The sequence below is a fragment of the Oncorhynchus tshawytscha genome, linkage group LG09, assembly GCF_018296145.1.
Source record: "Oncorhynchus tshawytscha isolate Ot180627B linkage group LG09, Otsh_v2.0, whole genome shotgun sequence".
NCBI lineage: Eukaryota > Metazoa > Chordata > Actinopteri > Salmoniformes > Salmonidae > Oncorhynchus > Oncorhynchus tshawytscha.
This window is the reverse complement of record NC_056437.1, coordinates 28,475,734-28,619,912: the sequence shown is the minus strand read 5'-3', so window position 1 is coordinate 28,619,912 and position 144,179 is coordinate 28,475,734. Positions and strand designations below refer to the sequence as shown.

The 144,179-nt window shown below is 42.5% G+C and overlaps 5 protein-coding genes and 2 long non-coding RNA genes across 13 annotated transcripts; 4 read left to right on the top strand and 3 right to left on the bottom strand.

Moving 5' to 3' along the window:
- Window positions 1–26,886: 26,886 nt before the first annotated feature.
- LOC112257709 (gap junction delta-2 protein-like) lies at window positions 26,887–52,540 on the bottom strand. The gene is made up of 2 exons (XM_024431492.2): window positions 52,028–52,540; window positions 26,887–28,515 (listed from the first exon to the last, which is right to left on the bottom strand). The coding sequence occupies exons 1-2, from the start codon at window positions 52,102–52,104 to the stop codon at window positions 27,660–27,662; spliced, it is 933 nt and encodes a 310-aa protein (XP_024287260.1). The 5' UTR covers window positions 52,105–52,540; the 3' UTR covers window positions 26,887–27,659.
- A 3,320-nt stretch (window positions 52,541–55,860) lies between these two features.
- Window positions 55,861–82,709, bottom strand: LOC112257712 (ras-related protein Rab-6A). 5 transcript variants are annotated; one of them, XR_006084064.1, is made up of 9 exons: window positions 82,424–82,709; window positions 70,022–70,080; window positions 65,386–65,439; window positions 64,188–64,293; window positions 62,994–63,105; window positions 62,310–62,403; window positions 61,873–61,966; window positions 57,669–57,735; window positions 57,390–57,456 (listed from the first exon to the last, which is right to left on the bottom strand). XR_006084064.1 is itself a non-coding variant. In XM_042326733.1 (8 exons), exons 1-8 carry the CDS (start codon window positions 82,491–82,493, stop codon window positions 57,392–57,394), a joined length of 627 nt encoding a protein of 208 aa, XP_042182667.1. In that variant the 5' UTR covers window positions 82,494–82,709; the 3' UTR covers window positions 55,861–57,391. The 5 variants fall into 5 exon arrangements, 4 of the variants coding, with proteins under 4 accessions (XP_042182667.1, XP_024287265.1, XP_024287264.1 ...); XM_042326733.1 differs by lacking the exons at window positions 62,310–62,403; window positions 64,188–64,293 and adding an exon at window positions 64,455–64,560 and having other exon boundaries at window positions 55,861–57,456; XM_024431497.2 differs by lacking the exon at window positions 62,310–62,403 and having other exon boundaries at window positions 55,861–57,456.
- A 3,235-nt stretch (window positions 82,710–85,944) lies between these two features.
- Window positions 85,945–88,854, top strand: LOC112257715. Of its 3 annotated transcripts, none has more exons than XR_002954624.2 (4): window positions 85,945–86,194; window positions 87,661–87,692; window positions 88,213–88,319; window positions 88,613–88,854. It is a non-coding gene; the product is annotated as an uncharacterized LOC112257715 (long non-coding RNA). The 3 variants fall into 3 exon arrangements; XR_002954626.2 differs by lacking the exon at window positions 85,945–86,194 and adding an exon at window positions 86,326–87,355; XR_002954625.2 differs by lacking the exon at window positions 87,661–87,692 and having other exon boundaries at window positions 85,949–86,194.
- Window positions 88,855–89,151: 297 nt separating this feature from the next.
- dnajb13 (DnaJ heat shock protein family (Hsp40) member B13) lies at window positions 89,152–103,745 on the top strand. Its single transcript, XM_024431490.2, has 8 exons — window positions 89,152–89,360; window positions 89,498–89,601; window positions 89,725–89,886; window positions 90,007–90,164; window positions 90,354–90,467; window positions 102,171–102,284; window positions 102,625–102,701; window positions 103,572–103,745. The coding sequence occupies exons 1-8, from the start codon at window positions 89,293–89,295 to the stop codon at window positions 103,723–103,725; spliced, it is 951 nt and encodes a 316-aa protein (XP_024287258.2). The 5' UTR covers window positions 89,152–89,292; the 3' UTR covers window positions 103,726–103,745.
- Window positions 103,746–103,843: 98 nt separating this feature from the next.
- LOC112257708 (mitochondrial uncoupling protein 2) lies at window positions 103,844–106,782 on the bottom strand. Its single transcript, XM_024431491.2, has 7 exons — window positions 106,643–106,782; window positions 105,921–106,122; window positions 105,115–105,328; window positions 104,810–105,007; window positions 104,617–104,718; window positions 104,328–104,508; window positions 103,844–104,131 (listed from the first exon to the last, which is right to left on the bottom strand). Exons 2-7 carry the CDS (start codon window positions 106,044–106,046, stop codon window positions 104,017–104,019), a joined length of 936 nt encoding a protein of 311 aa, XP_024287259.1. The 5' UTR covers window positions 106,047–106,122; window positions 106,643–106,782; the 3' UTR covers window positions 103,844–104,016.
- On the top strand, window positions 106,704–111,728 carry LOC121847154. Its single transcript, XR_006084072.1, has 3 exons — window positions 106,704–106,818; window positions 110,368–110,505; window positions 110,613–111,728. It is a non-coding gene; the product is annotated as an uncharacterized LOC121847154 (long non-coding RNA).
- A 3,733-nt stretch (window positions 111,729–115,461) lies between these two features.
- LOC112257714 (protein phosphatase methylesterase 1) lies at window positions 115,462–128,659 on the top strand. Its single transcript, XM_042326728.1, has 14 exons — window positions 115,462–115,741; window positions 117,881–117,974; window positions 118,179–118,271; window positions 123,405–123,462; window positions 123,566–123,617; window positions 124,043–124,197; window positions 124,392–124,482; window positions 124,589–124,654; window positions 124,773–124,902; window positions 125,145–125,274; window positions 125,410–125,454; window positions 125,634–125,698; window positions 125,863–125,930; window positions 128,229–128,659. The coding sequence occupies exons 1-14, from the start codon at window positions 115,656–115,658 to the stop codon at window positions 128,230–128,232; spliced, it is 1,137 nt and encodes a 378-aa protein (XP_042182662.1). The 5' UTR covers window positions 115,462–115,655; the 3' UTR covers window positions 128,233–128,659.
- The last annotated feature ends 15,520 nt before the right edge of the window (window positions 128,660–144,179 follow it).

Genomic DNA, 144,179 nt, shown 5'->3' with positions numbered 1-144,179 from the left:
CTTGAGAAAGGAGTATCCCTTAGCCAGATAACATTCGCTATAAATTATCGTTCAGTTTGGTCCCTCAGACGAGGTTCTAATCTCGTTCCTGGTATTTCATAGTACAAAAACATCCACTCATCCAATGGCATATATCAATTATCAACTCTAGATACTCCCATCTCAAGTAAACCCCCTCTTGACCCCACTCCCGGACAAGCTCACTGAGGGGAGTGAGCTTCTAGGTCATACACTATCCCAGGATAAGTGTAAGATCAGAGAGGACATACAATGTTTCCAGACACTGCCATACACCTCCCCCCAATGGGAAAAGGAGGGAGTGACTGGCACACAGACATTGTGGAGACAAGTAATTGGTTCCCCATTAATCACGCCATCCCTTCACATGGTCTAAGAATAGGTAAAGACACATTCACATATGAAGACAATGTTCCATTCTGTTCTCTTCCCTTTCTGATATTCTGCATAGCAACAGAGACATGTGAAAGACAAGCCTGACCTCTCCCCTCTCTGGGCCCCAAGTGACTGAGCCTCAGCTTAGGGAAAAGTGCAACTGCCAACACTATAGTCCAAAAGGATACATTCTAATGACAAGTATCTCACATAAGCATATTATGCAAATAAAACATCTTAATTATCTATGTTTCCCAACTAATTCTGATTCATCTGCCACAGGTCACGCCAACGTTCTTTGCATTCTGGGAGGGGGACACTGGAGTTGCCAACTGTGATGGAGAGGTCTTTGATCAGTTAAGCCCGGGAGGAAGAGCAGCCCCGTCTTGTCGAGTTTGAGCGTTAGGTGGTGGGCCAACATCCAAAAAGAGATATCTGCCAGGCACACAGAGATGTGTGTCGCCACCTGGGTGTCAGAAGGGGGGCGGGGAGGAGAAAAGCAGTTGAGTGTCATCCGCATAGCAATGATAGGATTGACCATGTGAGGATTTGACAGAACCTAGAACAGAGCCCAGGGGACACCAGTAGTGAGAGTAAGTGGTACAGATCCTCTCCACGTCACCTGGTAGGGGCAACCTGCTAGGTAAGATGCCATCCAAGAGTTTTCAGATCCTGAGACATCAAGCCCTGAGAGGGTGGAGAGGAGGATCTGATGGTTCGCGGTGTCGAAGTTGGACGAGAATAAAGGAGAGAGAGTCAGCTTTGGCAGTGCGGAGAGCCTCCGTGACACAGAAGAGCAGTGTCAGTTGAGTGACCTGTCTTGAAGCCTGACTGGCTGGGTTAAGATGATTGTTTTGAGAGAGAAAGTGAAAGAGTTATTCAGAGACATCATGCTCAAGCATTTTGGAAAGAAAAGGGATACCGGTCTGTAGTTGATATCAGAGGATTCCAGTGCTAGTTTCTTGAGGGGAGTGACTCGGGCCATTTTTAAGTCAGAGGGGACACAGCCACTGGTCAGGGATGAGTTGATGAGAGAAGTGAGGAATGGTAGAAGGTCTCCAGAGATGGTCTGGAGAAGGGAGTAGGGGACGCGGGTCGGGCGGGCAGGTTGTCAGATGGCTGGACCTCACTAGTCACAGGATTTCATTTGGAGAGAGAGGGGAGAAAAAGGCAAGGTGTAGAGCAGTTGTGTGTGAGTGGGACCAGTGAACGCAATAGACTGAGTGAATGAGGAGCGGATGTCGCCAACCTTTTCAAAGTGGTTGACAAAGTCGTCCGCAGAGAGGGAGGACGAAGGGGGTGGAGGATTATGGACGCAGGAGAAGGTGGAAAAGAGTTTCCTAGGGTTAGAGGCAGAAGATTGAAATTTAAAGTGACAGAAATTGGCTTTAGCAGTGGATATAGAGGAAGAGAATGTAGAGAGGAGGGAGTGAAAGGATGATAGGTCCTCTGGAAGTGTAGTTTTCCTCAACTTTTCGCTTAGCTGCCCACAGCCTTGTTCTGTAAGCTTGCAATGAGTCACTCAGCCACGGAGCAGGATGGGAGGGCCGAGCCGGCCGGGAGGAAAGGGGACAGTGCAAGTCATAGGATCCAGAAAGGGAGGAGAGTAGGGTTGAAGAGGAAGTCAGGAGACGGGAGGCAGAAGGATTTAGCAGAAGGTAGAACTGACAGGATAGAAGTGGAGAGAGAGCGAGTGAAGATTGCGGGGTAGGGGCCGAGTGGCTAGGGTTGGAGGAAAGGGAGACAGAAAAGGAAACAAAGTAGTGATCAAAGACCTGGGAGGGGGCATTAGCAGTAAGATTAGTAGGCAAATAGAGGGGACTGGAAAAGGGTATTGCCTGCTTTGTGATTGGGAGGGGACTGGAAAAAGGTTAGGTCACAATAGGCAAGGAGGGGAAAAAAGAAATGAATCGAAGGCAGACGTCAGGAGGTTGAAGTCGTTAAGTACGAGGGGCACGAGCTATCATCTGGAAATTGTCTTATCAAGGTGTCAAGCTCATTGAAGAACTCTAAGGGCACCTGGTGGCCGATTGTTGTCAGATATGTTAAGCTTGAGTGTACACGTGACAGTGACACAGTGGCGATATTAGCATGTAAACCTTGGTGGGGCAAAAAAGAAAGTGTACAGTACCAGTCAAAGCTTGGACACCTACTCATTCAAAGGTTTGTCGTTATTTTTACTACTTTCTACATTGTAGAATAATAGTGAAGATATCAAACTATGAAATAACACATGGAATCATGTAGTACCAAAAAAAGTGTTAAACAAATCAAAATATATTTTATATTTGAGATTCTTCAAAGTAGTCACCCTTTGCCTTTATGACAGCTTTGCACACTCTTAGTATTCTCTCAACCAGCTTCATGAGGTAGTCACCTGGAATACATTTCAATTACTAACAGGTGTGCCTTCTTAAAAGTTAATTTGTGGAATATCTTTCCTTCTGAATGCATTTAAGCCAATCAGTTGTGACAAGGGGGGGGGGGCAAATAAATGCTTCACAGACTTCAAGTAACAGACACGCCTCAACATCAACTGTTCAGAGGAGACTGTGAATCAGGCCTTCATTGTTGAATTTCTGTGAAGAGACCACTACTAAAAGGACACCAATAAAAATAGGAGACTTGCTTGGGCCAAGAAACACGAGCAATGGACATTTGATGGAAATCGGTGAAATAGGTGGAAATCTGTCCTTTGGTCTGATGTCTTTGTAAGATGCAGAATAGGTGAACGGATGATCTACGCATGTGTGGTTCCCACCGTGAAGCATGGAGGAGGTGTGATGGTGATGGGGTGCTATGCTGGTGACACTATCTGTGATTTATTTAGAATTCAAAGCACACTTAACCAGCATGGCTACCACAGCATTCTGCAGCGATATGCTATCCCATCTGGTTAGCACTTAGTGGGACTATCATTTGTTTTTCAACAGGCCAATGACCAACACACCTCTAGGCTGTGTAAGGGCTATTTTCCCAAGAAGGAGAGTGATGAGTGCTGTGTTAGATGACCTGGCCTCCACAATCCCGCTACCTTAACCCAATTGAGATGGTTTTGGATTAATTGGACCTCAGAGTGAAGAAAAATTAGCCAACACGTGCTCAGCATATGTGTGAATTCTTTCAAGGATTCCAGGTGACTACCTCATGAAGATCATTGAGAGAATGCCAAGATTCTACAAAGCTGTCATCAAGGCAAAGGGGGGCTACTTTAAACAATCCAAATATATTGACATGTTTAACACTTTTTTTGGTTACTACATGATTCCACATGTGTTATTTCATAGTTTTGATGTCTTCACTATTATTCTCCTGTAACGTCTGCTTCCAACTCACACTCTCAAACATGTAGATCCCTTGAACGCAGCTCACTCTCTAGATCCCAATCACCTGAAATCTGATCACCTGTTCACACACCTGCATGCCATTATCACACACTATTTAGTTTAGTTCTTTGCACCCCATCATTGTGAGGTTGTTGTTTGTTTTGTGACACACTTCTATTCGGAGCTCTGTTTTTCCTGTGACTTAATCCTCCCGTGTATGATAGTGAGGCAGTCCAAAACTAACGATGCCTTTTGCCTATTCCCTGCCTGTACCCTAGCCTATCGGATTTCCTGTTATCAACCTATTGCCTGATCTCCCGGATGACTTTACTAGCCTTTCCCTGCCTGTACTGTTGCCATTTTGGACCCCCTGTGTATGACCTTCTGCCTGCCCCTGGACCCAGCTATCTGCCTCCTCCTGTGGTCCTTTGCAAATAAACAGCTGCTGCGCCCTGCGATTGAAACCAGCCCTCTGTCTCCCATTGTGTTCATTGAGACCAACATTTGGGCTTGCCTGTTTTGCATGTTATTTTGGCATTAATATGTGTCACATATCAACGTGCAAACAATGTAAAAAATATGTTGAGTTAATAAAGCCGCATACAAACATGGTCTCTTTTGTTTTCTTGAGTAAGGGACCTCCAAAATGCAGTTGTTTCAGCCTAGCTCAAGCCAGTAGAAAATATGGCGCATTGCGCTGTGATTGGTTCAGTTTCTGTCACTTATGGGGACACTACGTCTAACCATAGAGCTTGAAAATTCTAGCCCCTTGGGTGCTGCCATAGAGTTACATTAGAAGTGCCCATCCAAGAAGGCTCAAAGTCATTGACCACAGAAAATCACGTCAAATTACGTTATATCTGCAGTCCCTTTGATTGGACTGATCATGTCAACATCATACTTTCAAAATCTAAGCTAGCAGTCATGTATCAAGTCAACAATCTACTGGCAAATCCTTTTTAATACTTGTCATATGAAGAGAAATTATAGATAAAACGTATCGATGCTTATCGGCCATTGGACAAACATTACACAACAAGTGTAACAATGAGTGGTTTGGAAGGAACCAGTGGCTAACTGCAAGCATTGCAAAGCAATCATTAGCCAAGTCTAAGATTAAGGGTCTCTTTTCCTAGTTTAAAATTATAAACATTCAACATGGCCATGCTGTCAATGAAGCATGATTTGTGCCGTGATCAAAACAATTTAACTCAGAACTGCAAAATATGACTTTAGTGAGTTCAGGACAACTGGGAACTCTGGGAAAAACAAGCTACGACGAGGAAATATGTTTTGAACTTTCATCCAACTCTGAATTGTAAATCGGGAACTTGGGCCTCTTTCTAGAGCTATGACCTGAAGATCACCGAAGTCAACCTGATTCGACCCAGATTTTTTTAGAGTTCCCAGTTGTCTTGAAAACACCATAAATCCAGAGAGTACCAGACTTTGATGACAAAGTTTGATGACAAAATTTGCCCACGAAGGACCGCTGCGCCACCTTCCTGTTCAAGTGAGCACAGCACAACAAGGTGAGTCCAAAAATGTCTTGTATGCTGCTGGATAAATAATGTAATATGCCAGGGAGATATGTATACTGTAGTTCAGAAAGTAATACTAAGTGTATGTTGTGTAGTAAGCTGTTAGTAGCCCATGTGCCTCACCCTAATAATTTGGTCTAATTTCGCCTACTGTTCTGACTTGGTGGTGCACATGTTGCCTAGAGCTTTCATTGTCTGCTTATACATTTCAAAAGTGCTGAACAAATAGTTATATTGACAAAGTCCGTCGCCCATAAAGTCTTAATCAAGATTACGGATTGCCACTTATCCGCTTGTCGTCCCCTTATGCCATAGTTTGTATATCTCAATTGTCAGCAGAAACCACATTTGTTTAAGCAAGTCAGCCATATCAGCTATGTTTTCTTAAAAGGCAGTAAAAAAGTCTGAATGAACTGTTTCGCTGCCAGACAAGGCTCTACTGATAGCCAGGTGTAGCAGTGGTAAGGTGTTGGGACTCTGCTGTTGGGACAGCTTTATGTAGGCCCTAACAGTTTGTGGGCACCATTTGTCACTGTTATAGTGCAATTAATGTATTGTTTAGTGTTGTGTTGTGTAGTGTAGTGGCTTGGCTGGCATGCATCCCCCCCAATTGTATTTGTGCCCCACCAAGATTTACATGCTAAAATCGCCACTGATATAGACAGGTGTGTGCCTTTCCAAATCATGTTCAATCAATTGAAGTTACCACAGGTGGACTCCAATCAAGTTGTAGAAACATCAAGGATGAGCAATGGAAACAGGATGCACCTGAGCTCAATTGAGTCTCATAGCAAAGGGTCTGAGCACTTATGTAAATGAGGTATTTCAGTATATACAATTGCCAAAAACCTGTTTTTGCTTTGTCGTGATGGGGTATTGTGTGTAGATGAGGATTTTTAATTTATTTAATCAATTTAAGAAAGTCTGTAACATAACAAAATGTGGGAAAGGGGAGGGGGTCTGAATACTTTCCGAATGCACTGTACATTTTACAAACAGTACATTTTACATCAGTTATGTTTTATGTTTATGTTTATGTTTGTTTTCAGTCCATATACCACCATATACTTTTCTGCTGTGCTGTGGTGTTTCACAAAAGTTCAGAACTTTTCTATTCTCATATTTTATACATATTGTAAATTAAAGAAAAAATGTTTTGCTAAGAGTATTATTATATTATTGATAGATTGATTATGACTTTTCAAAATCACCCAGCAGTGCTATTTGTGGGAGTTAGCTCCAAGTAAATGTTGATTTTTTTCCATTCCTGAACCTGCGACCAAAAACAAGCTATATATGTGCAGTTCCAAAACAAGTGATCTAATGATTCTGTCTCTTCAGGTTGTAGATATATATATATATATATATATATATATATATATATATATATATATATATATATATATATATATATATATATCATTCTATTGGTTGCAAGAATTGTGTATAATCATTTAAATTGAAAAACTACATTTTGAATCTGGTGTCATTTTGTGTATCAGTTCATAAACCAGTTCATAAATGTAATCGGTACATCAAAAATCTCCTCCCAACTATTTTGCAACATGTATGGCGGAGCTGTACATTTTTTGGTCCTTAAGTTAAATGGAACTGGTATACTTTTTTTATTTATCACAATTTTCTTTAACCAATTTTGGTCTTTAATGCAGACAAGTTCCTTCTCTCCTTTCTACTTGCCTCCTCTAGCAGAACCGTCTTTGTTTCGTCGATGCTCTTGGTTTTGCCGACGAGACCGTTGCTAACACAGCTACGGCTAAGAAAACAGGGGACACTGAAGTACTAACAATAATTTCCTTGCAAAGGTGAAGAGCACACCACCCAGTACTAATTGCTGATTGCTGAGGAGAAACCACTCCCCCTCCAATACAGCCACTGTTTATGAAAACAACAACAGTCAGAAATTTCCCTGCCCCTTAATCCTGGTTGATGTGTCAACAATCATCTGCAAGTTATGAGCAGTCAGCAGTTCACACACCAAGTAGGCTACTGGGAAGACATGCAGCACTTAAAGTAAATGGCCATAGCTAGCAAAAAACAGTACTAGACAGCAAATAAAGACAAAAATCATACTTGCTCTAGGATTCTTCTAGCTATATATTGTGTTAGAATGACCGATTCTTAGGCAATAGAATGGTGTGTGTGTTTATGGTAGGTGAATGAAGATGTCGATGACCTGATGGTCAATGTCTGCTCAGGAGGAAGCAACCAATGAGTTTTAACAGCCGGATGTCTTCATTTTATGAACTGACCAATGAATGTTTGAAGGAGAGCTAACCTGTCAAAAGCCCCCTAGCCTTTGTAGAGTTCCCTCAACAACCAGACGTCCCGGTTTTCAGGGGAAATGGAAAGAGAGCCTGTGGCGCTTTTGGATGTTAACAAGGCGACACTCCATCTTAACTCCTCCTCCACATTTACTAGATTGGTTGAACAGTGCAGAAGAGAACCTCTCCCGACAGATTTTGTCTCATCAAATCAAATTAAAATCAAGTCCAATTTTATTGGTCACATACACATGGTTAGCAGAAGTTAATGCGAGTGTAGCAAAATGCTTGTGCTTCTAGTTTCGACCATGCAGTAAAATCTCACAAGTAATCTAACAAATTCACAACAACTACCTTATACACACACAAATACACACAAATGTAAAGGGATGAATAAGAATATGAACATAGAAATATATGGATGTGCGATGGTGTGAGGCATAGGCAAGATGCAGTAGATGGGGTAGAATACAGTATATACATATGAGATGGGTAATGTAGGATATGTAAACATGATTAAAGTGGCGTTATTTAAAGTGACTAGTGATACCTCTATGTAAACTTTATCAAAGTGCCGTTATTTAAAGTGACTAGTGATACCTTTATTAAGTCAGTTTATTTAAGTGGCCAGAGATTTGAGTCTGTATGTTGGCAGCAGCCACTCTGTGTTAGTGATGGCTGTTTAACAGTCTGATGGCCTTGAGATAGAAGCTGTTAATTGACAGCATGCCAGGGAGTATTGCAGAGGTCTTGAAAAAGAAGGGACAACACCGCAAATATTTGCATCAACTTCATGTAATTGTCAATAAAAGCCTTTGACACTTATGAAATGCTTGTAATTATACTTCAGTAATCCATAGTAACATCTGACAAAAATATCTAAAGACACTGAAGCAGCAGACTTTGTGAAAATTAATATTTGTGTCATTCTCTAAACTTTTGGCCAGGACTGTACAGGGGGCTTCGGTACCGAGTCACTGTGCAGGGGTACAGGCTAGTTGAGGTAATATGTACATGTAGGTGGGGGCAAAGTGACTGCATAGGTAACAAACAAACAGCAAGTAGCAGCAGTGTACAAAGGGGGGGGTCAATGTAAATTGCCCTGTGGCGATTTTTATGATTTCTTCAGCTGTCTAATGGCTTTGGGGTAGAAGTTGTTGAGGAGCCTTTTGGTCCTAGACTTGGCGCTCCGGTACCACTTGCCGTGCGATAGCAGAGAACACAGTCTGTAGCTTGGGTAACTGGAGTCTCTGACAATTTTATGGAATTTCATCTGACACTGCCTATTATATAGGTCCTGGATGGCAGGAAGCTTGGCTACAGTGATGTACTGGGCCATTCGCACTACCCTCTGTAGCGCCTTACGATCAGATGCCGGGCAGTTGCCATACCAGGCGGTGATGCAACCAGCTCTTGATGGTGCAGCTGTAGAATCTTTTCAGGATCTGGGGACCCATGCCAAATCTTTTCAGGCTCCTGAGGGGGAAAATATTTTTTCGTGCCTTCTTCACGACTGTCTTGGTATGTTTGGACCATGATAGTTTGTTGGTGATGTGGACACAAAGGAACTTGAAACTCTCGACCCGCTCCACTACAGCCCCGTCAATGTTAATGGGGGCCTGTTCGGCCCGCCTTTTCCTGTAGTCCACGATCAGCTCCTTTGTCTTGCTCACATTGAGGGAGAGGTTGTTGTCCTGGCACCACACTGCCACTTCTCTGACCTCCTCCCTATAGGCCGTCTCATCGTTATCTATGATCAGGCCTACCACTGTTGTGTCATCAGCAAACTTAATGATGGTGTTGGAATCGGGCTTGCCTAAACAGTCGTGGGTGAACAGGGAATACAGGAGAGGACTAAGTACACACCCCTGTGCAGCCCCAGTGTTAAGGATCAGCGTGGCAGACGTGTTGTTGCCTACTCTTACCACCTGGGGGTGGCCCATCAGGATGTCTAGGATCCAGTTGCAGAGGGAGGTTTTTAGTCCCAGAATCCTTACCTTAGTGATGAGCTTCACGGACACTAATGTTTTGAACGCTGAGCTGTAGTCAATGAACAGCATTCTCTCATAGGTGTTCCTTTTGTCCAGGTGAGAAAGGGCAGTGTGGAGTGCGATTGAGATTACGTCATCTGTGGATCTTTTGGGGCGGTATGTGAATTGGAGTGGGTCTAGGGTGTCCGGGAGGATGCTGTTGATGTGAGCCATGACCAGCCTTTCAAAGCACTTCATGGCTACCGACATGAGTGCCACGGGGCGGTAATCATTTAGGAGGTTACCTTCGCTTCCTTGGGCACAGGGACTATGATGGTCTGCTTGAAACATGTAGGTATTACAGACTCGGTCAAGGAGAGGTTGAAAATGTCAGTGAAGATATTTGACAGTTGGTCCGCACATGTTTTGAGTACATGTCCTGGTAATCCGTCTGGCCCAACGGCTTTGTGAATGTTGACCTGTTTAAAGGTTTTGTTCACATTGGCTGCTGAGAGCGTTATCACACAGTCATCCAGAACAGCTGGTGCTCTCGTGCATACTTCAGTGCAGTTTTTTCCCTGGTTGCACATTTTTCCCTGGTTGCACGTAAAAGTTTGGTAAAACTGATTTAAGTTTGCCTGCTTTAAAGTCCCCGGCCACTAGGAGCTCCACTTCTGGGTGAGCATTTTCTTCTTTGCTTATGGCCTTATAGAGTTGGTTGAGAGCTGTCTTAGTCCCAGCTTCTCTTTGTAATGGTAAATAGATGGCTAAGAATAATAGAGATGAGGACTCTCTTGGTAGATAGTGTGGTCAACAGCTTATCATAAGGTACTCTACCTCAGGCGAGCAATACCTCAAGACTTCTTTAATATTCGACATTGCGCACCAACTGTTATTGACAAAAAGACACACACACCCAACCCTCGTCTTACCAGAGGTAGCATCTCTATTCTGCGTGATCCCGCCAGCTCTATTTTCTCTGTTTCTTCATTCAGCCACATCTCAGTGAAACATAAGATGTTAGAGTTTTTAATGTCCTGTTGGTAGGATAATCTTAATAGTAGGTCATCAATTTTATTTTCCAATAATTGCACGTTAGCAAGGAGAATGAAAGGCATTGGGAGTTTGTTCACTCGCCTCCAAATTCTCAGAAGGATCATCGATCTGCGTCCCCTTTTCCGGCGTCTTTTCTTCACGCAAAAGGCGTGGATCTGGGCTTGTTCCAGTGAAAGCAGGATATCCTTCTCGTCGGACTCATTAACGGAAAAAGTTTATTTCAGTCCACGGTGAGCTTTTCTGATGTCCAGAAGTTATTTTTGGTAATAAGAGATGGTAGCAGCAACATTATGTACACAATAAGTAAAAATGTAAGTTACGCAAAAAAAACAACAACAATTGCACAATTGGTTGGGAGAATGTAAAACGTCAGCCATGTTCTTCGGTGCCATCTCGTTCTTCGGTCAGGATCTCGTTTTTCTAATGAGCAACAGAAAGTGACTCTTTAAGGATTTCTAGCGAACCAAAGGTAACGAATCAACTGTCAAAATCGAGATCAACAGTGGCCTGGAGTGGTCTTGCTGGTTAGGGGCGCTTCCGTCATTACGCACATACAGTATAGGCCTACTGTGTCACCGTTCCGGGACCCACGCCCTTCTGGCACAAATAACTAAATTCCCCTGATTGACTTGATTTAGTTACACAGTCCAGCGATATTTTAGCCATGATCTTGATAAGAAATCAGTTGTATTTCCAATAAACAGGAACAAATGGAATAGTAGGCTACATCAACATTTACTTTCCATTTATACATTTATACAAAGTGTCGGGTAAATTGCCACAGTAGATATGCTTGGTAAATGAGAAAATACTTAATTTACATTGTACAGAATGCTTGTCAAATAGAGACATCTCTCTTAGTCTGTTCAAAAAGGACTAAGTTATCCTGATAATACCCACCAGAGTGCGAACATATTTTGAAAGACTTAACAGGACTAAGGTAACACCGACATCATCTTTTAGGGAGCAGCAATGAAGTGACCAATAATGGTTAATCAGCTGTGCGGGTGAATTTACAGCATATTGATGGTTTAACAAGACATCAGATTGCGATAATCTAGTGCCACCGATCGTTTCAATAGGCCCCTTGTTATTTGATTATATTGCAGTACCTTCTGTATGCTACCTGTTAGCCTAGCCATTGTCACATAATGGAAGGTGTGAAAACTGATAAGAGGCTGTTGTTTGTGTTTTCCTGGCTGATCTGGGTCATCAGGTGTTTGACAGATGTAGGCCTACTGTAGAACAATAAACTTTCCTCCCGTGTGGATGCTCGCCCACGTTTTATAGTTAGGCTATGTATAATTTGTTAATATAGTTATGGTCTTTGGTGTGGATGGCCCTTACATAGGTGAGATTTCCATTGCTAAGCTGTTATATTACAGGTACAATAGTATAGGCCTACTGTACTTTGATTTCATTATTTGAAGTCATCCTTCTTGTGATTTCAAAACCTGTATTGTGTGACTTTAATATTTCATTTCGTAAAGCTGTCAAGATGTTTATGCATTGGAGCCTATCCAAAGACAATTTTGTTAAGCTGTGATTTGAACCCATGCCAACTCTGGCATATGTGTGCCAGGGTCAGCAGATGTAACCCCTGGACCACACAGCTACTGAGGCCATCAATAAATTATTCTGCATATTGCTTGCCTTGAACATATAATAATAATAATACAAATAAAAAATATCCCAAATGAAAAAACATCTACCCCCTACAATTTATTATAATCCACATAAGAATTCACACAAGATGCACTGTAGCATAAACGTAGCCTGCGTGTACTCTACATAGGCTGCTTTTTTTTTTACACAGGAAACCCAATTCTGATATTTTTGGACTTTTAACCAATCGCATTAGATCTTTTCACATCAGATCTGTTTCAGAGCTGATCTGAATGGTCAAAATACCAATTAGTGAAAAAAAGATCAGAATTAGTCTGCCTGTCTAAACGCAGCCATAGGCTACTTGAACTGGTGCCGAGTGAACCTGCAGTCTAAATGACAATGCAGGTAGCTATGGTACTGCATTGTATACAAACACCGATTCCAGCTGCCCTCTGGTGGTAATTGTAAATATTTCTTCAGATATTCAAATCCTCCTGATGCATGATATTTTTTTTCTTGCAACGAAACTGGTCAAATTAAGATCTGACAACTGTAAAAGGAGATTGTAGGGCTGTGTTTTACAAAATGGAGTTCATACATCAAGATGTACAGTAAGGATGTGCAGCTCCTGAGTGGCGCAATGGTCTAAGGCACTGCATCACAGTGCTAGACATCACTACAGACCCTGGTTTAATCCCCGGCTGTATCACAAGCAGCTGTGATTGGGAGTCCCATAGGGAGGTGCACAATTGGCCGGTGTAGGCTGTCATTGTAAATTAGAATGTGTTCTTAAATGACTTGTCTAGTTAAATAAAGGTTCAATCATCCATGCCTGTCCAGAAGTCCCTGTGATGTGAAGCCATGCAGTCAGGTGGTGGTGCAGTACAATGTGATAAAGATAAGCCCTCTTCATGGTTTATAAATTGATATGCAAAATGAGTCAAATTATTATACACAATTCTTGCAACAAATAGAATGTTATATAGGGGATACAACCATCCCACCTCTGCAGATTTTGCTGCGAAGAGACAGAATCATTAGATCACTTGTTCTGGTACTTCCTATATGTAGTTTGTTTTTGGTCCCAGGTTCAGGAATGGCTGAACAATTGCAACATTTACTTGGAGCTAACTCTGCAAATAGCACTGCTGGGTGACTTGAAAAGTCATAGTCAATCGATCAATAATATAATAATACTCTTAGAAAATGTGTTTATATTTAATTTACAACCTGTAGAAACTATGAGAATATAAAGGTTCACAACTTCTGTGAAACAGCACAGTAGAAAAATATATGGCAGCTAGAACTGGATGGTCTTCACAGATAGATGGGAGGGGTTGAGGGTAGCTGAAGGCTGTGACTAAAAGCAAACAAAGGATAACTAATGTAAAACATACTGTCTGTGAAATGTATATAGTATGCATAAACTGGAAGTAGAAGCCTAAATATAGTTGTCCATTAGTTTACTCAAATTAGGGGAGGGTGGCAGGGGAAATAATAAAGAAGGAAAAAAAAGAAATACATGTTTACCCCTTTTTCGTGGTATCCAATTGGTAGTTACAGTATTGTCTCATCCCTCAACTCCCGGACTTGGGTCAGGCAAAGGTCGAGAGCCGTGCATCCTCCGAAACACAACCCAACCCAACCAAGCCACACTGCTTCTTGACACAATGCCCAGTTAACCCAGAAGCCAGCCACACCAATGTATTGGAGGAAACACTGTACACCTAGTGACCATGTCAGCATGCACTGCACCTGGCCCACCACAGGAGTCACTAGTGCATGATGGGACAAGACATTCCTGCTGGCCAAACCCTCCCCTAACCCAGACGACACTGGGCCAATTGTGCACCGTCCCATGGGTCTCCAAGGTTGCGACCGGCTGCGACAGAACCCAGGACTTGAAACCAGAATCTCTGGTGGCACAGCTAGCCTTAGACCACTGCGCCACAAGGGAGGCCTGGAAAATAAATATTTGTTAAAATATATACAGTACCAGTAAAGGGTTTGGACACACCTACTCATTCATGGGTTTTTCTTTATTTTTTACTATTTTCTACCTTGTAGAATAACTGTAAAGCCATCTAAACTATTAAATAACACATATGGAATCATGTAGCAACCAAAAAAGTGTTAAACAAATTAAAATATATTTGAGATTCTTCAAAGTAGCCATGATAGCTTTGCACACTCTTGGCATTCTCTCAACCAGCATCATGAGGTAGTCATTCATGTCTTCACTATTATTCTACAATGTAGAAAATAGTAAAAAATTAAGAAAAACCCTTGAATGAGTAGGTGTGTCCAAACTTTTGACTGGTACTGTACAGTGGGGAGAACAAGTATTTGATACACTGCCGATTTTGCAGGTTTTCCTAGCATGTAGAGGTCAAATTTTTATCATAGGTACACTTCAACTGTGAGAGACGGAATCTAAAACAAAAATCCAGAAAATCACATTGTATGATTTTTAAGTAATTAATTTGCATTTTATTGCATGACATAAGTATTTGAACACCTACCAACCAGTAAGAATTCCGGCTCTCACAAACCTGTTAGTTTTTCTTTAAGAAGCCCTCCTGTTCTCCACTCATTACCTGTATTAACTGCACCTGTTTGTACTCGTTACCTGTATAAAAGACACCTGTCCACACACTCAATCAAACAGACTCCAACCTCTCCACAATGGCCAAGACCAGAGAGCTGTGTAAGGACATCAGGGATAAAATTGTAGACCTGCACAAGGCTGGGATGGGCTACAGGACAATAGGCAAGCAGCTTGGTGAGAAGGCAACAACTGTTGGCGCAATTATTAGAAAATGGAAGAAGTTCAAGATGATGGTCAATCACCCTCAGTCTGGGGCTCCATGCAAGATCTCACCTCATGGGGCGTCAATGATCATGAGGAAGGTGAGGGATCAGTCCAGAACTACACGGCAGGACCTGGTCAATGACCTGAAGAGCGCTGGGCCCACAGAAAGAAAAGAAAACCATTAGTAACACACTACGCCGTCATGGATTAAAATCCTGCAGCGCACCCAAGGTCCCCCTGCTCAAGCCAGCGCATGTCCAGGCCCGTCTGAAGTTTGCCAATGACCATCTGGATGATCCAGAGGAGGAATGGGAGAAGGTCATGTGGTCTGATGAGACAAAAATAGAGCTTTTTGGTCTAAACTCCACTCGCAGTGTTTTGAGGAAGAAGGATGAGTACAACCCCAAGAACACCATCCCAACCGTGAAGCATGGAGGTGGAAACATCATTCTTTGGGGATGCTTTTCTGCAAAGGGGACAGGATGACTGCACCGTATTGAGGGGAGGATGGATGGGGCCATGTATCGCGAGATCTTGGCCAACAACCTCCTTCCCTCAGTAAGAGCATTGAAGATGGGTCGTGGCTGGGTCTTCCAGCATGACAACGACCCGAAACACACAGCCAGGGCAACTAAGGAGTGGCTCCGTAAGAAGCATCTCAAGGTCCTGGAGTTGCCTAGCCAGTCTCCAGACCTGAACCCAATAGAAAATCTTTGGAGGGAGCTGAAAGTCCGTATTGCCCAGCGACAGCCCCGAAACCTGAAGGATCTGGAGAAGGTCTGTATGGAGGAGTTGGCCAAAATCCCTGCTGCAGTGTGTGCAAACCTGGTCAAGAACTACAGGAAACGTACGATCTCTGTAATTGCAAACAAAGGTTTCTGTACCAAATATTAAGTTTTGCTTTTCTGATGTATCAAATACTTATGTCATGCAATAAAAGGCAAATTAATTACTTACAAATCATAAAATGTGATTTTCTGGATTTTTGTTTAAGATTCCGTCTCTGACAGTTGAAGGGTACCTATGATAAAAATTACAGACCTCTACATGCTTTGTAAGTAGGAAAACCTGCAAAATCGGTAGTGTTTCAAATACTTGTTCTCCCCACTGTATATATTTTCCCCAAAATATGGGGGATTTCTAAATTATGCATACAATTACACTGGTAGAAGCCACAATCTATCTGCAATATTAAAGGTGATCTAGCCCCTAAAAAATAAAAAATAAAAACAAAATATAGATAAGCCCTCCTACAGACCATCACTGTGATGAATGTTAAAATACACCCCTGGCACTCTCTGCCATTCTCCGTAACACTCCCTCTCTCTCCCTCCTCTCTCTCAATATTTTTCTCCACTATCTCCCTCTCTCTGTCCCTCAAACACCAGCCTTGTGCTCCTCCTCTGCCCTGCCTGTGCCTCCATCTCTCCTTCCTTCTAAACTGAAACTACAGTTTTCTTTCCTTTTCCTTTTCTTTACCTCTATCTCATTCTCTCATTAGATGTTAATGACAGGTCTTATATGCAGTCTTTGGCTGGCTTTAAAGTCCAATTATCCTCCAAGGTTAGCGAGAGCTCACTGATCCTGTGGTCCATGGAGGATATCTCTTCTCTTTTGAAGAAGGGGAGGTGCACTGTACCATTTCAAATATCAAACGTTACTCATTTTTTAAATGTCACACATCTTGGCTAATAATAACACTTCACTGTCTGAAGTATTACTGACAACCATGATCATCACTCTCTACCCTCTCTCAGCCAGAAGAGGACTGGCCACCCCTCAGAGCCTGGTTCCTATCTCGGTTTCTTCCTACATATGTAGGATCTTAATTTGAGACAGTTTGCTACAGCAGGAAAATTATACTACAGCAACATAAAATGTGAATTATTATGTGGATTATAATTCATGGACATTGTTGTAGGGGATGATGTATTTTTCATTAGGGGAAATCAATTCTGACATTTCAGAGTGGAAATTACACATTTTAGAAGCCTTTTTAAAACTCAAATACACGGCAAGTTTGCATTTTCCATTTCTTATTTTCAAAATTAGATCCTACATCTGGTTCCTTCCTTTTCTATGGAGTTTTTCCTAGTCACTGTAACGGCTGATTTCCTCTTCGTCTGTAGAGGAGTAAGGATCGGACCAAGATGCAGCGTGGTAAGTGTTCATGACGATATTTTAATGAAGACAAAATGAACACTCGAACAAAAACAATAAACGATAACATGAAATCTACAAAAACCGAAACTGTGTGTGGCGACAAACACACACACGGAAACAAACACCCACAAACCAACAGTGAAACCTAGGCTCCCTAAGTATGATTCTCAATCAGAGGCAGGTGTCGTTAGTTGTCTCTGATTGAGAATCATACTTAGGGAGCCTGGTTGAAGGTTGAAAGTCATGCGTCCTCCGATACACAACCCAACCAAGCCGCACTGCTTATTAACACAGCGCACATCCAACCCGGAAGCCAGCCGCACCAATGTGTCGAAGGAAACACAGTGCACCTGGCAACCTTGGTTAGCGCGCACTGCGCCCGGCCCGCCACAGGAGTCGCTGGTGCGCGATGAGACAAGGATATCCCTACCGGCCAAACCCTCCCTAACCCGGACGACGCCAGTCACGGCCGAGCCAGAGCCAGAGCCTGGGCGCAAACCCAGGGTCTCTGGTGGCGCCTGCTTGCGGAGTAAGGAGTGAGAGTGGGACCACTGCGCCACCCGGGAGGCCCCCCATCATTCTTATTTAATTTCAGAAGTTATATCACAGACATTTAATTCCCTAACTGAAATGGAATTCTGCAATCAATGCCATCACATCAGTACTCTTGTTCAAAGCACTGTAATGGCTGGAACGGAGCAAATGGAATGGCATCAAACACAAGGAACCATGTGTTTGATGTATTTGATACCATTGCACTCATTCCACTCCAGTCATTACCACGAGCCCGTTCTCCTCAATTAAGGTGCCACAAACCTCCTGTGATGCCCCCCCCCCCCTGCTATGACAGCACTGTTGAAATGTGGGCTACATGCGGTGAATGTACTCCATTTACTCTACATGGGTATGTGCGGTCAGCATTAAACCTGGTAAAGACTTTAATGTTTGAAACATTGTAATCTGTACCAGTGCAGCAAGCAACACTGCAGTGGACATTGAGTCAGTATTCCTTACTATAGATTGTGGTGGATAGTTGCGGTGGTGGTGGCCTGACCTCCCATGGCCTGTTGGAGCTAATGAAGTTCTCCGCTAAGTAATCCACCCCAGTGGAAATCATCTGAGCTGAAGCCAACATATGGTTCCTCAGTTTTATTTCACCATCGCATGCCCATGCATATTCTATCAGGCAGCATGCCGTGCACCCGTCTGTTTCATAATGGAGATTTTGCAAGATGCAAGGCAAGATGGTGTGTGTTTTTCTTGTATGTCTTCCTTTCACTGTTAATCAGATTTTATAGTTCATGTACAGTCATGTGAGATCTTGGTTAAAACAACTTCGCAATATCCTTGTAGCTGGATACTCCACTAGTCACAGTATGTCTTGTCTCAGGGCTGTATAATGCTGGTATGACTTCTGTTTAGTTCCAGAGATGTGCCCTTTACGCTCAGTTTGTACTGATGTGGGATCTTAATTTGATCACCTTGTTGCAAGGGATGTTTCCTGCAATGCAGGACATTTTACACTTGTAATGTATTTAAAGGTTTAAAAAGGCTTCTAAAGTTTGTAATTTCCACATTGACTTGACTTTCCCTTACAAAAATTGTATCCCCCGCTACACAAATGTCAATTAATTATAATCCACATAATTCACCTTTCCCATTGCTGAAGGATTATTTTCCTGCTGTAGGAGACAGGCTCAAATTAAGATCCAACATCTGAATGTCAAATACAATTTGAGTTATGCAACATTACAGACTATATTGCCGACCTGTAGCTAGTAATATAGTAGAGTGTAAGAGACACAGACTGACCTGTAGTAATGTAGTGAGAGTAAGACGCAGACTGACTTGTATTAATGTAGTGAGAGTAAGACACGGACTGACCTGTAGTAATGTAGTGAGTGTGAGAGACACAAATTGACCTGTAGTAATGTAGTGAGAGTAAGACGCAGACTGACCTGTAGTAATGTAGTGAGAGTAAGACGCAGACTGACCTGTAGTAATGTAGTGAGAGTAAGACGCAGACTGACCTGTAGTAATGTAGTGAGAGTAAGACGCAGACTGACCTGTAGTAATGTAATGAGAGTAAGACGCAGACTGACCTGTAGTAATGTAATGAGAGTAAGAGACACAGACTGACTTGTAGTGAGAGTAAGACACAGACTGACCTGTAGTAATGTAGTGAGAGAAAGACACAGACTGACCTGTAGTAATGTAGTGAGAGTAAGAGACACAGACTGACTTGTAGTGAGAGTAAGACAGACTGACTTGTAGTGAGAGTAAGACACAGACTGACCTGTAGTAATGTAGTGAGATTAAGACGCAGACTGACCTGTAGTAATGTAGTGAGAGTAAGAGACACAGATTGACTTGTAGTGAGAGTAAGACACAGACTGACCTGTAGTAATGTAGTGAGAGTAAGACAGACTGACTTGTAGTGAGAGTAAGACACAGACTGACCTGTAGTAATGTAGTGAGAGTAAGAGACACAGACTGACTTGTAGTGAGAGTAAGACAGACTGATTGTAGTGAGAGTAAGACGCAGACTGACCTGTAGTAATGTAGTGAGTGTGAGAGACACAGACTGACCTGTAGTAATGTAGTGAGATTAAGACACAGACTGACCTGTAGTGAGAGTAAGACACAGACTGACCTGTAGTAATGTAGTGAGTGTGAGAGACACAGACTGACCTGTAGTAATGTAGTGAGACTAGCATACTCTCTCATGTGTAGGCAACATGAGCAGCCAAGTAAAACAGACCGTCTGCTCTGCTGCTTTGTTTCTCTCTCCTCCAACACTCTGTCTGTTCCTCTCCTCTTCTGATCTGTTTGTTCTTGCCCCCTCTTCCCACTTTACTTCTCCTCCTCTCGCGAAGGGATCTGATAACATCGCTAGTGCCAATCTATTTCCCATCAATGCCCCAGGCCCAAACGCTCAGGTTCATTTTGTACTCTAATTTCATGTAAACAAATGTGATTTGATTGCCCAACACTTACACTTACACTAGAGAATTCAGACCCAAAACCCTATCTCTTTGTAACATGACAGCACCCTTACCAAGAAGGGTTAACAATGTGCGATAATTATTTAATGACTTATTCCACAGGCTGTGATGCATGACTAGATTACAGACGCAGAAAATAGATTACACATTTGCCATCTGCTCTCCCTTCATTGATCTTCTGATTGAGGAAAGTTGAGGGCTACCTCATTGAATTTATGCCAATCAAAATGTTCATCTCCCTGGCTGAGGCAATTTCCATCATGTTTCATTTCAGTTGCATAAACACACTGGCTGCACACTGGGAGAAATAATTGACTTACATGCTTTAATCAGTAAGCTAGTAGTAATATGGACTTCTAAGGTACACTTTTGCAGTATGTGTTTATGTGTTTGGGCATGTTTGTGTGTTTTTGTGTGCGTGTGCCTGTGGGTGTGTGTGTGTGCTTTTTGGTGCTGTACTGTTTTCAATACAATTAGCATCTGTACATTGGGGAAGGCTCATCCCTTACCGTAGGCAGTCACCCAGCCACAGCTGAACCATACAGCTGTATCCCGCTGGTTTAGGGAATTGTGTAGAGTGATATAAACCAGGGACAGGCAGAGAGGAAGTCATAGAGGAGACCTTGGTTTAATATAGATATTCATAAATTAGATCAACAAGGAGACACGTGTACATGGGAGCAAACTGTTCCAATCGTTTCAGTAATTTGGTTACCAGCGCAGATGACTTGTCGAAGATTTATGAAGTCATTGTCTAATCCTGGTATATACATTACATGGCCAAAAGTATGTGGATACCCCTTAAATTTTGTGGATTCGGCTATTTCAGTCACACACGTTGCTGACAGGTGTATAAAATTGAGCACACAGCAATACAGTAGAATGGCCTTAGTGAAGAGCTCAGTGACTTTCAACGTGGCACCGTCATAGGATGTCACCTTTCCAACAAGTCAGTTCGTCAAATTTCTGCCCTGCTAGAGCTGCCCTGGGCAACTGTAAGTGCGGTTATTGTGAAGAGTAAACATCTAGGAGCAGCAACGACTCAGCCAAGAAGTTGTAGGTCACACAAGCTCACAGAATGGGACCGGCAAGTGCTGAAGCGTGTAGTGCGGAAAAATCATGTCCTCAGTTACAACCTTTTTCTGGAAGCAAAGTCAGCACAACAACTGTGCATCGGGGGCTCCATGAAATGGGTTTCCATGTCCAGCAGCACAACAGCACAACAGCAGCACACAAGCCTAAGATCAAAATGCGCAATGCCAAGAGTTGGCTGGATTGGTGTCAAGCTCACTGCCATTGGACTCTGGAGCAATGGAAACGCTTTCTCACGCTTCACCATCTGGCAGTCCGACGGATGAATCTGGGTTTGGCAGATGCCAGGAGAATACTACTTGCCCTAATGCAAAGTGCCATCTGTAAAGTTTGGTGGAGAAGGAATAATGGTCTGGGGCTGTTTTTCATGGTTCAGGCTAGGCCCCTTAGTTCTAGTGAAGGAAAATCTTAAAGCTACAGCATACAGTGACATTCTAGAACATGCAGAACTTGTTGTGTATTTGAGATTTTAAAAGGCATCTGAAGTTTGTAATATCCACGTAAAAATTATTATGAATTATTTAATGATAGAGTTTTACAAAGAGGGGAATTAGGAGGCAGTGTTGCTGTCTGAGTGCTGATACTGTACTATCCCTCAGTACAATAATCTCTGTTACTCTCCTATCTATATCTCCACAGCAACTGACCCAGCAACCAGACTGCTAACAAAATCAAACTTAACTTAGCTTCTGTGACACATTCATCTTTTGATGAGTTGGATGACTTGTGATTTGTGTTTGCTGAGGTTGTGCCTGCTTGTCATCCGCTGTCATTGATATGATGATTATATGTTGGTTTTCAGCGCATGTACTTTTCATGTGCACACACTCCTAATTTCCTCCTGGCCACGTGTCAATGGGTTCATAATAAATAACCCCACCATTCATTACTCCTCATATTATTATGGATCAAATTGTCCACACGCCTTCAATCTTAACTGTCCCTCCTCCAATCCCACTCTTTTCCAGTGCCCTCCTGGCCTCCCCGAGGCCCCAGTCACATGGCTGTCTCCACTGACTGGCTGAAGGTTTAATCTCACTAAAAGGCGCCACACCCTCTATCTGGACCACTCTTATTAAGGTAGTAGAAGGTAGCCTAGTGGTTAGAGTGTTGGACTAGTAACTGGAAGGTTGCAAGATTGAATCCCCACACTGACAAGTTGTGGTTCTGTGGTTCTGCCCCTGAACAAGGCAGTTAACCCACTGTTCCTAGACCAGTTAACCCACTGTTCCTAGACCAGTTAACCCACTGTTCCTAGACCAGTTAACCCACTGTTCCTAGACCAGTTAACCCACTGTTCCTAGACCAGTTAACCCACTGTTCCTAGACCAGTTAACCCACGGTTCCTAGACCAGTTAACCCACTGTTCCTAGACCAGTTAACCCACTGTTCCTAGACCAGTTAACCCACTGTTCCTAGACCAGTTAACCCACTGTTCCTAGACCAGTTAACCCACGGTTCCTAGACCAGTTAACCCACTGTTCCTAGACCAGTTAACCCACTGTTCCTAGACCAGTTAACCCACTGTTCCTAGACCAGTTAACCCCTGTTCCTAGACCAGTTAACCCACTGTTCCTAGACCAGTTAACCCACTGTTCCTAGACCAGTTAACCCACGGTTCCTAGACCAGTTAACCCACTGTTCCTAGACCAGTTAACCCCCTGTTCCTAGACCAGTTAACCCACTGTTCCTAGACCAGTTAACCCACTGTTCCTAGACCAGTTAACCCACTGTTCCTAGACCAGTTTACCCCCTGTTCCTACACCAGTTAACCCACTGTTCCTAGACCAGTTAACCCACTGTTCCTAGACCAGTTAACCCACTGTTCCTAGACCAGTTAACCCACTGTTCCTAGACCAGTTAACCCACTGTTCCTAGACCAGTTAACCCACTGTTCCTAGACCAGTTAACCCCTGTTCCTAGACCAGTTAACCCACTGTTCCTAGACCAGTTAACCCACTGTTCCTAGACCAGTTAACCCACTGTTCCTAGACCAGTTAACCCACTGTTCCTAGACCAGTTAACCCACGGTTCCTAGACCAGTTAACCCACGGTTCCTTGGCCGTCATTGAAAATAAGAATTTCCTCTTAACTGATTTGCCTAGTTAAATGAAGGTTTAAAAAAAGAAACTCTTATCAGCAAAGCCATTAGGTCTAGGATCACTAACGCTCTTATTTCCTATCGCTATGTCATATTAGAGGTAAGATTAGGATTACAATAGATTATTCAAAGATATTGGTATTGTTTTGAAAATATGTAGTTTTGTTATTTGGTGAAATAATCATGTGTTTTATCAGGTTATGTCTGCTTCCTCTGTCTTACCCATATTAATCCAACATGTGATGGCGTTTGAGGAGGAGTTGAGGCCAAGCAAGTGACAGCTGTGGTGTACTGGGAGTCAGTGTGTGCGTTTCAGCAGGAGTCAGTGGGAGACTGGGGGAATCACGTGTAGGTAAAACACACTCCATTGCATTACACTACATTACACACAACAGACGAACTGACTGCACAATGTTTCAGTCTGTTATCATAAAACCATTCAGGACAGGAGTTTTACTTTCATATCTAGACTGAACTGGTGCAATATCAGTGATTCATAGGTAGAAACTCGATCTATACACAATAATGTAACCTAACCTCTGAGAGAGATGTAATCATTCTTGTTTCTTTAATAATTGATGCTAACACAGCTTTTGAAACTCTGTGCAGCTAAAAGCCAATGGATTGTTAAGTTGTATTACATGAGATAAACTGCAGAGCAGAGGAGGGAGTACAGTTTAAACATGTCCCACTCTATAGAGAGCTACTGTTGCCAGTCAGTGCATGAGTATAGTGTACGTACAGTTAAAGTGTACATTTGAAGTAGGTTCAAACTTTTCACACATGCTGGACCAGCTATTACTAATGACACTTGTCCATCCATGACCTCTGACCTGAGAGCCAGAAAGCTATTGAATCACCTAACCATACCAATAGGCAGATTCTGAAACCTGACCAGAGATAGCCAGCCACTCCCAAAATGTGCATAGTTACTAATCTCTTACTCAGAGGACTCTGAGTGAGATCAGTTGGAATAAGCTCACCTGGGAATATCAGTGTTGGACAGGAAAGTGCTGCTTTCTGTCGGTCTTCCTGGACTGCATGAATCATAGTCTTACGCACGCACACGCACACACACACACACGCACGCACGCACGCACCCACACACACACACACACACACACACACACACACGCACGCACGCACGCACGCACGCACGCACGCACGCACGCACGCACCCACACACACACACACACACACACACACACACACACACACACACACACACACACACACACACACACACACACACACACACACACACACACACTCTGTTCAGTTCAGTTCAGTTCAGCTCACTGAATCCTCTAGTGGGGACACAGGCTATAAGCCTCCATCAAAGAGCCTTAGATGAAAGCCTAAATAAAAGCACCTGGGTTGTGATTTGTGATTAGCGCTTGGGTCAATGTTTGGATTTGATCAAAGCCAGAGGCTGTCTGTGTGGAAGTCTCTGGTCTGCTGTGGACTCTGCTCATAGGTCTGCCTTGTGATGTGTACTGAGTGGATTTTGGGGCCATTGCAACTAACTCTGCCTGGCTGACTTTGTTTAGCGTGCTCATTCATGTTGTTTCCTTTTCATTACCAAGTAATTCATGTTTGCCTGTGGTTTGTTCATGTCTGGCCTGGGTACACAACTTTAATCATACCCTGTTATTAACACACAACTAACATTGTCATAAAGTATTTGCACAGAAATTCAAAGTGTCCATGCGTACTCATTACTGTATATCTAAAGTTAGTAGTTCACTCAGTTTATCATGTCATCAGTGACTATAAATATGCTGCTGTATGTTGGTATCCACTCTGTAAACAAATCCTAGTCTTTCTGCTACCCAATGTATGGAACTGTCCTCTTGATGTGATTTAACCTTGTGCCCTCTCATAGCCTGCACACTGACATTGGGTAGAAAGCTGAGGCGTTTTGATATTTATTTATTTGTAATTTTTTTACACATACATATATATATATATATATATATATATATATATATATATATATATATATATATATTATTGCTGCAATTCTGGAGCCATTCCAATATTCGCTCCCAATATCCCCATAACAGGGTGCTATGTTCATATCTGATACATCATTTTTCATCTTAACGCATGCTGATTATTACATGTCACAGTAGCAGGATGCAAATAAATGAAAACGTCTCTTTTTTAAATTGCATGTCATGTCACAATCTATCCATTCTATGAATGCTTCAGTAACATGCTTTTTTCAAAGTCCATAGGAGAAAAAAACATACAGTTTCCATTAGAGAACAAAATCTTAACAAAGAGAACATTAATTTGATATATTCTTAAAGCTGGCAATCTATGATTAATCTCCAGCGCCACCCAAATCCCAGCACCCAACCTGACGCACGCCATGCCCCCGCCCACCTCATAGCTGAAAAAGCAGACTTTATGCAATTATTATTACATTAAACTATTTACAGTAACTTGGAAATATGGCACCAAATTTGGTAGTAAAGAAAACAACTTGTGGGTTACACGTTAAAATGTTCTGTGAGTAAATACTTCTGTTTCCTGTGTAATGGAAAAAAGAAAGGCTTGTTGGAATTCCATTAATTCCTTTAGTGCTTCATACTGTAGTCAGTTCTTTAAGAATGCATAATACAGTAAGAGAGGAGGGGTGCTAGTGGGGGTGGGCGAAGGAGGGGGTGCTAGTGGGGGAGTGGGAGGAGGGGTGCTAGTGGGGGAGTGGGCGAAGGAGACGGTGCTAGTGGGGGAGCGGAGGGCGGAGGGGGTGCTACTGGGGGAGTGGGAGGAGGGGGTGCTAGTGGGGGAGTGGGCGAAGGAGACGGTGCTAGTGGGGGAGCGGAGGGCGGAAGGGGTGCTAGTGGGGGAGCGGAGGGGTGGAGGAGGGGGTGCTAGTGGGGGAGTGAGGCAAAGGAGGGGGTGCTAGTGGGGGAGTGGGCGAAGGAGGAGGTGCTAGTGGGGGAGCGGAGGGGGAGGGGTTGCTACTGGGGGAGTGGGAGGAGGAGGGGGTGCTAGTGTGCTAGTGGGGGAGCGGGGGAGAAGGGGGTGCTAGTGGGGGAACGGAGGGAGGAGGGGGTGCTAGTGGGGAGCGGAGGGAGGAGGGGGTGCTAGTGGGGGAGGGGTGCTTGTGGGGAGCGAGCAGACGAGGGGTGCTCCTGGGGGAGCGGGTGAGGAGGGGTTGCTAGTGGGGGAGTGGGAGGAGGGGGTGCTACTGTGGGAGTGGGATGAGGAGGGGGGCTAGTGGGGGAGTGGGGGAGAAGGGGGGTGCTACTAGGTGAGCGGGAGGGGGTGCTAGTGGGAGAGTGGGGGAGGAGGGGGTGCTAGTGTGGGGACAGGGAGAGGAGAGGAGGGGTGCTACTGGGGGTGTGGGGAGAGGGAGAGGAGGGGGTGCTAGTGGGGGAGCGGAGGGAGGGGGTGCTACTGGGTGAGCGGGGACGGTGAGAGGAGGGGTTGCTAGTGGGGGTGTGTGGACAGGGAGAGGAGGGGGTGCTAGTGGGGGAGTTGGTAGAGGAGGGAGTGCTTAGTGGGGGAGAGGAGGGAGGTAGGGGTGCTACATGGGGAGTGGGGACGGGGAGAGGAGGGGGTGCTACTTGGGGGAGTGGAGATGGGGAGAGGAGGTTTCCAGTTTGTGCTGAGGTATAGTTTTAGTGTTGATTTTTGACGTTTTTTTAAAAGGTACATCACCTCTGCTTGGCTCCTCCTTACATTGGAGCTGCCGCAGGGAAGGAAAATAACTGAAAGAAAGTTATTTTCATTCCCTCAGCAACTCAACTTCACCCATCATCCCTGCTCTGACTCTGCAGAACAAAGGCATACACACTGCTTTATCTGTCGCACACACACGTGCAGGCATACCTTCTTGCATATGCACACATACATAAAGAAACTAAGGGACTATGTTGCAAAAGCAAAGGATAGCACTTTTTAGGTGAGACTTAATTCTTATTTAACTGTCCTTATTTCATATTCTTACAGTAATTAGTCCTATGTCCTCTTTTTCCAGTGTGTTCTCTTGGAAGGCACCTAGTGTCACCTAGGACTCAGAGCACAACTCCCCCTACAGTTAAAATCTAACTTTAGTAACAGCAACAAAACTGCCCTTGACGTACTTTCTCTCTCTTGTAGAGTCCAAAAAGCTCTTCTCTCCAATAATCCTCCAATATGTCCATGTGAGGTCCCTCTGCGCTCCTGAATAATGTTGCAGTGTACATAGAGTTAGTGCCCCTTAGGGTGGGGGGAGCTGGGCTAAGTGTTTGTCCTCCCCAGAAAAAGCTTGCTTGGTCCAGAAGTCCACGTCCCCCCATGTGGAGGAACCTCTGTCAGACATAGGCTGACTCACTGGACTGAGTTCTGCCCAGGTTGGGGGCCTGGGACACATGCGGCACGTCCTTCTTACGCACCTCACAGATGGACTTCCTGCGGGCCTGAACACCCCTGACGGCCGTCTTGATCTTCCTCCAGCCCAGGTGGTTGAGCTCGGCCAGGTTGAGCAGCACACAGATGCCGCTCACTGCAAACATGAAAATCAGGAACACCGTCTTCTCTGTAGGGCGTGACACATAGCACTCCACCTCCTTCACACAGGGGTAGCGGTCACACTCAAACATCCCTGGCACGTTGAAGCCATACAGGAAGTACTGGCCGGCCAGGAAGCCGATCTCCAGCACGTTACGGAACACCACCTGGATGACGTAGAAGCGGGAGATGCCCTCCTGCCGCCGAACCTTGGCGCTCTTGGCCTGCGTGAGCCCCCGGGACACGTTGGGGATCTCCTTGACCTCCAGGTCCTGCTCCTCCTTGCCGCTGTCGGGGTTCTGCACCAGGATGCCATTGATGTTGCGCAGCTTGCGGGCATGGTGATCGCCTCCACGACTGTGGTGACTTGCGTGACCGTGGTCTATGTAGGGGTGCAGGATGGAGTAACTACGGTCACGCTGCTTGGCGGACTGGTGTACGGAGTAGGTGATGAAGCATAGGCTGGGCGTACACACCAAGATGATCTGGAAGACCCAGAAGCGGATGTGGGATATAGGGAAGGCCTTGTCGTAGCAGGCCTGGTTGCAGCCCGGCTGCATAGTGTTGCAGATGAACATTATCTGCTCGTCCTCATAGACCTTTTCACCCACTATACCTACTATCAAAATACGGAAGATCACTACTACAGTCAGCAGGATCCTGGAGAGAAAGAAAGAGGGGAGAAGGAAGGGGGGAAGAAGAAAAATACAGAATTTCAGTTGTGTTATCAGGAGTGTAAAATTTCCCTGTAAGAAATTTGTCACAGAGCAGAACAAAGAATCATTGTAAGTACTGTGATACTGTGATACATCATACAGTACAGTATACTGTATGATGTTACTGGTCTATTATAATTCAGTAAAAGTGCCTCGGCACTGTGTTTGCATGTTGGATTTGACTTTTATTATGTGTGAGTTAGAGTGACATCATTTGTCTTAAACCAATAAAGGCTGTGCTTATGTACCTCAGCTCAACCATAGCAAATCAATAGAGACAAAAGTAGCTCTCACACCAAGGACAAGTTTCATCAGATGTGTGTAGTAGTGTGTGTGTGTGTGTGTGTGTGTGTGTGTGTGTGTGTGTGTGTGTGTGTGTGTGTGTGTGTGTGTGCGTGTGGACAAATCCCTCAGCTGCTGCAGTGTGTATGGAGGGGTGGAGTTGTTGCGCTCTAAATAGCATGCTCACGTGAACACACTACAGACTGTGCACACTGATTGAATCAACTCTGTTTCAACGTAATTTGTCAACATATTGTGACGTGGAATCAATGTGGACAATACATACAGACAGTACAATACATTTTTTTTAAAGTCATCAGTATGGAATCTCAAATGTGTTGATAGCTTTGCTAAAATGAGCACAGTTGTTTCCAAAGTTAAGCAGGGTATATAGAGGTAAGCATCTGGATGGTCTCACTGAAGTGCATTACCCAGTGGGTATGCAAGATGAGGGGATATCACACGAATAGAGGGCATTTCACACTCATCAACACTCCTTAGCTGAATGAGAACAACACACTCACAGAAAAACTATTCAGACTTACACATTAAAATGTGTGTGTGTTTGTGTCTGTTTGCATGTGTGCGTGTGTGAGTGCATGTATGCATGTGTTTGTGTGTGTTGCTGAGATTTAAGACACAAAGGAGGAAGGAAGGAAGGAGAGGATGGAGAGAAGGAGAGTCTCAGTCATTACTGTGAATAATGAACATGTGGGTCCCTGCATGAATATCCATTATGTTGCTGGCTGAGCGTAACCCCACCTGTCTCCCATCCAGCCAGCATTTCCATTCATTTTTCAACATTAGACAGATAAGACATGAGCTCTCTCCCTCACAGTTCTGCCTTTCGAGACATGAGTTGAGAGCCTAATCCCACACCTCCTCAATCTACCCAGAACTACTACATCCACACACAGACACACAAGATCTAAATGGCATTATATTGTAGGCTATTGTACTTTATCTATGCTTCCTTATGTACTACAATATGCTCCACTGGCATCAGTGGATATGTAAACCAAATTAAACCAAATCAGCTATGTTTAAAATCCACTGCTAGTGCTGCCCTGGAGCAATGCCCTGTCTCTTCTGCTCTTACTCCCTCCCTTTCTGTGTATTCATTATTTAGCACACAATATTGGGGAAGTGTTCAATGGGACATTGATTGAGTGTGTGCACTTTATTTGGACCACTAGCCTGTAGAGTTCCTCAGAAGATGCAGACCTCCATTTCCACTGTAGCTAAGCAGCTTAGATAGCCTCCATTTACGTGCCATAGGCAGCTACCAGTGGCTGTTCAATTAAAGTCTGTCGCACTGCTGAACACGTGCTGTCATTTCCACCCCCCCTCTCTCTCTCTCTGTCCCTCCCTCCCCCTCCATATCTCCTGTTCTCTCCCTCTCTCTTCTAGTTTTTTAATAGCAAAGTGTCAAAGGAGACCCTGATGTGTCTTTAAAATTAGCCCCACACCCACTCTTCATAGCCGGTTACCACAGCAACCACCTTTTGAACCTCCTCTCTCAGAGAGAGAGGGGAGAGCAAGAGATGAGAGGAACATGAGGGTCGAGGGAGTAAGAGAAAAAATAATTGTGTGTGTGGGGGGGGGGTGAGAAGTGAAATAAACCTAGATAAAGGTAAGAGACAGAGACTTAAAATGAGAAAGATCAAATAAAATAAAATGTTATTTGTCACATGTCTTACCCTTAAATGCTTACTTAGAAGCCATTAATTAACAATTAACAAAGAAATAGAGTTAAGTAAATATTTACTAAATAAACTAAAGTAAATCAAATGTAATCAAATAAAAAAGTAACAAGCAAATGGCATAACAATAACGAGGCTCTGTACAGGGGGTACCGGTACCGCGTCAATGTGTGGGGGTACAGGTTAGTCGAGGTCATTTGTAAAGTGACTATGCATAGATAATAAACAGAGAGTAGCAGCAGTGTAAAAACAAAGGGGTGGGGTGTCAATGTAAATAGTCTGGGTGGCCATTTGATTAATTGTTCAGCAGTCTTATGGCTTGGGGGTAGAAGCTGTTAAAAACCTCTTTGGGCTGAGATCCCGCTAACGGGATCGATATGACAACAGCCAGTGAGAGTGCAGGGCGCCAAGTTCAAAACAACAGATATCCCATAATTACAATTCCTCAAACATACAAGTATTTTACACCATTTTAAAAGATACACTTTTTGTTAATCCCACCACAGTGTTCGATTTCAAAAAGGCTTTACGGTGAAAGCAAACCAAACGATTATGTTAGGTCCGAGCCAAGTCACAGAAAAACACAGCCATTTTTCCAGCCAAAGAGAGGAGTCACAAAAATCAGAAATAGAGATAAATTAATCACTAACCTTTGAGGATCTTCATCAGATGACACTCATAGGACTTCATGTTACACAATACATGTATGTTTTGTTCGATAAAGTTCATATTTATATAAAAATCTCATATTTTTTATATAAAAATCTCAGTTTACATTGGCGTTCAGTAGTTCCAAAACATCCAGTGATTTTGCAGAGAGCCACATCAATTTACAGAAATACTCATAATAAACATTGATAAAAGATACAACTATTATGCACGGAATTATAGATACACTTCTCCTTAATGCAACCACTGTGTCAGATTTTTTTTAAATGCTTTACCGAAAAAGCCACGATGCAATAATCTGAGTAAGGCGCTCAGAAACCAAAACAACCCAAATAGATATCCGCCATGGTGTGTAGTCAACAGAAGTCAGAAATAGCATTATAAATATTCACTTACCTTTGATGATCTTCACCAGAATGCACTCCCAGAAATCCCAGTTCCACAATAAATGTTTGTTTTGTTTGATAATGTCCATAATTTATGTCCAAATACCTCCTTTTTGTTCGCGCTGTAGCAGCTGTAGAACTTTTTAGGATCTGGGTACCCATGCCAAATCTTTTCAGTCTCTTGAGGAGAAAATGTGTTCTCGTGCCCTCTTCACAACTGTCTTGGTGTATTTGGACCATGATAGTTCGTTGGTCATGTGGACTCCAAGGAACTTGAAACCCTCGACCTGCTCCACTTCATCCCCGTCAATGTTAATGTGTGACTGTTCGGAGGTCTATGACCTCTTCCCTATAGGCTGTCTCATCATTGTCGGTGATCAGGCCTACCACTGTTGTGTCGTCAGCAAACTTAATGATGGTGTTGGAGTCATGCTTGGCCATGCATTTGTGGGTGAACAGGGAGTACAGGAGGGGACTGAGCATGCACCCCTGAGGGGCCCAAGTGTTGCGGATCAGCGTGGCAGATGTGTTGTTGCCTACCCTGACCACCTGGGGGCGGCATGTCAGGAAGTCCAGGATACAGTTGAAAAGGGAGATGTTTACTTCCAGGGTCCTTAGCTTAGAGATGAGCTTTTTGGGCACATAGGTGTTCCTTTTGTCCAACTGGGAAAGGGCAGTGTGGAACGCGATTGAGATTGCGTCTTCTGTGGATCTATTGCGGCAGTATGTGAATTGGAGTGGGTGTAGGGTTTCCGGTATGATGGAGTTGATGTGTGCCATGACCAGCCTTTCAAAGCACTTCATGGCTACCGACGTGAGTGCTATGGGGCGGTAATCATTTAGGCAGGTTACCTTCGATTTCTAGGGCACAGGGACTATGGTGGTCTGCTTGAAACATGTTGGTATTACAGATTCGGTCAGGGAGAGGTTGAAAATGTCAGTGAAGACACTTGCCAGTTGGTCCGCGCATGAGTACACGTCCTGTTAATCCATCTGGCCCTGCGGCCTTGCGAATGTTGGCCTGTTTAAAGGCCTTGCTCACATCAGCTACCGAGAGCGTGATCACACAGTCGTCCGGAACAGCAGGTGCTCTCATGCATGCTTCAGTGTTGCTTGCCTCAAAGCGAGCATAAAAGGCATTTAGCTTGTCTGGTAGATTTTAGCTCGTCACTGGGCAGCTCGCAGCTGAGTTTCCCTTTGTTGTCCATAATATTTTTCAAGCCCTGCCACATCCTATGAGCGTCAGAGCCAGTGTAGTAGGATTCAATCCTAGTCCTATATTGACACTTTGCCTGTTTGATGGTTCGTCTGAGGGCATAGCGGGATTTCTTATAAACGTTCGGATCAGTGTCCCAATTCTTCAAAGTGGCAGCTCTAGCCTTTAGCTCAGTGCGGATGTTGCCTGTAATCCATGGCTTCTTGTTGGGAAATGTACGGGCACTGTGGCGATGACTTCGTTAATGCAGCTATTGATTAAGCAGGAGACTGAGGTGATATACTCCTCAATGCCATTGGATGAATCCCGGAACATATTCCAGTCTGTGCAAGCAAAACAGTCCTGTAGCGTAACATCCACGTCATCTGACCACTCCCGTATTGAGCGAGTCACTGGTATTTCCTGCTTCAGTTTTTGCTTGTAAGCAGGAATCAGTAGGATAGAATTATGATTAGATTTGCCGAATGGAGGGCGAGCAAGAGCTTTGTATGCGTCTCTGTATGTGGAGTAAAGGTGGACTATAAACATTTTTCTCTTGTTGCACATGGTTGACATGCTGGTAGAAATGAGGGAAAACTGATTTAAGTTTGCTTACATTAAAATCCCCAGCCACTAGGAGTGCCGCTTCTGGATGAGCATTTCTTGTTTGCTTATGGCCTTATACAGCTCGTTGAGTGAGGTCTTAGTGCCTGCATCGGTTTGTGGTGGCAAATAGACGGCTACGAATAATATAGATGAGAACTCTCTTGGTACATAGCGTGGTCTATAGCTTATCATGAGGTATTCTACCTCTGGCAAGCAATACATCTAGACTTCTTATCGCGCACCAGCAGTTATTGACAAATAGACATACACCCCACCCCTCGTCTTATCAGACGTAGCTGCTCTGTCCTGCCAATGCACAGAGAAGCCAGCCAGCTCTGTATGATCTGTGTCGTCTTTCAGCCACGTCTCGGTGAAATAAGATATTAGAGTTTTAATGTCCCATTGGTAGGATAGTCTTAATCGTAGATCATCCAGTTTGTTTTCCAGTAATTGCACATTGACCAATAACACGAAGGGTACCTTCGCGATGGACTCATTAAAGAAAACATCTGCTGAAGTGGAGGGAAATAGTGATGGAACAAATTCCTAGCAGGGCAGCAGAGGCAGACAGGGTAGAACATGTGTTACTGTGGTACAGATTAAATAGAGCAGCATGCTGCTGCAGGACTGTTCTCACACCACCTGGGCCTTGTGCGTGTGTGTGTTTGTGTGTTTGCGTAAGCTTGTTTGTGTGTGTATTTGTGTGTTTGCGTATGTATGTGCATGTGTGTGTGTGTGTGTGTGTGTGTGTGTGTGTGTGTGTGTGTGTGTGTGTGTGTGTGTGTGTGTGTGTGTGTGTGTGTGTGTGTGTGTGTGTGTGTGTATCCATGTATATCCCTTGTTTGTGCAAGATGGCATGTGCGTCTGGCCGTTTGGAGCAGCTGTGAGTGTGTACGCTACACTACCTTTCATTGTGTTTGAAAATCAAATGGAAGAGATCTTTACGCATTTGGTGTTTCAGATGGGAAATGCATGCCAAGTACACTGTTACACACTCCTGCTCTTACAATACACACGTGAATGTAGGGAATAACACAAGCAAACAAACACACTCGTTTTCTCATGTACAGTCAGGTCCAAGAAGATTTGAAATGGAACAATTAACTTTCTAGCGGACCAAACTAATGCACAGTACACTGTGGCCTGAGCCAGTTATCAGTTTGTTTTCTATTCTTTTTAAAAACGTTTTTTATAATAAATATTTGGACAGTGACACAATTTGCATAATTTTGGCGAAACCACAATGGATTTGAAAGGAAACAATCAAGATGTGCCTGAATTGTAGACTTTCATCTTTAATTTAAAGGTTTTGTCAAAATTATTGTATGAACCGTGTAGGAATTACAACTATTTGTACACCCCCCCCACACACACACACACACACACACACACACCATTTTAGGGGCTCAAAAGTAATTGGACAAACTAACACATTCATAAATTCAATTGTGAGTTTTGATACTTGGTTGCAAATCCTTTGCAGTCAATGACTGCCTGAAGTCTGGAACCCATAAACATCACCAGATGCCGGGTTTCTTCCCTGGTGATGCTCTGCCAGGCCTTTACTGCAGCTGTCTTCAGTTCCTGCTTGTTCTTCGGGCGTTTTGCCTTCAATTTTGCCTTCAGCAAGTGAAATGCTCAATTGGATTCAGGTCAGGTGACTGACTTGGCCATTGCAGAACATTCCACTTCTTTGCCTTAAAAAAGTATTGGGTTGCTTTTGCAGTACGCTTTGGATCATTGTCCATCTGCACTGTGAAGCGCCATCAAATGAGTTTTGAAGCATTTGGCTGAATCAGAGCAGATAATATAGCCCTAAACACTTCAGAATTCATCCTGTTGCTTTTGTCATCAGTCGCGTCATCAATACATACAAGGGAACCAGTTACATTGGCAGCCATACATGCCCACGCTATAACACTACCTGTACCATTCTTCACAGATTTGTTTTTAAATTGAACCTTTATTAAACTAGGCAAGTCAGTTAATTGTTTACAATTACGGCCTACCAAGGAACTGCCTTGTTCAGGGGCAGAACAACAGATTTTTACCTTATCAGGGTCGGGGATTCCATCCAGCAACCTTTCGGTTACTAGCCCAAAACTCTAACCACTAGGCTATCTGCCACACCACCACAGATGAGGTGGTATTCTTCAGATCATGAGCAGTTCCTTCCTTTCTCTTCTCTTCCCATTATTCTGGAACAAGTTGATCTTTGTCTCATCTGTCCATAGGATGTTGTTCCAGAACTGTACAGGTGTTTTTTAGACTTAAAAAAACCCTCTAATCTGGTCTTCCTGTTTTTGAGGCTTACCAATGGTTTACATCTTGTGGTAAACCCTCTATATTTACTCTGGTGAAGTCTTCTCTTGATTGTTGACTTTGACACAGATATGCCTACCTCCTGGAGGGTGTTATTGATCTGGTCAACAGTTGTGAAGGGGTTTTTCTTCACCAGGGAAAGAATTCTTCTGTCATCCACTACAGTTGTTTTCCTTGGTCTTCCGGGCTTTTTGGTGTTCCTGAGCTCACCAGTGCTTTCTTTCTTTTTAAGAATGTACCAAATAGTTGATTTGGCCATACCTCATGTTTTTGCCATCTCTCTGATGGGTTTTTTCAGCCTAATGATGGCTTGCTTCACTGGCAGTGACAGCTCTTCAGGCTTCATATTAAGGGTTAACAGCGACAGATTCCAAATACAAATACCACAAATCAAATCTAGATGGTTGATGGTTTGAGTGGACATGGAGGTTAGTCTGTATGAAGTGAGGGCTATTGATGTTTCTTTTCAGCAAGACATTTGACAGACACTGCTAGATGAGAAGCAATTGGTGTCCTGTTCCAAAAAGCCAATGGCAAAGACCCTTATTATACCTACTGTATCTCTGGGCTTTGAAATGTGAGAATATATAGAGCTGTGGCAGATGATTGTCCTGCCAATGTATTGAATGTATAATAGAACAAGACAAGCTTCTGTAGGGGATGGTGGGGTAAGTTGATCCATTTTTACATTCAGCTTCACTCTGTCAAGGGAAATATAGTATTATTTCTAACAAAGACATCATATTTCAGGATGTTGAGTATCTATAGAAATAATCAGAATTCATAGAACATTACAGTTTTGAAAACATAGCTTGTCCAAAAAAGTGGTCTCTTGGAACAACCTATGGGGTAAGTTAAGCCACAGAACCGGGTAAGTTATGCCGCCTACAAATTTCTGTAATGAATGAAATATTACCATGTCTATTGTTATTTCCCAAACACAATTCAGCACAATCACAACAGGTTTTTTGTTATTTAATCATTTAAAGCAGATTTTAACACATGCTTAACACCTAGCAAACACTGTACTTTTTTTACACCTTTAACATAAGCCAGGCCCTGTTGTTACCTCATATCCCAGCAATAATGCCTTGCATTACACCTGGGAAGAAAACACTTACATTTGCTGAACTTGGCATTGGCTCAACTATTGGCTCCACTTACCCCATGGCAAACATTTTGACTATATTAGCCCACACAGCTACAAGGATGCACTAGGTTTAGGACCTCATATAGAAGCTTAGAAAGACCCCAACCGATGTATAGAACAGTCTTAAAATTATATACATTGGTTTACATACAAGTATCACAATAAATTAATTAGTTTCATTTTTTTAACCTAACTTTTTCCATGTGATTTCTTCCTTCACAGACCCCATGAAATGATTACCTCTTCCTAAATATTTGGTCGAATTATACATTTTCTGTATGGTTTCAAAGAAACAATAGTGGCTCAACTTACCCCTTTGGCTCAACCTATCCCACTCTCCCATATATATCTCGACAACGGTAGAGTCTGTGTGTGAAAGAGTCTCTGCACTGTCAAATTGTCACAGAGATGCTCTGAGTGAGTTTGTTTTGCAGCAGTTCCCTTGGTGCAGTCTGGTCCAGGTCCTGCTATCACTATGAGTGATTGTCATGATCGTTCAAACACCTGCTGTGTGCTGCATCAGTGAAGCGGGCCGTGCCCAGCCATGCGCATCCACACCTACATTACACTACTCAAGCTGTCTGTTCAAACTCCCACTGAATAGGACTGAATGGTTTCTATCTCCTAACCTACCTATAATCAACATGACACGTGTGTTCATTAGGCCTCAATAGGGGTTCACAGCAAAGTTATTGTTATTGTCTGAATTCTTATTCTTTTCATTTTCATTGACAACATTCACCTTTTTGAAGTCATCAGAGACATTACTGTGACAAACCATGTCAGGTTTGGCATTGATATCTCAAAAAAAAATAAGGACACCATGAACAATGAACCTTTTTGACTATGCAACGCTAATGCTTAAAATAATCATAAAAAATCTTCTTCTCATGGACTAAAAGTCAGATTCACTACAAATGTGGTCTTTGCACTCATCACAATAGTCACTGAAGAGTTTGAGAAATGAAAGTTGATCCATTCAAAGATGGCCATATTATACTAGTTGATGTGTATTAGCACAAACACTAATATGCTAAAATATGCTAAGAATACTTAAAAAATCTTGCCATGAACCATATATAAATAGTTGCTGCATTCAAATATGGCTGCACTATAGATGAATGTTAGCACATATGCTAATGCTAAACATGCTCATTAAATCTTCTTCTCATGAACCATAAGTCAAATTGACTCCAGATGTGGTACAGTATATAGACTCAATGAATTAGCCTCTAATGAATTTGATAATGTTTAGTTGCGGAATTCAAGGATGGCCCCGCTACACCACTAGATGGCACCACATCAAACCCAGGCTAAAATAACCTATGGACATGAAGCCAAGAAATATGGAATGCAAATTTTATGTACAGTACCAGTCAAAAGTTTGGACACACCTACCCGTTCAAGGGTTTTTCTTTATTTTTACTATTTTCTACATTGTAGAATAATAGTGAAGACATCAAATCTATGAAATAACACACATGGAATCATGTAGAAACCAAACAGATGTTAAACAAATCAAAATATATTTTATATTTTATATTCTTCAAAGTAGCCACCCTTTGCATTGATGACAGATTTGCACACTCTCTCAACCAGCTTCACCTGGAATGCTTTTCCAACAGTCTTCCAACAGAAGTTCCCACATATGCTGAGCACTTGTTGGCTGCTTCTCCTTCGGTCCAACTCATCCAAAACCATCTCAATTGGGTTGAGGTCGGGTGATTGTGGATGCCAGGTCATCTGATGCAGCACTCCATCACTCTCCTTCTTGGTCAAATAACCCTTATATAGCCTGGAGGGGTGTTGGGTCTTTGTCTTGTTGAAATACAAATGATAGTCCCACTAAGCACAAACCAGATGGGATGGCATATAGTTGCAGAATGGCAAGTCTCTTCTTATTATTGGTGTCCTTTAGTAGTGGTTTCTTTGCTATAATTCGACCATGAAGACCTGATTCACACAGTCTCCTCTGAACAGTTGATGTTGAGATGTGTATGTTACTTGAACTCTGTGAAGCATTTAGTTGGGCAGCAATTTCCAAGGCTGGAAACTCTAATGAACGTATCCTCTGCAGCAGAGGTAACTCTGGGTCTTCCTTTCCTGTGGCGGTCCTCGTGAGAGCCAGTTTCATTATAGTGCTTGATGGTGCTTGATGGTTTTTGCGACCTCACTTCAAAGTTCATGTCTTAAAGTAATGATAGACTGTCATTTCTTTTTGTTTATTTGAGGTTTTCTTGCCATAATATGGACTTGGACTTTTACCAAATAGGGCTATCTTCTGTATACCCCCCTACCTTGTCACAACACAACTGATTGGATCAAACACATTAAGAAGGAAAGAAATTCCACAAATGAACTTTTAACAAGGCACACCTGTTAATTGATATGTATTCCAGGTGACTACCTCATGAAGCTGGTTGAGAGAATGCCAAGAGTGGGCAAAGCTGTCATCAAGGCAAAGGGTGGCTACTTTGAAGAATCTAAAATCTAAAATATATTGGGATTTGTTTAACACTTCTTTGGTTACCACATGATCGCATATATGTTATTTCATAGTGTTGATGTCTTCACTGTTATTGTACAATGTAGAAATAGTAAAAATAAAGAAAAACCCTTGAATGAGTAGGTGTGTCCAAATTTTTGACTGGTACTGTATATATCCTTAGAAGCTGTGTGAATATAAAGTCACTGCAACCTTAGATGACTGCACTAGATCAGTTTGTGGCACTATAGATGCCATTGGCACCAGTGACATAGGATACTAGAGCAATAACTATTGATCGAGTGGACTTTGTCTCATCGAAATGAATGTGAGATTTAAATTATGCAGATTAACAATGGGACATATCACGGAAATAACATTGAAAATATTTCACAAATCTGAAGCATAAACCATTAGTCAAATTGACCCCAGATTTGATATATTGAATTAAAAATGATTACCTGCTACATTCAAAACCACCATACAGCACTATACTTCACTTGTGTCATCCTTGTGGTATTGAGAGAAAACCATAGTAATACTTTCACTGATTGCACATAAAGGAAGGTAGTTCCTACATGATAGAGTGCTTGCTTTGTTATCCAACTGATCTTGTGTCCTTTCTGTCATCCTGTGGACCCCGTTCATTGCTGCTTACATCTATATTGTTTAATATATTATTGTATTGAATATGGTTGGATATTTCCATGTTTTGTATTTCCTTAGAAAGACACAGGTTATTAAGTTTCCGTTCCATCTATTAGACTCTGTAGAATTCACAGGGTTGCTTTTCCTGCAATGCTTTACTGAGGTTATGTGATGGTGGTGCACAGTGTGAGTTTTACTGCAGTACTGAACTGTTGGTTTATGCAAGTGTTGGACTGTCTGGGTGTAGGTGTGAGATGGTTTGGGATTCTGTGTGTGTGTGTGTGTGTGTGTGTGTGTGTGTGTGTGTGTGTGTGTGTGTGTGTGTGTGTGTGTGTGTGTGTGTGTGTGTGTGTGTGTGTGTATTCTGCTGTGGAACAGGATAATCAGCATGCAGTAGATTGCTGCATTAGCAGAAAGCAGTGGAAGAAGGTCATCTAGAAACATCAGTGTTGCTAAACCCTGCAGAGAGAAAAATGCCCATACATTAGAGCAAATTAAGGGAAGAAGGCCCTTGGGCCCTCACCAGCAGAATATCCGATGCCCACTGCAGATGATCAAAAAGATTTAATTAGAAGTTTGCCTGCTTTTTTGAAACCTCTTCAATCAAGCAAAAAACATAATTTACACAAGGCCATTGATAGAACTGTTTTAACTGGTCCAGAAGATCAAGGATGGGGATCCAGGCCCCACATCTACACAGCGCTGTACTACGGCATCAAAGCTCCGGCCTCAGTTCCCTCACAGCAAGACATGCTGAAAAATCATTATGTCTTACATCAGTCAATCTCACACTGGCTATGTTTACACAGGCAGCCCAATTCTGATATGCTTTTTACTAATAGGTATTTTGACCTATCAGATAAGCTCTTAAAAAGATCTGATATGAAAAAAATCTAATGTGATTGGTCACAATACCAATCAATGGAAAAAAGATCAGAATTTGCTGCTTGTTTAAATGCACCCACTGAGTGCCCTACAGTGTGTCCTATACCTGGTGCTAACATGCGTCCTTTGTCCTGATTGTGTCCACATCCTGAATATCTGTCAAATAATTTGCATACAGGAAGAGACCGGCCAAGAACGCCTTCATCACTGGTACATTCATCTGGACAGGCTGTTTCTATAGTAACGCTGCTTGCTGTGTATATTCATTATGAGTAAAAGTCTAAAAGTATTTGTTTTTAAATATAGTTAAGTATCAAAAGTAGATTCAAAAGTATGAATAATTCAAAATTCCTTATATTAAGCAAACCAGACGTCACAATTTTCACACTCCAACAGTCAGACATAATTTAAAAACAAAGCATTTGTGTATAGTGAGTCCGCCAGATAAGAGGCAGTAGGGATTAACAGGGATGTTCTCTTGATGAGTGTGCAAATTGGACCATTTTCTGTCCTGCTAAGCATTCAAAATGTAACGAGTACTTTTGAGTGTCAGGGAAAATGTATGTAGTACATAATTTTCTTTAGGAATGTAGTGAAGTAAAAGCAAAAGTTGTCAAAAATTTAAAAAGTAAAGTACTGTTACGGATACAAATATCCTGTGTGTGTGTTTCTTTTCTCTCCTTCTCCCCTCCCAGGTGAAAATCATCACTCCCCAATCAGTCACCAATCATCAATCAGAAGACACACCTCCTCCTGTTTCCTACCCAGTTCCTTTCACTTTGTTTAAAAACCCTGTCAGTTGTTTGCTGTGGAGCTCAATCTCTCTGTAAATGCCATGTCTGTAGATCTCTCTGTTTCACTCCTCTTTATGTATTGAGCTCTCTGTTGTTTGAGCACCTCCATATCACTTTGTCATCACCTGTGAGTATTGTTTTTGGTTATGGTGTTTGTTTGCTGGTGGGAAAAGGGGGAACCAAGACAAGTCGCCCATGGGCATACACTACCCGTAGGTAAACTTTGTTAAATACATTAGTTAGAACTGGGTGGACCACCCACTGTATTTTTAGTTAGTTAGCTGTTAAAGTAGGCTAGTCTAGCTTAGGGGTGTTTTTGAATACTTATTGTTTCTTTCCTGGGGTCCAGCTCAGCCCCTTTTCCTGCTCCCTCCATTACCGTGTGTTTATTAATAAACCCTGAGTTTGATGGTAGATTTCAGTTGTCGTGGTTATTTCGTTCACACTTTTACTTTGTCACTATCATAAATTGCACGAGTTATGTTACGGGGTCTCATTACCATCCCCCCCCTAGACTGTCAGGCCAAAAGGGATTCGTAACAGTACTGATACCCAAAAACTACTTAAGTAGTACTTTAAAGTATTTTTACTTAAATGCCTTGCACCACTGGTTAGTGCCAGGTATAAACAAAGCTCTTGAAAGCCACAGGATTCGAAGTATATGACAACTATACTTTCAAGGTCTAACTTCTCCAGATCTGTATTGCAATTGATCAGTGAGCATACACAGCAAGCAGTGTGCTTATACACAGTTGTGAGTCCAGATGAATGTACCAGTGATGAAGGCGTTCTTGGCTGGTATGTGATGTGAACCACCCTGCAGCCTCTAGCGATCCACCACAGCCAGGTCTCTAACTGGAGACCCAATTAGCTCATCAAGCTAAAGAGCATGTCTGATTGCAGCCCAAGTGGATAATTGAGTCTCAAAAGTTCTTTGGATTCAGGATGACATTATAATCACAAATCGGAGCAGGCTACTAGAGCTCTTAAAGTTATGCTGAAAGGAAGAAACGGCCAGTAAACTGAGTGTAGAGCCGGTGTCTGTTGCAATATCTGCAGTGTGAAAATGGTTTATACTTGAAATGGTGTGTTGGTAATATTGCATAGCTTTGAAGACATTATATCCAATGCATTTGATGTATGGCCTCTAAATGCTCTGTAGCTGTCCTGTATTGCTTCTACAGTATATTTCAGTTTAGCTGTGTAGGCTGCCTAACCTGTGTTCATAACTCGTGTTAGATCCTATGGTATCTCATGTAGTAGCTGGTGTGTTGGCTGGACACGCAGGCCCTGGCTCTCCCAGAGGCTCTCACACACATTCATCCACACAGCAGCTGTTGCCATCAGCCTCAAGGGGCAACACCGGCCCTGAGCACTGACACCAGATGCACTGGGAAAACACACACATCACACATCACGCACACACACACCTAAAAAACACATACTAGCACTCACAAATAGGCATGCATACAGACAGAACTAGCAGTAACATATACGTTATGGACAGTGCACTAACACCAAGGGCACAAAAACAGCTGTCACACAATGTTCAGCCACACATACTGGACACCCAGAGTGAAAATGTCATTTAATCTCATATGGAGCATGTCTCCATAATAAGACATAGCTAATTTCTGGTGGCAGAACATAATGAAGACCTGACCAAGCACAGAGATTAGAGAGCTGAATTACATTACAACACTATGGCTATCGCACTGCAGATGCATCTCTCTCCCGCCCTCCCTCTCTCTTGCCATCTCCCTCGCTCTTTCTGTCTCTCCCCCATCTCTTGCTCCCACTCTCAATTTGTGTTTGAGCTAGTTAAAATCCCATATTCTCCTCCCTAAGTATAGTTTTCGGTATCTGTACTTTACTTTGCTATTTAAGCAACATTTACTTTTACTCCACTACATTCCTAAAGAAAATAATGTACTTTTTTACTCCATACACTTTCTCTGACTCTGAAAAGTAGTCGTTACATTTCAAATGCTTAGCAGGACATGAAAATGGTCCAATTCATGCACTTATCAAGAAGTCATCCCTACTGTCTCTGATCTGGCAGACTCACTAAACACAAATGCTTTGTTTGTAAATTATGTCTGAGTATTGGAGTGTGCTCCTGGCTCTCCGTAAATAAATAAGAAAATTGTGCCATCTGGGTTGCTTAATAAAAGTAATGTGAAATGATTTATACTTTTACTTTTATACTTTTAGTTAAGTATATTTAAAACAAAATACTTTTAGAATTTTACTCAATTAGTATTTTACTGGGTGACTTTCATATTTACTTGAATCATTTTCTATTAAGGTATCTTTACTTTTACTCAAGTATGACAATTGGGTACTTTTTCCACCACTGCATGCCGCTGATCATGATAACAACCTGTGCTGCCTACTCAGATCGTCTGCACATGGAACCGTCCCCTCTTTTCCTCCCTCTCTTTCCTCCTTCCTCTGTGTATTCATGCTCCAAACCCCTCTTTCCTCAGCCTCTGTGTATTCATGCTCCAAACCCCTCTTTCCTCAGCCTCTGTGTATTCATGCTCCAAACCCCTCTTTCCTCCCTCTCTTTCCTCCTTCCTCTGTGTATTCATGCTCCAAACCCCTCTTTCCTCCCTCAGCCTCTGTGTATTCATGCTCCAAACCCCTCTTTCCTCCCTCTCTTTCCTCCTTCCTCTGTGTAGCCTCTGTGTATTCATGCTCCAAACCCCTCTTTCCTCAGCCTCTGTGTATTCATGCTCCAAACCCCTCTTTCCTCCCTCTCTTCCTCCATGCTCCAAACCCCTCTTTCCTCCCTCTCTTTCCTCCTTCCTCTGTGTATTCTTTCCTCTGTGTATTCATGCTCCAAACCCCTCTTTCCTCAGCCTCTGTGTATTCATGCTCCAAACCCCTCTTTCCTCAGCCTCTGTGTATTCATGCTCCAAACCCCTCTTTCCTCAGCCTCTGCAGCTTTATCCCTTCCTCCTCATCCATCTCCTCATTTCCATTGTTTTATCTCTCCCTGATCCACTTGTCCTCCATTATCCCCTCTTTTCGCACCACTCCTCTCTGGCACTGTCCCCACAACAGCATTGCAGTGAAAATGATGCATCAACACACTTCCTTTCACTTTTACCTGCAAGGTGTTTAAATCTGATTTAATACAAGAACCCCCAGGCTTATTTCTCTCCTGCAAAAGCGCATTACAGCTTTGTAAGAGATCACAGGTGGTTGTGTTTGTGTGTCAAATGGAAGCGGAGAAAGAGGGGAGGTGAGCGAAAGGTTATAGAGGACAGTTAGGACAAACACAGAGTATACACCACAGTGACGGCAGGAGGAAGGCAGAGACTTGATTTGAAGTCAGGAGATAATCTAATCAACAGGATTATACCAGAACGGTCACATATACATACCTTCTAATCCCACATTGCACAGGTGACAGGACCCTGATGTATAATGAGTTTACCAGAAACACTTCTCTGAAATAGCAGTCTGACCACATGAAACAACTTCACAGCCTTACACCAACACATTACAGTAGTTTAAATAAGACTCCTGTTAGCCCGACGACACACTTAATTCTTCCGCTGCTTTGTCGTTGGCTACATACAGTACTTTCGTCTGAGACTACCATCATTGAAGTAATTTGTGGTGGGTCACTGTACAAAACAAAGTCATAGGATCATCTCTAACCAATCAGAGTATCAAAGCCAATTACTGCTGTATTTGTGTTCTGGCTCTGGCCCAGCCCATCGGTTTCTGCACTAATCAGATGGCCCTGAATGTGTTCGCATTCGGTGAAGGGTCGGGGAGGTACTCAGATTCACACTCACTGCGGAGAAGAAACTAACATCTGTGGGCATATCACTTGGCTGGAACAAGGAGTCTGGATAGCCAGGCAACCTGTATACACTATGTACAGTGCGTTCGGAAATAATTCGGACCCCTTGACTTTTTCCACATTTTGTTATGTTACAGCCTTATTGTAAAATTGATTAAATTGTTTCTTTTTTCATCAATCTACATACAATACCCCATAATGACTGCAAAACAGGGTTTTATATTAAAATATTTTAGAAATAAAAAAGCAGAAATGTCATATTTACGTAAGTATTCAGACACTTTACTCAGTACTTTGTTGGTGCACTTTTGGCAGCAATTACAGCCTCAAGTCTTGAATGGCGCTACAAGCTTGGCACACCTGTATTTGGGAAGTTTCTCCCAGTCTTCTCTGCAGATCCCCTCAAGCGCTGTCAGGTTAGATCGCTGCAAAGCTATTTTCAGGTCTCTCCAGAGATGTTCGATTGGGTTCAAGTCCGGGCTCTGGATGGGCCACTCAAGGACATTCAGAGATTTGTCCCAAAGCCTCTCCTGCATTGTCTTGGCTGTGTGCTTAGGGTCATTGTCTTGTTTGAAGGTGAACCTTCACCCCAGTCTGAGGTCCTGAGCGCTCTGGAACAGGTTTTCATCAAGGATTTCTCTGTACTTTGCGCCGTTCATCTTTCCCTTGATCCTGGCTAGTCTCCCAGTCTCTGCGGCTTAAAAACATTCCCACAGGATGATGCTGCCACCACCATGCTTCACCGTAGGGATGGTGCCAAGTTACCTCCAGACGTGATGCTTGGCATTCAGGCCAAAGAGTTCAATCTTGGTTTCATCAGACCAGATAACCTTGTTTTTCATGTTCTGAGAGTCCTTTAGGTGCCTTTTGGAAAACTCCAAGTGGGCTGTCGTGTCTTTTACTGACGATTGGCTTCTGTCTGGCCACTCTACCATAAAGGCCTGATTGGTGGAGTGCTGCAGAGATGGTTGTCCTTCTGGAAGGTTCTCCCATCTCCACAGAGGAACTTTGGAGGTCTGTCAGAGTGACCATTGGGTTCACCTCCATGACCAAGCCCCTTCTCCATTTGCTCAGTTTGGCTGAGCGGCCAGCTCTAGGAAGAGTCTTGGTGGTCCCAAACTTCTTCCATTTAAGAATGATAGAGGACACTGTGTTCTTGGGGACCTTCAATGCTGCAAAAATGTTTTGTTACCCTTCCCCAGATCTGTGCCTCGACACAATCCTGTCTCGGAGCTCAATGGACAATTCCTTTGACTTCATGGCTTGCTTTTGCTCTGACATGCACTGTCAACTGTGGGTCCTTATAAATCATGCCTTTTCTAAATCATGTCCAATCAATTTAATTTACCACAGGTGGACTCCAAGTGTCAAGGATGATCAATGGAAACAGGATGCACCTGAGCTCAATTTCGAGTCTCAAAGCAAAGGGTCTGAATAAGGTATTTCTGTTTTTATTTTTTGCACAAAAAAAACTGTGGAATCGTGTGTCGGTTGATGAAGATTTTATTATTATTTAATCAATTTTTTAATAATGGTGTAACGTAATAAAATGTGGAAAAGTAAAGGTCTGAATACTTTCCGAATGCACTGCATATATCTAAACACTAAGTCCCATAGCTGTAATAGCTATAAGCATCTAAGTTCAGGCAGAATGGACCAGCACAGAGATACCAGTTACCTCTAATGCCTAGAGGCTAACCAGACAGTTCTGTTGGCCAAACAGATTGAACATGGCCCAAACACTAAGGGATCATTTACAACACACCCTCATGTCCACATCAGCAGTATTGAGCAAGCTACAGGAGCAACCAGAGGAATCTATCTAGGCTACCGAGGGACAAAAGGTACAAACTCCCAGCCTTTGAAGAGATAGGGTTTCAGATGTTTTTGGAAGATGGGCGGGGACTCTGCTGTCCTAGGTTCAGGGGGAAGCTGGTTCCAGGACACCGAAAAGCTTGGGCTGAGCTGGACCTGCGGAAGGGGTGGGATGCCCAAGAGACCAGAGGTGGCAGAACGGAGGGTTGGGGTCTAGGGTTTGAGCATAGCCTGAAGGTAGGGAGGGGTAGTTCCCCTTGCTGCTCCGTAGGCAAGTACCATGGTCTTGTAGAGGATGCAAGCTTCGACTGGAAGCCATTGGAGTGTGCAGAGGAGCGGGGTGACATGGGTGAACTTGGGAAGGTTGAACACCAGGCGGGCTGCAGCATTCTGGATAAGTTGCAGGAGTTAGATGGCACAAGTGGGGAGCCAACAGCGAGTTTCAGTAGTCCAGACAGGAGATGGCAAGTGCCTGGATTAGGGTCTCCGCCACTTCCTGTGTGAGGTAGGGTTGTACTTTACAGATGTTGTAGAGCATGAACCTGCAGGAGCGAGTCACTGCTTTGATGTTTGCAGAGAATGACAGGGTGTTGTCCAGGTTTACACCAAGGTTATTTTCCTCTGGAAGGGGGACACCGTGCAGTTTTCAACTGTGATCGAGAGGTCTTTGAACGGGCAGGCCTTCCCCGGGAGGAAGAGCAGCTCCGTCTTGTCGAGGTTGAGCTTGAGGTGGTGGGCTCTCATTCAAGCTTCGATATCTGCTAGGCACGCAGAGATGCGTGTCGCCACCTGGGTGTCAGAAGGGGGGGAAGGAGAAAGTAGTTGAGTGTCATCCGCATAGCAAGGATAGGAGAGACCATGTGAGGACATGACGGAGCCGAGTGACTTGGTGTATAGAGGGAACAGGAGAGGGCCTAGAACCGAGCCCTGTGGGTCACCAGTCGTGAGAGTATGTAGTGCCGACACAGATCCTCTCCATGTCACCTGGTGGGAGCGGCTTGCCAGGTAGGATGCAATTCAAGAGTGTGCAGAGCCTAAGACACCCAGCCCTGATATGGCGGAGAGGATCTGATGGTTCATGGTTTTGAAGGCAGCGTATAGATCTAGGAGGATGAGAACACAGGAGAGAGAGCTTTGGCAGAGCGGAGAGCCTCCTTGACACAGAGAAAAGTAGTCACAGTTGAATGACCCGTCTTGAAGCCTGATTGGTTAGGGTAAAGAAAATCGTTCTGAGAGAGATGGCGAGAGAGTTGGTCTCTCGCTATTTCTCACGTCTGGCATAGAATGTGGAAACACCACAATGCCTTTTACACCACACATATAGATGCTACAGAGGAAGATGTGACAATTAATAAAAGGATTGACAAATTTTGCTTGAGGAGTATTAGTCTTGAAGTATGTTTGATATGGGGTAAAGCCTTTCTTGTCGGGCCTGTAAAATGCATGATCAACAGCAGCGCTCAGATTAAGTATAAAAGACAAGAACAGAAGTCCATGTCTGCATTAATAATGCTCTCTGTCAAACGCTGCAGACAAATTGAGAGTTGTCTCTGCTTCTGAATTGTTTCATTCATTGATTAATTCTCTGATTTAGTTTATTCGTCTTTTGCACCAGACAGGCTATCAATGATTCCAGCTGCCAAACAGAGGTTTGATCTCAACTCAAAGGAGATGTGAAGAAAATTCAGATCCCTTATCCCGTGTATCAATAGAATGGCACTGACACATGGAGAGATAGATATATATACATACACACACACACACACACACACCAGGGGAGGCTGCTGAGAGGAGGACGGCTCATAACAATGGCTGGAACGGAGCAAATGGAATGGCATCAAACACACGGAAACCATGTGTTTAATGTATTTGATACCATTCTACTGATTCCACTCCAGCCATAACCATGAACCCGTCCTCCCCAATTAAGGTGCCACCAACCTCCTGTGGTATACACTCTCACCTATTTGGTTTTGTTTGTGTGGTCTACTTCATTTGTATCTTTCTGAACTTTGATCTACTCTAGCATGACCCCAAACCATGTGCACCATATGATGCTGAATAACGTGACAGAAAATACTATGGTGATAACACACCACAACCCTACATTTAACACCTTGAACATTGTTGAGGGCGACATCTTCATAGTGCAAAAGCACTGTCCAAAGTGAAAACCTCATAATTATCTGTCAACGTGATTTAATTTGAAACTTTTCTTAAATAGCCTCTTCATAATGCAAATTGTTTGTGTTGCTCAGTTTAGTAAACTAAAGTTAAATAATCACCTCCGATTTGATTATTTAGGTGATTATGTAACTGAAGTTTAGTAAACTAAGCAATACATAAATAGTTACATCTTCATAACGCACATTGTTGAAGAAAGTTGAAAGTTAAATTATATAGTAATACATTCAGCATTATTACATCAAGGGAAATGTAGTATTCTTTCTAACAAAGATATCTGCATATTTTTTAGGGTGTTGTGTATCCTTGGAAATAATCTGAATGCATGTAAACATAACAGTTTTGAAAACAGCTTGGCAAAAAAGTGTTCTCTTGGCACAACTTACCCCGAGTATGGGTACATTGAGCATAGTGATGGGGTAAACATGGGGACACATTTCTAACACTTTGTACTTTTTAAAAACACTTTCAACATAAGCTCAGGCCCTGGTGTAACCTCATAACCCAGTGACAATGCCTTGCGTTTCACCTGGGAAGAAAACCCTTCAATTGTGGCCTAGAAGGGGGTGAACCCAACTGAAGAATGAATTTGTCATCATTCGAATGAGTAATGAGTAATCGCATGAATGCGAGGTGTCTTCAAAATACTATGCATAAAACGGACAAAATGTAATCATCATTTGTATGGGGTATATTGATTAGCCATTGGCTCAACTTTCCCCTGGACAGATGGCACAATTGACCTTAAAGCAACTAGTTTTACTATATTAGCCCACAAATCTACAAGGATGCATTTTCATGCTAGGTTTAGGACCTCATATTGTAGCTTATAGAGATCTCAACTGCTGTATAAAACATTATTTAAACTATCTACTTTAGTTTACATACAAGCATCATGATACTTATAACACAATACATTCATTTGACTTTGTGAAAATCTGTTTTTTGGATCTAACTTGCTTACCACTTTCCACATATGGCTTCTTCCTTCACAGACTCAATGAAATGACAACCTCTTCCTAAATATTTGGTCACTGATTTTGTGTATGGTTTCTTAGAAACAAGGGGTGGCTCAATTAACCCTTTGGCACGACTTACCCCACTCTCCTCTACTGTATATAGCCTTCTAGCCACACACTCTGATAGACGTTATACACACACACACACACACACACAGAGAGACGGATGGGAGAGAAGGTCAGGCGTTGCCCTAGCGGCAGGGGACTACCTGGGGTTGAGGTTAATGAGCACAGCAGTTGTTGGCCTCCATGCTAACACAAGTAGCCCAGCTCAACATGGAATGGACAGAAAGAGAGAGTACACTAGATTTCTTCTCTACTGGACTGTACTTCAAATCATACAGCTATATATTTCGCTGGGTAAGCAAGCATGTGGAAATGGCAATGTTGTGTGTGTGTGTGATTATTCTGTACAGATGGTGAGTGCAGTTTACCAGTAACTCACATTGTGGTTAATGGGTGGAAAATCACACTTTGAATTTGACTAATCACTCAGGCGAGAGACAATGAAGCAGATTTTTTTTACACCCCAGATTAAAAAATAATCTACTACAGAATGTTTGTATTCAATGCATGTCTCCACTGCTAATTAGACTCCAATCTGTTCATGCATGACCTTCTGCCACTACACTGCTGTAAGTAGAGAACACACAAAACCAGAGAAACTACACAAAAAGCAATCTCGTCTCCAAGTTCAGATGAATTTTTTCCACCTTCAACTCCTCCTCATGTTGCTCCGCTCTCTTCCACACTTCCATTTCTGTCCTCTCTCGGTATATCTCTCTCTCTCCTCTTCTACTAGATATCCCCCAAAGCCCCTCCATCAATACAAGTGCCAAAAGTTGAAATCAACATTAATTAACCCTAATGCCTTGTAATACTATTTATTATGTTCAATTAGCTTGTCCCTTAATGATGGCCTAACAGACAAGCTAAATACCTTTTGTGCTCACTTCGAGGCAAGCAACACTGAAGCACGCATGAGAGCACCAGCTGTTCTGGATGACTGTGTGATCCCGCTTCCATAGCCGATGTGAGCAAGACCTTTAAACATTCACAAGGCCGCGGGGCCAAACGGATTACCAGGACGTGCACTCAGAGCATGCGCGGACCAACTGGCAAGTGTCTTCACTGACATTTTCAATATCTCCCTGACAGAGTCTGTAATACCTACATGTTTCAGGCAGACCACCATAGTTCCTTAGCCCAAGAATGTGAAGGTAACCTGCCTAAATGACTACCCCCGTAGCACTCACGTCGCAAGCCATGAAGTGCTTTAAAAGGCTGGTCATGGCTCACATCAACACCATCATACTGGAAACCCTAGACCCACTTCAGGGGAGGGAAGGGGAGGCAGAGAGTAGAGGCTACTGCTGAGACACACACACACTTTCAATCAGAAAAACACAATCATCACACAAACATGAAAAAATTAAGAATTAAAAACTTTTGCACACACACACACACAGAGGTGATGAGTGGCAAAGTCTTACCTCCCAATCATGGTAGAATGTTGCTGGACAGCAGCCTCTAGCAGCCGCTCCAGAATGGTCCACTCCCCCATGGTCATCGAAAGACAGGTTCACCCTACAGAGGAACTGGGGCTCTGGGGCTCTCTCCCAATTCCTTCCCCTCTTCCTGGGCTCAGCGCTCCAGCCAGAGGGGGCGCATCCGCCCCCGTCCCACACCAGCTTCTCTTGCCCTCTACTTGTTGACCTGGCCAATGGTTCTCTGTAGGAGTGACTGTGTGGGGGTGAACGTGTGTGTCCTCCCTCGGTCCGGTCCCGTTCTGCTCTTCCCTTCCTGGCAGAGGAGCGGTGCCGTCTGCCTCTCCTCCTCTCTCCCCCTCCCTCCCTCCCTTTCTCCCCCTTCCTGTGCAGTGAAGCTCGTCCTCCCCCTGCCGCACCACTCAGATCTATACTATAGCTCAGTATCTGACAGCCATGATCTCGCTCACTCTCTCTCCTTCTCTTCTCCCTCCTTTATCTCCTTCCTCCCCCTTTTTCTCCCCCTCACTCTCTCTCTTCCCTACCCCCTCTTTCTCCTTCCTCCACCCTACACCCAGGGCTCTTCTGGTACCTCATATCCACTCCCTCCCATCAGTGCGAAGCTCTTGTCCTTGCATTGTGTTCAGTACCTTTCCTATAACCTTCCTTCTCAAACCCAGCACACTGCACCCAGCTGACCCTTCCTCTGCTCACCTCCATGCAGAGCCGTAGATACACTCTCACACACTCTATGACCAACTGTCACTGCCCGGGATCCTTACTGCATTTACTACGCAAGAATGTAAAGACACATTTGCAAATAAAGCTCCTGGCATGCACAGTATTGCTTACTGAATTTTCTTGTCATGAGAAACGGTGGCTCCTCCCCCAATCACGACAAGAAACTGTAAAAAGCCTGCCGGCACACACACACTCCCTCAGTAACAAATCAACTGCCTTGCTGCATACACCGAGGCAGTGGTGCTGCAGACCTGTTGTCCTGTATCATCCCTCTAGCTAATTCCAGCAGAGTCCTCAGCCTGGAGTCAGGTCTATCGCAGAGAGCAGGGATGAGTGGCTATATAGTAAAACTATTTCTGGGTTCCATCTCGTTCCTCTTCTTTCACTCTCTTACTCACTTTGCTCTTTCTCTCTCCTCGCTTCCCCCTCTCCTTGTGTTTGTGTGTTGAGCTCACTCTCTCTGTGATTACTTATTTCTCTCTAGGTCTCACTCCTGTTTCTCCCTATCCTTTCTGTGCACGCTCTCTCTCTCTGCTTCGCTCTATCAATGTCACCCTCCTGTTCCTCCCTATTCTTTCTGCGTGCTCTCTCTCTGCTTTGCTCTATCAATGTCACACTCCTGTTCCTCCCTATCCTTTCTGCGCGCTCTCTCGCTCTCTGCTTCGCTCTATCAATGTCACACTCCGTAAGCATGCCACACACCCCCCACACCCCCCACCACCTTCTCACTCTCTCTCTCAACCCTCTTTCCTTCTCGAGTAAATGTGCTTGGATTGCTACCCTGATCGCTGCTTCACTTGTGCTTGCAATAATTCCTCCCTCCCTTGTGCCGTCTCTGTTCTCTCCCCCTATGCTATTGGAATAAGCGATTCTACCGCCACCTCTCCTTCCCTGCTTTTTTCGGTAATCCTCCGTCTCAGTGTGGAGTCTTGGTAGAGCTATCTTTCTCTCTCACTGTAGCTCTGTCTCTCATCATCCTCTTGTACACATGGTCTCTTTTTTTCTCTCACTTTTGTTCTTTCTGTTGCACATCACCCTGCTAGTGCTTCTGTTGAGAGGATTACAGGAGAATCATGGTTCTGCACCCCCCCCCACACACCTATTTATCTCTGAGAGAGCCCTATCATCCCCCCTCATTCACTTAATCACATTTTGTCCATTTCCCCTTCTCCATTCCATCCCCTTCTGTCTCTCTCTCTGGAGAGATGAGCCAAGTATAGTATTCTGCCATGACATTGATTACTGCATTCATTAGATTAATATTATGACGGTGTGAGACTGTATATACTGTAGGCTACCCCACCCACAGATACACACACACACACACACACTCTACCACACCTGTGCATAGCCAACAGTAACAGCATCAAGCGGAAGATGGGCAGACAGATATATGGAGTCTTGGACCATAAGGAGAAATAAAGGGAGGAGGAGGAGGGGGTGGTGGTGTTCAGTTTACGTGCAGGTTTGTGAGAGGTGAGTAGAACATGTGCCTGTAATGTCATGGTAACAGTGCATGCATTGTTATAGCATTCACTTATATAAAACCAGCCACGGCTTCCGCAGTCAATCAGGCTAGAGGGGGCAAGTTCACAACCACAAACCTTACACAGCAACATCTGCAGTGAATCAAGGATTGGCTTAACTAGCTCTGTGAGTGTTTGTGTGTGAGTGAGCAGATGGGGAGGGAAGGAGGGAGCATTGTGTGTGTTCAGCATCTTGGGCGAGGGGGCTTACGGTCTCACCCTCATCCAGGACACATGGTGTATCAGTCTTGTGGCAGGCAGACTGAACGCAACAGCTCTGACTGAGGTGCATCAGTGGAATATGTTTGGATCTGGTTTAGTGGTTAGTGACAGAGGCTCTGGAGAACTGTTGTCAGCTGGCCAGGGATAGGGCTGAATGAGTTCAAAGCTCTAAGGCACATGAGAGACGCAGGTGTGTCATCAGTGACTGGAACAGCCATCTTAAAACACACACAAGCAAACAATGAAATACACAAACACACAAAATCATACACAAATGACCTTGGATGGCCAAATAGGTAACACCAAATTGCTTTAATTAATTAACAGGAAAAGGACATCTTAGATTAATGGATATTCCAAAAAGACTATTTTAAAGCTGGAATTCTCATGATTTTCTTGCCACAAAGATGCTGATTAATGATAGACGTTGCTATTCCCTTGTCAATCCTGTATTGATACTCCATATTTAGGGCTTCAAGCTTGAATGTTGAGTATGAATCAAATAAGATGAAAAGAGATCAAACATTTAATAACCCAAAGTGTGAAGTCAGAGAGAATTATCCAGCTACTCTAAAGAACAGGGGTCACTTAACCAAAAGAAGAATGATAGTATATGAATTACGTAGGTCAACGGGTCTCTGAAGGGAGAGGGGGATGCAAGGTTTGGTGTGAAGCAGCGTTCAGGTGTGTGTCGGAAATGTTCATCAGGAAGCAGATTTAGATCCAAGTTTAACACTATCACTCTCCTGTGGATTTTTCTGCTCATGGGCCCCTGGCCAGTCTTTGGAGAGGCTGCCATCTAGTGGCTGTACAGGCTCTCAGCAGGACAGTAAAGGGATGGGCTCCTGTTAGAGACCTAGTTGATTTATGCTTGTCTCAACACAATTACCCTTTCAACGTTAGAGGGGAGTTAAACCAACCCCAATAAAATGCCAAGTCAAATTCACTGTGATAGCTGGGAGGCTGTAATCACGAACTGATATGAGAGCTGACAAATGGTGGGCTTGTAGCTTACTGGTAGGACATTGTTGTCAGAAAGTGGATGCAGGGTTGATGGGGAGTGCAGACAGGCAAGATTAGAGTATACATTCTGACTTTACCCAGTAACTTCCCCTTGACATTAACCATACCTGAAAGAAGGTCAATACTCTGGTCTGAAATGTACAGTACCATACAACACACTACCTCGGTCTGAGGATGACAGCTAGTTTTGTCCATGTGTCAAGACTTCTTAAACATTGCCCCTATATGTTGTGGGGAAATTATTTAGACTTAAAATATTGAATTCAAATATTTTCCACACTAACATAACACCACTAAGTTCACAGGAAATAACCAGACAACTCCCTCTTTCCAGATTGCCTTGTCTAGCATTTATCAATTTATTATTCAACCATCAAAAACAACATTTCAGTTACTAAATGCAGACCTTTCTTAGGGATGTTGATAAGACACTGATGAATTCTAGCAGTGCAAATTATGCGCTTCATTGCACAGAGACGTGGCGGCGCAAAGCAGTTACAGTTTACCTCTAACATCCAGTTAAAACCATTTCAAAGAAAAAAGGTTACGAACTAAGACTACCAAAAAAAGGACTTTCCTCCAAAAAAATAAACATTGCACTGTTTTTTTCTTCAGTTAAATTTGCATTTTGGGGTGGAGTAGAGGGGTAGTGTCACCAGAAGAGCTGGGAGACATGTTTGAAAATCAGGTGGTTGACAATACTCTGATTAGCCGTTTAAGGATCATCCCAACAATAATAGTATTAACAATAATACAAATGAAGAAACATGATCTATTAGAAATAAATATTACAAGTCATTATTAAATGAACATGTAAAATAATTATCATTAACAAAAGATCAAAAACAAGCAAAGAAAAGAAAATTACTCTAAAGTGTCAATATTATAACAAACCTAACAAAGCTAGGAAAACCATGGAAGCCCTCTACAATTAACACTTTTAAAAGGCATGTCTGCATATATTATGAAGTTGGGTTTGTGTTGAATTTGATACTTATTTCAATATACAAAAATCTTTTCGTAAACACTACTGTTCTCCAAAGCAATATATTTAAATCTATGATAATAATTGTACTCTTTAGAAAAAAGTAAAGACCTAACCAAGAGATAATAGAAAAATGGCAGCCAAGGTGAAGATACTTTTCCTCACAAATGAATGAAGGCTAAGGGACAAATTAAGGACGGTCGTGTAGTGGTAGTGAGACTGCCCTTGTTGTATAATGTCACGTCATTATGGTGGGACTATGTGTGTGTGAGTTCTTGTGGTTTCCCTATAGTGTCGTCATGCCATGTTTCTGTGAAGTGACACTGTATGGCTGCTCTGTGGTGGGACTGGCATTAGAAAGGGAGGTTGTTGTGCTCAACTTTCACCCTGTGAGTGATATTGATTGGGGGCTGCTAAACTGTAATAATCTGTTCAGAACCCACTTATGGCAGAAACATTCCACTCAGTATCTATGGGTCTAGGTCCCTCACAGGCTGCCATCATTTGACAACTGTGCAATCAAACATTTCGGTACTACAGAAAAATAGGATACAGTGCTAGATTTTGGGGGGATTTTGCCAAAGTAGAGTGAAAGATCAACTGAAATAAAATAGCCTTCACATCCATACTGTGCTTGTTAAGCTTAAGGTCATCTCAGTGAGAGCGGGTTACCACGACGACAAGAATGATGGACAGGTAGTGTTCTTCTCTTTCAGGCTGGGGAGAAGGAGTCAGGATTCAAGGGGTTCAGACAGAGGGAGAGCAGTCAAGCAGAAAGAAAAGGTACAGTATAGAGACATAGGGGGAGTGAATAAACCAGGGTGAGAAGGATCAAGAACAAAGCACAGGAGAGAGAGCGAATGAGTGATGGAGTTAGCAGGAGCAGCCTCCTTCGCTGATGGGCTGTTCTGGGGGCTTCTCCAGCTTTATGTCAATCACTGGGGGAGGAGGGGTTAAGGACCAACTCAGAGCTTAGACAGGAACACATGACGTCTTTTCAAACACTTCCCATCTTCTCAATATGTTTTAATAGGTTTACAAGCTACCCAATAGGTGGCTGTAAATGTTTGAGTACAATCTGTTTCTACTATTGCCACTGAAAAACATGCATAGTCAGTCACACACACGTTTCTGTGTAGAGTAAGGATACTGTCTTCTCTGCTCTTGTCCTGTGTGCTCTCCATGCCAGGGAGGGCAGCGGCCACGCGTCGGAACAGCTGCAGGGGAGAGAACAGACCTTGTTTGTCAGAGTCAGAACACGCCAACCTTCCTGCCTTGACACCAGGCCTGCAGCTCTGTGTGCTCTCGTTCTTCTTAGTACGTAGTCATTGGTAGGGCTGACAATTACCATATAACCATGGAACCGGCGGTCATGAAAATATATTAACTGTAAAAAAAATGAACTTATTTGTGGAATGAACAGCTGACTGAAAACGGGGTGGTTTGGCATTTGCTTCTGCTGTAACATGGACTCTACAACGTGGCTCCTTGCTGAAACAAACAAGATGTTGTAAAGTCTGAGGTTGCCTAGGCAACACCCCCCTCCCTGCAGCCTAGGTTGAAGATGAAAAGACAAAAGGATACCCCACAATGGGACCAGCTATGCTAGTTGATTTCCTAAAAAGCTTCCACATGGAATGACAACAAAGGTTAGGACAAGTTATCTTCAACCTAGCTTGCAGCAGCACATGCAGTCAGGAGTGGAAGAGAGGAGAAAATGTTTTTTTTTTGCTATTCAAGCAGTTATTACGATGACCGCTGTCATTTGTCTGAACAATTAGTCATCCAAAATTCCATGACCATCACAACTAGAGGCATTGAATTAAATCAATGTAAATTGGTTTAAGTAGGACAGCAGTAATCATATACATTTCCTCCTCAGAGGTAAATACCATCACATACCTGCTGGAAAGGAGTTTAAGATCATGCAGATCTGATGTATTAAATAGAATCCTTTGATACTAGTCGGAGAAAATCACTTCAAATCAAACCTCGAGTGAGAATTATAAGTTTTAAAAAGATGTACAGTACTGTGCAAAGGTTTTACGCAGGTGTGAAAAAAATGCTGTAAAGTAAGAATGCTTTCAAAAATAGACTATCAATTAACAAAATGCAGTGAGTGAACAGAAGAAAAATCTACATCAAATCAATATTGTGTGACCACTCTTTGCCTTAGAGTTGATGCTGTTTAAGTACATTTGCACACAGTCTTTGAAGGAACTCAGCAGGTAGGTTGGCCCAAACATCTTGGAGAACTAACCACAGTTCTTCTGTGGATTTAGGCAGCCTCAGGTGCTTCTCTCTCCATGTAATCCCCAGGGATGAAAACTGCTGAGAGCCCAAAAAGGTGACACTTATTTGTTGCACTGAAACATGCAAAAATCCCTGCCCGGGGGAAATGCAGGTTTTAACTAATTAAACAAAGAATATGATCTATATGATCAGTCTCTGTCTAAAATAGTGGTTAATGTGAACCTAATTCACAGCAAAAGAATTTAAAGAAAGCAATCCAATGTTATTTGTTGCCTTGAGAAAAAAACACACTAATATTGCAGTTAGCCATGACAGCCTTTATAAGAACGCTCGTGACCACACACAAATATTGCACTTGGGGAAAAAAACATCTTAAAGTAGAAATAGAATTAAACAAACAGGCATTCTATTTATGCTCTATTATAGTGGCCACTATAGGCATCGATTAAGTGCACAAGGCTACGTGTGCAAAAATAACTTTCACCCCCCCCCACACGTTACTTTCAAGTTCAACACAACAAAGCCAATATCTTTGGGCTACACTGCACACTATAACATGTGTCCACAGGCAGAAAGTGTAGACTGTTCCACCATGTGCCAACTAAAGTGAGAGAGGGAAAGTGTGTGGTGTCCTTTCGCCTCTAGTGGCATCCAGCTTAAGCCAGGCCCAGCTCCACTTGATCCCTGAATCCACTTGTTTAACTTTTTATGGCTGGGGGGCAGTTTTGAGTAGCTTGGATGAACAAGGTGCCTAAAGTAAACAGTCTGCTCCTCAGTCTCAGTTTCTAATATATGCATTGGATAGAAAACACTAAAGTTTGAATGATGTAGAGTATAACAGAACTCATATTGGCAGGCAAAATCCTGAGTTGAAATCAAAACAGGACGTCAGAAATCTGAGCTTGTATGTATTCAGAGTCCCCAATGAAATCCCCTTGAGATATGACTGATGTTGCACTGCCTAGGGGTTCCACTAGATGTCAACCATCAATAGAAATCATGAGGCTTCTATGTTGTTGTGGGAGTGAATGAGAGCAGAATATATCAGATGTCCATCAAGCAGCCATTTTGTGATCACACTTTTTCCTCATGGTAGTCACTTGCGTTCCATTGCTCATGAAGACAAGGAGGAATACTCCGGTTGGAACTTTATTGAAGCTATTTGTTAGAAACATAATGATTGATTCTGTACTTAGTTTGAAATGTTTCTTCGACCGGTAATATCACCTTTTGAAGTTAATGCTGACCAGAATTCGTGTTTGGATATGTATACCAAACGCGCTAACAAAAGGTATTTGCACATAAATAACAGACATTTTCGAACAAAAAACATTTATTGTGGAAATGTGATTCCTGATGTAGATCATCGTAGGGAATATTTATAATGTAATTTCTTGTTTATGTTGACGCCATCTTTGCGGCTGTGGTGTTTTTACTTTTGAGCCGTCTCAGATTATTGCATGAGTTTCTTTTTCCGTAAAGTTTTTTTTAAATCTGACACAGCGGTTGCATTAAGGAGAGGTATATCTATAATTCCATGTGTATAACTTGTATTATCATCTACGATGTGTATTTCTGTTAAATGATGTGGCTATGCAAAATCACTTGATGTTTTTGGAACTAGTGAATCCAATGTAAGCTGATTTTTTTATATAAATATGAACTTTATCAAACAAAACATGCATGTATTGTGTAACATGAAGTCCTATGAGTGTCATCTGATGAAGATAAGGTTAGTGATTAATTAGATCTTTATTTCTGTTTTTTGTGAATGCTATATTTTGCTGGAAAATGGCTGTGCTTGTGGTTTGGTGGAGACCTAACAATCGTTTGTAGTATTTCGCTGAAAAGCCTATTTGAAATCGGACACTTGTGGGATTAACAATGACAATAGCTTTAAAATTATATAAGACACACACATGTTTTAGGAATTATAATTATGAGATTTCGGTGGTTTGAATTTGGCGCCCTCTTTTCACTGGTAGTTGTCATATCGATCTCGGTATCGGGATTGCAGCCATAACAGCTTGTTAACAAACAACGCCTTGTTTTCACCTAATTCTCTCATTCTGAAAATGAACCACATACTGTAGATGGAAAACATTACTTAACAGATAGTGGTTAGTTCGTTAGCTAGTTAACATTTCACACAGATTGCCAGGGTCCAGTAAGCGACTAACGCGTTATAACTTGAGGAACGGCAAGGAGTCGAATACCAGTTAATACTATAGCGAATTGGTTAGGTTACTAATGTTGTAACGTTAGCTGTTTGACTTTATAAGCAAACTCAATTTGATCAGATAAATTGGCTAATGTTGGTCAATTTCTCTGGCTAGCTAACGGAGAATTTGATCCAACTAGTAAGATACTTAACAATACTAATACTTGTTCCCCCCTCACCTCAAACTTTCCAAATGCCAGTAGTTTTTGTTTACAGCTTATGAAGTATGCATCATCACCTTCTTACCTAATGTTACCTCTTCGTTACCGTTCAGGGGAGGCGCTGCCGCGCCGATGCTGTAACTAGCACATTGTCTCTTCTTCCTTCTGTTATGTAAATTATCAGATGCCTCCCTGAGGGTATTGCATGATGGATAAGTATCTGCCTGTACTTCTCAGCATTGAGGAGACCCTTAATTCTGACCAAATCCCCAACTCCATTTGCAGAAATGCAGCCCCAAACTTGCAAGGAACCGCCACCATGCTTCACTGTTGCCAGCAGACACTCATTCGTGTACCGCTCTCTAGCCCTTTGACGAACAAACTGCCTTCTGCTTCACACCAAATATGAATTTGATTTACATTTATTTTGTTCATTTTGCATTTAGTTAAATGATAAATATAATCTATTAACATGTCTATTTTTAAACATTCTTAATTTACAGCATTTTTTCACACCTGCCTAAAACTTTTGCACAGTACATCCCAGACTGGAGGCCAAAGTGGATGGTCTGTCCCAGGGTGCCCGGGGAACATTCTGGTCTTTAGTTATTATGGGATGGATGGGCAAGAGTTCTGAAAATAATCCAAGGACCCCATTTAGTGTAAAGCAAGCCAGATTTAAGAGTGTGAGCACTGCACACACGCATGCTGTGCTCTACCTGTTTGATATTGTAGCCCGTCTTTGCACTTGTTTCAATAAACAGAACATTCAGCTCTTTGGCTCTCTGTTCCCCTTCCTCTGTGGTTATCTGTCTGCAATGTCCCACGACAGACACACACACACATGAACGAGAAAACAAAAGGAATAGACAATGAAGATCGTGAAGGATGAACATGCCGTGTTTCCTCCCGCTACCGCTGCGGCAGCCTCTGCTCCGTCTTAAAGTGCCCACACAGCCAGACTCTCAAACACCTCAGAGCACCAGCTTAGCTCCAGGTTCAATACACCACATCATTCTAATTAAAGGCTCTTCATTATTGTAGCAATTGATCCTAAACTTCTGACTGTGATGAGTGACCTTTTCAAGGGTGAGCCGAGGCAGAAGCAGTGGCAGCATGGACGGAGAGAACGACTCAGCCACACACATACACTCACCTGCTTGACGTTGTATCCTGCTTTAGCACTAGTCTCAATAAACATTACATTTAGCTCTTTGGCCTTCCTCTCACCCTCTTCAATAGCAACTTGCCTGTGGTAGATAAGAGGGTTAAACATGCAGAACAGCAGCTTACAGTCAGTTCAGAGAATCTAAAGCATGCCAATCCTTCAAAAACACAGCCGGACAGCATCAATCACAAAAAAAAATGGGAATAGTACAAAGCAGTTGTTTAAAGGCATAAAAGCATTGAGGGTTATAGTGACAAACCATGTGTTAAAATAAAAAGGTCTGTTTCATTATCACAAATGGATAAGACTCAAAGGTGAATCTCAATGTGTTGAATCTCTGAATAATGAAACTAATTCTAGGCCATGCTGAGCTCCAAAGGCCATCTGTGTGGACTGTTCAACCCCAGCCAGATCTGTCTCTAGAGAGCCTGTACCAAGTGACGAGGCTAATAAGTCCCTGCTTAGCTGTCTCTAGAGGGCAGTGTTTCTCTCGCTTAACACAGGAGGGCCTAAAGGTCTCAGTCAGGAACTCACTGTGGCGCCAGTCTTAAATCATTCTACAGTAACAATCAGTCGATTCATTAGTATGCTCTAATGGAGAGCCCTCCAGGACCTGGTCTGATGAGAACTCTACAGGCTTACTGACATCACCCTTTAATTATTATGTCACACCTTTTGTCTGCAAGGTCAGTCTTGTTTCCCACCAACATGATGATGACATCACTTCCTCTCTCCGTTCTGACATCATCAATCCATTTTGTGGTTTGCTGGAAAGAGTTGACGTCTGATAGAAGAGGGAGGGAGAGGGAGTTCAATGTTAATCTCCAACTTGTGACAAGTACTGAATTATGGTAAGGAGCAGAAGGACAGAGACAGTGCCAACAAATAAGAACATATCATTAAACTACGTAAATCCATCTCCCATTTCCTATCCATCTAGGATTCTCTTATTATTTAGCCATATCCTTGTATTCTACCTTCCTGTCTGTCCAGCTAGATGTGGTGTTTGTTTTTCTGAAGAGAAAGACTTCCTCTTCCAGTTAAATAGCCCTGCTGCAGCGCCATGTTTCCTTATACAGTATCTGCCCCTAACGGTCCTCAAACACACATGGTAGGAGAGACGTTCAGAGACGTGAAAAAGGAGACATTACGTTGAAAGGCTGCAATATGTTAATTTCATAATGGGCAAAATAGGCCTCTGAAGCAACATCAAAGCTGCCAATAACAATTATTTGAATTAAACCAATAAGACACTTCATTATTTTGTAAGTATGTGTCAACAGAACTAGCAAGTAATTGGTGGCCATAATGGGGGGGAACAGACATTAAGAAAGATAGCAGAGAAATTAAGATAAAAAGGAAGGATAGAAAAGAAGTGATAGGTTGCTCTGTTGGGGAAAACAAGATGATAAATCTGCCATCCATGTATTCATGACCACAAATCTAAGAAACCACTAGACTATGGATTAAGTCAATGGTTCTTTAGTATTACAGATTTCACCGACTGATATTGTAGCCTAATTGGGTTTGCATGTAGTATGCTACCTAATGCTTTGCACTCCTAGTATCAATAAACAGATTAGCATTATCTTTTTATATTTGTTACAGAAACAGAAGCTTTCAGACAACAAAAAATGCAAAAAGCTAACAAAAAAAGTATGCACTTGTCCAAGTGGACTCACATACAAAAAGTGGGAGGGAAAACATCTACAAACAAGAAAAGGGGACAAAAAGGAGGAAAGATATCTGGAAGGATAAAGAGGGTGGGAAAACAGAAAAAAAGAAGAGGGAATTGAGCCAGCGTTGAAAAATGAGGACATCTTTTGTTTTGGTCAGCATCGTTCCATCAATAGGGGCCGCACTCACTTGTGATGTCATAGACTACCACAGCCACGGTGGAATCTCGTATGTAGCTAGGGATCAGACTCCGGAAGCGCTCCTGGCCGGCTGTGTCCCAAAGCTGCAGTCTCACCTGAGCAGCACGTTAGCACCAGCACACAGGGAGAGAAGGAGAGAGATGGCGGAGAGGAAGAGGTGGTGGTAAGAGAGGGGAGAACTGGACGAGGGTTGAGGAGGGGTGGGGAGGGGCACGCACGCACGTCGAGTGGGCGGGGCGCGGAGGCGAGTACCTACTTGTGATGTCGTATACTACGACAGCTGCGGCAGAGTCTCTGATGTAACTGGGGATGAGGCTACGGAAACGCTCCTGCCCAGCCGTATCCCACAACTGCAACCTGATCTGTTGCGGATGGGAGGGGAAATAAAAGAAAAGGAAAAGGAAAAAGAAAGGATGAAAAGAAAATGAGAGAAAACGAGTGCAGAAACAAAGGAAAACATGAGGTAAGAAACCATAAAGAGTAAGGAAATAAAACCTAATCAACTCATGAGAGAAAAAAAGAGGGAGAGGGCTGCATGCAGGGAGTGTGTGACCATAGGAGGAGTGGTGAGGGCCAAGGGAATCATGGGTACTAGGCCTCATTTCTGAAATGTTCTTCCCTCGTTCAAACTTGATGTTTAATTTTAACATGAGAATGAAGAGAATATGAGCAGATGGGAAAAAGGGAAGAAAATAATGAGTTTGTCTGGAGAAGAAAGCTAGCAGGAAGGAAGATGCAAGGTAAGCGCCAATCCCAGGCCAGGCCGGCCCTCTGGCATCTTTAAGGTGCTAGTGTGTGCACTGTCTGGTGTGTGCGCGCGTGAACCTGGGCCAGGATAAGACACTGTTAGAGCAGACAGAATCAGGTCACAGGATACCCAGTATCACCAAAGTCCCAGAAACCACCAGTGGCAAGGACTCAGGGACCTGTGTGATTGGGTGGGGGTGTGTGCGTGCGTGCCAGTTGAATGGGTACATTTTTTAATTTCAATGAAACTGGATTGAAGGGAGACGTTTTCAAAATCACCATAATGAAATGTAACATTATTTTCAATCAAATCACAATGCGACAGTCATGACTAACAGACTCACTTAAAAATGAACTAATTCCTCTCATAATCAATATATTATGACAAAATCAGCATGCTACCACTCAATGGAATTTAAAAAGGAGAAAGTAAAACTTACTGTTCTGTCTTCGAGGTACATGGTTTTAGACAAAAAATCTATTCCTATTGTGGCCTGGAAATGTGAAAGAATGAAGAGAATGAGACAGAACATTCTAACAATTATGATGGTAGATTGATAAGGAAAGGCTTGAGTACTGTACTTAAACTGAAGGAACAAACCTATTGCCCATGCACCTAAACAAAAGTTAGGTAACTGGTTCCACAGCCTTTTAAGTTTACTCTGATTTTCAATCAAAAGAAAAAAGTGTTAGCTGAATCGAACATATATAGTTGGCCCAAAATTAGCTCCAACTTAAAAATACATTTAAAAAGTATGTAAAAATGTAGTCTAATTTAAATTGTGTGTTTGCTCAACTTGTCTCATGTTCATTCAACTAGAAATTATTATTTGGGCATCTTCACTAAACAAGGTTGTGGAACTAGTTACACAATGTGCTTTTGACATAGGCTACAATTTTTTCTACTTACATTTGACAGACATGATTACATTGTGCATATTCAACTATACAGTAATTATTATTCAACATGTCCTGATTTGAACTCACTCTTGTAGAGGTTGGCCGATTAATTAGGGCCGATTTCAAGTTAATAACAATCGGTAATCGGAATATTTGGACACCGATTATGGCCGATTACATTGCGCTCCACGCGGAGACCGCGACAGGCTGACCACCTGTTACGCGAGTGCAGAAAGGAGCCAAGGTCAGTTGCTAGCTAGCCTTAAACTTATCTTATAAAAAACAATCAATCTTAACATAATCACTAGTTAACTACACATGGTTGATGATATTACTAGTTTATCTAGCTTGTCCTGCGTGGCATATAATCGATGCGGTGCCTGTTAATTTAGCATCGAATCATAGCCTACTTCGCCAAACGGGTGATGATTTAACAAGCGCATTCACAAAAAAAGCACTGTCGTTGCACCAATGTGTACCTAACCATTAACATCAATGCCTTAAAATCAATACACAAGTATATATTTTTAAACCTGCATATTTAGTTCATATTGCCTGCTAACATGAATTTCTTTTAACTAGGGAAATTGTGTCACTTCTCTTGCATTCTGTGAAAGCAGTGTCAAGGGTATATGCAGCAGTTTGGGCTGCCTGGCTCGATGCGAACTGTGAGAAGACCATTTCTTCCTAACAAAGACCGTAATTAATTTGCCAGAATTGTACATAATTATGACATAACATTGAAGGTTGTGCAACGTAACAGCAATATTTAGACTTAGGGATGCCACCTATTAGATAAAATACAGAACCTTTTCATATTTCACTGAAAGAATAAACGTTTTGTTTTCTAAATGATAGGTTAATAATATGGTCAAATCCGGAAACTAAGGCTCGTATTTCTGTGTGTTTATTATATTAGAATTAAGTCTGATTTGATAGAGCAGTCTGACTGAGCGGTGGTAGGCAGCAGCAGGCTCGTAAGCATTCATTCAAACAGCACTTTCTTGCATTTGCCAGCAGCTCTTCGCTGTGCTTCAAGAATTGCGCTGTTTATGACTTCAAGCAATACTAAAGTGCCTATACGAACATCCAATAGTCAAAGGTATATGAAATACAAATGGTATAGAGAGAAATAGTCCAATAAATTCCTATAATAACTACAACCTAGTACCTGGGAAAATGGAAGACTCATGTTAAAAAGGAAACACCAGCTTTCATATGTTCTGAGCAAGGAACTTAAAATGTTAGCTTTTTAACATGGCAAATATTGCACTTTTACTTTCTTCTCCAACACTTTGTTTTTGCATCATTTAAACCAAATTGAACATGTTTCGTTATTTGAGGCTAAATTGCTTTTGATGTATTATATGAAGTTAAAATAAAAAAAAAGTGTTAATTCAGTATTGTTGTAATTGTCATTATTACAAATGTATATAGATAAAAATCTGCCAAGTATATCGGTATCGGCGTTGAAAAATCATAAATCGGTCGACCTCTAATCTCTGGCTCACGGCGTACCAATCTCCCTGTTACGCCAGCATGTATGTGTCAATGACTGATTTCACCTGTATTGCTACACTTTGCAATTCAAAGTAAATCTCGGCTCTGTTAAAAGTACACTCAAGTAAAACCATTTTATTTATCTGTCACTAGCCGGCTACCACCCGGTTACTCAACCCTGCACCTTAGAGGCTGCTGCCCTATGTACATAGACATGGAATTACTGGTCACTAATAAAATGTTTATATACTGTTTTACTCATTTCACATGTACAGTGGCAAGAAAAAGTATGTGAACCCTTAGGAATTACCTGGATTTCTGCATAAATTGGTCATCAAATTTGATCTGATCTTCATCTAAGTCACAACAATAGACAAACCGTGTGCTTAAACTAATAACAAATTGTATTTTTCTTTTCTATATTGAATATTTATTTTATTTAACCAGGTGGGCCAGTTGAAAACAAGTTCTCATTTACAACTGACCTGGCCAAGATAAAGCAAAGCAGTGCGACACAGAGTTACACATGGGATAAACAAGCGTACAGTCAATAACACAATAGAAAAATCTATATACAGTGTGTGCAAATGTAGTAAGATTAGGGAGGTAAGGCAATAAATAGGCCATCGTGGCAAAATAACTACAATTTAAAACATTCACAGTATAGGTTGGAAAAAAGTATGTGAAACCCCTAGGCTAATGACTTCTCCAAAAGGTAATTGGAGTCAGGAGTCAGCTAACCTGGAGTACAATCAATAAGATGAGATTAGAGATGTTGGTTAGAGCTGCCTTACCCCATAAAATAACTCACAAAATTTGAGTTTGCTATTCACAAGGAACATTGCCTGATGTGAACCATGCCTCAAACAAAAGAGATCTCAGAAGAACCAAGATTGAGAATTGTTGAATTGCATAAAGCTGGAAAGGGTTACAAAAGTATCTCTAAAAGCCTTGATGTTCATCAGTCCACAGTAAGACAAATTGTCTATAAATGGAGAAAGTTCAGCACTGTTGCTACTCTCCCTAGGAGTGGTCGTAAGGGAAAGATGACTGCAAAAATCACAGTGCAGAATACTCAATGAGGTTAAGAAGAATCCTAGAGTATCAGCTAAAGACTTACAGAAATCTCTGGAACATGCTTGCATCCCTGTTGATGAGTCTCCGATACGTAAAAAAATAAACAAGAATGGTGTTCATGGGATGACACCACGGAAGAAGCCACTGCTGTTAAAAAAAACAAAAAAACATCTGAAGTTTGCAAAAGTGCACCTGGATGTTCCACAGCACTACTGACAAAATATTCTGTGGACAGATGAAACGACAGTTGAGTTGTTTGGAGGAACACACAACACCATGTGTGGAGAAAAAAAAAAGGCACAGCACAACATCAAAACCTCATCCCAACTGTAAAGTATGCTGGAGGGAGCATCATGGTTTGGGGCTGCTTTGCTGCCTCAGGGCCTGGACAGCTAGCCATCACTGATGGAAAAATTAATTCAAGCTTATCAATACATTTTGCAGGAGAATGTAAGGCTGTCTGCCTGCCAATTGAAGCTCAACAGAAGTTGGGTGATGCAACAGGACAATGACCCAAAACACAGAAGTAAATCAACAGAATGGCTTCAACAGAAGAAAATACACCTTCTGGAGTGGCACAGTCAGAGTCCTGACCTCAACCCGATTGAGATGCTGTGGCATGACCTCAACAGAGCAGTTCACACCAGACATCCCAAGAATATTGCTGAACTGAAGCAGTTCTGTAAAGAGGAATGGTCTAAAATTCCTCCTGACCGTAGTACAGGTCTGATCCGCAACTACAGAAAACATTTGGTTGAGTTTATTGCTGCCAAAGGAGGGTCAGCTAGTTATTAAATCCAAGGGTTCACATACTTTCTCCACCCTACACTGTGAATGTTTACATGGTGTGTTCAATAAAGACATGAAAACGTATAATTGTTTTTGTGTTATTAGTTTAAGCAGACTGTCTATTGTTGTTACCTAGATGAAGATCAGATCAAATTTTATGACCAATTTATGCAGAAACCCGGGTATTTCTTGCCACTGCATTCTAGTCAATACCACTGACATTGCTCGTCTTTAATATGCATATATTTCTGAATTCCATTCTTTTAAATTTGTGTGTATTGTTGTGAATTGTTAGACACTACCGCACTTTTGGAGCTAGGAACACAAGCATTTCGCTTCATCCGCAATATCATGAGCTAAATATGTGTATGCGACCAATAAAATTTGATAATTTCTAGTAGAATTAAGATATGAGACATGTTGCGCAAACACATTTTAAGTTAACTGAATTTTTGCCTGTTTTCTTAAGTTGGAGCCAAGTTTGGGTCAACTAAACATGTTAAATTCATGTAACACTAGCCGAAATGTTACTTTAAAAAAAAAAAAGGCTGTGGAACCAGTTAGTTAATAATATCAATTAGTTTAAACTATTTTTTTTACAGCGTAGTCAAGCGCAGCACTACCACACCGGACTCAAATGGCTAATCATAAAGACTGACTAGCTGAATCAATTGTGTTTGTCTGGAGCAAAAGCTTGCCCACTCTGTAGTAGGACCAGGACTAGGGTTAGGCATTGAGACCAATGATGTAATAAACCTAGCCCCAACCATCATATCCAGATTCAACTCTGCATGTGTGGTCTAGCCTCACCTGGTAGGTGTTGTCGAAGCTGTCGTACATGAACCTGGTAATCAATGAGGTCTTCCCCACTGAAAAACAAGACAGGCTCATGTTATGACCAACATTGTTATAACCCCATTAATCTGTTTAATAAAACATGTACTACAGTCTTGAAGGGCAAGTAACACACCAGTAAGGCTGGCAGATAGTACTGACAAAACAGACACTGACAAGTCTCATTTCACATAGCCAACACAGAAATAGAATGAATCATTCCATTTCTATGAAGTAACATGTTCCAGCCTGATTTGATGTATCAAATCTCCAGCAACTCCTCAGTCAATTTGCAGGCCACAGCTCAGCACAACTGTATGACTTGACTCCACCAACCAACCATCAAGAGGCCTGGAGTAAGAGTCCAGGAGGAGCTGTCTGAGTCTGCATGCTCACCATAAGAAACCCAACACCACAATATAGACTGCAAATCAACAAGGGATTTCTCAGTGAAAAACCAGCAAAAATGACATAAGAAAATAAAATGTTTTTTGTATAGACTTGGAAAAAACCCTTTAAGGAATGCTGGGAGATTGTCAGTGGCGGTGCCAGCCCAGACCTGGCCCTCTGACACCAACACTCCCTCGCCCTGCACTGGCATGTGACAACACTAAGGGAAATTAGAGGGGGATTAAAAAAAAAACAGGGAAGAGGCAGAGGAAAAGCAAGAAGAATGGACAGCATTTTGTTTCATTGCTCCAGTCTACCACATCGTGGAATGCACAAGTATTCATCTCCCACTCCCTACTCCTTTCTACCGCGTCCATGTATGTCTCACCCGGCCACTATCATATTACTGCTGTGTCACTGTTGAACCTGGCTGGGTAGCCTCAAGTCATGTATCCTGAGCAGAGCCCTCAAAAACACAGCCTCGGGGGCAGTGTCCAGAATCACAGTACACACAGCAATCTGTACCATCAATATACCACTACACTAAACTAGAGGTTGACCGATTGATCAGCTTTTTAATTTTTTTTTTTTTATATACCTTTATTTAACTAGGCAAGTCAGTTAAGCACTTCCACAAGGAGACTGCCGGGGGCAGAACGACAAATTTTCACCTTGTCAGCTCGGGGGAATGCAGTAAGCCAACGGTGCCTCTCTCTCGTTGCACTCCACAAGTGCTAGCTAGCATTAATCTTAATCAAAAAACAATCACTCAAATCACTAGTTATCATCAACCATGTGTAGTTATTACAAGATATTATCTAGAGTGTCCTGCGTTGCATATAATCTAACTGAGCATACAAGCATCTGACTGAGCGGTGGTAGGCAGAAGCAGGCGCATAAACTCAAACAGCACGTTCGTGCGTTTTGCTAGCAGCTCTTCGTTGTGTGTCAAGCATTGCGCCGTTTATGACTTCAAGCCTGTCAACTCCCGAGATGAGGCTGGTGTAACCGAAGTAAAATGGCTAGCTAGTTAGCGCGTGCTAATAGTGTTTCAAATGGCACTCGCTCAGCCTTGGGGTGGTTGTTTCCCCTTGCTCTGCATGGGTAACGCTGCTTCGATGGAGGCTGTTTTCGTTGTGTTGCTGGTTCAAGCCCAGGGATGAGCGAGGAGAGGGACGGAAGCTATACTGTAACACTGGCAATACTAAAGTGCCTATAAGAACATCAATAGTCAAAGGTTAATAAAATACAAATGGTATAGAGGGAAATAGTCCTATAATAACTACAACCTAAAACTTATCTGGGAATATTGAAGACTCATGTTAAAAAGGAACCACCAGCGTTTATATGTTCTCATGTTCTGAGCAAGGAACTGAAACGTTAGCTTTCTTACATAGAATATATTGCACTTTTACTTTCTTCTCCAACACTTTGTTTTTGCATTATTTAAACAATTGAATATGTTTCATTATTTATTTGAGGCTAAATTTATTTTATTGTTGTATTATATTAAAGTTAAAATAAGTGTTCATTCAGTAGTTGTAATTGTCATTATTACAAATAAAAAAATATTTGTAAAAAATTGATTAAATCGGTATCGGCTTTATTGGCCCCCCAATAAATCGGTATCAGCGTTGAAAAAACAAAATCGATCAACCTCTACACTAAACAATATTGGAACGAATGTGTGCAGGATTTGAGCACGAGGGACAGGCAGTAGTCTATATTTTGCTACATTTAATAGGCCTACTAGCTAGGGGAGGTTGGGAAACACTGGCTCAGCCTGACCTTTTGGTCCTGTCACTAATTCAAATACAAAGTTCTCTGCAATGCATTCCTCAGTCAATTTAGAGTATGCCTAATCTCTATGTCTATTGGTTATCAGGAAGATAAATCAGGCAATCAAATAACAAATACAGACAAATCTGATGAAGAGGTCAGCCTGCCCATTGTGTGACCTCTAAAATACACCCAGGTCAATATGTGTGGCCCTATGGCCAGGGTGGGAAATTAACGTTTTGGTCCACCAGCAACTGTGGCAGGTAGATACGTTTAAACACACACAAAAAAAGAAACGTCCTCTCACTGTCAACTGCGTTAATTTTCAGCAAACTTGTGTGTAAATATTTGTATGAACATAAGATTCAACAACAGACAAACTGAACAAGTCCCACAGACATGTGACTAACAAATGGAATAGTGTGTCCCTCAAAAATCAAAAGTCAGTCAGTATCTGGTGGCCACCAGCTGCATTTAGTACTGCAGTGCATCTCCTCCTCATGGACTGGATCAGATTAGCCAGTTCTTGCTGTGAGATGTTACCCCACTCTTCCACCAAGGCACCTGCAAGTTCCAGGACATTTCTAGGTGGGGGGTGGCTAGCTCTTACCCCCCGATCAAACAGGTCCCAGACGTGCTCAACCGAATTGAGATCCAGGCTCTATGCTGGCCATGGCAGAACACAGACATCCCTGTCTTGCACGCACAGAATGAGCAGTATGGATGGTGGCATTGTCATGTCAGGATGAGCCTGCAGGAAGGGTACCACATGCGGGAGGAGGATGTCTTCCCTGTAACGCACAGCGTTGAGATAGCTTGTTGTTATTGCAGGCACAGTCCGATGATGCTGTGACACACCGCCCCAGACCATGACGGACCCTCCACCTCGATCCCACTCCAGAGTACAGGCCTCAGTGTAACGCTCAATCCTTTGACGATAAACAAAGCCGACCATCACCCCTAGTGAGGCAAAAACCGTGACTCGTCAGTGAAGAGCACGTTTTGACAGTCTTGTCAGGTCCAGCGACGATGGGTTTGTGCCCAAAGGCGACGTTGTCTGGCGAGCCTCTCTCAGCCAATTGCGGACAGTCTGAGCACTGATGGGGGGGATTTGGTGTTGAAGGTGTAACTCGGGCAGTTGTTGCTGCAATCCTGTACCTGTCCTGCAGGTGTGATGTTCGGATATACCGATCCTGTGCAGGTGTTGTTATGTGGTCTGCCACTGCAAGGACGATCAGCTGTCCATCCCGTCTCCCTGTAGCACTGTCTTAGGCGTCTCACAGTATGGACATTGTAATTTATTGCCCTGGCCACATCTGCAGTCCTCATGCATCCTTGCAGCATGCCTAAGGCACATTCACGTAGATGAGCAGAGACACTGAGTAGCTTTCTTTTGGTGTTTTTCAGAGTCAGTAGAAAGGCCACTTTAGTGTCCTAATATTTCATAAGTGTGACTTTAATTGCCTACCGTCTGTAAGCTGTTAGTGTCTTAACGATCGTTCCACAGGTGCATGTTCATTAAATGTTTATGGTTCATTGAAAAAGCATGGGAAACAGTGTTTAAACCCTTTACAATGAAGATCTGTGAAGATATTTGGATTTTTACGATTTATCTTTGAAAGACAGGGTCCTGAAAAAGGGACGTTTCTTTTTTTGCTGAGTTTAGTTGAAGTTGGAAGTTTACATACATTTAAACTCAGTTTCACAATTCATGACATTTAATCCTAGTAAAATGCCCTGTTTTAGGTCAGTTAGGATCACCACTTTCTTTTAAGAATGTGAAATGTCAGAATAATAGTAGAGATTTATTTCAGCTTTTATTTCTTTCATCACATTCCCAGTGGGTCAGAAGTTTACATGCACTCAATTAGTATTTGGTAGCATTGCCTTTAAATTGTTTAACTTGGGTCAAATGTGTTGGGTAGCCTTCCACAAGCTTCCCACAATGAGTTGGGTGAATTTTGGCCCATTCCTCCTGACAGAGCTGGTGTAAATGAGTCAGGTCTGTAAGGCCTCCTTGCTCGCACACACTTTTTCAGATCTGCCCACAAATGTTCTATATGAGGTCAGAGCTTTGTGATGGCCACTCCAATACCTTGACTTTGTTGTCCTTAAGCCATTTTGCCACAACTTTGAAAGTATGCTTGGGGTCATTGTTCATTTGGAAGACCCATTTGTGACCAAGATTTAACTTCCTGACTGATGTCTTGAGATGTTGCTTCAATATATCCACATCATTTTCCACCCTCATGATGCCATCTATTTTATGAAGTGCACCAGTCCCTCCTGCAGCAAAGTAACCCCACAACATGATGCTGCCACCCCTGTACTTTACAGTTGGGATGGTGTTCTTCGGCTTGCAAGCCTCCCCCCTTTTCCCCCAAACGTAACGATGGTCATTATGGCCGCCAAACAGTTCTATTTTTGTTTCATCAGACCAGAGGACATTTCTCCAAAAAGTACGATCTTGTCCCCATGTGCAGTTGCAAACCGTAGTCTGTCTTTTTTATGGAGCAGTGGTTTCTTCCTCATCAAATCTACACACAATAACAAAAGAAACATTTTGAAATTCTTGCAAATATATTTAAAAAACTAAATTACCTTATTTACATCATTATTCAGACCTTTTGCTATGAGCCTCAAAATTGAGTTGAGTCTTCCTGTTTCCATCCTTGAGATGTTCCTGCAACTTGGAGTCTGTGGTAAAATTCTATTGATTGGACATGATTTGGAAAGGCACACACACACACCTATATAAAAGGTCCCACAGTTGACAGTGTATGTCAGAGGAAAAGCCATGAGGTCGAAGGAATTCTCCGTAGAGCTCAGAAATAGGCTTGTGTCGAGGCACAGATCTGCAGCATTGAAGGTCCAAGAACAGTGGCCTCCATCATTCTTAAATAGAAAAAGTTTGGAACCACCAAGATTTCCTAGAGCTAGCAGCCTGGCCAAACTTCGCAATCGGAGAAGGGCCTTGGTCAGGGAGGTGATCAAGAACCCAAAATGGTCACTCTGGAGGTCTGTCAGAGTTCCTATGTGAAGATCGGAGAAACTTCCAGAAAGACAACCATCTCTGAAAACAAGATTCTCTGGTCTAATGAAACCAAGATTGAACTCATTGGCCTGAATGCCAAGCGTCACACCTGGAGGAAACCTGGCACCATCCCTACAGTGAGGCATGGTGGTGGCAGAATCATGCTGTGGGGATGTTTTTCAGCAGCAGGGACACTAGTCAGGATCAAGGGAAAGATGAAAAGAGCGAAGTAGAGAGTGATCCTTGATGAAAATCGGCTCCAGAGCGCTCAGGACCTGACTGGGGCAATGGTTCACCTTCCAACAGGATAACAACCCTAAGCACACAGCCAAAACGACACAGGAGTGGCTTTGGAACAAGTCTCTGAATGACCTTGAGTGGCCCAGCCAGAGCCTGGACTTGAACCCGATCTAACATCTCTGGAGACACCTGAAAATAGCTTTGCAGCGACACTTCCCCATCCAACCTGACAGAGATTGAGAGGATGTGCAGAGAAGACTGGGAGAAACTTCCCAAATACAGATGTGCCAAGCTTGTAGCATCATACCCAAGAAGACTCAATGCTGTTATCGCTGCTAAAAGTGCTTCAAAGTACTGAGTAAAGGGTCTGAATACTTATGTAAATGTGACATTTCCTTCTTTCCTCTTCCCCACCCCCCCAAAAAGTTTTTGCTTTGTCATTATGGGGTAGTGTGTGTAGATTGAGGGGCAAAAAAACAATTTTATACATTTTAGAATAAGGCTGTAACGTAACAAAATGTGGAAAATGTCAAGGGGTCTGAATACTTTGAATGCAGTGTATAGTGTAGCAAATGGTCATCTAAACTGCTGTGAAACATTTTCCATAACCAAAAATATTTACATTTTCAACTGGTGTACAAAATCAAAAAGAGACAAAAACATGAAGCATAGAAATAAAACAGATCTACCGCTTCTTACTTGCTTTCAAATGAGAATGATAGATCTAGAACTCACATTGCTATGTGAATTTGGTCAAGTCTCCCAAAAAGATAGATATCTATATATAGCAACTTCAACAATGATAGCCCCTTGAATCATTCAGAGAAGATGACGGTTTCGGCTCGGAAGAATGTGGACGTCTTTACTGTCGTGTAAAAATGGGTACAGAAAAAAAGCTGACCCACTAGGAAGGTGCAACTGACACTTCAGCGTGAGAACGACACTTATCAAGAGCTAGTTCCACCCATTCCCCTTCTATATAGCGAGCCCTTCATCTGGCCCACTGAATGTTGTTAACCTCAGCCCAAAGAGAGGATACGAGAGCAAAGGGAGGGTGGAAGACAAACGACACAGAAAGGAATGTGTAAAAAAAATAAAAAATAAAAAAGTTTGAGTTGGCCTCAATTCTCCTCAGCTTTAAAGCTCCCCTTTCTCTCACACCTGTTTTAATTATTAATATGCTCTGCTGGCAATCTATGTACCTCAGTGTGTGGGTGAGTGTCTGTGCCCTCCCTCTTTTTAAACAGGTCAAATATCTTCCTTAGAAGACCGATCCTAAAACTCACATATCCTCTTCTCCCAGACCCCTCCCAAACCAGCAGGTTCACCCCTCCTCCCATTTCCCTCATGGTAGGACATCCCCCCCAGGACACAAGTCTCCTGTCAGCTCTATTCCCCCTATACCCGTTCCCACTCCTATTGTTCTGTAGTCAGTGCCAGTGGGCAGACAAAGGCAGTCTGCATTTGGGAAAGTTCAAAAGAATGTTTAATGAGCCAAAATGCAGAGGCCCACCACTTCCTAAATACAAAATTGTATTTGGTCTTTCATTGAATTAATAAACACAAGAGTTGTTTGTTAACACATTTTTACTTACCAGGTAAGTTGTCTAAAAAGTGGGAACACTTTACAGCAACAACCTGGGAAAGAGTTGCCGGGGCGATGATAGTTGAAGCTGGGGATGATTAGGTGGCCAGGGTAATATGATGGCCATCTTGGGAATCAGCCAAGACACCAGGGTAAACACTCCCTCCCTACTCTTATCAGGACCTCAATTTAACATCTCATAATTATTGGGAAGGGTAGGCCTAACTTGGTAGGGTCTGGGTTTAGGGTCAGGCCATCCTCTCAAACATGTTATTACACTAATAAGACTTAATTGTGAAAAAAAAACCTGGAAAGTAAAGCAGAGGAGGCTGGTGGGAGGAGCTATCGGAGGATGGGCTCACTGTAACGGCATAAATGGAATGGTACCAAACAAGAAAAATTGAAACAACGTGCCTGACCCTGTTCCACTGAGTCTTCCCACCTGCCTCCTCCGATGCAAAGTCACTTCAAAATCTATACTCAGCTTAATGGGAGTCTGTGGACATTACATATCAAACAAAAATCTGGAGTGTGAAATGTATTGTGTGTGAGTTTCCCAACAGTGAGGGATTTATATTGACCAGGCCTGTGTGTGCACATGAAAAGGCAGTAGATAGTTTGACACTGGATCAGGGTGACAATCTCTCACGCCAGTGCGGAAATCCACATTTACATAAATGTCTGTGGGGTGAGGTCAGTAGGGGCAGGACGATATCAGTATCTCCATACTCGTTAGTATCATTAACTTCTTTCGCACTTGTTCTAGTGGCATGCATTCAAAATGAGTAGCTTTTCTTCTGCAAAATAACTATGAATTAACTAACTTATTTTGAAATAATTGTCAACATATAAACATCAAATTAAGGTGTGGGACGTTCACTGTATTACAAGGAACAATAGCAGGTGTATTTCGCTCCAGTAGCTGGCATATTCTGTCCGTTCATAATTCACCTGGGGCGGCAGGGTAGCCTAGTGGTTAGAGCGTTGGACTAGTAACCGGAAGGATGCAAACCCCCGAGCTGACAAGGTACAAATCTGTCGTTCTGCCCCTGAACAGGCAGTTAACCCACTGTTCCTAGGCCGTCATTGAAAATAAGAATTTGTTCTTAACTGACTTGCCTAGTTAAATAAAGTTAAAATAAAATACCTGTGGGAACATACCGGCTCTCAAAACCGACAACAGAAAGAGTTGGCCAATACTATCCGAGAGATTGTTTGGGAGGAAATTACCTCAGCCCTCGAATTGCAATTAAAAACTACTTAATCCCTTGCACTGCTCACTTCTAAAGTGGATACAGTGTATTCCGACCACTCAACTTTGTCCACATTGTTTCCACATTACAGAATGATTCTAAAATGGATTAAATCGTTTCCCCCCCTCATCAATCTACACACCATATTGATGAATCAAAAACAGTTGACATTTCTTGCAAAAATATTTTTTTTTATTAAAAAAATAATAATACCTGGAAATATCACATTTACATAATGTGATATTTCAGTTTTTACATCTGGTTTCCTCCAGATGTGATGCTTGGCATTCAGGCCAATGAGTTCAATCTTAGTTTCATCAGACCTCAGAATCTTGTTTTTCATGGTCTGAGAGTCTTTAGGTGGCTATTGGCAAACTAAGCGGGCTGTGATATGCATTTTACTGAAGAGTGGCTTCCATCTGGCCACTACCATAAAGACCTGATTGATGGAGCGCTGCAGATATGGTTGTCCTTCCGAAAGGTTCCCCCATCTCTATAGAGGAACTCTGGAGCTCTGTCAGAGTGACCATCGGGTTCTTGGTCACTTTCATGACCAAGGCTCTTCACCTCCGATTCCTCAGTTTGGCCCAGCGGACAACTCGAGGAAGTGTCTTGGTGGTTCCAAACATCTTCCATTTAAGAATGATAGAGGCCACTATGTTCTTGGGGACCTTCAATGGTGCAGATTTTATTTTAAAGAATAAATACAATTGATTCAAAGGCCGTTGCTCCCGCCTGAGAAACTCGCTCCACCCTCCAGTCAAACCAGCTCCACTCACATAATCTGATCCACACACAATCTCGCAGCGTAGCCAATGGCTGTGATACTGCCCTCAGCACAAGACAATGATGAGAACACCCCCTCAACTCATTATTATTGCCAAGCATTGGATTTCATTATTATATTGCCTATGTTCAAAGACATTTAGACAATGACTCCACGCGAACTAAAGAGGTACGGACAAAAAAAGTGCATTCGGAAAACATTATAAAATGGATTAAATAGTTTCTTTTTTTATTGCTCACTCTACACACAATACCCCATAATGACAAACCGAAAACAGGTTTAGAAATGTATTACAAATAAAAAACTGGAATATCTTATTTAAATAAGTATTCAGACCCTTTGCTATGAGACTCGAAATTGAGTTCAGGTGCATTCTGTTTACATTGATCATCCTACAAATCTTTCTACAACTTGATTGGAGCCACATGTGGTAAACTCAATTCATTGGACATGATTTGGAAAGGCACACACCTGTCTATATAATGTTCCACAGTTGACAGTGCATGTCAGAGCAAAAACCAAGCAATGGGGTCGAAGGAATTGTCCATAGAGCTCAGAGACGGGATTGTGTCGGAGGCACAGATCTGGGGAATTGTACCAACAATTTTTATTTTATTTTAAATTCAGCAGCATAGAAGGTCCCCAAGAACACAGTGGCCTCCATCGTTCTTAAAAATGGAAGATGTTGAAACCATCAAGACTTTTCCTAGAGCTGGTCGACGGGCAAACTGAGCAATTGGGGCCTTGGTCTGGGAGGTGACCTAGAACCCGATGGTCACTCAGAGCTTCCTCTGTGGAGATGGGAGAACCTTCCAGAAAGACAACCATCTCTGCAGCACTCCACCAATCAGGCCTTTATGGTAGTGGCCAGACAGAAGCCACACCTCAGTAAAAGGCATGACAGCCCTCTTGGAGTTTGCCAAAAGGCACCTAGAGACTCTCAGACCATGAGAAACAAGATTCTCTGGTCTGATGAAACCATGAGTGAACTCTTTGGCCTGAATGCCAAGCGTCACGTCTGGAAGAAACCTGGCACCATTCCTACGGTGAAGCATGGTGGTAGCAGCATCAAGCTGTGGGGATGTTTTTCAGCGGCAGGGAATGGGAAAATAGTCAGGATCGAGGGAAAGATGAACAGAGCAAAGTAGAGAGATCCTTGATGGAAACCTTTTCTGTGGCACTCAGAACCTCAGACTGGGGGAAAAGGCTCACCTTCAAAACAGCTGTGCAGCGATGCTCCCCATCCAACAAGACAGAGCTTGAGAGGATCTGCAGAGAAGAATGGGAGAAACTCCCCAAAGACAGGTGTGCCAAGCTTGTAATGTCATACCCAAAAGACTCGAGGCTGTAATTGCTGCCAAAGGTGCTTCAACAAAGTACTGAGTAAAGGGTCTGAATATTTATGTAAATGTGATATCAGTTTTTATATTTTAATACATTTGCAAAAATTGTCATTATGGGGTATTGTGTGTAGATGAGGGGGGAAAACGATTGAATACATTTTATAATAGGGCCTTAACGTTACAAAATATGGAACAAGTTAAGGGGTTTGAATACTTTCGGAATGCACTGTATTGAAGTGCCATACAGACTGAGGTTGCTTTCTTGTGCGGATACAGCACATTATATCCCTATGGGCTAAACTGTTGAGGATAGATGGCCAGTCCCATATGGGCTTCCACACAATCCCGTCCGTCCGTCCGTGTTCCCCAGCAACAGCCCCAAAACGTCACTGCTCTAGAGGAGATCTGCATGGAGGAATGGGCCAAAATACCAGCAACAGTGTGTGAAAACCTTGTGAAGACTTACAGAAAACATTTGACCTCTTGTCATTGCCAACAAAGGGTATATAACAAAGTATTGAGATACACTTTTGTTATTGACCAAATACTTATTTTCCACCATAATTTGCAAATACATTCATTAAAAATCCTACAATGTGATTTTCTGGCATTTTTCTCATTTTGTCTGTCATAGTTGAAGTGTACCTATGATGAAAATTACAGGCCTCATATTTTTAAGTGGGAGAAATTGCACAATTGGAGGCTGACTAAATACTTTTTGCCCCACTATATTTGAAGTGTAGCATGGGTTCTGGTTAAAGGAGGGGGGATGTTTGTTGCTGACAGTGGTATATAGGATAGCCTACTTTATAGCCTTGCCTACGATGAGAGGAACAGATTGACGTACAGCCCACCTCCATACCAGCCCACCCACTCAGCAGTGCTGTGATCAGGCTGGTCACCCAGGCTTCACAATGCATCATTCCAGTCCTTGGTTCTCCCTCAATGCACTTTCATACTGAAAACCACAGGCCTTAAATCAGGGTGGTTCTGTCTGCAATGTATGTTGTAGGAAAGTTGGGTTTCAGGTATACCGGATCCATCCAGCATATACAATAGCTCAAATTCTCAGAATCAGAGATAGGCAGATTGTTTCATAAGAATGGTGATGCTTTTTAAAATCACAATTGCCACCACATCATGAGAATAGAGAGCTGTTGAAATGTACAATATGAAGTCCCCACATAAGAGAAAAAGACAGTGCTGGCTGGCAGGCAGGCGCCTATAAATCAACCATTTAACGTTGATACTTGGTTTGACATGCAATGAGACGTCTTTCTTGGCACAGAGGCTGTCTTTAGCAAGAGTGACGACTGAGGTGGTTAGCACCAGAAACTCTACAACCGCTCTGAAAACCAAAGACAAATCTGACTGAATAAACACACCAGAGCAAACCCTAGCTATAGTTATACAATAGCGGCTAGTTATTGTAGTCGTAGTATGTAGCATCTAGCTAGGTTAGTGGTTCATGTATTGATTTATTTTAGTTAACGTTACAAACCGACTGCTGACTAACTAGAAACAATTAGTCTCCCAACAACAGCTTGTTAGTTTAGTTAACTTGCTAGCCTAAATAGCTAGCTTCCTGACCTGTGTCGAAAACATTAGAATAACTGGCTTACACTGCCAAATAGTTAGCCAACTAACCATAAATTAGTTAGCAATGTAAACATTTGATATCACCGAAAGGTTAAGTTAAATACCAATGATCGGTAATCGTAGCTAGCTATATAACTGAATCGCCATGGTCTCAGTTGTATGACAGTCGGTGGATATCAATTTTTAAAAAAGAGACTCGCCCAAGATGAACAGGGCTGGCATTAGCTAGCTAGCTAGCTAGCTAGCCAGCTAAGTTAGCAAGCTTTTGATCACATAGCTAGCTATTTAGCGAACTCCGTGTTAAAAATATGTCTCATTTTCAACCTTGGCCGAACGTTACATCATATAGTTTTCAGTTGTACACTTACCGCTCTGCTCGCCAAGAAAGACTAATTTAAATTTCCTTAGAGGGTTTCCGAAATCTCCTGCCGCGGTCATGACTGCAGTATAGTTAGAAAGGCAAGTTGGAGACTGTGGGAGAAACACACTAGGGCCCTACTTCAGTGAGCTAGCTAAATCGCTAGCTAGCCAGTTCTTTAGCTACCTAGCATTAAGCAATGCTCCTCTAGTGCAGTATATTGGCCAAACTGGCAGTCGGTGAGTTTAATAGGTAATTGGCTAGCTAAACCTCAGCACTCCCCCCAGTGTGTTGTGAGCAACATTAGCGTGAGCAACAAACAATAGTGGAAACGGCAGTTACTTCAAAATAAAAGTCACCAATTGATCATGCAAACGGATTTTTAAAAAAAGAGTAGAATCATGCCAGAATTGGTCTAGATAATGCTAAACAAGGTTGAAAAAGACAATTATTAGTTAATTTGATTTTAAAAAATCTGTTTAAGTGACTAATATTAGTGTAAACTCTACATAGTTGTGTTTTGTGAGTGTCACTCAGTAGGCTGATACCCCATGTTCATGGGTGCACAAACCATAGATTAGGCTGTACAGTGCAATATTTTTATATTTTACCTTTATTTAACCAGGTAGGCTAGTTGAGAACAAGTTCTCCTTTGCAACTGCGACCTGGCCAAGATAAAGCAAAGCAGTGTGACACAAACAACAACACAGAGTTACACATGGAGTAAACAATATGAATGTTCAATGCACATAGGTTGACTGTTTTAAAAAAAAAAATTATTTCACCTTTATTTAACCAGGTAGGCTAGTTGAGAACAAGTTCTCATTTGCAACTGCGACCTGGCCAAGATAAAGCATAGCATTGTGAACAGACAACACAGAGTTACACATGGAGTAAACAATTAACAAGTCAATAACAGTAGAAAAAAAAGTCTAAATACATTGTGTGCAAAAGGCATGAGGAGGTAGGCGAATAATTACAATTTTGCAGATTAACACTGGAGTGGTAAATGATCAGATGGTCATGTACAGGTGGAGATATTGGTGTGCAAAAGAGCAGAAAAGTAAATAAATATAAACAGTATGGGGATGAGGTAGGTAAAATTGGGTGGGCTATTTACCGATAGACTATGTACAGCTGCAGCAATCAGTTAGCTACTCAGATAGCAGATGTTTGAAGTTGGTGAGGGAGATAAAAGTCTCCAACTTCAGCGATTTTTGCAATTCGTTCCAGTCACAGGCAGCAGAGAACTGGAACGAAAGGCAGCCAAATGAGGTGTTGGCTTTAGGGGTGATCAGTGAGATACACCTGCTGGAGCGCGTGCTACGGGTGGGTGTTGCCATCATGACCAGTGAACTGAGATAAGGCGGAGCTTTACCTAGCATGGACTTGTAGATGACCTGTGGGTCTGGCGACGAATATGTAGCGAGGGCCAGCCGACTAGAGCATACAGGTCGCAGTGGTGGGTGGTATAAGGTGCTTTAGTAACAAAACAGATGGCACTGTGATAAACTGCATCCAGTTTGCTGAGTAGAGTATTGGAGGCTATTTTGTAGATGACATCGCCGAAGTCGAGGATCGGTAGGATAGTCAGTTTTACTAGGGTAAGTTTGGCTGCGTGAGTGAAGGAGGCTTTGTTGCAGAATAGAAAGCCGACTCTAGATTTGATTTTCGATTGGAGATGTTTGATATGAGTCTGGAAGGAGTGTTTACAGTCTAGCCAGACACCTAGGTACTTATAGATGTCCACATATTCTAGGTCGGAACCATCCAGGGTGGTGATGCTAGTCGGGTGTGCGGGTGCAGGCAGCGAACGGTTGAAAAGCATGCATTTGGTTTTACTAGCGTTTAAGAGCAGTTGGAGGCCACGGAAGGAGTGTTGTATGGCATTGAACCTCGTTTGGAGGTTAGATAGCACAGTGTCCAAGGACGGGCCGGAAGTATACAGAATGGTGTCGTCTGCGTAGAGGTGGATCAGGGAATCACCCGCAGCAAGAGCAACATCATTGATATATACAGAGAAAAGAGTCGGCCGAGAATTGAACCCTGTTGCACCCCCATAGAGACTGCCAGAGGACCGGACAGCATGCCCTCTGATTTGACGCACTGAACTCTGTCTGCAAAGTAGTAGGTGAACCAGGCAAGGCAGTCATTAGAAAAACCGAGGCTACTGAGTCTGCCGATAAGAATATGGTGATTGACAGAGTCGAAAGCTTTGGCAAGGTCGATGAAGACAGCTGCACAGTACTGTCTATTATCGATGGCGGTTATGATAACGTTTAGTACCTTGAGCGTGGCTGAGGTGCACCCGTGACCGGCTCGGAAACCAGATTGCACAGCGGAGAAGGTACGGTGGGATTCGAGATGGTCAGTGACCTGTTTGTTGACTTGGCTTTCGAAGACCTTAGATAAGCAGGGCAGGATGGATATAGGTCTGTAACAGTTTGGGTCCAAGGTGTCTCCCCCATTGAAGAGGGGGATGACTGCGGCAGCTTTCTAATCCTTGGGGATCTCAGACGATATGAAAGAGAGGTTGAACAGGCTGGTAATAGGGGTTGCGACAATGGCGGCGGATAGTTTCAGAAATAGAGGGTCCAGATTGTCAAGCCCAGCTGATTTGTACGGGTCCAGGTTTTGCAGCTCTTTCAGAACATCTGAAAGGGGGCGTAGCTGTTGGCCGAGGTTGGAGTAGCCAGGAGGAAGGCATGGCCAGCCGTTGAGAAATGCTTGTTGAAGTTTTCGATAATCATGGATTTATCGGTGGTGACCGTGTTACCTAGCCTCAGTGCAGTGGGCAGCTGGGAGGAGGTGCTCTTGTTCTCCATGGACTTTACAGTGTCCCAGAACTTTTTGGAGTTAGAGCTACAGGATGCAAATTTCTGCCTGAAGAAGCTGGCCTTTGCTTTCCTGACTGACTGGGTGTATTGGTTCCTGACTTCCATGAACAGTTGCATATCGCGGGGACTATTCGACGCAATTGCAGTTCGCCACAGGTTGTTTTTGTGCTGGTCGAGGGCAGTCAGGTCTGGAGTGAACCGAGGGCTATATCTGTTCTTAGTTCTGCATTTTTTGAACGGAGCATGCTTATCTAAAATGGTGAGGAAGTTACTTTTAAAGAACGAGCTTAATGTTGCTCATTTCAGTGGTTTTAGAGTTCCGCAATAAGAGCTAAGACACTAATATCTGTGGAAACTCTTCACATGTATGTTATGTGGCTGTCACTGAATAGGCTGATAAACCATTTAACCATTTCATGGATGCACAATCCATAGGTTAGGCTGAACAGCGCATATATGTATGCCCCAATAGAATTCTGAATTCAAATACATCCACTTTTATTGCAAAATATTTGTACATGTTTATTGTCAAATTAACGAGTAATTGTCATTTACATCCCAACCTTTAGCATTATCTAGTCCAGTTGTGGCATCATTCAACTAGTTTTATCCGTTTGCATCAGTTTCCATGGATTACTTTTATTTTGAAGGTGAACTGCCGATTCAATTATTGTTGCTCACGCTAAAGTTATTCACGACACACTGGTAGCACTCCCACTCGCTAGCTGTTTCAGAGGAAGTTTGTCACAACCTCATTTTTTACGACGACAGACACGGCTCCACCAATACAATGCAATTGTGGCATCCGATGCAGTGGTGTAAATTATGTCATTATGACCCACAAACCTTCCAATATATGATATATCCGGTATTATAAACTGGGCGGTTCGAGCCCTGAGTGCTGATTGGCTGACAGCTGTGGTGTATCAGACCGTATACCACGGGTATGACTAAACATTTCATTTTATTGCTCTAATTACGTTGGTAACCAGTTTATAATAGCAAGGCACCTCGGGGGTTTGTAGTGTATGGCAAATATACCACGGCAAAGGGCTGTATCCAGGCACTCCGTGATGCGTCGTGCGTAAGAACAGCCCTTAGCCGTGGTATATTTATTGGCCATGTACCACACCTCCTCGGGCCTTATTGCTTAAATATATTTCTTAATGGGAACCTGTACATTAAAGCGTGGCTTGCTGCTTTTGTGTTTCGTTCTCGCGTCCTAATTTTGGATATTTCATTAAATTCCATGTATTATTTGGGCCAGAGAGAAAGAGGCGAAGTTTTTGCATGGGAATGTAAAATACACATCCGAGAATGTCTCTGTCACAGATGAAAGGGGTGTTGATGCAGTGGCTCTTGCAGTGTTCAAAACAACGGAAACACGTAAATCTCCGACTTCAGTGCGTTCAAGACAACTGTGAACTCGGGGAAAAATGCGCTCCGACAGGATTTTGTTTTTGTTTTGAATGGTTATCCAACTCGAAATTCCAAGCCGGAAACTCGGCCATCTTTCTAGAGCTCCGACTTTCCGACCTATAGATCACTGATGTCATGACTGACCTCGTTTTTTCCAAGTTCCCGTTTGTCTTCGAAGCACCATAAGGTCCTGTCCAGTGGTGTAAAGTACTTAAGTAAAGATACTTTAAAGTACTACTTAAGTATTTTGGGGCGGGGGGGATCTGTAATTTATTATTTATATTTTTGACAACTTTCTTTACTTCATTACATTCCTATTTCAATTTGAAATAATGTATTATTATTTTAAACCAAATACTTTTAGACTTAATAAAGTGGTATTTTAATGGGTAACTTTCACTTTTACTTGAGTTATTTTCTATTACGGTATCTTTACTTTTACTCAAGAAAATGAAAATAAAACAGAAGAAGCAAACAAGGATAAAACATATTTGAAAGCGGAACTAAGATATTATCCTTATTCTGACACTACATTTGAGTCAGGCAGACCAACCGGAAGCGTTTTTCTCAGAACCTCTTGTGTACATATGCAACAACTAGCTACAGCAAAATCTAAAATAATTTCGAGATTTATGACGTGATGACTTCAGTTTAAAATTAGAGCAATGAATCCTGTCATTCTCAAGGTAATGTGTCTTCTACCAAGAAATGGCATCTTTGACACAGGTTGTAGTTAGCTGGCAAGCAAGCAAGCAAGAAGGAAGGTCAAACATGTCAGTATATCATATCAAAACACTTGATAGATGGATGATTTGTTTGTCTTCTATCCAGTTACAGGCCTCATTGGCCATTCATTCACGTACATTGGACTGGGCGTCAATGGTGCTGCCCATGCACTCAGACTCCATAATAGGACAGATCAAATGATGCAATGTCTAAGTCTATGGGTGGTAGCTAGCTACATCTTGATGTCTGTTTATTTTATTTTAAGGGCATCGGTATCAGATAAACATCCGATTCAGGGTAAGTCCTCCCCCAATAACAATAATAAGTTACTTCTATGTGTATACATTTAGACTTTATAGGAAAGCCTTAGGAAGGGATTATATTAGTGATGGGGAACTGAGGATTTCTGAAGGCTTTCAGCGCTTTCACCAAATTGTGCCTGAAAAAGAGTTCATTACTCTGAGGTTCTTTATCTGTTCACAATGCACATTAGTGACATCTGTTGGTTAGCAATAAATATCAGCGTGTGAATATCAGAGCAGTTTTTTTAACACTGTGGTGCAGCGATACGTCGTTGGCTTTAGTAGCTTATAATCAGGTGTAATACCAGGTTCACATTTTACATCATGCTTGCCTTTTTTTGCTCAGTGATTTTATGGCCCAAATATCCATGTCTGTTGCAAAGTTCATAATGCTTCAATAGGAGGCACATATTTGGCCCTCTTTCATAGCATGGGATTACATCATCCAAGGTCTTTTATTGATTGATTAATTAACAAACCTTAAAGGGATGAACTAACTATTCTCCTCATCTCAGCTATGCATTGCCCACTAAGAGCACAGAAGTCATGGTCATGCCGGAGCAAGGGACCGACCAAGATGTATGTAGACCCCATCCTCAAGACCCATGAGCGAATTGTTCAGGTAATGGAGTGTTTTGAGTGTAAGTAATGTGTTCTCTGAACTTTTGGCAGTTGCATGACATAACTTTTCACTCTAGAGCATTGATAAGGTTTTTGTTTACAGCTCAGCCAACTAAACGCCACATTATGCCCCATCTTTATGGAGGTTATGTTGAAGAATCAGCCAGAGTGGTTTCAACTGTCTGTAAAGCCAGTGAGCATATTCTGTCTGTGTTGACCTCTACATGACTTTTCTTTTGCACATGGATCATATCCTATATCTATGTACATTTATTTTGTTACTGTTTCCCCTAGCACACAGAGGAAGATTACCAAGCCCGTTTCAAGGCACATCCAGAGCTAGAGGGACTGATGGCACAGATGACCTAGTGAGAGCAAAGACTGTTCACCCCACCCTTTTACGTCAACTGTCATCATACTTCTTCTGACATCTACTGTTTCATCTTTTTTTCATCACGTTTTTTTTTATATAAATTAATTTTGGATGAATGTAGGACATATACTTTGCTGTTGTAGCTTCAAATAAAATATTTAATCTAAAATCCAATTGGTTGGTTTATTCTTGGTGTAGAAATTGCTTCATCGGATGCTAAAAGCAAGAATAAGGTAAATACATGTTTTCAGTACATTAATTTATCAATGGATTAACGGTGGTTTATTGCCTGATTGCGTAGATAAAGCACAACCAGCGGCTGACAGTGCTTCGGTGTGTGCTGTGAAAGAGTTTAGAGGCGAAGGTGCACGGTGACTACAGGGGTTGTAAAACCTTTGATTTGGCGCCATCCATCGGCAACTCCCAATAAATACATTTAAAGCGTCGCGCATCTATGGCAACCAAATACAGAAACCGCAAACAATTGTCCATCCCATGTTTTTTTTCTTCTTACTGTAAGACCTAGCAGTAACGTTAGCTAGTTAGCTTTCTATATTTGTTTAGCTTTTAATATTACATGTTCATTTTATTTTAATCGACAATGGGGAGGGATTATTATGCAGCATTGGAGATAAATAGAAATGCAACAGATGCAGACATAAAAAAATCGTAAGATTAGTTACTTTTTTATCTTTGTCTCAAAATGACAAAAGCTAAAACATTTTTACATACATTACATTAGCTAGCCTACTAGATACGTTTTCACAAAAACAACAATGCTTAGCTGTGTTTTTTTGCCCCTATAGATACCGACGTCTTGCCTTGAAGTACCATCCTCACACAAACAGCAAACCGGGTGCCTATGAAAAATTCAATCAATTTGCCGAGGCCTATGATGTTTTGAGTGACCGTAAGTAAACGTTACAACAATCATCAGTGTAGCCGCTGCCACGATCAGTTCAGTGCTGCTTGGGGAAATCTTCAGAGACGTCGGGTCACATAAAATGATAGGCCCACAATATTTATTTTTCAGCTCGAAAAAAGGCAACCTATGACAAGTTTGGAGAAGAGGGTCTGAAAGGAGGTATCCCACTTCAGTCTGGGGAGACTGGAGCTTGGACATCAGGATACATCTACCATGGAAACCCAGACAAGATATTCAGGCAGTTTTTTGGAGGTGACAACCCATTTGCAGGTAGGAAAAAGAACATTCAGTATTTTCTTTATATAAGTTTTACTTGTTTGATTTATCTAAATGATCTCCATAGTAATGACAACTCTTCCTGTTCTTGCATGATAATGCTTCCCTCTTCAGACTTCCACATGAAAGATGGGAATGAAGTGGCCATCGGGTTTGGAGGCCTGCGAGGAAGAGGAGTGAAAACACAAGACTCCCCCATTGAAAGGGACCTTCACTTGGCCTTGGAAGACCTCTTCTATGGATGTACCAAAAAGATCAAAATATCTCGTAGGGTAAGATGGGATCATAATGCCTGATGAGTGTTGAGATGTCCTTCAATCAACATACCTATAGGCCTATATTGAGTAGTTAAAAAAGAAAAGCTCTAACTTTAAACATTGTTATTCTGTTCAGATGCCGTACTGCTTACTTCAGGTAACCAGTATCAGATTCAGTGTAAATTTGCTCAACCTCTGAACCAGGTCATGAATGAAGATGGACACACATCCAGTATCAAGGACAAAATATTGACTATCATTGTAAAACCAGGATGGAATGAAGACACTAGGATAACATTCCCAAAGGAGGGTGATCAGGTAAGATAATCATCACCCACTCAGTGCTTAAATTATTGTGCTTTTTAGCTATGCGTTTTACAGACGTTAGTTCCCTCAGGGGATCCAACCTGCCACATTCATGTTTGTACACATAAATATCTAGTCGTGCGGGGAGTGTCTGTGTTTATCTTCTATAGATATAACTTAGCCACCAGTGTTGGGGAGTAGTGATAGCTTGGTGGTAGTTAATCACAATTCATATCTAGGTAGTGTTTAGTAGGCAATAATTTCCTTTCTTTTTTGGCGTCAGACCTGCCTAATTCCTAATTCTCAATTGAAACATTATTTGTTTTTAATAGGCATTCTGTCAACATATGACCCCAAACTGATCTGTTCTTGCATCAAAGTTGTCTTTGAAATGTCCGATATACATATAATTTCATGAAGTAGTTTGGATGCAGTGAACTACTTTTTCAAACTAACTTTAGTTAAGTAAACTTATGTTTTTTTACACTAAAGGGTAGCTTTAGTGTAGCTTAACCTTTTCCAGTGTGAAGTAATTGCTAGCTTGGTAAACTACACTGAACAAAAAATATAAACGCAACATGTAAAGTGTTGGCCACATCTTTCATGAGCTGAAATAAAGATCCCAGAAATTGTCCATATGCACAAATAGCTTATTTCTCCAAAATGTTGTGCACAATTTTGTTTACATCCCTTTTAGTGAGCATTTCTCCTTTGCCAAGAAAATACATCCACCTGACAGGTGTGGCATATTAAGAGACTGATTAAACAGCATGAGTATTACACAAGTGCACCTTCTGCTGGGTTCAATAAAAGGCCATTCTAAAATGTGCTGTTTTGTCACACAACACAATGCCACAGATGTCTCAAGTTTTGAGGGAGCGTGCCATTGGCATGATGACTACACCAGATCTATTGCCAGAGAATTGAATGTTCATTTCTCTACCATAAGCCGCCTCCAACGTTGTTTTAGAGGATTTGGCAGTACGTCCAACCAGCCTCACAACCGCAGACCATGTGTAATCACGCCAGCCCAGGAATTCCGCATCCGGCTTCTTCACCTGCGGGATCGTCTGAGACCAGTCACCCAGACAGCTGATGAAACTGAGGAGTATTTCGGTCTGTAATAAATCCCTGGCTCCCAAGTGGGTGGGCCTATGCCCTCCCAGGCCCACCCATGGCTGCACCCCTGCCCAGACATGTGAAATCCATCGATTAAGGCCTAATGAATTTACTTAAATTGACTGACTTCCTTAAATGAACTGTAGCTCAGTAAAATATTTAAAATTGTTGCATGTTGTGTTTATATATTTTTTCAGTGTACATAATATTCAATTGTCTTTATATTCAAATTGTCTTTATATTTCACTACATTGTAGGCCCCCCATGATGTTCCAACACATAATGACATGAAAGTGAATTCGGACAGTGTAAAATGCTCTTAGTTCAAATCAAATGTTATTTGAATACAACATGACCTTACCGTGCAATGCTTAATTACAAGCCCTTAACTAACAATGCCATTTTCAGAAAATAAGAGTTAATAAGAAAATATATACAGTACCAGTCAAAAGTTTGGACACACCTACTCATTCAAGTTTTTGAAAGTTAAAAAAATATATATTTTCTACATTGTAAAAATGATGGTAAAGACATCAAAACTATGAAAAGCACATATGGAATCATGTAGTAACCAAACAAATGTTAAACAAATCTAAATATATTTTAGATTCTTCAAAGTAGCCACACTTTGCCTTGATGACAGCTTTGCACACTCTTTGCATTCTCTCAACCAGCTTCATGAGGAAGTCACCTGGAATGCTTTTCCAACATTCTTGAAGGAGTTCCCACATATGCTGTGCACTTGTTGGCTGCTTTTCCTTCACTTTGAGGTCCAACTCATTCCAAATTCCAGGCCGGGTGATTGTGGATGCCAGGTCATCTGATGCAGCACCCCATCACTCTCCTTCTTGGTCAAATAGTGCTTACACAGTCTGGGTGTGTGTTTTGGGTCATTGTCCTGTTGATAAACAAATGATAGTCCCACTAAGCGCAAACCAGATGGGATGGCGTATCACTGCATAATGCTGTGGTAGCCATGCTGGTTAAGTGTGCCTTGAATTCTAAATAAATTGCAGTCAGTGGCACCAGCAAAGCACCATTGAGTGGATAGCCCAAGATGAACGTGGTGGTGAGTATCTTCTTTAATTCTTTGAATGCCTCCTGGCACTCTGGCATCCACCGGAAATGAGCATGCTTCTTTGTAAGCTCATGAAGGGTCTTGGCTACAGCAGCAAAATGTTTGACAAATCGTCAGTAGTACGAGGCCAGGCTGACGGACTTCTGAAACAGGTAGGCTGGGACCATTCTTGGACTTTCAGAATTTTCTGGGGTCTGTGGCGATGCCGTGTTTGGAAAACACCTGTCGGCGGAAGAAACAGCACTTGGAGGGTTTCAATTTCAGTTTGGCTTGGCGTAGCCGATCGAACACTTGTGCCAGGCGTTGGAGTATCTCTGAGCCATCCCTTCCCAGGATGATGATGATGTCCTCTAGATTTACTAAGCAGGTCTCCCATTGCATTCCGGCCAGGACGAGGTCTATTAGATGTTGAAACGTGAACGTGAATGTGAAGAAGTTTAAAGCCGGATTTGGATACAAAAAGATTTCCCAAGCTTTAAACATCCCAAGGAGCACTGTGCAAGCGATAATATTGAAATGGAAGGAGTATCAGACCACTGCAAATCTACCAAGACCTGGCCGTCCCTCTAAACTTTCAGCTCATACAAGGAGAAGACTGATCAGAGATGCAGCCAAGAGGCCCATGATCACTCTGGATGAACTGCAGAGATCTACAGCTGAGGTGGGAGACTCTGTCCATAGGACAACAATCAGTCGTATATTGCACAAATCTGGCCTTTATGGAAGAGTGGCAAGAAGAAAGCCATTTCTTAAAGATATCCATAAAAAGTGTCGTTTAAAGTTTGCCACAAGCCACCTGGGAGACACACCAAACATGTGGAAGAAGGTGCTCTGGTCAGATGAAACCAAAATTGAACTTTTTGGCAACAATGCAAAACGTTATGTTTGGCGTAAAAGCAACACAGCTCATCACCCTGAACACACCATCCCCACTGTCAAACATGGTGGTGGCAGCATCATGGTTTGGGCCTGCTTTTCTTCAGCAGGGACAGGGAAGATGGTTAAAATTGATGGGAAGATGGATGGAGCCAAATACAGGACCATTCTGGAAGAAAACCTGATGGAGTCTGCAAAAGACCTGAGACTGGGACGGAGATTTGTCTTCCAACAAGACAATGATCCAAAACATAAAGCAAAATCTACAATGGAATGGTTCAAAAATAAACATATCCAGGTGTTAGAATGGCCAAGTCAAAGTCCAGACCTGAATCCAATCGAGAATCTGTGGAAAGAACTGAAAACTGCTGTTCACAAATGCTCTCCATCCAACCTCACTGAGCTCGAGCTGTTTTGCAAGGAGGAATGGGAAAAAATTTCAGTCTCTCGATGTGCAAAATTGATAGAGACATACCCCAAGCAACTTACAGCTGTAATCGCAGCAAAAGGTGGCGCTACAAAGTATTAACTTAAGGGGGCTGAATAATTTTGCACACCCAATTTTTCAGTTTTTGATTTGTTAAAAAAGTTTGAAATATCCAATAAATGTCGTTCCACTTCATGATTGTGTCCCACTTGTTGTTGATTCTTCACAAAAAAAATACAGTTTTATATCTTTATGTTTGAAGCCTGAAATGTGGCAAAAGGTCGCAAAGTTCAAGGGGGCCGAATACTTTCGCAAGGCACTGTACACCGACTGTAAGTGAGCAGGAACCGCTGGGGAGACGAGACTAGTTTTTGGTGACATGGAAGAAATATCAGTGGCCTGATCAACATCTGCTGCCTGGAGGAATCCGGCGATAGCACCCTTCTTTACTTTCACAGACTCTGTTCCTGGGTTGTAGAGCCTGATGGGGATTATTGGCCTGTGCGTCAACCACAACCTGTGCCACCAGAAGACGATGCTTCTCAATTAATCCTTTAGTTGGGCTCAGCACCACGTCATCCTCTGACAGGTCCCCGGAAGTGTGCAATCGCCGGCACGATGTTCTCACATCATGATTCAAGACGGCTGTGCATGCTATTCTTATGACAGGCACCTTCGGTCTGCTCTTCGAGTTGAAGTAGGGCACCTGCTCACCAAACAGTACAATCCTCTGGCTGCCAAAATCAAGGCGTGCCTGTGCCTGTTCCAGGAATGGATGACCAAGGATAGCTTCAGTGTTCTCTGTGTTAACACTCACTGTGCTGGTACCAACCTGAATGGACAGGTGAACTTCTCCAAAGACTTTGACATTTACAGGACCAATGCCCTGCAGAGACTGCACAGTCGATAGCTGGAGTGGACATTTACCGTCTAGGTCAATGGTGTCGTAACGGTCCTAAAGAGCACATACAGTGGGGCAAAAAAGTATTTAGTCAGCCACCAATTGTGCAAGTTCTCCCACTTAAAAAGATGAGAGAGGCCTGTAATTCTCATCATAGGTACACTTCAACTATGACAGACAAAATGAGAAAAAAAATCCAGAAAATCACATTGTAGCATTTGTAATGAATTTATTTGCAAATTATGGTGGAAAATAAGTATTTGGTCACCTTCAAACAAGCAAGATTTCTGGCTCTCACAGACCTGTGACAGACCTTCTTTAAGAGGCTCCTCTGTCCTCCACTCGTTACCTGTATTAATGGCACCTGTTTGAACTTGTTATCAGTATAAAAGACACCTGTCCACAACCTCAAACAGTCACACTCCAAACTCCACTATGATCAAGACCAAAGAGCTGTCAAAGGACACCAGAAACAAAATTGTAGACCTGCACCAGGCTGGGAAGACTGAATCTGCAAATGGTAAGCAGCTTGGTTTGAATAAATCAACTGTGGGAGCAATTATTTGGAAATGGAAGACATACAAGACCACTGATAATCTCCCTCGATCTGGGGCTCCACGCAAGATCGCACCCCGTGGGGTCAAAATGATCACAAGAACGGTGATCAAAAATCCCAGAACCACACGGAGGGACCTAGAGAATGGCCTGCAGAGAGCTGGGACCAAAGTAACAAAGCCTACCATCAGCAAGAGCATTGAAGATGAAACGTGGCTGGGTCTTTCAGCATGACAATGATCCCAAACACACCGCCCGGGCAACGAAGGAGTGGCTTCGTAAGAAGCATTTCAAGGTCCTGGAGTGGCCTAGCCAGTCTCCAGATCTCAACCCCATAGAAAATCTTTGGAGGGAGTTGAAAGCCCAGCAACAGCCCCAAAACATCATTGCTCTAGATGAGATCTGCATGGAGGAATGGGCCAAAATACCAGCAACAGTGTGTGAAAACCTTGTGAAGACTTACGGAAAACATTTGACCTCTGTCATTGCCAACAAAGGGTATATAACAAAGTATTGAGATAAACTTTTGTTATTGACCAAATACTTATTTTCCACCATAATTTGCAAATAAATTAATAAAAAATCCTACAATGTGATTTTCTGGATTTTTTTTCTTCTCATTTTGTCTGTCATAGTTGAAGTGTACCGATGATGAAAATTACAGGCCTCTCTCATCTTTTTAAGTTGGAGAACTTGCACAATTGGTGGCTGACTAAATACTTTTTTGCCCCACTGTACGTCCATGTTGTAGAATAGTAGGTGGATACACATTTCGGGACCTGTGCCCTTGACACTGAGAACAGCAGGTGTGTTTTGGCTTTCGGTGGAATTGGGCGATTCAGGGACTCTGTTTCATGTGTCCAATGCCTTGGCAGTTGTGGCATCTGATTTCGTTCCAATTTGTATTTTTGCACTCACCAGTCTTTGGTTTGTGTGGCTTGAAGCTGGACTTTGGAGGTTTCTGACTCCGCTCTACAGGTGGTGTGGTCCAACTCTCATCTTCATCTTCGCTGTGGTCGATGCATTCCCGTAAGGTAGCTGCTCTGGCTCTCCACTCTGTAGTTCGCACACCAGACTGCATTAGTTGAGTAACACTGTTAGCTGCTCGCTTGGTGGTTTCGTACCTGTGGGCAACCTCGTAGGTTTGTGCCAATGTGCATGGATGTTTCTTCAGTAGCTTCTGCACAATGCTGGAGTCTCCACTGTCACCCAATAACATTAGTGAAGACATCCACACTGATGGAGTCCTGTTCTCCCTCAGAGTGATCTGCATATACAATGGACACTTTCTCATAAATGTAATCTCTCAACACATGCAGTGATTCACGTGGTTTGCGCACTCTCTGTGTCAACTCAATGCCAATGGCAGGCGCATGCACCCATGCTGGCCCGTATGCCGAGTCCACCTCCCCACTATGCAAGAGTAGTCTCAACAAGAAGACCTAGGGTTCTTGTGGGCCACAACCCCTGCAACGGCCACCAAACAGAATCTCAGCTGGACTGATATTGTCCTTTCTGACCAGTGATTAGCTCTAGCACAGCTCTCAAAGCGATGTAAGAACTCTTTCCATGAGCTCAGACCATCAAACTGACCTGGTCGTAGTGTGGGGAACCTCTCCTTCCGAGTAGCGTATTCGTCCTTACTGTCAGATGAGATATCATAATGTATACGCTGGGGCTGCCTGCCATGTGAACTGGATCTTGCACGCCTGGGGCGAGACTGTTTATTTTCATAACAGTATATGTAATTTCCTTCAGTGTGCAGAGCATCACACAGATACATCCATAGCTGTCCTGCGACTGTGAGTGGTGGTTTTCCACAGGAGGCATGGCTGGAGTGGAGGGCAGAGCTGCTGGCATCCTGCGTGGGTAATGGGAGTCAGCAGCATCTACAGGTGTACTCACTGCATAGAGTCTGTGGTTGGCAGAGTTGAAAGGGTTAGTGCATGGAGTATACAGCATTTCAGTAGTTGGTTGAAACACATTTCCAGAGATAGCATTTTCAGGTGAGCATCTAGCATGCCAGCTGGCATAGTTTTGGTTGTGACTTAGCTATGATTCGATTCCACTGTCACCCACATTTCCATTTTTCACGAGGCTTGAATGGATTCGAGTCTCTCCTTGGCTGTTGAGGAGACGTCTATGACTCGAGTCAGCCATATTAGCTGCAGCTGGCTGCATATTAGCTACATCTGAACTTGGAATAAGTTAATTGCAGTTACGGTTAGCATTTGCAACATCAAATAAATGTATCCAGTTGGCAAATGAGATTTGTGATAGCATGTCTTCATTCACTGTAGTTAGCAACATAAATGGGTTTGAGTAGCACGTCGAATCCTCAGGCGGATTCTTTCTCGTAATAACAGATTTCCTGTGTGTAGTCGCCATTTCACAACTTAATTTAGAACGTCGGCCACTACTCAGACAATGATGAATAACTTCATTAGCCATCACTTCGTGAAAGTCCTTTTTTTCCCCCATTGATTTCTCTTTGATATTCCAGTAGAATGTGAATAACTCACTGATGCAGGCAGGATAGATCCCGGGAAGAGCCCCCAGTGTTACCTTTCCTTCCTCGCCTCCAGACCGTAGTCGGGAAGGCTCAGGGGAGCCTTCACTTGCTAGCTCCAGGGCCAGAGCAATTTATGGATGCTCTGGGGTAATTCCCACATTTGGGGATCTTATCCGCTGCTAATGACGAGTTAGTCTGGAATTCCACTTAAGTAGTTGACATTTCTTAAACTTGTACACCATGTGAGGTAGTCTGAATGACAAAATAAAAGTGGGATAATGGCTCAAAAAGGGCGTGGCTCACAGTTCTGCTACATTACCGCCACCACAACAATTGCATCAAAAGCGAAAGTTAATCTACTACGTTACCCATAATGCACTTTATGTTTTAAAGCTATACCACTACTTTACCAACACACGGCAGGAGTCGAGGGACGTTAAAATAATTCCCACTGTCAGCGGCGTGTCTCTACTACTTGCCACGGTAGGTCTGGGCTGAGGTAGTTCGTTTCACCTCTCTGCCTATGTCGTATGCAGAGTTTCCCGCAGGACAGAGTGGTGAATGGATGCGCTGCTAACAAGGCAAATCTACTGCAGAGATAGCCTGCAGAGTTCTGTCTTACTATCCAGGTCTGTGCCCAAACAATTTGAGTTTCTACTTTTAAAAATCCACCTTTCCAGAAACAAGTCTCTCACCGTTGCCGCTTGCTATAGACCACATTCTGCCCCAGCTGTGCCCTGGACACCATATGTGAATTGATTGCCCCCCATCTATCTTCAGAGCTTGTGCTGTAAGGTGACCCAAACTGGGACATGCTTAACACCCCAGCCATCCTACAATCTAAACTTGATGCCCTCAATCTCACACAAAGTATCAATGAACCTACCAGGTACAACCCCAAATCTGTAAAAACACAGGCACCCTCATAGATATCATCCTAACCAACCTGCCCTCCAAATACACCTCTGCTGTCTTCAACCAGGATTTCAGCGGTCACTGCCTTTTGCTTTTGTCGTCCGTTAATGGGTCTGCGGTCAAACAACCACCCCTCATCACTGTCAAACGCTCCCTAAAACACTTCAGTGAGCAGGCCTTTCTAATCGACCTGGCCCGGTTATCCTAGAAGGATATTGACCTCATTCCGTCAGTAGAAGTTGCCTGGTTACTCTTTAAAAGTGCTTTCCTCACAATCTTAAATAAGCATGCCCCATTCAATAAAAAAAAACAGGAACAGATATAGCCCGTGGTTCACTCCAGACCTGACTGCCATTGAACATCACAAAAACATCCTGTGGCGTACGGCATTAGCATCAAATAGCCCCCGTGATATGCAACTTTTCATGGAAGTTAGGAACCAATATACACAGGCAGTTAGGAAAGCAAAGGCTAGCTTTTTCAAACAGAAATTTGCTTCCTGCAGCAAAAACCCCAAAAAGTTCTAGGACACTGTAAAGTCCATGGAGAATAAGAGCACCTCCTCCCAGCTGCCCACTGCACCGAGGCTGGGAAACACTGTCACCACCGATAAATCCACAATAATTGAGAATTTCAACAAGCATTTTTCTACGGCTGTCCATGCTTTCCACCTGGCCACCCCTACCCTGATCAACACCCCTGCACACCCCAAAACAACTTGCCCAAACGTCCACCATTTCTCCTTCACCCAAATCCAGATAGCTGATGTTCTGAACGAACTGCAAAATTTGGACCCCTACAAATCAGCAGGGCTAGACAATCTGGACCCTCTCTTTCTAAAAATTATCAGCCAAAATTGTTGCAGCCGCTATTACTAGCAGACTCCAGACGAGCTTCAATGCCATACAACTCTAAATCCGTGGCCTCCAACTGCTCTTAAATGCAAGTAAAACTAAATGCATGCTCTTCAACCGATTGCTGCCTGCACCTGCCCGCCCGTCCAGCATCACTACTCTGGACGGTTGACTTAGAATATGTGGACAACTACAAATATCTAGGGGTCTGGTTAGACTGTAAACTCTCCTTCCAGACTCACATTAAGAATCTCCAATCCAAAATTAAATCTAGAATCGGCTTCCTATTTCGCAACCAAGCATCCTTCACTCATGCTGCCAAACTTACCCTCGTAAAACTGACCATCCTGCCGATCCTTGACTTCGGCGATGTCATTTACAAAATAGCATCCAACATTCTACTCAGCAAATTGGATGCAGTCTATAACAGTGCCATCCGTTTTGTCACCAAAGCCCCATATACTGCCCACCCCTGCGACCTGTATGCTCTCGTTGGCTAACCCTCGCTTCATATTTGTCGCCAAAGGAACTGGCTCCAGGTCATCTATAAGTCTTTACTAGGTAAAGCCCCGCCATATCTCAGCTCACTGGTCACCACAGCAGCACCCACCCATAGCTCACGCTCCAGCAGGTATATTTCACTGGTCACCCCCAAAGCCAATTCCTCCTTTGGCTGCATTTCCTTCCAGTTCTCTGCAGCCTGTGACTGAAAAGAATTGCAAAAATCACTGAAGCTGGAGACCCATATCTCCCTCACTAACTTTAAGCACCAGCTGTCAGAGCAGCTCACAGATCACTGCACCTGTACATAGCCCATCTGTAATAACACATCCAACTACCTCATCCCCATACTGTTATTTATCTCTTTTTGCACCTTTGCACCCCATGATCTCTACTTGCACATTCATCTTCTGCACATCTATCACTCCAGTGTTTAATTGCAAAATTGTAATTATTTCGCCACTATGACCTATTTATTGCCTCACCTCATGTGCACACACTGTATATATACTTTTCTCTATTGTGTTATTGACTGTTATTTGTTTATTCCATGTGTAACTCTCTGTTGTTGTTTGTGTCTCACTGCTTTGCTTTATCTTGGCCAGGTCGCAGTTGTAAATGAGAACTTGTTCTCAACTAGCCTGCCTGGTTAAATAAAGGTGAAATAAGAAAAATCAGTGAGAGTAGGCGAACATAACGAGCATACATGAATCATTCACTATTCCACTCGTTCACAGAGGTAGGCGTGATTAGAACTCAGATCAAGAAACCGTCTGAGCGTTGATCAACGTTGGGAACGCAATAAGTGGGTAACGATAATTAGCTAAATAAAAAGGTGAGTAAACTCTATTTCACAAATAAAAAGGTGCGTACCCTCCACCACACCCCTGGTTGGGTCTGACAAAACCCATTCATAAACATCAATATCCTCATTCATAAACATCAATATCCTGCCAGTCAGAATTTAATCTACATTTGACCAGGCATTTTAGCTATCGATGTGAAGTTTGGTGGTGCCTAATCAGTGAGTTCTATACCTGCCTGGCTGAGTGGCAGTATGGGTGGAATGAGCGAGCTCGCCTGGCAACCAGAGCGCGAAACACGTGAGGAAGTAAAACTCGGTAGTCTGCCTGGAAGTTAATTCCAAGACCAATACATTTCTCAAATATTTTTCATATTAACATTTTTATCATTTGCTGTTCTCTCATTTTAATTCAAGTACTTTTGAAGTAAACTTGAGAAACTGTCAGATTTTCAAGGGATTTCAGTAGATGAATTTCAGAGTGCCAAATTCAAGTATTTTAAGCACCCCAAGCAACTTGTGGGAACCCTGTTATGGTAAGGACTGGCATAGGCTACAGACAACGAACATAATTGCATTTTATCGATGGCAATTTGAATGCACAGAGGTACTGTGATGGATCCTGAGGCCCACTGTCGTACCATTCATTCGCCGCCATCACCTCATGTTTCAGCATGATATTGCAGGACCCCATGTCGCAAGGATCTGTACACAATTCCTGGAAGCTGAAAATGTCCCAGTTCTTCCAGACTTGCCACCCACTGAGCATGTTTGGGATGCTCTGGGTGGACGTGTACGACAGCGTGTTCCAGTTCCTGCCAATATCCAGCAACTTCGCACAGCCATTGAAAAGGAGTGGAACAACATTCCACAGGCCACAATCAACAGCCTGACCAACTCTATGTGAAGGAGTTGAGGCAAGTGGTGGTCACATCAGATAGTGACTGGTTTTCTGATCCACACCCTTTAAAAAAAAGTGTCTGACCAACAGATGCATGTGTTCCCGTTCATATGAAATTCATAGATAAATAAATTCATTTATTTCAATTGACTTTTTTCCTTAAATGAACTGTAACTCAGTAAAATCCTTGGTTGTTGCATGTTGTTTATATTTTTGTTCAGTGCACATTTTCAGAGTACCCTCCCCAACACATTTAGCTGGTTGTTTCTCCCAGGGACCCAACAGTATTCCTGCAGATATTGTGTTCATTGTGCGGCAGAAGAGTCATCCCCGGTTTGCAAGGCAACACAATGACCTGGTCTTTACGGCCCAGATCTCTCTGGAGAAGGTGAGAAAATCCAAGTCTGACCCTGGAGGGAAAGTACAGAGAACATGTTTCACTCAATAGTTTGCTTTGTTTAACTCACTTCAAGTCCCTACAAAGAGTCACCTGATGCTTTGTCCAGGTCAAAATGGGTCACTAAAGAATCATTTCTTGCAGATCTACTGTGGCACTATTGTGTTCCGACTTAGTTACTAAGTCTTAAGCATGTTATCTCAGCAATAATTTTGTAGGCAAAATGTCTCCCATGTTGAGTAGAATATCTATTTTTCTTCCAATATACTTCAGCCATTAAATCTGCATTGAGGTCTTTCAACGCACAATTAGTATATTCCCCTTCCCACAGGCTTTGACTGGATTCGCTGTTGAAGTGAAGACACTAGATGACAGGATACTCAATATCCCCATCAATGACATTGTACAGTGAGTAGTGCTTTTACTACTGCATGGGGGGGGCTTGACTTTGTAAGACGATTTCACTACATTGTGTTAAATAGAATGAATAGAACAGGCATGCCTAGGTTGAAGACAAACAAATCCAAGAGACCAGCGCCATTGCTGGATTCGCATTGAAAACGTGACCAGCAATAAAGTGGCCGTAGATAACTAAATAAAGCAGTTATGCCACTTGTTTGCTGACATTCACTACGATTTAGTTTCACTTTGTGCTGCTACCATTGTCATTCCGAACGCGGAAGCTGGTTCCTTTTTCAATAGTCGCAAAATGTTATGGGCTGTTTTAACCTGTATATTTTTAACCTAGACCAATGCCTGGAAGTAAAATCAGGAATCGTACCCTTCGCATTAGTGGGAACCAAGGCTGCTCAGGGCAGGTCTGCTGGTTGATTGGAGACTCATGCAGCAGGTTAGAAGGGTAAACAAAACATTTAAGTTGACAAACAGCCCACTGCAACCAGGCCTGCCCTGAGAAGTCTTGTTTCCGCTAATGCAATGAGGCATGAGATGTTGACCCAATTGACGTTACAAAAAAAAAATTCATACATTTGAATGAAATCTACATTATCATGGCAATCCAGCATTAGTTGATAACATTCCAAATTAAAATACCAGGCAAATTGGCAGTGTTCAAAGCCCGTTCCATTTGTGATTAGGAAATGCTACTATACTCGCAGCTACCCTGCTTGTTGTAAGATTACTAAACTATGATCATGCTGTTTTATAAAGTAATTACAGGATGTAATTCATACATGATTTGACAAAGGTGCAAGTGTACATCTCTTGCATGTCAAAGCTTCAAATTACCTATGCTAAAATTCTCACTTCCCCACCCAGTCCAAAATACAGCAAAGTGGTGTCTGGAGAAGGCATGCCTCTGTCCCAGGATCCCTCCCAGAGAGGAGATCTCATCATCCAGTTCGACATTCACTTCCCTCAAAAGCTCTCGGCGGAGAAGAAACACCTGATCAACCAAGCCCTAGCTTTCTGAATAAACAGCCATTAAATACAGCCTGATTGCAAATCTCCTTCCTTGGACCCCTATTTGAGAATGGTGTTCTTTACCAGTAGGTACAGGTGAGATTGTGAAGTTATTTGCATAAGAGAAGCCACTTCAAAATATCATTTATTGTCAGAAGTTAGTACTTAAAAAGACACTCGAGTGAAAGGTGAGTGAAAAGTAGTTAAGGAAACTACATGGGCCACATTTGTTGTTGAATAAAATTTTAAAAAGCAACCACATCAGCACAGGGTCACCCTCTACTGCAGCCAATGGCCAGGTCTACAGAGGAGTGGTGTAGTTTTGGCGGGCAGCCATAATGGCACGTTTCAGCTGCTCATATGTAACAAACATCACCACGTTCCACGAGCCCAGTCGGAGGAAAGAGGGCATGAACCTGTAAGGAGAGAATAGAGACAACTTAGATCCAGGCAAAAATTCAAATAACCTGGAGAAGGAAATAAAACGACCAGGTTGTTAGACATTCATGAATGTTACAAAGCAAGCAGCAACAGCGAATAAACTACTGATTGAGAAGGTGTTGCAACCCAAGCCAGGAGACTACTCCCTAGCAACTAAAACACATGGCTTACCCTTTGTAGAAGGCAAGGGGTCCCTCCTTGGTCACCATGGCAATAGCACAGTTGAGGGCGCCGCTGTACTGGCCGGGGGCAGAGTTCATATATCGCGTCTTCACCACATCCACAGGAGAGGCAATCACAGTGGTGCAGAATCCTGCACCGAATGCAGATGTGAAGTGGCAGGGGAGGTCATCTGTTGGGTGAATGGAATGGGTTAAGGAGAGGCATCACAATACCAGAGGGAAGCATGACAGTTAAAAGTCAGTCATTCTGCACAATATGTGGCAAGGCAATGGCTCACCAGTCAGGGGTGTGTTTCTAATAAGTAGGTCTTTGATTAGGTCATATGTAACCAGTTCAGTGCAGTTCACGATAGCATTGCGGACAATGTTTGGGCCAGTACCTGCAAGGTGGGGATGGAAATGTTAGCAATACTGCTGACAAAAACATTTGACAAAGGCACAAATGATCCTTGTGATAAAGCAAACAACCACCTCTCCACAGGCCACGGATGCCCTCTTCCTTGGCAATGGTCTTGTAGGCCTCCATGGTGCCATGGTAATGCCGGTTTAGCCCAGAGGAACTAGTCTGTGCCTGAAAGCGCACCTTCACCACATCTGTGGGTTGGGCTAATGCGACTGCCATGGCTCCAGTGGTACAGCCCGCCAGCAGACGACTGCCAATCCCTACATCTGAAGAGAGAAATGGGCAATCAGAACAGTTTGAGTAACATTCAATAGAAAATAAGTATCAATTTAGAAAGGTTGAGGTTGGTATACTGTGTGTGACATGTACTCACGGTCAGAGCCTTTGGTGTAGAATGACTTGACAGAGTCGTAGAGGCCGATGCGGACAGAGGCAAAGCTCATCTGCCTCTGGAGCCCTGCCACCAGCCCGCTGTAGAGGCTCCTGGCACCCTCTGTACGCACCATGGTGGTGATGGTACCAAACACACCCCGATACCGCACTGCCGTGCCATGACTAGCTGCCGCACCTTTTCCCTCTCCCTGGATCTGTGCGGAACGAAAGGGGCATGGAGAGACTTAACATAGACACTGGGGAGGGAGCACTGGCAGATGTGAGAGGAGAATCCAGCCACAAGTGTCCACAATGCTAGGTCCAGGGCCTGCCAATTCCTAGGGCTTAACCATCCTGGGCCACTTAGTTGGGGGAAGGAAGTCAGGAGGGACAAAATTGAAAGAAAGAGAAGGCGCAAGTCAGTTTTAATGTTGGCAAAATAAAATAAGGTGAATACAATTAACCAAAAATGAAAGGGGTCATCTTGGGTAGGTAATGGATTTGGGTATCATTTTGTGGACCAACCAAGTTCCCAAATGTGGACCCAAGTAAGTAATAATGAGTTAGAGACAATATGATTGATGCAGCAGTAATCTCAAGCATCCCTTTTAGTATGATGGCTCACCACATTTGACCTGTCAAATGAGTTCTTTCAGGTGATTTCATCAGAGAAACGGTGACCAGTCATAACCATCCTGGGTCCCCAACAGCTAAAGGGGGCAATGCTTGGATTCTCCATTAAATCATACTACAATAGAGGACCCCACCAGTTCATTTCAACAAAGAACACATGCACCTTAGGCTTACCTGTAGCCGGACTTTGGCTGTGTCCAATGGAAAGGTGAATAGGTCAGCAATGCAGGCCGCTGTTCCAGCACCAATAAACTTCACAGCAGCGGTTGGGGGCACATCTGCAGGTCTGAAGCCAACCATTTTATCAAGATGAATGGAATGTGAAGATTTAAGAAGACTGATGAGGTGAAGACTCGACAGGGAACTCTACCCAATTCTGAAAAGGGAGGGACAACACAATTTTACAATGGCAATATTCATAATTGTCACTGACATGTTGCCAAATCACAATTGTATGTTGACTCAAGTGACTAGACTATGGGAGCCTACAGTTGACCTACTGGCCTTGAGGGGCCAAAGCACATGAAACAAGTTTGCTGCCACTCCTTCAACAGACGTCACTTTGTAGTCTACTCAGTAGTGCTTGACAGGAAATAACTAGTCAAAGGGAGAGCTGTACCCTGTTCATGCGATGCTGAAGCAGACAATGAGTAACCCATTTAATCAACACCGTGCGTGCAGGGATAAAATGTAGCGACTGGAAAACTACACAATGAACTTCTAAATAACAGGCAAGCCAATATTAAAACTGTTAGATTATAATACAATTAAAGTTGAAGACCTTTCAACTTACGGTTTATCTAAACAAAAAAAAAAGTGGCCATTACATCTGGAGAACGGGCAAAATAACTTGAAGTTAAACGTTATCCAGTTCCTGTATATTATGAATACTTTACCGTCACTTAAGGGAACCAGGACTGTGAAGGCAGAGATCAGGATTCTCTAAAGGCGTCTCTCTGGTCGAAATTACTTTCAACAATGATTTGATTGCCTTTTTCTTCCATAGAAAAACGTTCAAAAACGATGTATCTTAAAAACATACTACAAATTCTGAAAAACAAGACGGCAACAGGTTAGTCAACATCTGATGCTAACACCAACCAGTATACAAGAAAAATAACACTATCAAAGCATAACCAGTGACATCAATTTAACTTTACATTCTCCATCAGTAAACTTTTGACAGGCCTATGAACATAAGTTTGTTTACCTTAAATAAAAGAGTAAAAATTGGATGAGGAAAACCGGTTAAATCCTTTTTGTGCTGATGCCTCGTGATAACACGTGAATTCCTAGTCGATACAGCGGTAAAAGAACAACAGCAGTTTTTTTTATAACCCCTTAAACTCTGTTACGTCATGAGAAGGCAGCTGTGTTTGTTCTCAGCACATGCTGGTTGGTGGATACGAGCCAAACTGGCCCTGCCCTGTTCTCGCGTACACCTTATAGCTGCTTGTGATTGGCCCATTCAATTGACACACCTCTACCATTCCACACAACTTCCAACCAAACATGTAATGTGTTTTATTATATAAACTGGGTGGTTTATTATAAATTGGGTGGTTCGAGCCCTGAATGCTGATTGGCTGAAAGCCGTGGTATATCAGACCATATACCATGGGTATGACAAAACATGTATTTTTACTGCTCTAATTACATTGGTAACCAGTTTATAATAGCAATAAGGCACCTCTGGGGTTTGTGATATTTGGCCAGTATACCACAGCTAAGGGCTGTGTCATAGCACTCTGCGTTGCGTTGTGCATAAGAACAGCCTTTGAATATTTGCCATATACCACACCCCCTCAGGCCTTATTGCTTAATTATTGCTGAATTATTATTGCTTAATTATAGCTGAATTATATCAGCATTCAGGTTCAAACCCTGAATGCTGATTGGCCGACAGCCATGATATATTGGGGCGGCAGGGTAGCTTACTGGTTAGAGTGTTGGACTAGTAACCGCAAGGTGCAAGTTCAAATCCCCGAGCTGACAAGGTTCAAACCTGTCGTTCTGCCCCTGAACAGGCAGTTAACCCACTGTTCCTAGGCCATCATTGTAAATAAGAATTTGTTCTTAACTGACTTGCCTAGTTAAATAAAGGTAAAATAAAAAATATATCATAGTAGACCACCGGTATCTGGCATTGTTTTTTTTACTCCTCTAATAACGTTGGTAACCAGTTTATAATAGCAATAAGGCACCATTTGCTTTTGTGGTACAGTGCATTCGGAAAGTATTCAGACCTCTTCACTTTTTCCACATTTTGTTACGTTAGAGCCTTATTGTACACACAATACCACATAATGACAAAGCTAAAACAGTTTTTATTTTATTTTTGCTAATAAAAAATAAACTGAAATATCACATTTACCATGACATCCCAAATCCCAAATATGAGGTCCTGAGCGCTCTAGAGCAGGTTTTCATCAAGGATCTCACTGTACTTTGCTCCGTTCATCTTTGCCTCGATCCTGACTAGTTTCCCAGTCACTGCTGCTGAAGAATATCCCCACAGCATGATGCTGCCACCACCATGCTTCACCGTAGGGTGCCAGGTTTTCTCCAGACATGACTCTTGGCATTCAGGTCAAAGAGTTTCATCTTGGTTTCATCAGACCAGAGAATATTGTTTCTCATGGTCTGAGAGTCCTTTTGGCAAACTCCAAGCAGCTGTCATGTGCCTTTTACTGAGGAGTGGCTTCCGTCTGGCCACTCTACCATAAAGGCCTGATTGGTGGAGTGCTGCAGAGATGGTTGTGCTTCTGGAAGGTTCTCCCATCTCCACAGAATAACTCTGGAGCCCTGTCAGAGTGACCATTGGGTTCTTGGTCACCTCCCTGACAAGGCCCCTCTCCCCTGATTGCTTAGTTTGGCCAGATGGCCAGCTCTAGGAAGAGTCTTGGTGGTTCCAAACTTCTTCCATTTAAGAATGATGGAGGCCACTGTTTTCTTGGGGACCTTCAATGCTGCAGAAATGTTTTGGTACCCTTCCCCAGATCTGTGCCTCGACACAATCCTATCTCGGAGCTCTAAGGAAAATTCCTTTGACCTCATGGCTTGGTTTTTGCTCTGACATGAACTGTCAACTGTTGGACCATATATAGACAGGTGTGTGCCTTTCCAAATAATGTCCAATCATTTTAATTTACCACAGGTGGACTCTCCAATCATGTTGTAGAATCAATGGAAACAGGATATTGCTGAGTTCAGTTTCGAGTCTCATAGCTCTGAAAACTTATGTAAATGTCATAATTCCGTTTTTTACATTTACTTTTGCTAAAAATTCAGATTTCTGCTTTGTCATTATGGGGTATTATGTGTAGATAGATGAGGAAATAAAAGCAATTTAAGAATAAGGCTGAAACGTAAAAAATTTGCAAATAGTCAAGCATTTTCAAGTCTTGCCATAGTTTAAGACAAAACTGTAACTCGGCCATTTAGGAACCTCCCCTGTCTCCTTGGTAAACAACTCCAGTGTAGATTTGGCCTCGTGTTTTAGGTTATTGTCCTGCTGAAAGGTGCATTCATCTCTCAGTGTTTGGTGGAAAGCAGACTGAACCAGGTTTTCCTCTAGAATTTTGCCTGTGCTTGGCTCCATTCAGTAGATTTTTTAAATCCTGAAATCTCCCCAGTCCTTAACGATTACAAGCATACTCATAACATGATGCAGCAACCACTATACTTGAAAATATGAAGAGTGGTACTTAGTGATGTGTTGTATTGGATTTGCCCCAAACATAACCCTTTGTATTGAGGACCAAGAGTGAATTGCTGTGCCACATTTTTTGCCGTATTACTTTAGTGCAATAATGGTGAAATCCCTGAGCTGTTTCCTTACTCTCTGGCAACTGAGTTCGGAAGGACGCTTGTGCCTTTGGTGTATTGATACACCATCCAAAGTGTAATTAATAACTTCACCATGCTCAAAGGGATATTCTATGCAAATAGTCTGGGTAGCCATTTGACTAGATGTTCAGGAGTGTTATGGCTTGTGGTTGTGAAATCGTGTGCATGTGATGCAGGCTACATTACAGTACAGTATCGTTAGCATGCTACAGTAGTTTATTTTCGGTTCCAGTGTATGGCACAGGTTTATTCAACATGTATCTCGCAGTATCAGTCATTTATTAGCTAATACATGTATTATGTTAGCTAGTTTAATGGTGTGAAAATCGTGATATTAGCCTTACATTTCAATCTACATATGCATATGGGTCTGCTATGTTAGGTAGGCTATTCAATTCAATTGACATTTCGCAAGCTTCAGTACTTTACAATAAGGGAAGATATGCATTGTGTTAATCTTACTATTTGCCCATTAGATCTGACATGCATTGAATGCTAGACAACTTTACATGCATGCTTTCCATAAATGCTGTGTATACTTTGCAAAGATGAAAACCCTTCCGTGATGATTCTCCCTTCCTGTATCTGTCATATAGGCCTATGCATTTTTGTCCTATTGCTACAGCTACATAACTAAATATAGTAGCTGTCACTAAGCTTTCATGCCACGGCTTGACTGTAGATTTGCTCTCATGGTGCTGAGAATGCTTAATACCGTAGCTGTCACTTATGTATTCTCTACATGTATATGTATGAACCCCTGGACGTACAGGTACCTCCAGCGTTCCCTCCTGCCTCATGTCCGGCCTGTCCCTGGAAATCTACCCCAGGTTTTTGTCCTTGCCCCGGTGTGGCGAAGACCAACCGAAGAGGGGGATGTCCTTCCTGCATCCAAAGCATGTCTCGGAAAGTGCTGAGATTATTATTATTTTTTAATAATAAATGACAAGCTTGTAAATGGTAATTTTAATATTTGCTCATGTTGGTAGTTTAACTCGGTCTTTCCCTTAAATGCAGCTGGTGATTCCAGAGACCTGGCGGGCAACTCTCAACAAGAAGCACCAGCAGTGGATTGACCTGACACTGTTTACCCAAGTTGAACTCTGAGTTGACCAAAGTCACCTTGCTAACTCCTCAAACCTGATGGCTCCAAAAACAGATTTTCACCAACTCAAATTGAATTGACATTGTTAGGTTTCATGATGCTTCTATCTAAAGTCACCATGTCCTAGAGAGATTTACATGGTTATTAAAACTTCACGATGCTTAAAAGATGCTTAAAATTATTAAAATACACAAAAGTGATTGTTGTTGTGTTGAATTGTGTTTGGGAAATATTTCTATCAATACAGAAATGTGTAGGCGGCTTAACTTACCCTGTCCCGTGGCCTGAGATCACATTTTTTGGACAAGCTATGTTTTCAAAACAGTAACTTTTACATGAATTCTGATTATTTCCAGGGATACACATCATCCTGAAATATGTGTGGATATCTTTGTTAGAAAGAATACTGTATTTTCCTTGACCCAGTGATGCTGAATGTAAGACATGGCTCAACTTACCCCACTCTCCCTACCCTGTCCCTATGCTCAATTTACTCCATATCTGATCTGGGGTAAATTGTGCCAAGAGACCACTTTTTTTGGACATGCTCTGTTTTCAAAACAGTTGTTGTTTATATGAATTCTGATTATTTCCAGTGATACACAACATCCTGAAATATATGTAAATATCTTTCTTAGATAAAATACTATATCTCCCTTGATGTACTGATGCTGAATATAAAAAATGTCTCAACATACCCTACATACAGTATGCGTGTGGTACATTGAGAAAAAAGTGATGTGACGGCCCCTCCCTGCTCTGTCTACTGGGCTTTGCTGCGCTTACTTCCTGCAGGAGATTGGTGGGCGGAGTAGGGTCGTCAGTGCTGATGGGGCACACCTGTGAAAGCTCAGCTGTGGCATAAAGCAACTACTTCCCCATTCAGCAAGAGATTCCTTTCTCCATGCATAGTGTTGGTTGTTTTGTTGTGGCTTTGGCAGTTGATGTGTGATTTACTGACCTTCATATCTCATCTGATTATTGTTGTGAGTGTTCACTTTATTTATGGAATAAATTCATTTTGAGTGTGTGGTTTTCCCTTGTTTGGTACAATCTTGAGCCAGGTTGTAACAGTGAATGCTGTGATACTGTGAAATGGGTTCTTCTGTGGCATGTTAGGAATTTGTTTGTTTCATGTGAAATTTCCATGTGAAACTCTGATTCTATAAGCTTGATAAAGCTTTTCTTCTGTAACTAGTCTAAACATCAGACACCTCTGAGTGATATCAAAACTGCATAACACACTATGACAAGATGTAAAGAACAGAATGTCCTATTCTAACAACTTCCTCATTTAATGAGTGGCCCTTTAAACACTGCAGATAATCACACCTGACAGATGAAAGACTTCTTGTGTGAAGCGAGCAAGAGAGCGTGCATGTGTTTGTCTGTGCTCAACAATACTCTCTAACCACCTCTGTCAAGTAAACAGTACCAGGAAGTATCCAAACCACAGCTTTACTTTGCATGCGAATGAGCCAAAACTTCAACACATGGTATGTCTGCCATGTTATATGGAAGCGGGTGTTATATGTACTGTATGTGCAGTGTAGTGGGGAACCATGAATGATCATTTGTCATTACTCTGTCAGTTAGTTCCTGAGAGAGCTCTCCAGCTTGGGTAGGCAACTAGTTTTGTTGTGGGTTGATTTTTGTCCGGATGGTTGGGTGGCCTGAACATAATTATAGTAATTTGCACACTGCAAATTGACCACAAGTAAACCCCAAAATAGATTGTATTTCAAAATAACAATTTCATACCTTGATTACAATAAGACACAATCATACGGTCTCTCTTTTTATTTGTGGGAATACTTGGGAACATATTTCCTAAATTAAAATATTAATTTTTAGCAGAATTCATGGTGATATTTACAGTCTTTTATGACCAAAAACGGAAATTCTCTTTTTATTTTTATTTTTACTGAAAACCTTTGGGGCCCTCACAAAAAACACCTGTTGTCGACCCCTGCTCTACTGGGTTATATTGGCATGTAGTTGTGCTCTGATGTTATCTCCATTATTGCCCTCTAGTGGAGCTTTGTTGCAGGGAAGGATATTCTATAGTAGTAGGATTCACTCAGGTCATGTCACAGAGGGATGACCATATAAGTTGTATTGTCTCTGTATGGGGATGACTCTATTTGCATCATTGACAGTTTGCATACTTTTAAGAATCAGGATAGAGTGTAGAAGGTTAACACAATGACATAGCAGCAACCAGGGTTATTGCCTGCGTTCTTCGTGATTACATACGGTAATATGTATGCTCGTGGCATTCTGCGCCTCAGGGGAATCTCAGCAATATCAAACTCCAGCCTGGTCAGGGGGGAAGGGAATGATGGGGGGATTGAAGCAATGATGATGATGTCATGGTGAATCAACCCCTGCTGCCACGGACACCCAAGAACATACACAAATCCTTACACATGTCAGTATTGAGGCTATTTCTTAATTGATTTGACCGAGGAGTCAGAAGCTGTGTATAAAAAGTAAGAAACTGTTAATCTCTGGCCTGCTTCACACTGGCCTCTACTGGTTACTCTATGGTAGTGCTCCTCTGTAATATACTTAACCTTGCTCACTTGCACAGCTCCTTGCACACTTTGCAATGAACTGATGCTTTGTACCCATAGAGGTATTATATAAACTTTTCGTATTGCTAGGTAGTACTGCACTGCTAGAAACACAAGTATTTTGATGCACCTGCGATAACATCTAAAAATCAGTGTACTCAACCAATAAATAAACATTGATTTAATCCAAGGGAATGGGACGATGATGATGGGTCCAGTTATGATTGTTATGCTTGTTATGACTATGATTAACCATTGCCATTGGCAATATAATGATGATTATCATTTTTCTGTAATACATTTTTCTGTAATCAACACCAAGGTCTTGCTCCCGGACAAGCTAAACACCTTCTTCGCCCGTTTTGAGGAAAACACAGTGCCACCGACGTGGGCGCCTCCCGAGGACTGTGGGCTCTCGTTCATCATGGCTGACTTAAGACATTTAAGCTTGTTAACCCACACAAGGCTGCCGATACCATCACCATTGCATTGCACACTACCCTATCCCATCTGGACAAGAGGAATACCTATGTAAGAATGTTGTTCATTGACTACAGCTCAGCCTTCAACACCATAGTACCCTCCAAGCTCATCATTAAGCTCAGCCTGGGACTGAACCCCACCCTGTGCAACTGTGTCCTGGACTTCCTGACGGGCCGCCCCGGGTGGTGGATGTAGGAAACAACACCTCGACTACGCTGATCCTCAACACAGGGGACCCACAAGGGTGTGTGCTCAGCCCCCTCCTGTACTCCTTGCGTGGCCATGCATGCCTTCAGCTCAATCATCAAGTTTGCAGACGACACAACTGTAGTAGGCCAGATTTCCAACAATGACGAGGAAGCCTACAGTGAAGAGGTGAGGGCCCTGGCAGAGTGGTGCCAGGAAAATAAGCTCTCCCTCAACGTCAACAAAGATTAAGGAAATGATCGTGGACTACAGGAGACAGCAGAGGGAGCATGCCTCCATCAACATTGACGGGGCGCAGCGGAGAAGGTGAAAAACTTCAAGTTCCTTGGCATACATATTACAGACCATCTGAAATTGTCCACCCACACAGACAGTGCAGCGAGGAAGGCAAAACAGCGTCTTTTCAACCTCAGGAGGCTAAAGAATTTCAGCTTTTCCCCTAAGACCCTTTCAAACTTTTACAGATTGAACCCTAACCCTAACCCATTGAGAGCATCCTATCGGGTTGTATCGCTGCCTGGTATGGCAACTGCACCGCTTGCAACCGCTGGGCTCTCCAGAGGGTGGTGCAGTCTGCCCAACGCATCACCGGGGGCACACTGCATGTCCGCCATGACACCTACAGCAGCAGATGTCACAGGAAGGCCAAAAAGATCATCAAGGACATAAACCACCCGAGCCACGGCTTGTTCACCCCGCTATCATCCAAAAAGCATTTCACTACACTCGCATTAACATCTGCTAACCATGTGTATGTGACAAATAAAATTGGATTTGATTTGATTTGAAAAGTGAGGTTAGTACAGGTGCATCAAAGCTGGGACCAAGAGACTGAAAAACAGCTTCTATCTCAAGGCCATCAGACTGCCATCACTAGCCGGCCTCCACCCAATACCCTGCCCTGAACTTAGTCACTGTCACTAGCCGGCTACCACACGGTTACTCAACCCTGCACCTTAGAGGCTACTGCTCTGTGTACATAGACATGGAATCACTGGGTACTTTAATAATGTTTACATACTGTTTTACTAATTTCATATGTATATACTGTATTCTAGTCAATGTCATCCTATTCAACTATTGCTATATACTATTCTATCCTACGTATTCTACAGATCTGTAAAATAAATATATATCTGTAGGATAGAATAGTAAAATATATATACAGATATCTACAGATATATATTTATATTCCGGACTCCAACATTGCTCGTCCTAATATTTATATTTTTCTTAATTTAATTATTTTACTTTTAGATTTGTGTGTATTGTTGTGAGTAGTTAGATATTACTGCACTGTTGGAGCTAGGAACACAAGCATTTCGCTACACCCACAATAACGTCTTCTAAATATGTGTATGCACCAATAAAATGTTATTTTATTTGATTACGTCATTTTCTTTTACGAAGATTAAGGTTCTACACTTACACCATGTTTTCTGGGAAATATAGTTTTTCTATGAATGTATCTTGATGATTTAGTTGAGAATAGTGAGCACTATGCGAACATATCCCAGAGTGCAATGTGGCAATTGGCAAACGGGTAATGTTGTGGGACGATAAACACATTTTGCGGTTGTCAATTTATAGCTGCTAATAGCTGACCGGTGCTGGAAGAACATCGTATGGTTCGAAGGAGGGGGAAGATTTGGTATTTGACTGAACGGCCTTGGCCCCGCGTTCGACAGCATGGAGAAACAGTTGCATTTGAATGTGTTAGCTTCCAGACCTCCCGTGTCAGGAGGCTTGCAGTCGCGGTCTAAAATGAGAATGGGGTGAGTTCACAGCTAGTTTTGAGATGGTTGGCGAGGCTATAATCAGATAGTTGTCTGGCTCTTGTTGCTAAACCCTACAACTTGTGAATGCATAACTAACCTGAGCTAACAACAGTCTTTTCCTCTTAACTTTTGTGGTAAAACTAGTTAGCTAAGTTCAAAACGTTTCTAGCTAGCTAGCAAGCTAACTAGATAACAGTTAAATATATCTGACAGCTGACATTAGGTACCTGAAAATAATACAGCTTTTCAATCCTATTATCTTGCGAACAATGCTCCTCTTCACGTGTTGTTTAATTGTTCCATTTAAGTGCGAAAGCCAGCTGGTTTTGACCTCATTTGGTTTTGACAGGTCAGTACATTAGGAGCATCATCAGTTAAGTCCCAGTCAACAAGCTACCGTGTTATGAAATAAGTTAGCTTGATAGCTACGAATCTTTTATGGATTATGCTGCCTCCATATTCTTCAATATTAATGTTTCACATGGGTCGTTGATGGTCCAATTTATGAACCGGTATAGCTAAAATGAATCCACCCTCTTTGTTGTGTGGGTATCCCTCCTTCCTCTCCGTCACCAGAGCTGCTGTCATAGTCCCTCCCGTGTCATGACCAATGATTTATTATCTAAATCACTGGTCATGACTCAATTTCTTACTTTATAGTTAAGAAGTCATTCTCACAGGTCATCACTATTTGATCAATAAGGTCTTTCTGCTTCATCTTATTTGAATGGTTTCATAATTATTGGTATACAACATCCACTGATGAATTAACCATACATTTGATGGCATGCCCCTGAGTGTGTATGAGATAACCCTTAGCTCAAGCTGTAAATGTAATGTTAATGTAGGACTACACTGGGGTAAATTCTTTTAAATGAAATCCCTTGTTTGTCTGCATCTCTTTTGATTTCTACATAACTTTCCATACACGTTTGCCCATAAATGAAGTGGTTGGAAAGTAACTTTTTCTTTAGATAAAGGTTCTCAAAGTTGACCCATTTTGGGTACCCCACCATCCATGTCTTCATCACTGGAAAATATAAACGGTCTAGTTTGATATCATTTAAAAGCTTGCCTTACAAGGCTTAAAAAATATGTCATAATTAGTTTTTGAATTTATGAACATTACGTTTTTAAACCTGTAGTGTAAATTATCAAAAAAATGCTTAAACTATTTTTTTCTTCATATTTGCATATTTTGTAGCTTAAACCCTACTTTACATCATTTGAGGTTTTTTTGATGTCCCTGACATCATTTGAGACATATGCTATTGAATACAGGGTGGGTGTCATTTCAATCATAGAAATATAATTCATATAATGGACCTATTCTTCCATATCACAGCAATTTAGCTGGTACACCATTGAAATGTAAATTGAATTAACATGTTTACTTCTAATTACTACCACAAAGATGACCACTGTCAAATGTCAACTTAAATGGTCATGTCTATCTATCTATATTTATATGATTTCAATAGGTTTCCTATAAAGAATTGACAGTATAATTTCAATTTCTACTATTCCCATTCAAGTTAAAGTTCTCTGATTTGTGGACTTCTAACTGTCTTTGTGGTCCCATTTGAAAGTTTACATTTAAGTTGTATTCCCATTTTAGTACATTTATCAGCCAAAACATGACAACCGCCAAGAGCATCTTGTCTCAAACAATGGCGGGCACAACATAAAAACCTCAGATTATGTAAAATAGGGTTTTAAGCTACAACATATGTAAATATGAGGGGGAAAAATTATTTCATGCATTTTTAGATAATTGACATTTAAGGTTAAAAAAAAAAGACATAAGTTTTATTAAAAAACAGTTTTTTCAAGAAATGATAAAATATTTAAATTATATCAGTCTCAACCATTTATCCTTTCCAGTGGTGAAGACATGGATGTTTCATGGTATGGTGGGGTATGCAAAATAGGTCAACTTTGAGCACTTATCTCTTGAATGTTTTGGCATTCAGGTCCAAAATGTCACTTTCTGAGCACTTCTACACTGGGCAAATTTGTATGGAAGGTTTTGTTCAAATCAAAAGGGGTGCTGTCAAAAAGTGATTGAATTCAAATGGATTTACCCACTGTTTAAAATCCTCTTTCTGTTTGATACTCAACCTGGCTAACACACAGACCTGGACGGAAGAGAGACTTCTCCCCCCTCTCCTGGAGTGAATACTTTGAAGCGATGGAAGATGTAGAAGTGGAAAACGATAACGGCAAAGATATATCCTTTACTGTGGCTCCCATAAGTGTGCTAATGTTCATCTACACATGGAATTGAACCATGAATGATGTATCATATTTTTGAAACACTTACTGAAGAGAATTAATTTTATACCGTGTAATATTGAACTCCTGATCCAGTGCATCATAAGCATATCTCCATTGTGAATGTGTCTATACTCTATATTCCTTGACTACTCTGCACACGTTCAGGATCTACTGCAGCGGCCAGCATGGTCCTGTGCTGCTCCTGCTCCATGGAGGAGGCCACTCTGCTCTCTCCTGGGCTGTGTTCACTGTGAGTAATACTATCAAATACCAGATAGAGCACCCATACTGTTTTATGTACACACACTACCATCACATGTCCTGCATTTACAGAGCCTTCAGAAAGTATTCATACCCCTTGACTTATTCCACATTTTGTTGAGTTTAGGGCTGTGGCGGTCATTACATTTTGTCAGCTGGTTATTTTCATGCAAAAGACTGCCAGTCTGACCATTAATTAACATAAAGATGTTTAGCATCTCCAGGCATACAAGCCACTGATATGCACCTTTAAAAAAACCAAGTCTAATAAATACATTTTAATATAGTCTAATAAATCTATTTAACTAGATTTAGAATGGCCCATTATCAAATGGGCAGTGGGATAAAGACATGTCATCATTATGCACTCCAATAGCGAATGGAGGCTGCTTTTCCGGCTGGTTCGTTTTTCAATCCTATGCTGGGTAGGCTACTCCAGATATTTCACTCCATCTATCAACCACTGTTTGAGGAGCATGCAGCCTCTTGCTTTGCAACAGGGGATTTTCTGCCCAAACTCTGTATGCCATGGGATCTCCAACCCTGTTCCTGCATCTACTGTTAGAGTTGCGTCAATTCGAATCTGGTATCAGGATAAATATGACATTGAGTCACCGATTGTATACTATGTACTTTTTATTAGCTAAGCAATAAGTGGTAAATGCAATTTTCATACATACGGGCTCTCTGTCCCACCTCGCAGGGCAAACAGAGAACTAAGTTGTTCTTGACAAAGATATTATAAATATACTCTGACAGAAATAGTTCCTGCTTCCGAGCCGGCTTGTCAGAGTAGAGACTGGGCGTTTAGACTCACCCAGCCTATCGTTGATAGTTGTCGTATGAGCTGGTACCAGCCCCCGGGCGCTCCAGTTGATAGATGTAACTGTTGCTGTGTCGAGTATCTATGCGCTCATTCCCTAGATACCGTTATCACATATCTGGTTTCTGTTATTGTTAAGTTTGAGTTCAAACAAAAAACAGTCTGGTTTGCTACACTACGTTCTGTATGTGTCTGTTTTTATGTTATTCTGTATTTTTCAATCATGAGAAAGGCCCATGGCCCTGAAACTGTTAACAATGTTTCAAGTCAGCTATGTTGCATAACATGCATACATCCACACAAGCCAACAGCAGATAATATTCAATCACATATATGATAACGGGCTATAGTGCATAACACAGAATCCTCATACTACCCAGTGCTTAATTTGGGAAACCAAGGGAAATCTGTTCGGGGACATTGATAGTAACATGTTTTCACAACAAAACATATTTCATGAAACTATTGACAGACCCTCTCTGTGCACACGAGAACAGAATTTAAACAGAGAGGAGGAGATGGAAATGCACAGTGGTGAGATTCTGTAGCTAAAGGTAATGTCAATCTATTAATTATGAAAATATAAAAATGCCCTATTACTAGGCTATTCAAAATCAAATACAAATTCACTATAATTATAGGCTAACTCTGTAAGCCGCCCTGCACAATCAATGAACCAACAGCATCACCTAGTCCTATACGTTCGCTTCCAATAGAAAGTTTAGAAAGTTAGAAAGTTTGGAGCGTAGCATGAGGAAACCAGTCCATCCAGTATGCATAATAATACAGTCCACTCTCAAAGGTGGTTACTAGAATAAAACTTTTTGGGAATAAGGCTAGACCAATTATGTACCAAACAAATTAAAGATTTCAAATGTTTAAAATATTTTTCTGCCGTGCATAGTATGCGGTAGGCTATATATTGTATAACAGCAGAATCATTATTTTAATTCAGGATATTTTTGGGGGCTTGAGCTCATATATAGGCCTATGCATATGTGTTTTGAATAATTAGAAAGCACTTAGAAAGTGCTATCCATTTCGTTGTTATTCTTAGAAACAACATGCACAATGTCCATATTTTCCACTTTTTTTTTCTTCAAATCAATCAGTTAGGTGAGTTTTTTTTTAAAGTGTGATACTGTTTTGATTGATTTTCGAATCCATTTGCATTGATGTCAGAGTGGTTAGAGGGACAACAGAGCCCTGCATACTAGGCCATTAGCGAGTTGGGTACTACCAATGCATGTCCTGAGTGCATAAAAGGAGATTACCGTGACTCAATGGTCACTTGGAATTTTACTGCAGTAATATGGTCACCGCAACAGCCCTAGTTGTTACAGCCTGAATTCAAAATGGATTAAATTGATTTCTTATCTCACACAGATTAGGGAGGTAAGGCAATAAATAGGCCATACTGGTGAAATAATTACAAATAAACACTGGAGTGATAGATGTGCAGAAGATGAATGTGCAAGTAGAGATCATGGGGTGCAAAGAAGAAAAAATAAATAATAATATTGGGGATGAGGTAGTTGGGTGTGCTATTTACAGATGGGCTGTGTACAGGTGCAATGATCAGTAAGCTGCTCTGACAGCTGATGCTTAAAGTTAGTGAGGGAGATATGACTCCAGCTTCAGTGATTTTTTTTTTTTGCAATTCGTTCCAGTCATTGGCCGCAGAGAACTGTAAGGAAAGGTGGCCAAAAGAGGAGTTGGCTTTGGGGATGACCAGTGAAATATACCTGCTGGTGCACATGCTATGGGTGGGTGCTGCTGTGGTGACAAGTGAGCTGAGATAAGGCGGGGCTTTACCTAGCAAAGACTTATAGATGACCTGGAGCCAGTGGGTTTGGCAACGTATATGAAGCGAGGGCCAGTCAACGAGAGCATAAAGGTCGCAGTGGTGGGTAGTATATGGGGCTTTGGTGACAAAATGGATGGCACTGTGATAGACTGCATCCAATTTGTTGAGTAGAGTGTTGGAGGCTATTTTGTAAATTACATCGCCAAAGTCAAGGATGGGTAAGATAGTCAGTTTTACGAGGGTATGTTTGGCAGCATGAGTGAAGAAGGCTTTGTTGCGAAATAGAAAGCCGATTCTAAATTTAATTTTGGATTGGAGATGCTTAATGTGATTCTGGGGAGTTTACAGTCTAACCAGACACCTAGGTATTTGTAGTTGTCCACATATTCTAAGTCAGAACCGTCCAGAGTAGTGATGTTGGGCGGGTGCGGGCAGTGATCGGTTGAAGAGCATGCATTTAGTTTTACTTGCATTTAAGAGCAGTTGGAGGCCACGGAAGGAGAGTTGTGTGGCATTGAAGCTCGTCTGGAGGTTAGTTAACACAGTGTCCAAAGAAGGGCCAGAAGTATATGGAGGCCAGAATGGTGCTGTCTGCATAGAGGTGGATCAAGGAATCACCAGCAGCAAGAGTGACGACATTGATGTATACAGAGAAAAGAGTGGCAATTCTCGGGCCAAGAGGTCCGGACAACAGGCCCTCCGATTTGACACACTGAACTCTAGCTGAGAATTAGTTGGTGAACCAGGCGAGGCAGTCATTTGAGAAACCAAGGCTGTTGAGTTTGCCGATAAGAATGTGGTGATTGACAGTCGAAAGCCTTGGCCAGGTCGATGAAGACGGCTGCACATTACTGTCTTTTATCGATGGAGGTTATAATATCGTTTAGGACCTTGAGCGTGGCTGAGGTGCACCCATGACCAGCTCGGAAACCAGATTGCATAGCAGAGAAGGTACAGTGGGATTCGAAATGGTCGGTGATCTGTTTGTTAACTTGGCTTTCGATGACTTTTAGAAAGGCAGTGTAGGATAGATATTGGCCTATAACAGTTTGGGTCTAGAGTGTCTTCCCCTTTGAAGAGGGGGATGACTGCGGCAGCTTTCCAATCTTTAGACATCTCAGACGATGAGAGGTTGAACAGGCTAGTAATAGGGGTTGCAACCATTGCGGTGGATAATTTTAGAAATAGAGGTTCCAGATTGTCTAGCCCAGCTGATTTATAGTTTTCTAGATTTTGCAGCTCGTTCAGAACATCAGCTATTTGGGTGAAGGAGAAATGGGGGAGACTTGGGCAAGTTGCTGTGGGGGATGCAGAGCTGTTGACCAGGGTAGGGGTAGCCATATGGAAAGCATGGCCAGCTGTAGAAAAATGCTTCTTGAGATTCTCGATTATCGGTGGTGACAATGTTTCCTAGCCTCAGTGCAGTGGGCAACTGGGAGGAGGTTCTCTTATTCTCCATGGACTTTACAGTGTCCCAGAACCTTTTCGAGTTTGTGCTACAGGCTGGACATTTCTGTTTGAAAAGGCTAGCCTTTGCTTTCCTAACTGCCTGTGTATATTGGTTCCTAACTTCCCTGAAAAGTTGCATATCGCGGGGGCTATTTGATGCTAATGCCGTACGCCACAGGATGTTTTTGTGCTGGTCAAGGGCAGTCAGGTCTGGAGTGAACCAAAGTCTATATCTGTTCTTAGTTTTACATTTTTTGAATGGGGCATGCTTATTTAAGATGGTGAGAAAAGCACTTTTAAAGAATAGCCAGGCATCTTCTACTGACTGAATGAGGTCAATATCCTTTCAGGATACCCGGGCCAGGTCGATTAGAAAGGCCTGCTCGCTGAAGTGTTTTAGGGAGCGTTTGACAGTGATGAGGGGTGGTCGTTTGACCACGGACGCAGGCAATGAGGCAGTGATCGCTGAGATCCTGGTTGAAGACAGCAGAGGTGTATTTGGAGGGCAGGTTGGTCAGGATGATATCTATGAGGGTGCCTGTGTTTATGGATATGGGGTTGTACATGGTAGGGTCCTTCATCATTTGTGTGAGATTGAGGGCATCTAGCTTAGATTGTAGGATGGCCGGGGTGTTAAGCATGTCCCAGTTTAGGTCACCTAACAGTACAAACTCTGAAGATAAGTGGGGGGCAATTAATTCACATATGGTGTCCAGGGCACAACTGAGGGCGGTCTATAATAACAGTGAGAGACTTATTTCTGGAAAGGTGGATTTTAAAAGTAGAAGCTCGAACTGTTTGGGCACAGACCTGGATAGCATGACAGAACTCTGCAGTAGATTGCAACTCCATCCCCTTTGGCAGTTCTATCTTGGCGGAAAATGTTGTAGTTGGGGATGGAAATTTCAGAATTTTTGATGGCCTTCCTAAACCAGGATTCACACAAGATGGAGCAGTATGTTTGTGAGCCTGCCTTATAATAACACAGACTGACACTGAATTCTGTCCAGAGTTAAGTTAACACAGTGGGTTTGTGTTTGCAGGCGGTGATATACAACAGAATTAACTGCCGGGTGGTGGCTATGGACCTCAGGGCCCATGGTGAGTGGCTAACTCTCCCTCATGATAACACACATTCCTTCTGGTTACCTCATATTCATGGTCTCAATAGTATTATTATTTTTTAAACTATTTTCCCACAAAGGTGACACCAAAGTAAAGAATTCTGACGATCTCTCAGCGGAAACAATGGCCAAGTAAGTTGTCAGGAATGTTTTTTCTGTCATCATTCAGAGATTAGTGTTAAACAGGGTGTGTGATGGGGAAGGTATTGTGTTTAGATGGGAGGAAACCTGACAGGACCTGAGGAGGTGGTGGAGGATTACTGTAAGGGGGTGGAGAGAACCTGTTGGAGAACTGAGGCAGATGAGCTATCGGCTGCTGCTGTCTCCCATTGAGGCACTGATCTGCTGTTTGATGCAAGGAGAGAACAGGCTTGCTGCAACCCCCAGAATAGTCTTGTTTACATGGACAAAGTGCCAGTGGGAAGAAACTGACATCTCTTTCTATATTGTCTATCTTCTGTTGAGTGTGATTGTTTGAGGAGCTGGATTAGGCTGGTTTGTATGGATGAGATTGTTCTAGCAGTTGATTTATGCTGGTTTTGTCATCTCTCCACCAGGGACATTGGCAAAGTGGTAGAAACGCTCTATGGAGAAAACCCACCTCCGATCATGATGATTGGACACAGCATGGGTGGAGCTATAGCAGTTCATACCGCTGCGGCAAACCACGTGCCGTCTTTACTTGGCCTGTGTGTGATTGATGTCGTGGAAGGTGATTATGGTATTTGTGTTTGTTTGTCTCATGATCGGAACTTGTCATTTGATGATCAAACAAGCAGCAGTTGAGGAGCTGACAGAAGATTAATTGATGTATTTATTGTTTTAAACTATCATGTGACACACTGTGTCATTAATTCATTGATTGAGTGATTATTTCATAAAATTTCCACTATTGTGTTTTTTCAGGCACAGCAATGGATGCCTTAAACAGTATGCAGAATTTCCTCAGGAGTCGGCCAAAGACCTTTAAGTCTGTGGAGAATGCCATTGAGTGGAGGTGTGAGATGCTGTCCATACACACAAGTGTAGAAATGCTCAGCAAATGCTTTACTAATAGAGCATATTCCAAGTCATGTGTTCTGATCTTGTCCCTCCCCCATCAGTGTGAAGAGTGGACAGATCCGAAACGTTGAGTCAGCCCGGGTGTCCATGGGAGGCCAGGTGAAAAAGTACGTCTGGACCTGAGAAAAACTGTCTCAGAGGGCAAAATACCTTTTAAATTAATCAACTTCAAGGTGTGACTTTTCAGAACCTGTAACTAAACACAAGTTCTGACTTCCTCCATAGATGTGAGGAACCCCTCAACAGTCCAGGCGTCTCCAAGAGCATCAGTGACGGCATCATTGAAGAGGAAGAGGAGGAGGAAGAAGAGGAAGGAGAATCCAACCACAAAAGAAAGAAGGAGGATGACCAAGAGGTTAGGGATGGGATGATGGGGGGGTGTGTAATGTTTATTTTTTTTTTACAATATTGTATACCTACGTATTTGGGTGTGTTTGTATGCATGGGTCGTGTTAGGCATTAGTAGTTGGTGTATACATCTGGGTGCATATGTCATCTTGGGGGAGTGTGTATGTCATTTCCCACCTTTACAAAGTCTGTTGTAGTGTGTACATGAAGAGTACATTTTAAGGTTAACTGTCTCTTTGCTTTCTTCAGGTGAAGAAGGAGACCCTTTATACCTGGCAGATTGATCTGTCAAAGACAGAGAAGTACTGGGAGGGCTGGTTCAGTGGCCTGTCTGCCCTATTCCTTTCCTGTCCTGTGCCAAAACTGCTCCTGCTCGCTGGTGAGTCCCTCGATTCAGTACATTTTAATCCACATGATTTTTACACTTGTGTGTTTTCAATATAATTCAAATACATTTGTCTTTGACATTGGACTACAGCACACAATGTTGCGTATAACGTTTTTCCCTTTACAGGTGTGGACAGGCTTGACAAAGATCTCACAATTGGACAGATGCAAGGTGAGGACGGCCTCAGATTAATGTTTGTTAGGTTGGTTGTTGTTGACAATTGTGGTTCTGATGGTGACTGTGACATTCCACTTAACATCGTCCCCCACTCCCTATGGTTTTACTGTAACATCTTCTAAATCCAATGGAAGCATATTGCACATAAAGATTTGTGTTCCATTTGTGTTCAGGGAAGTTCCAGATGCAGGTGCTCCCTCAGTGTGGCCATGCTGTCCATGAGGACGCCCCTGAAAAAGTGAGTGGGTTCTGGGTATGGGGCTGAACAACTGCTTGTTAAATGTGTCGTTGTTTCCCATTTTGTTGCGATAGTAATTTCAGGCCAATATGTAAGTAATATTGCACATAAAATACTATTCTCAATGTCTGGGAACTAAACCGACATTGCTCTTGTTTCCCCAGGTAGCAGATGCTCTGGCCTCGTTCATGGTCCGTCACAAGTTCACTGAATTTAAGGAGGGTTTCCTGTGGTAAGACTAATTTAGCACGAATAGAAACACATTGTTTATTACTTTTTTAAGTTTGCTTCTCCAGTAATCATTGTAAAGTCTCATTGTGAAGACCTACATAAGCATGTATCGCTTATCTGCACTGTTAAATGTTAAAACCACATGATTTGTGGACTAGCGGTTAGTGCTACCGCCTATAAGCACACATGCTTGCCGGTGTTGGCGAGGGTTAGAATATCTGACTATCTTTCCCACTGTCTCTTCTCAGCCCAATAAAATATAAGCCCCCTCTTAAAATATACACTAAGTGTACCAAACATTAGGAACTCTGTCCCTTTTGCCCTCAGAACAGCCTCAATTTGTTGGGGCATACACTACAAGGTGTCAAGCATTCCACAGGGATGCTGGCCCATGTTGACTCATTTGACATTTTTGTAATTTAGTGATTTACTGTTAGTGCATTCATCTTGAGATAGCTAGGTGGGACAACCACGTCATAGTAAGTACATTTTTGCTCAGTAAAGTAGCTATCAGCAAAGTTAGCTAATAAGGAGAAGGGGAAAAAAGTAAAGTGTTAGTTCACGAAAGGCATTTTTTTATCTTCTTTTTTGTGGGGGTCAGGGTGAGGAGGGGGGGTGCGAGCAGGTGAGGAAGGGGTGCGAGCGGGTGCTGTGGCATGATTTAAGATACTCTTTGAAGAGGTAGGGTTTCAGATGTTTTCGGAAGATGCCCTAGATTCAGGGGCGTACTAGGACAGAGAAGAGCTTGGCCTGGGCTGGGCTGAGCGGGAGCTGGGCTGGGCTGGGCTGAGCGGGAGCCTGGGCTCTCGTAGGGATGGGAAGACCAAGAGACCAGAGGTGGCAGAATGGAGTGCTCGGGTTGAGGTGTAGGGTTTGATCAAAGCCTGAAGGCAGAGCGGGGCAGTTCCTTTTGCTATTCAGTAGGTAAGCACCATGGTCTTGTAGTAGATGCAAGCTTCAACTGGAAGCCAGTGTAGTGTGCGGAAGAGCGGGATGAAATTAAAGAACTTGGGATGGTTGATCAACAGGTGGGCTGCTGCATTCTGGATAAATTTCATGGGTTTGATGGCACAAGCGGGGAGCCCAGCCAACAGCGAGTTGCAGTAGTCCAGACGGGACATGACAAGTGCCTGGATTAGGGCCTCTGCTGCTTCCTGTGTGAGTTAGGGTTGTACTCTATGGATGATGTAGAGCATGAACCTGCAGGAGCGAGTCACTGCTTTGTTTGCAGAGAACGACAGGGTGTTGTCCAGGGTCACACCAAGGTTCTTTGCACTCTCGGAGGGAGACACTGGAGTTGTCAACCGTGATGGATAGGTCTTTGAGCGGGCAGGCCTTCCCTGGGAGGAAGATCAGCTCCGTCTTGTCGAGGTTGAGCTTGCGGTGGTGGGCCAACATCCAAGCTGAGATATCTGCCAGGCACGCAGAGATGCGTGTCACCACCTGGGTGTCAGAAGGGGGAAGGAGAAAAGTAGGTGAGTGTCATCTACATAGCAATGATAGAGACCATGTGAGGATATGACAGAGCCGAGTGACCTGGTGTATAGCGAGAAGAGGAGCGGGTTTAGAACCGAGCCCCGGGGTACACCAGTTGTGAGTACGTACTGCAGACACAGATCCTCTCTACTTCACTTGGTAGGAGTGGCCTACCATGTAGGATACAGTCCATGAGTGTGCAGAGCCTCAGCTGTGAGTGTGGACTCCAATGCTTCCCACAGTTGTCAAGTCGGCTGGATGTCATTTGGTGATGGACCATTCTTGATACACACAGGAAACTGTTCAGTGTGGAAAAACCCAACAGCGTTGCAGTTATTGACACACTCAAACCGATGTGCCTGGCACCTACTACCATACCCCTTTCCAAGGCAATTAAATATTTTGTCTTGCCCATTCACCCTCTGAATGGTACACATTCACAACCCATGTCACAACGCTTAAAAATACTTATTTATCCTGTCACCTCCCCTTCATCTACACTGTTTAAGTGGATTTAACAGGTGACATCAATAAGGGATCATAGCTTTCTCCTGGATTCACCTGATCAGTCTGTCATGGAAAGAGCCAGTGTTCCTAATGTTTTGTACACTCTGTGTATGTGTATATATATTTTGTAAATAAACATAAATTATGGACATAATACAATAAGGTTTTGTAAAGATTGCTGCCACCAATATTGGTAGTTACTGTATAAGGTCTGTTCTGATACAAGTAATTTTTATGTCAAAATGGGATGCTAACTGGTACAGGAAAACCAAAAAGCATTTGTTTGTTTTTTAATTTTTTTTATTTTTTATAACAGCTAATGGGACTCAAATAAACTACATAGACAAGTGCCAGTTTTGCACTGGACCCATCCAGCAGTCATGGAGGAGTTGCCTGGAGCCTCAAGGACACCATCTTCTGCCAATTACCCCCAACTGCGATAAAATGTTCATGAGCACTATATAACACTATACAAAATTCTCAGCACTTAAATTGGTAAAAAAATATAATTTAAATGTATTATTATTATTACTAATACTTTGACACATGGTTTTGCCTTTTTTTTGAAAGCAGGGATTTTGTTTCACCCATCCCACTCAACATTTTTTATTTTCATTTCCTGTGATGCCTTTCCTGTTTCTTGTTACATTTTGGCCAGCTGCATCTTGTTGTGCTATGTGTTTTAATGTTGTTGGATTTTAAGAATGATTAATAAAAATGGAAATGGAATATTTCTCCCGATTTTAAGTTCTCTTGTATGTCTGGTATATGCACTATTTATTTCCATGATAAACACAGACACCCATTATGGAGTATTTTGCAAGTGTACAAAACGGGGTCTCCCCATTTTCTTAAAACCAAAATGGGCAGATTCATCGGCTTGAAGGAACAACGCTTTCTTTAATTGTACCATCACAGCAGGCTTGACTTTTCTAGTCCTGCAAGTTAAGTAGTGTAGGAACCGGTTGTACGGCGCCATCCCTCAGCCCATATTTGAGGGGGCTCAAACGTCTTAGCAGGATAATGAGGAAGTTGACATACTGCAGGTCAGTAAAGAGAGCACTACTGCCTGCACTGGTCAGTGCTCTTTCTAAAGGTGCATACAGTACAGGAAAGAGAGGGACAGGCCCAGCTGAACCATGTGCAGTTGCACTGTCTAGTGGGCCTTACTGGCTTTTGTTTTGTCAAAAGGGGCAGACCTGGCTGCTACAATAATGATGTACAGTACCGGTCAATGGTTTGGACACACCTTTCTTTTTCTACATTTTAGAATAATAGTGAAGACATCAAAACTATGAAATAACACACAGGAATCATGGAGTAACCAAAAAAGTGTTAAACAAATCAAAATATATTTTATATTTCAGATTATTCAAAATAGCCACCCTTTGCCTTGATGACAGGTTTGCACACTCTTACCTCGTATACAGTGAGTGCCAATGAGGTAAGATAAGGGAGTTAAGGCAATAAATAGACCATGGTGGTGAATTAATTACAATATAGCAATTAAACACTGGAATGGTAGATGTGCAGAAGATGAATGTGCAAGTAGAGATACTGGGGTGCAAAGGAGCAAGATAGTCCAGTCATTGGCAGCAGAGAACTGGAAGGAAAGACGACCAAAAGAGGAATTGGCGGTGGTGACCAGTGAGATATACCTGCTGGAGCGCGTGCTACGAGTGGGAGCTGCTATGGTGACAAGTGAGCTGAGATAAGGCGGGGCTTTACCTAGCAGAGACTTGTAGATAACCTGTAGCCAGTGGGTTTAGCGAGGGCCAACCAACTTGACTGTACAGGTCGCAATGGTGGGTAGTGTATGGGGCTTTGGTGACAAAACGGATGGTACTGTGATAGACTATCCAGTTTGTTGAGTAGAGTGTTGGAGGCTATTTTATAGATAACATCACCGAAGTCAAGGATCGGTAGGATGGTATGTTTGGCAGCATGAGTGAAGGATGCTTTGTTGTGAAATAGGAAGCCAATTCTAGATTTAATTTTGGATTGGAGATGCTTAATGTGATTCTGGAGAGTTTACAGTCTAACCAGACACCTAGGTATTTGTAGTTGTCCACGTATTCTAAATCAGAGCCGTCCAGAGTAGTGATGCTGGACGGGGAAGCAGGTGCGGGCAGTGATCGGTTGAAGAGCATGCATTTAGTTGTACTTGCATTTAAGAGCAGTTGGAGGCCATGGAAGGAGAGTTGTATGGCATTGAAGCTCGTCTGGAGGTGTCCAAAGAAGGGCCAGAAGTATACAGAATGGTATTGTCTGCGTAGAGGTGTATCAGAGAATCACCAGCAGCAAGAGCAACAACATCGATGTATACAGAGAAGATAGTCGGCCCTTCTGCTGTGTGCAAAATATTGGGGTAACAAAAAAAGGTTTAAAGGGTTACGGTTAATGGAAGGGTTAGCTAACATGCTAAGTGCACTGAACAAAAATATAAATGCAACATGCAACAATTTCATAGATTTAAAACAGAGTTGCAGTTCATATAGGGAAATCAGTCCATTTAAATTAATTCATTAGGCTATGAATTTCACATGACTGGGAATACAAATATACATCTGTCGGTCACAGATAACCTTTAAAAAAAGAGCAGTGGATCAGAAAACCAGTCAATATCTGGTATGACGACCATTTGCCTCAAGCAGCGCAACATCTCCTTCGCATAGATTTGATTGTGGCCTGTGGAATGTTGTCCCGCTCTTCAATGGTTGTGTGAATTTGCTGCATATTGGCAAGAACTGGAACACGCTGTCGTACATGTCGTACCAGAGCATCCCAAACATGCACAATGGCTGACATGTCTGATGATTATGCAGGCCATGCAAGAACTGGGACATTTTCAGCTTGAGGGAATTGTGTACAGATCCTTGCAATATGTGGCCGTGCATTATCATGCTGAAATATCAGGTTATATTCTTCCTGTTTGGCCCTGTCCGGGGGTGTCCTCGGATGGGGCCACAGTGTCTCCTGACCCCTCCTGTCTCAGCCTCCAGTATTTATGCTGCAGTAGTTTATGTGTCGGGGGGCTAGGGTCAGTTTGTTATATCTGGAGTACTTCTCCTGTCCTATTCGGTGTCCTGTGTGAATTTAAGTGTGCTCTCTCTAATTCTCTCTTTCCCTCTTTCTTTCTCTCTCTCAGAGGACCTGAGCCCTAGGACCATGCCTCAGGACTACCTGACATGATAACTCCTTGCTGTCCCCAGTCCACCTGACCGTGCTGCTGCTCCAGTTTCAACTGTTCTGCCTTATTATTATTGGACCATGCTGGTCATTTATGAACATTTGAACATCTTGGCCATGTTCTGTTATAATCTCCACCCGGCACAGCCAGAAGAGGACTGGCCACCCCACATAGCCTGGTTCCTCTCTAGGTTTCTTCCTAGGTTTTGGCCTTTCTAAGGAGTTTTTCCTAGCCACCGTGCTTCTACACCTGCATTGCTTGCTGTTTGGGGTTTTAGGCTGGGTTTCTGTACAGCACTTTGAGATATCAGCTGATGTACAAAGGGCTATATAAATACATTTGATTTGATGATTTGATTTGATGGCAGCAGATGAATGGCATGACAATGGCCCTCAGGATCTCTGCATTCAAATTGCCATCGATAAAATACAATTGTGCTGGTTGTCCGTAGCTTATGCCTGCCCATACAATAACCCCACCACAACCATGAGGCACTCTGTTCACAAACTTAATTAATTCCCTAGTTCTTCTTGTTGCCATCAATAAGCTTGTTGCACCTTCATACTGGCAACTTGGCCCACTTTTCAGTAGCAGCTGCTCTAATTATTCAATGTTTGCGGGGTGCCCACCACCAGCTGCTGTTTTCAGATCTCGCCATAGGTTTTGGATGTGATTCACATCTGCACTATCCAGAACATAATATAAAATATATTTTCCTCCTTTATTATTTTCCCTAACCTTACCACCCCTCCCCTAATTGGAGTAAACTAATGGACAACAATACTTAGGCTTCTACTTTCAGCTTATACAGTGCACTCGGAAAGTATTCAGCCCCCTGACTTTTTCCACATTTTGTTAGGTTACAGCCTTTATTCTAAAATGTATTACATTTTTTTTAAATTGACTCACCAATCTATGAGAGGTTAGAAAAATTATCTAGATCCTCTATGAGGCTGTGCAGGGATCCAAATTGCAGATTTAAAAGAAAACATGAATCGTCAGCGCACAATAACACCTTTGTTCTTAAGCCCTGGAGTTCTAGCCCCTTGATATTATTGTTGGATCTAAAAATAGCTAACATTTCGATGGCCATAATAAATAGATATGCCGATTGTGGACAACCTTGTTTACTCCCCTTGACCATTTAATACTTTCTGAGAAGAAGACATTATTTACTATTTTACACCTGGGGTTATTATACATAACCTTAACCCATTGTATAAGAGATTATCCAAAATTCAAATAGCCCAGTCATTTATACACTGCTCAAAAAAAATAAAGGGAACACTTAAACAACACAATGTAACTCCAAGTCAATCACACTTCTGTGAAATCAAACTGTCCACTTAGGACAGTTTTATTGATTGACAATACATTTCACATGCTGTTGTGCAAATGGAATAGACAACAGGTGGAAATTATAGGCAATTAGCAAGACACCCCCAATAAAGGAGTGGTTCTGCAGGTGGTGACCACAGACCACTTCTCAGTTCCTATGCTTCCTGGCTGATGTTTTGGTCACTTTTGAATGATGGCAGTGCTTTCACTCTAGTGGTAGCATGAGACGGAGTCTACAACCCACACAAGTGGCTCAGGTAGTGCAGCTCATCCAGGATGGCACATCAATGCGAGCTGTGGCAAGAAGGTTTGCTGTGTCTGTCATCGTAGTGTCCAGAACATGGAGGCGCTACCAGGAGACAGGCCAGTACATCAGGAGATGTGGAGGATGCCGTAGGAGGGCAACAACCCAGCAGCAGGACCGCTACCTCCACCTTTGTGCAAGGAGGAGCAGGAGGACCATTGCCAGAGCCCTGCAAAATGACCTCCAGCAGGCCACAAATGTGCATGTGTCTGCTCAAACGGTCAGAAACAGACTCCATGAGGGTGGTATGAGGGCCCGACGTCCACAGGTGGGGGTTGTGCTTACAGCCCAACACTGTGCAGGACGTTTGGCATTTGCGCCCAAGATGTGCTCTTCACAGATGAAAGCAGGTTCACACTGAGCACATGCGACAGACGTGACAGAGTCTGGAGACGCCATGGAGAACGTTCTGCTGCCTGCAACATCCTACTGCATGACCGGTTTTGCGGTGGGTCAGTCATGGTGTGGGGTGGCATTTCTTTGGGGGGCCGCACAGCCCTCCATGTACTCGCCAGAGGTAGCCTGACTGCCATTAGGTACCGAGATGAGATCCTCAGACCCCTTGTGAGACCATATGCTGGTGCGGTTGGCCCTGGGTTCCTCCTAATGCAAGACAATGCTAGACCTCATGTGGCTGGAGTGTGTCAGCAGTTCCTGCAAGAGGAAGGCATTGATGCTATGGACTGTCCCGCCCGTTCCCCAGACCTGAATCCAATTAAGCACATCTGGGACATCATGTCTCGCTCCATCCACCAACGCCACGTTGCACCACAGACTGTCCAGGAGTTGGCAGGAGCATGCCCAGGCGTTGTAGGGAGGTCATACAGGCACGTGGAGGCCACACACACTACCGAGCCTCATTTTGACTTGTTTTAAGGACATTGCATCAAAGTTGGATCAGCCTGTAGTGTGGTTTTCCACTTTAATTTTGAGTGTGACTCCAAATCCAGACCTCCATGGGTTGATAAATTTGATTTCCATTGATAATTTTTGCGTGATTTTTTTTGTCAGCACTTTCAACTATGTAAAGAAAAAAGTATTTAATAAGAATATTTCATTCATTCAGATCTAGGATGTGTTATTTTAGTGTTCCCTTTATTTTTTTGAGCAGTGTATATACAGTGCATTCGGAAAGTATTCAGACCCCTTCACTTTTTCCAAAATTTGTTACGTTAGCCTTATTCTAAAATGTTTTAAATTGTTTTCCCCCTCATCAGTCTATACACAATATCCCATAATGACAAAGCAAAAACTAAAAGCTAATTTATAAAAATAAAAAATATCACATTTACCCCGATGTGTGAATGCTTATACATTTTGGCTGTTTAAGAAGGCATGCCAAATTAAGCAGGAATGGGAAGATTTGATTAACCAATATCTACTCCTAGCTGATGGAACTCAGATAACCCCCAACACCCACACACGCTGGTTTCCCGTTGTGACCCACATTCCCAAGCACCTCTATGCAGCCAGACCGTTCAATTAGTCTGTGCCGTCAGGACCACAATAAGATGCTCCCTCTCTGATTGTCCAAGTGTGACTCCCTCCCCATTGGTTACTGCAGCCAGTGTTGCCAGCACTGCTACTACCTGGGTGGGGTACTCCACCAGAATTCCCTCCAGCTAGGTACGAGGTTGTCAAGGTTCTCATTAGCAGCTTTGAGAAAATTATTGTATATTATGCTCACTCATCAGTTGGCTTTGTGCTTTTGGACCTACCCTGCCAGGCAGGCTCAGACTTTTGAGGGGACGGTGCTGCTTTAGTGGGTCTCTGACCTCGTTCACCTTTTTGTCATGGATGCCTAGGCTACTTGCAGTAAGCATATAAAATGGATAAGGACTTCTCCTTAGTGGGTGGGTTGCTCAGGTGGGTGTCTAGGATATAGGGTTGGCACCATTCCATCATGATAGGAAAAAATAAACAAACTAGATACTTTTATGTTAAAATGTATATCCTATATTTGCGCAAAAGTGAAGACTCGCTCTGTCAGCACTCCTGCTCGCAGACACACATGGGCTCTGGCATTTGCAACCATTTTCCTTACTCACTCACTTAAATCATCACATAAAACACACAGCTACCCCATCTTCCAACACACCCGCACTCCCCTCACATATACACACGTACATACCCACATACTATGCCTTTTATGTCCTCTTGTTTTATTTCTACCTTGTTGATTCCTGCCTCGTTTTGGGCTTTGGGTACTTTTTGTGTTCCAGTTCCTTGTATTTGGGGATGTATTATTTCATGAATTGTCCTATCTATTTATAAATATTATACTTAAAAATGTAATACAAATTATTTTACAACATTCCCTAACTTAAATAGTGTATTTGTGACCGACCGCCTCGATTCGGTCTTAAGTCGCTAATTTTAAAATAGTGTTTTTTACATTGGATAAAAGTAGAGACTAGAAAATGGTATATCATCCACAGTAGTTGAGGAACAAGGGGAAAGTAATTCTGCTTTGAAAGTTGATAAACTTGTGTCACAAGAATTTTCAATCACAATGATAATAACTAACAATCAATAAACTTTGACCAATCCCCAAAGTTTGTAAGACCCTGGGTTTAATAATAATTAGACAAAGACTCAGCTTATGCAAAAGGCTCATACAGTTTATTCACAAGAACATTCTGAAGTCCACAATGCAATGACATCCATTTTGTAACTTGCTCCCCACTTACGCACATACCTCCACACAAACAGTAGATATCATACACACGAACAGTAGGTGAGTTGTATCCTTCCCCAGAGTTCTCACTACTGTTTATCACTACCCAGGTAACAGTTCCATTCCCCTGAGATTAGAGGAAACTTGAGAAGGACTCCCAGTCCTATCATAAGCTTCTCAGAGTTCTAGCCAGTTCGTGTCAAACACAGTTGAATTGTTCTCTGTATTTTCTTGAGCACACACATAGACACACATTTCTCTCCCTCACAGATCTCTTCTGAACCTTGTTGGACTTATGTTTAACCTTTTTGGGATAGGGGGCAGCATTTTCACTTTTGGATGAATAGCGTGCCCAGAGTGAACTGCCTCCTACTCTATCCCAGATGCTAATATATGCATATTATTATTAGTATTGTATAGAAAACACTCAAGTTTCTAAAGCTGTTTGAATGATGTCTGTGAGTATAACAGAAGTCATATGGCAGGTGAAAACCTGAGAAAAATCCAACCAGGAAGTGGAACATCTGAGGTTTATAGTTTTTCAAAGCTTGGCCTCCTGAATACACATTGAAATATGGATGAGGTTGCACTTCCTAGGGCTTCCACTAGATGTCAACCGTCTTTAGAAACTGGTTTGAGGATTCTACTATAAAGGAGGCGCTCATGAGACCTCTTTGAGTCAGTGGTCTGGCAGAGAGCCTTGGTCTCATGACGCGCGCTCCCAACAGAGTTACTTCTCATTCCAGTGCTTTTCTGAAGACAAAGGAATTCTCCGGTTGGAACATGTTTTATATTTTATGTTAAAAACATCCTAAAGATTGATTCCATGCATCATTTGACATGTTTCTAAAGGACTGTAACGGAACTTTTTGAGTTTTTGTCTGGATGAAGTGCCTGCTCCTCATGAAGATGGATTACTGGGCTGAACATGCTCACAACAAGTGGCTATTTGGACATAAATGATGGAACTCAAATCAGTCATTTATTGTCGAACTGGGATTCCTTCGAGTGCCTTCTGATGAAGATCATCAAAGGTAAGTGAATATTTATGGTGTTGTTTCTAACTTTGTTGATTCCAAAATGGTGGATATTCCTCTGGCTGTTTTGGGTTCGGAGCACCGTTCTCAGATTATGCTTTTTCCGTAAAGTTATTTTGAAATCTGACACAGCAGTTGCATTAAGGAGAAGTCTATCTTTAATTATGTGAATAACACTTGTATCTTTTATCAATGTTTATTATGAGTATTTCTGCAAAATCACCGTTTTGGAATCAAAACGTTACTGCACGTAAGGCGCCAATGTAAACTGAGATTTTTGGATATAAATATGCACATTATCAAACAAAACATACATATTGTGTAACATAATGTCCTATGAGTGTCATCTGAAGAAGATCAAAGGTTAGTGATTAATTTTATCTATATTTCTGCTTTTTGTGACTCCTATCTTTGGCTGGAAAAATGGCTGTGTGTTTTTGTGACTTGGCTCTGACCTAACATAATCATATGTTGTGCTTTAGCTGTAAAGCATTTTTAAATCGGACACGATGGGTAAATTAACTTCTTATGGCTGGGGGGCAGTATTGAGTAGCTTGGATGAATAAGTTGCCCAAAGTAAACGGCCTACTCCTCAGTCTCAGTTGCAAATGTATGTATATTATTAGTAGTGTTGGATAGAAAACACTCTAAAGTTTCTAAAACTGTTTGAATGATGTCTGTGAGTATAACAGAACTCATATGGTAAGCAAAATCCGGAGGAGAAATCAAAACAGGAAGTGGGAAATCTGAGCTTTGGATGTATAGAGTCCCCAATGAAATCCCCTTGAGATATTAATGATGTTGCACTGCCTAGGGGTTCCACTAGATGTCAACCATCAATATAAATTATAATGAGACTTCTATGGTATTGTGGGAGTGAATGATAACAGAATCAGTCAGGTGTCTGGCAGTCAGCCATTTTCTGATCATGCTTGTTCCTCATGGTAGTCACTTGCGTTTCTTGGCTCATGAAGACAAGAAGGAATAGTCCGGTTGGAACTTTATTGAAGGTATATGTTAAAACCATCCTAATGATTGATACTGTACATAGTTTGAAATGTTTCATCGACCTGTAATATAACTTTTTGAGGTTTTCGTCCGATGTAACACTGACCAGAATGAGCGTTTGGATATGTATACCAAACGCGCTAACAAAAGAAGATAAGGAAACACTTATCTCCCTCACTAGCTTTAAGCACCAACTGTCAGAGCAGCTCACAGATTACTGCACCTGTACATAGCCCACCTATACTTTAGCCCAAACAACTACCTCTTTCCCAACTGTATTTAATTAATTAATTTATTTTGCTCCTTTGCACCCCATTATTTTTATTTCTACTTTGCACATTCTTCCATTGCAAAACTACCATTCCAGTGTTTTACTTGCTATATTGTATTTACTTTGCCACCATGGCCTTTTTGCCTTTACCTCCCTTCTCACCTCATTTGCTCACATTGTATATAGACTTGTTTATACTGTATTATTGACTGTATGTTTGTTTTACTCCATGTGTAACTCTGTGTCGTATCTGTCGAACTGCTTTGCTTTATCTTGGCCAGGTCGCAATTGTAAATGAGAACTTGTTCTCAACTTGCCTACCTGGTTAAATAAAGGTAAAATAAAATAACTAAATAAAAGGTATTTGGACATAAATAACGGACATTTTCGAACAAAACAAACATTTATTGTGGACCTGGGATTCCTGGAGTGCTTTCTGATGTAGAACATCAAAGGTAAGGGAATATATATCATGTAACTTCTTGTTTATGTTGACGTCAACATGGTGGCTATTGTGACTAATGTTTCTGAGCACCGTCCTCAGATTATTGCATGGCTGGCTTATTCCGTAAAGTTTTTTAAAAATCAGACACAGTGGTTGCATTAAGGAGAGGTATATCTATAATTCCATGTGTATAACTTGTATTATCATCTACATGATAATTGCTGGTACGAGCCCACCCTACATCAGTTATAGGTGCTGTGAAGAATTTTCTCCTGTACTTCCAAACCTAAGTCAGTCACATTAACGATTACCTTTCAGCCATTAAAATCATCTAAGCTCTCAGTGCAATTCTTGTATCTATAACACTGGTACTCATCAGGAGTTAAAGTGAACCGAGGTGGGTTGGCCGAGTACTTCAATCTGGCCAACCCAATCCCTGTAAAGTTATTTACTTTCCTAGGGAATTGTTTAATGTTTACCTTAAATCATACATCTTGATTTTCTTTGACTCCTTATTCTGTAAGTCACTCATCAGTGTATTATATAGTTTATCTATTACTTCTTATCAATGACAACGGCGTCATATAATTAGTACCGGAAGGTGGTGGATCTGGATGTATCAGAAAGGTTACCAAGACTATGATGCAGCTCAGAGTCCCTACTCTTCCTCAAAACCGGCAACCCTCTCCTGCCCTTAGTCGGTCTGCTAGGTACCACCCCATACTCACACCTCTAGGAGCACACACACAGTGATGAACGGTCGGGATAGGGAATCTTCGTTAAAGAGGTAACCCCCAGACCCTGTTGGTACTCGGTTCTTCTCCTAACTTTGTGTGTGATCAGCAGTGCTTGTATGTGTACATACCTTTTTGCAGTGGGTAACGTGGACCCATGTGACCCTCTCAGCTATTCTAATGGCAAAGGCGGTGGTTTAACAGAACCTGGTATGGGCATTCCCAACGGGGCTGCTTCCAGTCTATTCTCCTCAGGGACTGGATCCACACCCAGTCTCCTGGTTGGATTGGGTGAATCACCTTCTCCTGTAATTCACCTGTTGGACACAAAATCTTGGACATACGGGTTTGGTTAACAAACAAACAGTCTTCTCATGTTTTTCTGCTAGTATATCTTCAACTTCTATGTCTACCTGTTCTGGTCTCCCTAACCCTGGCATTCTATTTGTTCTACCAGATTATATAGTGGATCACATTTTAGCTAAAGAAATAGATCCTAGTAAACCCACTCTAGGGATAATATCTTGACCTAATATTTTAGCTACCGTAATCGTGTCCACCAAGTAAGTTGGGAACGCTTCTACCCATTTAATATACTTATCTATTATTGTTAAACACCCCTTCTTTCCCTCACTTCGGAATAGTTCAATGAAGTCCATTTCCAAATGTTGGAGTGGATATTCTACCAATTTTTTAAAAAGTAGTTATCCTCTAGGCTACTAAGTCTTTCCTAACCTGCAGTGTTTCCTAACCTGCTCTACCACCTGGTGTTTCCTAACCTGCTCTACCACCTGGTGTTTCCTAACCTGCTCTACCATCCTACCTCCCTGTTAGCACATGGTTATGCCCATGTGTCAATTCTGCTGCATATCTAAAAAGTGTCTTTGGTAAGATTAGTCAATTATCCTTAGTTCAGACCTCATCTAGTAGGATTTCCCCTTTCACTTTCCACATGTCCAATTCTCCCTGGGGCGTTCGTTCTTGGCTATCCTGTAACAATTCTCTGTCAAGTGTCTTATCTACTTTTAAGATTTATCTGTGCTGCTTTGTATGATTTTAAATGCATATGTGCAAATAGTAACCTCTCTCTCCTTTCTTATTTCGCAGGTTCTAGTCAATGCTACTATTTCGGCCTGCTGTGCAGAATAATTTCTGGGCAATGGTTCAGTGTCTAACACCTTAGTTCCTGAAACCAACTAAGCTTTCATTCCCCTTTTAGTTAGGATAACAACAACTTTCAACAAAATCATCATATCTCTTCCTAGCGAATTTACTAACCATCCACTTAAAATAAAATACCTGCCTCCCTCCTAACTTTTCATATTTTTAAAACCAATGGAGCTAACAGTCTCTCCATGAATTAATATCCTAAAGCTAAGCGAATCAAATTCTCTCCCCCTTTTATTCTTATTCTGTCTTGTCTGTCTGTCACGGTATTATTTCTGTCCCCCATTTCTCGGGAGAGCCTTACACTCTGCCATCTAATCCTGTTTATAATTTAACTATGCTGGTCTCCACTCAGTAACTTATCTACCCATTCTGTCACTTCTATCTTCTCTCCTTCTGCTACTCCCAAACCATCAAGGTCTCAGCAGTGCGGGGGAGGGCTTCTCTGTCTGCCCTTCTTTCTATCTGTCTGTCACTCTTTCTTATAACAGTTAGTATCAAATATGGGTTCTGTTTCCAAATATTGACTACATTCTCACTGTCTCCCTGTCTGCACTCATGGATTTTTAGAAAAATCAACATGTCTATGGTAGTAATCTCTAAGATTATTACCTAGTTGATCAAGTTTATCTCGATACTCTCAATGATCCTGAATCACCACAGATGTCATATCCCTGTCCTGTTGGCTTAGAATATGTCCTAAATACTGTGAGGTTCTGTGTTATACACTAGAGCCTGTTACCATATCATATGTGATGGAATACTATTTGCTGTTGGCTTGTGTGAGTGCATGTGTAATGCAACATAGCTGACTTGAAACATTGTTAACAGTTTCAGGGCCATGGGCCTTTCTCATGATGGAAAAATACAGAATAACATGAAGACAGGAACTGTGCAATGAGTTGTGGGGGCACATTCAGAACGTAGTGTTGTGAGAACAAACGGTCTTTTGTTAGATAACAGGAGCCAGGTGTGTGATAACTGTATTGAGCATGGGCACATAGATATTCTACACAACTACAACGACTGACCGCTGAAGCGCCTAGGGGGCTGGGACCAGCTCGGGCGCCAACAATCAACAATAGGCTGAGTGAGTTTAAACCACGCCCAGTCTCTACTCTGACAGGCCGGCTCGGAAGCAGGAACTACTTCTGTCAGAGTATATTATAATAATTTTGTCAGGAACAAGTCAGTTTTCTGTTTCCCCTTCGAGGTGTGACAGAGAGCCCGTATATACGAAAATTGCATTTACCATTTATTGCTTAGCTAATAAAAAAAAACATAGTATACAATCGGTGACTCAGTGTCATACTTGTTCTGATACCAGATTCAAATTGACGCAACCCTAACAATACTTAACATGTCTACCATTATTAAACGTATTCTTGCTAACTTTATAACCGTATTCAACAACAACCTATAATAATACTATTATATCAATTTCACAGCCTTGTTGTGTTAAATTTCTTACACTGCTTACAACAACAGCTGACTACCTAAGGGAAAATAAACTTTGCTAGATTACTAAACATTACTAAACTTCTTGCGTCGAGCAATCCCGTATCCGGGAGCGTAATCATAGCCTCAAGCTCATTACCATAACGCAACGTTAACTATTCATGAAAATCGCAAATTAAATGAAAGAAATATATTCACTCACAAGCTTAGCCTTTTGTTAACAACACTGTCATCTCAGATTTTCAAAATATGCTTTTCAACCATAGCTACACAAGCATTTGTAAGAGTATTGATAGCTAGCATAGCATTAAGCCTAGCATTCAGCAGGCAACATTTTCACAAAAACAAGAAAAGCATTCAATTTATTTACATTCATTTACCTTTGAAGAACTTCAGATGTTTTCAATGAGGAGACTCTCAGTTAGATAGCAAATGTTCAGTTTTTCTAAAAATATTATTTGTGTAGGAGAAATCGCTCCGTTTTGTTCATCACGTTTGGTTAAGAAAAAAAAACGAAAATTCAGTCATTACAACACCAAACTTTTTTCCAAATTAACTCCATAATATCGACAGAAACATGGCAAACGTTGTTTAGAATCAATCCTCAAGGTGTTTTTCACATATCTATTCGATGATAAATCATTTGTGGCAGTTGGGTTTCTCCTCGGAAGCAAATGGAAAAATACACGCAACTGGAGATTATGCAATAATTGCGATGGAGGACACCAAGCAAGCACCTGGTAGATGTTTGTAAAAGGGTCAATCTTCCAATGATATGCCTACAAATACGCCACAATGCTGCAGACACCTTGGGGAAACGACAGAAAGTGTTATATGGCTGTGAATGCGCCGGGAATGAGCCTGCCCTTTCTATCGTTTCTCCAAGGTGTCTGCAGCATTGTGACGTATTTGTAGGCATATCATTGGAAGATTGGCCATAAGAGACTACATTTACCAGGGGTCCGCCCGGTGTCCTTTGTCTAAAGTGATTGAGAGGAGAGAGGAGGCTTTCAACGAACGATATATCATGAAGAGATATGTGAAAAACACCTTGAGGATTGATTCTAAACAACGTTTACCATGTTTCAGTCGATATTATGGAGTTAATTTGGAAAAAAGTTCGGCGTTTTGAAGACTGAATTTCGTTTTTTTTTGGCGTCAAACGTGACGCACCAAACGGAGCAATTTCTCCTAAACAAATAATCTTTCAGGAAAAACTGAGCATTTGCTATCTAACTGAGAGTCTCCTCATTGAAAACATCTGAAGTTCTTCAAAGGTAATGATTTTATTTGAATGATTTTCTGTTTTTTGTGAAAATGTTGCCTGCTGATGCTAATGCTAAATGCTACGCTAGCTGCGCTAGCTGTTACACAAATGCTTGTTTTGCTATGGTTGAGAAGCATATTTTGAAAATCTAAGATGACAGTGTTGTTAACAAAAGGCTAAGCTTGAGAGCTAGCATATTAATTTCATTTCATTTGCGATTTTCATGAATAGTTACAGCTTGAGGCTGTATTCACGATCCCGGATCCGGGATGGCTCGACGCAAGAAGTTAAGGCTGCTTGGTCCCATTAATGGGATCGATATGTGTAACGGTTTTCTAGTGGTGATGAAGGAGAGTCGGACCAAACTGCAGCGTGTCGATTGAGATTCATGTTTAATCAAACAAAGAAACACGAACACTACACAAAACAATAAACGTAATCGAAACCGAAACAGCCTATCTAGTGCAAACTAACCGAGAGTACACATAGGACACTAAGGACAATCACCCACGACAAACTCAAAGAATATGGCTGCCTAAATATGGTTCCCAATCAGAGACAACGATAAGCACCTGCCTCTGATTGAGAACCACTCCAGACAGCCATAGACTTTGCTAGATAACCCACTAAGCTACAATCCCAATACCACCACCAAAACCCCAAGACAAACACACCACAATTACAAAAACCCCATGCCACACCCTGGCCTGACCAAATACATAAAGATAAACACAAAATACTTTGACCAGGGCGTGACAGAACCCCCCCCTAAGGTGCGGACTCCCGAACGCACAACCTAAACTTGTAGGGGAGGGTCTGGGTGGGCATCTGTCCGCGGTGGCGGCTCTGGCCCTGGACATGGACCCCACTCCATAATTGTCTTAGTCCACCTCCTTAGTGTCCCTTGAGTGGCGACCCTCGCCGCTAACCTTGGCCTAGTAGTCCTCACCCAGAACCCCACTGGACTGAGGAGCAGATCGGGACTGAAGGACAGCTCGGGACTGAGGCAGCTCGGGACTGAGGGGAAGCTCGGGAGTGAGAGAAAGCTCAGGAGTGAGAGGAAGCTCAGGAGTGAGAGGAAGCTCAGGAGTGAGAGGAAGCTCAGGAGTGAGAGGAAGCTCAGGAGTGAGAGGAAGCTCAGGAGTGAGAGGAAGCTCAGGCAGGTAGATAGATCTACAGATCCTGGCTGGCTGGTGGTTTCAGCAGATCCTGGCTGACTGGCAGATCCTGGCTGACTGGCAGATCTGGAAGAGTCTGGTTGACTGGCAGATCTGGAAGAGTCTGGTCGACTGGCAGATCTGGAAGAGTCTGGTGACTGGCAGATCTGGAAGAGTCTGGCTGACTGGCAGATCTGGAAGAGTCTGGCTGACT

Bases quoted from the DNA above. Each gene is read 5' to 3' on its own strand.
- LOC112257709 (XM_024431492.2), bottom strand. From the start codon at position 52,104: ATGACCATGGGGGAGTGGACCATTCTGGAGCGGCTGCTAGAGGCTGCT. The intron at 28,516-52,027 runs GTAAGACTTTGC...CTTTCTCTCCAG, and splicing joins CATTCTACCATGATTGGGAG to GATCCTGCTGACTGTAGTAG.
- LOC112257712 (XM_042326733.1), bottom strand. From the start codon at position 82,493: ATGACCGCGGCAGGAGATTTCGGAAACCCTCTAAGGAAATTTAAATTA. The intron at 57,736-61,872 runs GTAGAGCACAGC...TCTCCCCTGCAG, and splicing joins CGGGCTACAATATCAAACAG to CTGTTCCGACGCGTGGCCGC. The intron at 57,457-57,668 runs GTATCCTTACTC...CTCCTCCCCCAG, and splicing joins GGACAAGAGCAGAGAAGACA to TGATTGACATAAAGCTGGAG.
- dnajb13 (XM_024431490.2), top strand. From the start codon at position 89,293: ATGGGGAGGGATTATTATGCAGCATTGGAGATAAATAGAAATGCAACA. The intron at 89,361-89,497 runs GTAAGATTAGTT...TTGCCCCTATAG, and splicing joins GATGCAGACATAAAAAAATC to ATACCGACGTCTTGCCTTGA. The intron at 102,702-103,571 runs GTGAGTAGTGCT...TTCCCCACCCAG, and splicing joins CCCATCAATGACATTGTACA to TCCAAAATACAGCAAAGTGG.
- LOC112257708 (XM_024431491.2), bottom strand. From the start codon at position 106,046: ATGGTTGGCTTCAGACCTGCAGATGTGCCCCCAACCGCTGCTGTGAAG. The intron at 105,329-105,920 runs GTAAGCCTAAGG...CGTTCCGCACAG, and splicing joins CAGCCAAAGTCCGGCTACAG to ATCCAGGGAGAGGGAAAAGG. The intron at 104,719-104,809 runs GTGGTTGTTTGC...CCCACCTTGCAG, and splicing joins CATCCGTGGCCTGTGGAGAG to GTACTGGCCCAAACATTGTC.
- LOC112257714 (XM_042326728.1), top strand. From the start codon at position 115,656: ATGGAGAAACAGTTGCATTTGAATGTGTTAGCTTCCAGACCTCCCGTG. The intron at 123,463-123,565 runs GTGAGTGGCTAA...TTTCCCACAAAG, and splicing joins TATGGACCTCAGGGCCCATG to GTGACACCAAAGTAAAGAAT. The intron at 125,275-125,409 runs GTGAGTCCCTCG...TTCCCTTTACAG, and splicing joins AAAACTGCTCCTGCTCGCTG to GTGTGGACAGGCTTGACAAA.